The 144179-nt window shown below is 45.9% G+C and overlaps 2 protein-coding genes across 3 annotated transcripts; one reads left to right on the top strand and one right to left on the bottom strand.

Annotated features, from left to right (window-relative positions):
• Positions 1-19489: 19489 nt before the first annotated feature.
• FBXO11 (F-box protein 11) lies at positions 19490-90102 on the top strand. 2 transcript variants are annotated; one of them, XM_083175282.1, is made up of 22 exons: positions 19490-19832; positions 56582-56706; positions 58854-58935; positions 60717-60861; positions 62322-62451; positions 62749-62832; positions 62924-63056; positions 63361-63467; positions 66963-67074; positions 67160-67404; positions 74511-74728; positions 75960-76045; positions 76134-76228; positions 76775-76897; positions 78598-78683; positions 79384-79460; positions 79550-79693; positions 82898-83008; positions 83101-83208; positions 85722-85830; positions 88474-88572; positions 88651-90102. In XM_083175282.1, the coding sequence occupies exons 1-22, from the start codon at positions 19742-19744 to the stop codon at positions 88778-88780; spliced, it is 2640 nt and encodes an 879-aa protein (XP_083031408.1). In that variant the 5' UTR covers positions 19490-19741; the 3' UTR covers positions 88781-90102. The 2 variants fall into 2 exon arrangements, with proteins under 2 accessions (XP_083031408.1, XP_083031407.1); XM_083175281.1 differs by lacking the exon at positions 19490-19832 and having other exon boundaries at positions 60720-60861.
• MSH6 (mutS homolog 6) lies at positions 90023-112532 on the bottom strand. The gene is made up of 10 exons (XM_083175280.1): positions 112223-112532; positions 109715-109917; positions 108860-109023; positions 103531-106060; positions 100831-101105; positions 100546-100663; positions 98146-98235; positions 96821-96975; positions 96546-96745; positions 90023-90184 (listed from the first exon to the last, which is right to left on the bottom strand). Exons 1-10 carry the CDS (start codon positions 112408-112410, stop codon positions 90112-90114), a joined length of 3996 nt encoding a protein of 1331 aa, XP_083031406.1. The 5' UTR covers positions 112411-112532; the 3' UTR covers positions 90023-90111.
• Positions 112533-144179: the final 31647 nt, after the last annotated feature.

A 144179-nucleotide genomic window follows, 5' to 3' on the forward strand; every position in this document is an offset into this window, starting at 1 on the left:
AGCCAGTGTCGCGTAGTGCCTCGCCAGGCAGCGTGGCACAAGAGATCATAACATTATAACCGGCCAAAACCGAAACCTGAGGCGATACTTTTCCCCTTCAGCTCAGAGCCCTCCCTCTCACTATGGAGCATTCCCAGCAGATTTCTGGTCAAGCCCTGATAGGACAAATGCACACTTTGACGCAGAAATTACAGGACTTAACTTTACGGGTAAATTCTCAGGAAGAACGGCAGCAGGCTGGTTCTCGCTCTGATAGAATTGCAGAACCCAAAGTAAATCTCCCCGACCGTTTCTCTGGGGATCGGTCGCAGTTTTTTAATTTTAGAGAGGCATGTAGACTTTATTTCAAATTACGCCCTGGTTCTTCTGGCTCTGAAACCCAACGGGTGGGAATCGTCATTTCCCTGTTACAGGGGGACCCTCAGACTTGGGCTTTTGGCCTTCCTGTTGGTTCTGAGGCCCTTTCTTCTTTGGATAATTTCTTTTCCGCCATGGGATTATTATATGACGACCCAGATCGTGCTGCCTCAGCCGAGGCTAATCTTAGGGCCCTTCGACAAGGGCAGGGTACGGCCGAAGCCTATTGCACCCAATTTAGGAGATGGGCCATAGATTCTGGCTGGAACGACCCGGCCCTACGTAGTCAGTTTCGCATTGGGTTGTCTGAGTCCCTTAAAGATGCACTAGTACACTACCCCACGCCTAGCACCCTTGATGGTATTATGCAATTGTCCATTAAAGTGGACAGGAGATTCCGAGAGCGGCGAAGAGAGAGGTCGTCTGGAGTGTTGCCATCTTCGGTTCTGGGGGAGTCCACCGAGGTACCCGGTGACGAACCTATGCAGCTGGGGGCCACTCGACTATCCTCTTCTGAGAAGAACCGCAGACGTCTCAAAGGGTTGTGTCTGTATTGTGGGGGTCCGGGACATCATGCTGTCAACTGTCCACTGAAGGCGGGAAAAGACAGGGCCTAAGTGATGCTGGGGAGGTTCACTCGGGCCTGTCATGCTTTTCTCCCTCTAACTCTCTTTTTATCACTGCATTTGTATCCAGGGCTAACCGCTCGCAGGAAGTTTTTGCTTTTGTTGACTCTGGAGCGGCCGGTAATTTCATGGACGAAGGTCTAGTTCGGCAACTGGGGCTTGAGCTGGTGCCTCTGGCCGATTCTATCTTCGTGTGTGGTTTGGACGGCCGTCCATTGTCCAAAGGCAAAATCTCCTACACCACACCAGTAGTTCATCTGTCTATAGGTGCCCTTCATTCGGAGGATATTTCTTTCTTTGTCTTCCATTGTCCTCTCACCCCCATTGTCCTCGGGTTGCCATGGTTAAGATTACATAATCCAGAATTCAATTGGGTAACGGGGGAGATCGTTCGGTGGAGTAACCCTTGTCTTGCCACTTGTCTTTCTCTTCCTCTCCGGGGGGCACTACCCACTCTACAGTCGCTTCCTCCTCAGTATAGCGACTTTGCTGATGTATTTTCTAAAAAAGAAGCAGATACCCTGCCCCCGCATCGCACATTTGATTGTACCATTGATCTAGTACCCAATGCCAGACTCCCGAAGGGGCGCCTGTACGCTCTGTCCGCACCAGAGTCCCAGGCGGTAGATCAGTATAGTCAAGAAAGTCTGGAGAAAGGTTTTATCCGTCCCTCTAAATCTCCAGTTGGAGCTGGGTTTTTCTTTGTTGAAAAGAAAGACGGTTCCTTGCGACCATGCATTGATTATAGAGCACTTAACAAGGTCACGGTAAAAAATTCGTACCCGTTACCCCTCATTTCGGTTCTTTTTGATCAAATCCGAGAGGCAGTGGTATTCTCCAAGATTGACCTCAGAGGGGCCTATAACCTCATCCGAATTAAGGAAGGAGACGAATGGAAGACAGCCTTTAACACACATTCGGGACACTTTGAGTATCTTGTCATGCCTTTCGGCTTAGCTAATGCTCCTGCAGTCTTTCAAGACTTTATTAACGAGGTCCTCCGACCTTTTCTGGGTTGTTTTGCGGTAGTATACTTGGACGATATACTCATCTTCTCTAAATCATTACCTGAGCATCGGCAGCACGTTAGGTTGGTCTTACAGAAACTGCGTGAGAATCACCTGTATGCCAAGTTAGAAAAGTGTGAGTTTGAGGTGTCTCGAGTGACCTTTTTAGGATACATCATCTCTTCCAAGGGGTTCTCCATGGATCCCACCAAGGTACAGGCCATCCAGTCGTGGGTACGTCCTACCACTCTTAAAGCCATTCAAAGATTCCTAGGGTTTTCCAACTATTATCGTAAGTTTATCCGCTCTTTCTCCGATATTGTTGCCCCCATAGTGGAATTAACCCATAAAGGAGCTGACCCAGGGTGTTGGTCTCCACGTGCCATTAAGTCCTTCGAGTCTTTAAAAGAAGCTTTTTGCTCAGCTCCCATTTTACGGCATCCTGACCCTTGTCTTCCTTTCATTGTCGAAGTCGACGCCTCAGATGTGGGAGCGGGAGCAGTCCTTTCACAGAGGGATCCACGGAGTTCCAAGGTTCATCCCTGTGCCTACTTCTCACGTAAATTTTCGTCGGCCGAGATGAATTACGATGTGGGCAATCGGGAACTTCTAGCTATCAAATGGGCGTTTGAGGAGTGGCGACATTGGCTAGAAGGGGCCCAACATATTATTACTGTAATCACTGACCACAAAAATCTGGCTTATATTGAATCTGCCAAACGTCTTAATCCACGACAGGCTCGGTGGGCACTCTTCTTTACCAGGTTCAATTTTCTCATTACTTTTAGACCGGGCTCGAAGAACATAAAGGCAGATGCTCTCTCTCGTAGTTTTTTGACCTCTCAAAGGGCTGATACAGGAATATCTCCTATTGTTCCACACTCAGTCATTTTGGCAGGCGTGACGCAAGATTTAGCCACTTTAGTTCTTGCCGCTCAATCCACGGCTCCCCGTCAGACACCCCAGAATCGGTTGTTTGTCCCCAAGAATCTGCGGCAGGAGGTTCTTAAAGATTTTCATTCGTCCAAAAGCGCCGGGCATCAGGGTATTACCAAGACTCTTGAACATCTGTCCAGGGCTGTTTGGTGGCCTTCCATGAAGCAGGAGGTCGAACACTTTGTTTCTTCCTGTCTGGTCTGTGCGCGGCACAAATCTTAACGACAGGCTCCGGTCGGGCCGCTGCTTCCTCTATCCATCCCAGAGAAACCATGGTCCCACATTTCCATGGACTTCATTGTGGATCTTCCTCCTTCTAATAAATTCACCACCATCTGGGTCACAGTAGATCGATTTTCCAAGATGGCTCATTTTACTCCTTTATGCGGACTCCCCACTGCCAGATCACTGGCCCAGTTGTTTGTCACCAATATTTTTAGACTTCATGGTCTCCCAGTGGATATAGTCTCTGACAGGGGTTCTCAGTTTATAGCTAGGTTCTGGAAAAACTTTTGCTCTGCCCTAGGCATTCAAGTCAGTCTCTCCTCTGGTCATCACCCACAGTCGAACGGACAGACCGAAAGGGTCAATCAGGCTTTAGAGCAGTACATCCGCTGCTTTGTCTCAAAGTGCCAAGACAACTGGGCTGAACTCTTGCCATTAGCAGAATTCGCTTATAACAACGCTTATCATACAGCCTCTAAGACCTCTCCGTTCTTCTGTAACCTAGGCTTCCATCCCAGATGTAATTCTTTCATACCTCCGGTAGACCCCTCCAGATCCTCCTCTTCTGTCTTGTCCTTTCGAAGAGCCTGGAAAAAGATACATCTGGCCCTTAGATTATCCTCAGCTCGCTCTAAATTGTTCTTCGACAGACACAGAAGGCCTTGTCCTTTCAGAGTAGGTCAGAGGGTTTGGCTGTCCACTCGCCATATTAAGCTCCGACAGCAATGTCCGAAACTGGGTCCCAGATTCATTGGTCCATTTTTGATCATTAGAAAAATCAACCCAGTCGCATTCAAGTTACAACTTCCCAAATCTTTACGCATTAATAATGTCTTCCACTGTTCTCTCCTCAAACCTGCTTTTGGAAATCGCCCATCCGGATCCACGCGTACTCAAAGACCCATTATAGTCCAGGGACACAAGGAGTATTTGGTGGAACATATCTTGGACTCTAAGATGGTCAGAGGTCGGCTTAAGTTCCTTGTTCACTGGAAGGGATATGGAGATGAGGAGAGATCTTGGGTCCCAGAGAAGTCCTTGCATGCGCCCAGATTAAAGACTGAATTCTTCAAAAAATTTCCTTGGAAACCTGGTGCTAAGGGTTCGGTGACCCCTCCTCAAGGGGGGGGGTACTGTTAGAGACTGCGGGGACAGCGCAGACGCTGCCCGTACAGTCTCTAACTCCCTCCTGGCGGTTGCCGGGCGACGGGGACGCCGCCGTGTCACAGCCGCCTCACTTCCGCCGGACGCACACACGCGGCCAGCGTCCGTGTCTCTTCCTCCCCTGCCGCAGCGGTTGCCTAGGCGACGGAGGACGCCTGGCAGCCGCAGGGAGGAAGGGGAGGATTTTGCCGGTAATTAGCAGGAGTCTGGCGCGCTATTTAAACCGGCACCTGGGTACACTCAGGGCCGGTTATAGCTTTGGTCTTGACCTTAGTGTTCCTGCGCTCCCTTGTATCCAGTACGCCATTCCTTGTATCCTGTGCCATCTCCAGTCTCCCAGTACCTGTCTCCCATCACCTGTGTTGTATCCAGTGCCGTCTCCAGTTCCCCCTGTGCTTGTGTTCCATCTCCAAGTGTGTTCCGGTGTCCGCTTGCTGTCTGCCGTTGGCCCAGTGTCCATCTCCTGGATCCAGACCACATCCACGCTTTGTGTTCCCTCCTGTCTGTTCCTTGGATCCTGTCGTCTTCGTGCTGCTGCACACAGATAAGTGGGGGTTACCCCCAGGCCACTATCCTTCTATTATTATTGATACATCGTCTGTGTATTGTTACGCATCCTTGGGATTATTGTGTAGACCTCTTGCGTATTGTTACGCCCGTGCCTGTGGTTAATATTGTTTTGTGCACTCCCTGCACTCTGTTCACCCATACGGGAGTCCCGTTGGTATCCTCGCCAGGGGAAGGTGTTTAGCTAGTGTTTCCCCTTGCTGACCACTGACCTTGGCGTGCGAGTTGTCACATCGTAAGACCAGGTGGCATCGAGGTGGGAGCCTGACTAACAGGCTCTCACGAACGCGGCTATTTTTGGTGAAGCCTTAGTCCTGCACTCACACGCTAACTTCATTTGGTAGCAACGGAGTCAGGTTGGCGAGGTTGCCCTCCTTTCCCGATTGGATCTCCTGCCAGCCAGTGTCGCGTAGTGCCTCGCCAGGCAGCGTGGCACAAGAGATCATAACACTACCACTTGGTGCTTTCCACCCAGCGGCTTTTTATGCCCCAACCCAGACGGAGGTGATATACTAAATGGGAGAGTGCTACTAAATACCTACCGCAGGACTTTCTGGACACATTGGATAATACACTACCGCTGGTAACAAGGAGACGCTATAGGAATGGACCCATTAATCAGTGGACTCTATAAATACGGTACCGTATCAACTGGATTAAATTGAATTACTCCTCCATTTTACTGCCAAATCCCCTTTTTTAATATGGTATGTCATATTTTTTTAATAAATAATTTTGTTTATTTTTACCCAATTGGCACTTATAATATCAATATTTCTTTGTTAAGTGTACTGTATAGCGCGGTGTAACCTCCCCCCTTTTCCGTTGGAGCGCTGCGTGCCTTGTTAAGGCCACCCTCCACCCACAGTGCCACCTGCCTCCCCCCCCTCCCCTCGCACAACACATTCCCTGCACGGCTACGAATGGATGTTTTTGCAGGCACATGCGCAGTTCAAAAACATTGCGCGTGCGAATTCACATGGGTGCGCATAGACCAGAATAAGTTCAGCATCAGCCCCAATTTGCCAAACGTAACAGCTATACATAAATATCATCGTCAGGGTCACCCATCTGCTGTGTTTCATGGTCGATGGGACGCCCGGGCACGCGACAGCAATGCAGCCATGAATGATATAGCGCACTGTCATTCAGTGTCTGCGGCCTAACAACATCTCGTCCCATCGACCGCGATCTCCGGTACGTTTAATGTGTACCCAGCTTTAGATTTACCTTTTACACTAGCATTAATATCAGTAATAACATTAATAATTACTATTATAATAATGGGCATTCAGTATTTCCCAAAAAGGTCATTATTCGCTCATTGCCATTAACCCCCTCTCTTGCCATCTTGTAATGCAGAGATCCTGCAAATGTTTGTTTGCTTATTTATGGAAATATAAATGCATATGAATTAATTAGAACCAATTAACATACTGCAGAGCACAGGTGTAATTGTAGCAATAAGAATGTATTCGCTGCAAAACATTTTTTTATTGTAATAAAACAGATTGTGGAATATAAATAATATGGTTATATCCGATGGTGTGATATCTGCACAGTGAACTGAGGGCTAGATGTCTGAAGCAGTGATAAGGGAGGAGAAGTGATAAAGTGCCTGGTTCCTTATCACCGCCCAATCAGCTCCTGACTGTTAAGTTACAGGCTGGGATTAAAAAGGGAGCTGATTGGCAGGTGATACAGTACCAGGCACTTTATCACTTCTCCTCCTTTATCACTGCTTCATACATCTGACCATCAGGGCCCCCTAAACAGCAGCATGGTTAATATGCTGTGGCCATTTGGGGCAGAGGATGGGATAACAACAGTCAGCTTAATGTTTTTCAATATAAGATACAAGGCCATCCTTCGCACATACAAGGCCGTTAAGCTGACGACACCAACATATATCTCTTCACTTATCTCAAAATATATCCCTACCCGACCTCTCTTCTCTGCACAAGATCTGCGTCTCTCATCCACACTCATAACTAGATCCCATTCACAATTGCAGTACTTTCTTTGGGCAGCACCCACCTTATGGAATGCCCTTCAAGCTTTCCAGCGTCCCCTGAAAACTCACCTCTTCAGGCAAGCTTATCATATTCAGAACCCCCACACAACCTGCAGTAGCATTCATATCTAATTGCATCCCATCAGGACTGTCTTGTAATCTGGTGGGACTGCCATGCTATGGAATTCTATCCTTATGTATCCCTCCTATTATCCCTATAGACTGTAAGGTTGTGAGCAGGGCCCTCCTACCTCTATATTGGTCTGTTACTACCCAGCTTGTTTTATCACTGTTTCCAAGCGGAATCTTATGTGCTATATAGGAAACTGTAAATAAATAGAAAATGTGGGCACATTGGTCCCGTTTTATGGTATGCTGAAACCAAAATGGACTGTGCTACTTTGTCCATCCCTGTGACCACTGGCCAGAGTATGCACCTCCTGTCCATTCATCTGCAAAACAAATCGACTGAAAATGTAATTCATCCTTTGGATTGGTGGAACCCATAGGCTAGACAGAAAATAGTGCCTCATAGGCCAGATGTAGTAAGCCTCGAAAATGCTAAAAAGGAGATTGATAAACCATCAACCAATCAGATCCAACCTATCATTTTTCAAACCCAGCCTGTAGCATGGCAGGTAGCAGCTGATTGGCTGGTGGTTTATCACTCTCCATTTTATCACTTTTCAAGCTTAATACATCTTAATCTGATGAAATTGCCGGTAAACTATGGGAATATCCACACTTCTGTCCACTCCCAGGAAAATCGCCAAAACGGGCAAAAATCACTCAGTTTGTTGTGTCACTGTTTCCAATTGTAATGCGTAATGGAATTTTGTGCGCTGTATAAAGAAGTGTTAATAATAATAATAATAATAAATGCCAAGACATTAACAAATCAGAAACGTTTGAGGTTGAAAGAAGATTCTATAAAACGGATTGCTGTGTCTAATAAACATTGTTTGTGCGTGACCTGTTCTGTCACGTGCTTCATATGGGATAAACGTAATATACTGAAGGTTTACTGATGTAAAACATTCTCGCCGCATGTCATTCCAGGTCACGCAGGTCTCACTCCTGTTTATGTTGAACCCACAGACTATAATTATTATCATTATAAGTATGACACGCACATAACCACTAGGGGGCGATAGAACTAACCTTTGCCTATTGAATACCAGGTTGTGATGCCTTCACCATTACAGCAGTGTGTTCCTGGTAAGGTGGTGGATACTATGGGGGTTATTTTAGTTGATTCGCTCGCTTGCGAGTCAACCAGAACCGCCATGCGAATGGTGGTACGCATACGCGGCCTGATACAGGTGGGCATGCACTGTCGGACATAGTGGAGCGATGTTCTTGTTTCTGTACAGAGAGCCATGCTGGACCTGGCAAAAGGGGTGTGGCCTAAAAAAGTGGGCATGGCGGTGTACATTAATATGAAATCATGTAAAAAATAAAATAATTGTGGGACCAGGAAGTGACTCTGCATGCTACGCAGTGGGGTGCAGTTCTAACACAGGGCAAGAAATCAACAATTTTGAAGAAAGGCTCTCTCTTTTTTTATTTCAGGGTCCTCATCATCAGAATCTTATGTCATTGCTCTTCTGTGGCTCCTCTGGTACAAACACTGCACCAGTAAAGTTAGTGCCGGCTGATTAGTTGGAAATTTGGATTTTGGTTGTTGTGTTGCTGTCAGAGACTTTGCATGTTTAAGAGAACTGGATTTGGGCAGTACGGATGGTGTAATGGTTAGCATTACCGCCTCACAGCGCTGAGGTCATGGGTTCTATTCCCACCATGGCCCTAACTGTGCGGAGTTTGTATATTCTCCCCATACCTGCGTGGGTTTCCTCCAGGTACTCCGGTTTCCTCCTACAATCCAAAACTATGCTGGTAGGTTCATTGGCTCCCAACAAAATTAACCCTAGAATGTCTGTGTGTGCGTGTACATGTGGTAGGGAATATAGACTGTAAGCTCCACTGGGGCAGGGACTGATGTGAAAGTTCAAATATTCTCTGTACAGCGCTGCGGAATATGTGTGCGCTACATAAGAAACTGGTAATAAAATAATAAATGAATGGCACTTCGTGCTGTTGGGGTGCTTTACCCAGCAGCTGCAAAGTCAGGATAGTCGTACCCAATAGTAAAACCACAAGGAAACGTTGGTGCTGATTGATTAAAAAGAAACCTGTGACAATTGGATGTTCTTTACATTCAAAGATATTATTTTAAGTTAAGAAAAACTGATTAAACACACAATAAAACATAGCTCATAGATTGGCACTGAATATCATTTGCATTGTGGTGGGTCTCTCCCTAGATTACCCTCAGAATGAGAGTACTTCTTATTGGGGAAATAGATGGAAACAATGTGAGTGATAATTACCACTTCATTTGGAGATGTCCACACTCAATGCATCCTCCTGGGGTGTGGTGGCTGAATTAGGGTACAATGCAAGTCAGAGGAAGCCAAATTAGGGTGCGAAGTAGTCAGAGCCGGATTATAGCGGGGGCACAAGGGGTCAGTGCCTCTGGGCCCCCCTTTCGGATGGGGCCCCCCGTTCCCCGCCCGGATTGCTCTTACCAGCAATGAGCAATCCACCGCTGTCTAGAGCTACAGATCAGAGCTCCGATCTGCTGCGCTCCGGGGTCCGCCTCAGGGCTGGTGTTGATGCACACACACCACACAGTGCGGTTGCCCGGCAGCGGCGGCTGCCGTAAATGATTGACAGCCGCCGGAGCCCGGTGTCCGCACGTACAAGTACAGGACAGCTGAGCGACGGCTCAGCTCGCTGTCCAATAGTTTTAGTAGATGCAGCCTGCGGCTCAGGGATTGGCTGAGCACGCAGGCTGCAATGAAGCAGAGGCTGCAGAGGCGTGTTTCCGGTCCGGCCTCAGACAGAGGAGCCGCCGGGGAAACGCAAGTGAAACAGGCAGGGGCAGCCCAACGCTCACCAGGCACATTATCATATCAAGGTAGCTGCTGTAGTCTGGAGTATATACATATACTAGGTGATTCATCGCGCCCTACGGGCGCTCTTCACACCGTCGTAAGGGGCTGTGCCCCCTTAACCTGTGTACGCAGTTATTGTGAGGGTTGGGTGGTGTGGGTGGGGATACTGTGTGTGGTGGAGTTGCAGGGTTGGCCCGTGTCGTTTGGTTTGGTGCCGTGACGCTTGTGAGGGAAGTGGGGGTGCTGTAGTTGGGTTGGAGGTGCGGGGTGAGGGATCGGGTGTGAGTGTGTTGTGGATGGGGGCGGGTGTTGGTGTACTGCGGGTGCTGGAGGTGTGGTTGTGGTGTTTTGCAAGTGGTATACATAGATATCTATATATAGATATATATAGATATCTATCCATCTATATATATATATATATATATATATATATCTATAGATAGATAGATAATCTATATATAATCTATATATAGATATATAGATATATATCTATATATAAACATGTGCCTAATATGTTTATTCATGTAAGGAGAATCTTCCTCCTGTATTATGATAGGTTGAACACATAGTTATCACTATTTCGCCGTGTGCCACACTGACAGATATGAGTGTTGGGCGCAGGGTCGGAATCCAGATATAGGCTGCTTCTTGATTGACATGTATGTTAATAATACCCGATGTGGCCTTGCCTACAATGGTGATAGGTGGAAGGCAATTGGCTATCCATCTAGGCTGGCACTTTTGACATTACCTATCCCGACCGCTGTGGAGTGCACAGCCATGTTTGTTGAGTGTGCGCTCCAGGTACGGCATCCCCGGCTGCCGCGGAATGCACGGCCATGACAGCAACGACCCGTGGAATGCATCCGCGTCACTTCTGGGTCTGGAGGCGCTGATTCCCCTGTAGTGAAGTGTAGTTTTGACAGTGTAATATTCTCCCATGCAGTTTGCGGCCAGTAATGACAAGTGCAAGGGGGCCCCCCTGTCTAAAGTACCCCGGGCCCCCCGAAGGCTTAATCTGGCACTGGGAGTAGTCCCAGTGGCCACTGGAGGTGGCTCCTGATGAATATCTCCACAGGTTGGTGGTGGTATGGTGGGACACTTCCAAAAGAGGGAGGGGGGAAGAAAAAACTCTACCAATGAAGAGGAGGGCTGGTTCAGACTCCACAGGATATAAGCATGTAAGGGTCAGTGCAAATAGAGGATTTCCTACACGTTTCGCTGCTTTCCTAGGTGCAGCTTCGTCAAGGAACACCGCACACAGGGTCTCCAAGTCACAGCCTATATGACATGCTGCAGCCATATGGGGGCGAAGAGGGGAGAGTGGCATTCTATGGGAGAGTGGCATCATCACTAGCCATGGAAGCGTGAATAGCCAAGCCATCCTGAGTAACTAAGATGGCCGGCAGCAGGGGCAAACGTAGGATTTCTGAAGGGGGATTCCAGATATGTGGTGTATATATACACACTCATGTATCCATGTAAAGGGCATAGTGGAAGTGATCACCTGCTCCCTGCTATGCCGCAACATCATTGTGTAGATATATATATATATATACAGCAGCAGCCTGCCGCGTCCACAATATACATACACTGACGGTGCCTGCCTCCCTAACAGCTGCCTGCCTCTCAGGCCACTGATGCAGCCTGCCTCCTGGGCCGCCAACAGTGCCTGCCTCCAGAGCCACCGCCAAAGTGCTGAGTGGCTGCTGTGTTTGTGCTGAGGTCCCGCGGCTCCCGCCTTCCCCAGCCACTGCTGTACTCGCAGGCTGCAAGTTCCAGCTCCCACATCTTTCTAATGACTGGGCTCCCACCGCTTTTAAAATCCTGCAAATCAGAGAGCTCCGATAGGCAGAGGTCTCAAACTTAAGGAACAGCACCATGAAAACTTGGTCCATGGGGGGGGGGGGGGGGGTTTCTGGGTACATAGAACCCCCCCTGCGTGCTCCACTGTGTTCCGCTTCTGGGTGGGCAGAAGCGGAACACAGAAACCAGCAGTAGGTGCCTATTTCCACAACAGGCATCCTGTGGGAGAGGATGGGGAGTATAGGTTCCTTATCGATTCATTATAGCAGTGTGAATAATTATCGTTTTTTTCCTGGCTTCTGGAATGCAGCAACCAGGTACCTGAGGAGTGGAGCCAGCTTAGACCGGCATAGAAGGACTGGTGAGTACTTTAAGGTGCCTCTCCTACCAGTGGTTGTTATGTGATCAGTATAATGGTGGCGGTAGTCAGTTGTGGGCGGCGAATTTGAAAAAAACATTTCAAAAGACTGGTCATCCCTCTGGCTGAGAGAGCTCTCTCAGCCAATCAGCGGCCGTCTGAATGTAAGCCCTCTGATTGGCTGAGAGCTCTCTCGACCAATCATAGGGCCGCCCAGTGTTTTGAATTCTCCCACCCACCGCTGACTACCTTCGCCCACTAGCCCTCCGCTCCACCGACACCCACAAGCCCCCGATGTGTCATAGCAGGAGGCATGCAACATCAGGTGCTGGAAAAAAAACCACTTAAGAATAATATTATTTACCATTAATATTTGGATACCTGTTACCAGATCTTGGAGTGTACCTGTGCTGCCTCTGTCTTTGCCCATTCATATTTAGATGCCGGTTACCAGACCTTGGACTGTGTCTGACCTGCTTTTATGCCCATCATAGTTGGATACCTGTTCCCGTACCAGGAAATGTATCTCTCTGAGATCTCAGCGTGCATTTGCTGTTTGGGACTACCCTGTTTTTGGTCTTACCTGTTTTGGACTTGCTGAACTCAGGCGACCTTGTGAGCAGGTGAGAAATGTAATTACAGATTTAATTAGGTTATAATTGCTTATTCTTATTGAATCATTTCACCACTGCGATCCAGTTGTTGTAATTACAGACTCTAAGCCTCATTTATTGGATCAGTGCAACCTGCTGGCTGATTTTTAACTGTAAGATTCTTTTAGGTTATCTGCCGCCTGGGATGAGTCGCAAAGCTGGATACTACCCCAGCAGCAGGCTGATCCCCAAAAACAGTTTATGTATCTACATTGCTTTCCTTCTTGCCCAAACCCCCCCCCCCCATGACACCACAGTAGATGTGCTGGTATCATAATCTGTTACAATTACAGGTTGAGTATCCCTTATTCCAAATTCTCGGGACCACGAACATTTTGTATAAGGGATTTTTCTAGTTTTTGGAATATTTTTTTTTAAACATACTTACCTTGTCCCCTGGTGGTGCCCGGATGACGTCACCGGTGCAAGGGCGCAGGTGACGTCACCGGTGCAAGTGACGTCACCGGTGCAAGGGCGCACTCGCGCAATGCACCCCTGGGACCGGAGATGACGCTGAAGAGGATCCCGAAGCCCGCTGTGGACGACGGGGGATGGGGTAAGTACGAAATAAGGGACTGGGGGGGGGGGGAACCCAAAACCACAAAATATTCTGAAAAAACACGGTTTTTGGATATACGGATAAGGGTTAATCAACCTGTACTTGTTATTTGTCTAGAAAGTAATGGGTTCTTTTAGAAGTAGAACCCGGAAAATATCAGAGAACTGAATGACATTAACTACATTAAGGGGCCCATTCGTTCGGGTCAGAATTCGGCCCCTTGTTCGAATGTGAGTGGTTTGCTCTGGGGGGGGTTTGCGGAGTAGGGGAACACCCCTGCTTGGGGTGAGCAGCTGATGTCACATGACGTCAGCGCAAGCCACCTATTTTTTTATGATGTGACGTGACGAACCAGACAGGTTTGATGGAGGGGAAGTCAGCTTCAACACGCACTGAACATCAATCGCCTACGACCTTCCGCTCGGTTGAAGCTTATAAATGTAACAGCGCTACGCCATTAAATTCTGTGTGGGACTCGGAAAATCGTCCATGAAGACATTAGCCATGATCCAGAAAGTGTTCGGGAGTGAAAGCCTATCAAAAGCTGCTGTTTCATGACCATGCGCCAAGCCACACCAGCTTTATAGTCAACGACTACCTGGCCCGGAACGGCATCGCAGCTCTTCCCCAGGACCCCTACAGCCCGGCTGACTTTTTCCTGTTCCCCAGAGTCAAGACAGCCCTCAAAGGACGCCACCATGGGACCGTAGCAGAGGTCAAAGCACGTTCCGGAAAAGAACTTCAAGGGCGCCTTTCAAGCGTGGACAACTCGCTGGCAGAAGTGTGTCAACGCACAAGGGTCTTATTTTGAAGAATTTTAATTGTTTACAGTGATATCTTCAATAAATATTTTTAAACAAATTTGGCCTCATTACTTTTTCTATGAACCCTGTATATGGCAAACAAAGGGGCCAACACATGATGCCTTACTCCACACATATAATCTATCTCATTGAATCTCAACCTCGGTCCTCAAGTATCAAACCACAAGAGAATCAGAAAGTGAGAGTTTGTAAGAAATCTAGTTTTTTTTTAAAGCGGCAATCATTTACACGGCAATACCAGTTTGATTTTGAAGTGTAAATGATTGTCACTTTTAAAAAACCTTGAGATTTCATACGAAATCTCTCACCCTATTACATTTCCTCCCATGTTGGAATAAAAAAGGGCCTTTACCAAACTGTTGCCACAAAGTTGGAAGCATAGCAGTTTTCAAAATCTCTTAGTAACATTGTAGTTGAGGTTGAAAAACGAGGTACGTCCATCAAATCCAAACTTTTGAAGGACCCGTTGGAGGGTGAGATCTACATGCGTTTATATTTATTTTGGTTCAACTTTGGGCTAAATAATGATTATGGATTATACCCTTGAATGTTTTTTTTCCAATAAATGTTTGTCCAACCTTATTTTAAATGTATTCATTGTGCCTGCCATCATCACCTCCTCTGGCAGAGAGTTCCACGCCTGTACGGCCCTGATCGTAAGAAAAAAAAGGAGACTTTTCTTAGGGTACGAAATCTCCTCTCCTCTAGTCTGAGCGCACGCCCATTTGTCCTAGTCTCTGGCCTTCAAGTAAATAGTGTGCCTGATAGTTTGTTTTATTGCCCCTTGTATATATTGTAAATGTTAAGCATGTCTCCCATTAAAAGTCACTTTTCCAGCATAAACATTCTAAATTGGGCTAGTCTGTCCTCGTAGCTTAAAGACTCCAAACCTTTCATTAGCTTGGTTGCCCTTCTCTGGACTTTTTTTTCCAGTTCTATTATATAGAACTGGAAAAAAAGTCCAGAGAAGGGCAACCAAGCTAATGAAAGAGTTGGAGTTTGGGGCCCAAAATTGCACTACATATTTTAGAAGAGGTCTTAAGCTGGCCATACACCTACAGATTTAGCTTCAGATCTGGCTGGTTGGAACAAAAACATGGTTATGAGAGCAAATGACAGTTGACTATTTGCTTGGAAATGCTGGAAAACTGACAAACTGTCATTCAGAGATTACCAGGTTTTTGTTCCAACCAGACAGATCTGAAGATAAATCTGTAGGTGTATGGCCACCTTAACAAGTGCCTTGTATAGTGGCATAATTACATTGTGGTCCCTAGCTTCCATGCCCCTTTTTTAAACAAGGTAGTATCCCAATAGCCTTAATGGCTGCCCAGGACAATGAGCACTGCACCCCAGTTTGTTGTCAATTTGGACACCTAGGTCATTTTCCAATTCTGATTTAATGTCTCCTAAGGTGCCTAACCTTAGATTTATCAACATTGAGCCTCATTTTCCATTACTTCACCCACTCATTTAGTTAATAACAACAAAATTGGAAATAGTCCCAAAGCGCAAACGTTACTTCCTGCAGGCAAACATTAAAATGAGGACCACCGCAACAGTCCTCCAGAAGACGAATCAGGACAAGAACGATGGTGTATTGTGTTTGAATTCAGCATTGGATGATCTCACAGGACTTGCTCCCTTTGTTATTTGGACTTCATTGGATTATCTCACAGGATCTTACTACCTTCAGCTATATGGATACGGAGCAAGCATTGCACAGATATATTGATTGAAAGATACCTTTATGTGAAAGTCCGGTCTCTCAATACTGTGAGTACGGTACAATATCATTTGTAATTGATGGTGAAGAGGGTACCCCCGTTTTCTGACAAGTGGTGACCCTATAGAGCAGGCATTCCCAACCATGGTCCTCAAGGCACACCAACAGTGCAGGTTTTAGTGATATCCAGGCTTCAGCACAGATGGTTTAATCGGAATCCCTCAGATACTAATTAAGTCACCTGTGCTCAAGCCTGGATATCTACAAAACCTGCACTGTTGGTGTGCCTTGAGGACCGTGGTTGGGAATGCCTGCTATAGAGGTACAGGAAGATTCCTGGTCTGGTGCACTCATAAAGATACCTTTATGTGATTTCATACATCTTCCACAGTGTGAGTGAGGGTAAACTCTTGATATGCTCTTTTTCACTTCTGAAAATCACTCTTCTGAACCCATAGTGATTTTTTTCTTTCCCCTTTTATGAGTCTACAGAGAAGAGATTGCTATTAAAGGAAGTGGGCATACAGACTTCCAGCGCCCAGATAAACACTCATTTACATCACTCTGTAGCACCTTGTCCATTCTAATCACCCTACACAGTTTTGTGTCCCCTGCAATGATTTCTTATTCGTTTAGTATTCCCTTCTCCAGGTCATTAATGAATATGCTAAATAGAAAGCCCTGTACACACGGGCCAATATATCGCCGAGCGATATATCGCTCACGCTGTCCCATTTGCATCAGCAACCAGAGATGGTCGCTGATGAAAAAGAAACTGCCGGAGGAGCCTGGCAGTGGAAATCAAGTGATCACTACGGGCAGAAAACGGGAGCGCGCACCCGGCAATTCATTGCAGGTGTAAACTCCCATCGCTGGCAATATGGTCGCTATAGCTGTTTTGCTATAATTGCCCCCGTGTTTACGCACCTTGTGAGGCCCTAGCACGGAACCATGTGGTACACCACTTAGTACTGATATCCAACTTGAAAATGCTCCATTTACAACTACTCTCTGTTCTCTACCCTGCAGCCAGTTTCTTACCCAGCTACAGATTCTTACCCCTAGTCCGAAATCCTCTATTTTATTAATCAGCTTCTTATTGTGGCAGAGTATCAAAGGCCTTTGTAAAATCCAGGTAGACCACATCTACAGCATTGCCAATGTCGAGGTTCTTGCTGTGCTGACTTCCTCGTAAAAACGTATTATGTTAGTTTGGCATGAACGATTCTTTACAAACTCATGCTGGTTACCACTGATTATACTATTCCTCTCTAAATATTCTTAGTTACCATCCCTTAAAATTACCACAAACAACTTCCCCACAATCGATGTTAAGATTACAGGTCTATAATTTGTTCGCCCATCTTTTTCCTTTTTTGAATCTTGGTACTACCTCCGCTAATCTCCAGTCCTTATTATCAAAAATGTAAGGCAGAGAATTTTCTAACTGCTCCCTTAGGGGTTTATTCTAGTTCATTCTTTCTGACAAAATCCTTCATAGATGGACAAAACCATGTGCACTGCAGGGGGGCAGATGTAACATGTGCAGAGAGAATTAGATTTGGGTGAGTTATTTTGTTTCTGTGCAGGGAAAATACTGACTGCATGATTTTACACTTTAATATAGATCTCACTTTGAAGAAAAACCCCACCCAAATCTAATTCTCTCTGCACAAATTACATCTGCCCCACCCGCAGTGCACATGGTTTTGTCCATCTAAGAAGGATTATGTCAGAAAGAATGGACTAGAATAACCCCCTTAGTTCCATCAGAATCCCCTAGATTTATTTCTTTTGACAAAGCCTTTTGTGGATCTCCTCTGTATAGAATTCTGTTTAATTCTAGTGAGTTCAACCCATATTTGGTTCCTGTAGATTTCACTGTCTGTTGCTCCCTAGTAAAAACAAATGAGAAAAATGTATGTAACAATTCTGCTCTAACCTTATCCTCAATAATACTATTTCTGTTCATGTTGGTTAAGTGGCCTATGTTCTCTTTTATTCAGCGCCTTCAGTCCTGTTGGAGAAAGTGCGCTATATAAATAAAACTTACTATTCATCTTTTGCTACTGATGGATTTAAAAAAAATGTATGGGGTGATTTTTTGCCTTCGATGGCTGTTCCATTTTACCTTTTAGCTGCTTTGATTTCATTTTTACAACCTTATTTATTTCATTGTACTTTAGTGAACGCCTCCTCTTAGTATACTGAAGATTATGATTGCATTTCACAGGATATAAGTAGCCTGAAAAATAGCCCCATACCATTATCCCTCATGAACCAAACCTCTCACTTGGCATAACAGTCAAGCAGGTAACATTCTCCTTGCAATCAGCAAACCCAGACTCGCTTGACTGACAAACAGAAGCGTGATTCGTCACTCCACAAAACACAATTCTACTGCTCCACATTCCAGTGTCTATGTGCGTTATATTACTACATCTGACGCCATAGGTGCCGATTTATGTTTTTGCTGGTGGGTGCTCAAGCCAAAAACATAGAGGAGTGGATTCATGGGGAAGGGGCGTAGCCACAAAATAATACCAATTTATATTACGGAGCACAGTTGTCTCCAATATTCAAATTACTGCAACAGAGTTCCACATACATAAATGCCCCCACAGTGCAGGTACTCCACGGACAGAATACACTCTTCCCGGCATACTGTTTCCCAGGTGGCAGGTCCGGCAATGTGGGTGCTGTAGCCGCAAATTAGCAAGTTAATATGGCGGCCCAGCAGCGGGACTCGGGCCCATGGGTGCTCATCAATTTCCGTGTGTGCTTGGGCCCTTGAGCACCCACAGAATCGGCACCTATGTCTGACGCTTAAACCGAGACACATACCGTCTTATCAGGGCTAACTGAACATCCCTGTGAGACAATTACCCCCCTCGAAAAATTAATGATTGGTGGCAATTGAATAGCGGCCTTTTTTTTTTATAAATTAGGGATGCCAATCCCAGGATTGAAAAAAAAATGCCCCGGGACTGGCATACCTACTTTCCACCACAGGCGTCCAGCTCAAGTCATGTGACCCAAGTGACATCACCAGTCTCCAAATATACATGATGACATCACCGCCCTCCAAAAATGAAAGCTATATTTGACGCTGGTACACGCCAAGTGGAAAAAAACGTTACGGAAACCGGCGCGTCCTTCTGAACCAAAAAGTGGGCGACCGCCCACACGTCACACAATGACAACACAAGAGCCATCTAGCAAATGACACAATAAAAGTTGGGTCAGGGACAGGAGTTGTGGTTCTCCATCCCCTACTGACAGGGGCCATGTAATAGAGCATGCACAGCAGGGCCGAGGAGGGTCACGTCCTGGAACACTGCGTCACCAGCAAGACCTTCACCCTGTCCGCCATTACTGGCAGAAGGGACCCCTGACTGCTTGCCCCTAACCACAATGGCGCCGGTCCGCCGGCTGTGGAAGGTACCCACGGAGCTATGAGCGCATCCATCCCCCGCTATGTGTATACTGAGGGCTCAGGGCAGCTCCACCCCGGCCACCATCTTCCTTCTGCCAGGCTCCGGCCGTGCTGTGGGTGCCTGAGAGAGACGGCCGCGCTGATTGGCCGCCGGGCAGCTTGTGCGTTGTGTCCTGCGCCGCGGTTGGCTGCTGAGGGAGCGGCGCTCCGTGTCGGGCGCTGTGATTGGCGGAGGTGGGTTAGTCAGTGACTGTGTGGTGAGTCCTCCCCTCCCCCCCCCTCAGCTGTGTGACTGTGTCTCTGGCGGTGTCAATGGCTCCTCCTGCCGCGGACAGACGGGGCTTACGGGAGGGGATCTCATCGGGGCTCCTGTGAGAGAGCTCCAGACACCGGGAGCCGGGGGGACTGCACGGCGAGGAGGCCGACACTCAGGCGCGCTCACCCGCTCTCTCTGTATCCCCCGCACCGCTCGGCGCCGACACAGGGCGAGCCCAGGAGCCCGGCCCTCCTCCCCGACTGTCAGCAAATGAACTCGGTCAGAGCAGCGAACAGGAGACCCAGGCGAGTGTCGAGGCCGCGCCCGGTGCAGCCGGAGAGAAACAACGCTGGGGAGCGGGGTAAGCCGGGGGTGGTGGCGGGGGGAGGGGGCAGCAATGTCGCTGAGGGGGAGGGAGGGTGGGGGGTTACTGCTCCTAGGCCGCCCCGGCCCACTCCCTCAGCAGCCTCGGGGGGCGCTGCCAGGAAAGTGCGCGGCTTGTGGCTGGGCTCGGGCCCTAGGCCGCGCTTTGTCTGCTCTACACCGCGGCCCAGCGCCCGTACAGCGGCCAGAGACCGGACCCGCAGCCAGCCGGCCGCCGGGTGTCCCCTCCGTGCTGTGTGTGCGCCACATATCACCCGGGGCTCCTCCTCTCTTATGTGTACGCTCCATACGTACATATATACTGCACTGTGTATATACTGCCCTGCATCTACATCACTGTGTATGTACATCTACATCTCTATATATACTACACTGTATATATGTGTATGTATATATATATATATATATATATATTACAATGCATCTACATCACTGTATATATACTACACTGCATCTACATCACTGTGTATAGACATCTACATCACTATATATACTACATTGTATACATCACTATATATATATATATATATAATATATATACTGCATCTACATCACTATACTGTATATACTACACTGCATACAAAACTATATATATATATATATATATATATATATCTATATATCATCTACATCACTATATATACTACACTGTATACATCATTGTATATATACTATACTGCATCTACTACACTGAATATATACTGCACTGCATCACTGTATGTATATATGCATATTTATATATACAGTACTTGTTTCCTAGCACGGCGCCCCCGATGTCCATCGTACACCAGCGCATCGCATACCATATAGCCGCATGCGATGCGTTTTTTAATTGTACAAGCACCCTGATGGGTGCTTACAATGCTAAATCCACCCCCACTATCAGCGCAAACCCGAAGCGCAGCGAGCGGCGGCGTTACGCGTCCTCCGACCTTTTCATACCCCCACTATCCACGTTGGCGTGGAGTTGATATTAGATAGTGTGGCGAGCCACCGAGCCCGAAGCTTGGCGAGTGCACGCGTATTACTGCACATGTATTCCGCGTCCCCTCGCAGGGCTCACCACGCTTCGGGCTTGGTGGCTCGCTGCGCTCGCCACACTATCTAAAATCAACTCCACGCCGACGTGGATAGTGGGGGTATTAAAAGGTCATAGGACGCGTACCGCCGCCCCTCGCGCTGCATATACATCACTGTATATACATGTACATCACTGTATATATACTGCACTGAATACACATCACTGTATATATACTTCATTGTATATACATCTACATCACTGTATATATACTACACTGCATCTACATCACTGTATATATACTACACTGCATCTACATCACTGTATATATACTACACTGCATCTACATCATTGTATATATACTGCACTCTATTTACACTGTGTGTGTGTGTGTGTATATATATATATATATATATATATATATATATATATATATATACTACTCTACATCACTGTATATATACTACACTGCATTTATTTACATCACTGTATATAGCACAGTATGCTCCATACCTACATATATGCTACACTGTATATAGCGCACTATGCTCCATACGTACATATATACATAACTGTATATATACATCACTGTATATAGCAGTATGCTCCATATGTACATATATACTACACTGTGTATAGCACACTACGCTACATACATACATTTACACTACAATGTATATAGTGTACTTCACTCCATACGTACATATATATATATTGCACTGTATATAGCGCACTACACTGCATACCTACATATATATACTACACTGTATATAGCACACTACACTGTATATAGCGCACTACACTCCATACGTACATGTATACTGCACTGTATATAGCACACTACACTGTATATAGCACACTTCGCTCCATACATACATATGCACTACACTGTATATAGCACACAACGCTCCATACGTACATATGCACTTCACTGTATATAGCACACTACGCTCCATACGTACATATGCACTACACGGTATATAGCACACTACGCTACATACGTACATATACACTACACTGTATATAGCGCACTACCCTACATACGTACATATACACTACTGTATATAACACACTATGCTCCATACGCACATGTACACTACACTGTATATAGCGCACTACCCTACATACGTACATATACACTACACTGTATATAGCGCACTACCCTCCATACGCACATGTACACTACACTGTATATAGCGCACTACACCACATACGTACATAAACACTACTGTATATATAGCGCACTACGCTCCATATGTACATGTACACTACTGTATATATAGCACACTACGCTGCATACATACACACTACACTGTATATAGCGCACTGCGCTCCATACGTACATATATACTACACTGTATATAGCGCACTGCGCTCCATACATACATACATACATACATATACACTACACTGTATATAGCGCACTGCCCTCCATACATACATATACACTACACTGCATCTACATCAATGTGTATAGTACACCACGCTACATATATACTGTACGTGTTACTCTCTATGTACAGCTCATATACAATACTGTGTATAGTACACTTTCCATATATACTGTGCATATTCTCTACATACATGCTACAGATGCATATTGTACATTGTATACGTCTGCTGTACATGGTACGCCACATACTGTATGTACACATGTTCAGCTGTACATACTATGCTATACATGTTCCACTCTACAAATTACATTATCTGTACATCTATACATGTTAAATTGTATTTCACCACACACACACACACACACACACACACACACACACACGTTACACTCTGCGTACTATAATATATGTAAATACTAATCATTTTACTTTATGTGCTACTATACATGTTACACTCTATGGTACACTATGTGCACTATACAAGTTACTGTCTGTACTACACCATATGTACATACTTTATCCTGTTGCAAAGTGCATACTACACTATGCAGACATGTTGTAGTGTTCATTCTAGCACCCGCCATCTTTGAAAACCCATGCAGTTCCTCTTCCCTTCCTGGGGTGTCACTGCCTGCTGTAGTGCTTCTAGCAGAGTGTGGTCTGTACATCAGCACTGATATGCAAACCAGTCCTGTGCTAGAAACAGCAGACAGTGACACCCCAGGCAGTGAAGAGGAACTGCATGGGTTTTCAAAGATGGCGGGTGCTAGAATGAACACTGTTATGCTCTGAATACTGCACTGTGTACTATACATGTAATACTGTACATGCTTTACTATACACATTATGTTGTACATGCATATTAAAAAAAAAAATATATATATTATACATGTGTTACTCTGCATACACTATACATATTGCACATTTTACATTCCAAAGGCTAGACTATATAAATACTATACATGACATTATTACTATAATATACACATACTACGTATGTTATGCTCTACATAATGTGTCATTCTACGTACTACACTGTATATATGTACTGTAGGAATGTATACGGACGACAGGCAGTAGGGATGCAGGTGGACAGAATACCAATGCTTTTTCCCTGCAGCCTAAACCTACCCCCCCCCCCCCCCCCCCCCCCCCCCCCCCCCATCTCCTGCTGCCCTCAGGAGGCTAGAGGTCGAGATTCTGGTGTCTGCATCCTCCTCAATGTTGGGATTTCAGTACTGGGCTTGTGGCTGCTAATTGGGATGCCGGCGCTGGTGTTCTGACTGTCGGCGTTCATTCCACCTGGATGCTTACTGTGTTCCATACCGTACATGTAGTACTGACTATACGTACAATACCATACTACAGAATACATGAATATCAGAAAGATGAGGCCCCTGTAATGTTCACAATGGTACTCATCAGACATGCCAATTAATCAATCCTCTGATTAATGAAAACAATAATCCAAAACCAAATGTGAATCGCCACTGTCTGTTTATGTATATTTCTTCCAAACTAAAATACATACTAAACGCTATATACATACCTGCTACACTGTACAAATGACAGCTAATTTCCCCCAAATCTGGGGACATTACATATGATACTATGGGGGTTATTTTGGTTCATTCTTTCTGACACATTCCTTCTTAGATGGACAAAACCATGTGCACTGCAGGTGGGGCAGATGTTACTTGTGCAGAGAGAATTAGATTTGGGTGGGGTTTTACTTCAAAGTGGGATCTATATTGCAGTGTAAAAATAAAGCAGCCAGTATTTACCCTGCAGAGAACCAAAATAACTCACCCAAATCTAATTCTCTATGCACAAGTTACATCTGCCCCCCTGCAGTGCACATGGTTTTGTCCAGCTAAGAAGGATTTTGTCAGAAAGAGTGAACTAGAATAAGGCCCTATATCACTCTGTATACTGGTCACTTCTTATGACCCTATACATGTTGCAATTTATCATGGGACACTACAAGTTACTGCAAATGTCCCTCTGTATATTACAAGATGTCATAGAATGCTGTGATACAATAACACTGTATGTATTACAAGACACTATAGCGATCACTTAGGGTAGATGCCTGCAATTAGGTGTAGTCCAATGGCGCATGTACAGTAGCTCCCATACATTTTGTATTGTAATACCTGTATGGGCTGCAAAATGAAATGCACATTTTACAGGTGAAATCAGGGCAGTTCAGGCTACCGTTGTCGGCTTTCCAAAGTACATCATGGGCTTCACCCACGATTGCCCGCTTTTAAGGTGGTCATACGCTACTCGTAGCGGTATATGACCATACGATCCCTCTTCCCGGGCGGCAGGATCACACACAGTTATTTCACATGTGATGTATCCTATGCGACCCCGTTCACCGCCGACTGGAGGTGGTCGGACATGCAGGCTGGACCGACCTCCGACTAGGATCCGATGCGGATTGGATGTAATGTCAAACACGTGCAATATTGGCCAATTTCTCCGCCCGATCTGTCGTAATCAGATGAAATCGCTCCCAAATCGCATAATTATTGGGGGCCTTAATATGTGCCTCCGTATAATTTAGCATTATATGGCGCTGTCCATATGGGCACATCATTTGGGGATCCTATGTCTGCTTTAGTGTGCGTTGACTCTGTACCTTTTAATGTATGGACATTATGCTTGTTTATATGTGGGCTGCATGTTGTGTATTGCAATAATGAATATTGCCACAAATGATGTAATACATTTTTTTTATTATTTTTAAATAATATAATAATCAACATCATTTTTTTTTTTTTTTTAATGGGATATTCGCGGCTTCAAAACAAGATGATTGCTTATTTAACATCGTTCTATATATGCTGGCATGTTGCCTGGTCAGTAGGAACTTACAATCTTAGGGGGCACTATTAATATCAGAATGCGTGTGTGACGTCTGCAAATAACCAACAAGCATCCAGTAGCTCAGTAGCATGCACTGATAGGAGGAGCTTCAGCTGCTGGCAGTATATTGCAGGTAGTGTTTTGACGTTAGTGTTATGGGAACGATCACTACAGGCAAAGCAAAACGACACAATGCACAATATAACCTGTGAGTGTATAGCTTGTCTTTGTTAATTGCTTACTAGAGATAGACGCTGTAAATACTTACTGCATTATAATGACCTAATTCTGACCAGCTGCCTGGATTTTAGAGGTTTTTTTTTTTTGTCTTTTTTTTGTATGTGTTTTGGTTTACGTATATATAGATTTTTTTATATATTCTAAATACTGTTTCTGTTGCTATACAAAGTGTGGTCCTCGCTAGTTCCACTCTGCAGTTTTTTTTCTTACTAGGTTGTTTAACGTGGCATTCCCAAAATAAACAAGTAGAGAGTTGTCAATTTATTGCGCCTGGCCTAGAAATTCCTAACAATGCGTGTGTCCCATTCAGTAACTTTACCGACTACTCGAGCTAGGCGCAGGGCGACATACGATACCGATCATCACGGTCTAGTTATTATTATTATTATTATTATTATAATTTTATTTATAAGGCGCCACAAGTGTTTCGCAGCGCCCCGTACAAAGGAACAATACAGGGAGACAAAACTTGGCATAACATTGAATAAATAACAAAAATACAGTTATACACCAGAAGTTTCTGGCATGAAGACTAGTGCTGTGTTCATTCGGAACTCATGTTACTCTTTGGGGGCAATTCAGTTGTGTTTTGGGGGCACGTAAGGCCTGATTCAGAGCAGCTTGCTAGCCTACGTATATTCGCTGCCTAATGAGCAGGTAAGCTCAGCCCCCCCCCCCCCCCACCGAGCGGATGTGTACGCCGCAAGGAGTAAAAAAAATAGTTTGATGGTAAGCGACCATCGGATGTTTTTCTTTTCTTTCCTCCCTTCGTAGATAAGTCTATACTTTTATCCTAGACGGAGATGGGGGCGAGCGCTGACGTCATGTGACTTCAGTCACCTGCCTCAAGCAGGCATTGACACGCCCCTTTGTTTTTGAATGCACTGGCAAGTGTGATACTCGCTGAAGGCGTTCGCTCCGGGGGCGTGCACACCATCGGGATCGGGGGGTAAATTTGGACCTGAGCGATCACATCTGAATTGCCCTGATAATTACATACCGGCTGTCTCTTCAAACGGGCGATGGTAATTATTTGGGAACCCATTTGCGTGCTGATTGCCCCCAGAAGTACTGGGTTTAGTGAGAAGTGCCATTTGGGGGTCTAAATATTATAATATAACGATTTTTAGCAAATTTGTTCTTGGCGCCTCCCCTCCCTCCACCCCCCTTCAGAACAATGTAGTCTTGGCGATATAGGCAAAATTTGCATGCCCAGGCGATGGAAGACCTCATTAACGATTTAGGGGGGTATTCAATCCCTGCCGCTATTTTCGGCAAATAGAGGCGGGTGCCTATTCAGTGCTGCATTGAAAATGCTATTCGACAGAATGGGCCCTGCTTTAAAAACGGTCTTGTTTTGCCGAGAACAGCCGTGATTTGTCGCAGTCGTGGCCGGATCCTGACAATCCACAAAGTTTATGCGGACACACCCCATATTCGCCAGGCAGGACATTGAATACCACCTGTGGATTTGCTGTCGAGCAAAACAGAACCGGGCCAGGGCCACGGCTGTCAGGACATTCCACTTTTTTTTTTTTTTTTTTCTCTTTAATGGGATCTCGTGCCAAATAAGATTATAGGTGACGGCTCTGTGTCATGCCACAGCTATGTGCTCTGGACACAGTCTTCCCGGCAAAATACTTTATAATTACAGCTAAATAACTAAAGCTATATTTAGAAATGAACAGTTGAGAAAGCCGTTGTAATGAGAATGCAGAACTGATAGCCGGCTCTGGCGCAGCACAGTCTGTATATTACAAATATGATGTCCGCTCGTATGCATGATACAGAATGGCATGGTGGCTATAGACTGTAAGGGGTAGATCTGCTGAAGCTTTGTTTTAGCCCTTTAAACACATGGTTTAAAATCAATTTCCATCTTTAAAAAAAAAAAAAAAAATGACCGTTACTAATTCTGTAAAGCTCAGTACAGCTGCTGGGCTGGAGCGGACTGGCATATATGATAGTGTGTATGCCCGATATGCATTTTTTTTACAGTTGCTTTGATGAAACGATGTTCGATTGGCGCCGCGCTTCAAACTTAGCATCATCATTCATTATATTGAAGGACGGAACAGTCCTTCAGTAACATCGCTCCAGTGCGTACGGGAGGTCTGGCATGATAGGGATGTCAGAATGGCTTTTTACACATTTTGTAACGTGCGTGAAAATACATGTGTAACTCACATGATGTGTTTCCATGCGTTCTTAGGCTTATTAAGAAGACTACATGTGGTAAACACGAAAAATAGTAAAATGTTAATAGTATACTGAAAAAATTGTACTATATCGCAAAACCAGCTGCTAATACTGGAAACATGTGGAACTAGTATGGGCCGATTCAGTTCAGCACGCAGTGAATTGCACTGTCCATGAGGTCCCGGAGCTATTCCATTAAGCCCGACTAGCAGAAATAAGACAAAACTAGGTTCCGCAATGCTGGTTTGCATAGCCCCAGGACCTACTCCCTGGATCTATTCAATGATGCCAGAATTAAATCAACCCCAAAATGTGTGTTTATTTTTTTTTTGCCCATGCTGATGCAATATTTAAAACTTGTTTTCTCATAGCCCTTATACCTTTTTGTAGTATGATTTGCATTCAAATTTGAATGTCAGGTTTGCTTTTTTGACATCAGTGTGTTTAACATTGAATTGGGTGATAAGCTAAAATGCATGAAAAGTGACCCATTTCAGTTTTCACATTGTGACCATTAGAATGGTTGGGTTTAACCACTATGCGTGGCTAAACCCGGCACTTAGCGCTATAAAAAGGATCAGTTGAATATCACGGCGTCATTTTAGACGGGAGATCGGGTGCGATATAACAATTGAGCAACACTCAATGAATGAAGATGCATTCGGGAAATGACGTGCCGCAGAGATAGCAGTGTGCTGACATTGAAAATATTGATTCCATTGCTAGACCAATTGTGTCATAGTAGCAGTAGCAATGCGGTAACACATGCATTGTAATGTCAGTAAGTACGAGGGGTAAAGTATGTGAGGAATTACTTTAGTTTCACAAAAGGGTGTGGAAAATTGGAAGTGGTCGCTATGTTTGGTCTGTGCTGCACCTGGTATTACTATAGTTTGGTCAAGTTTGTGCTGATTTAGGAAGCTTTCAGACAGACCGTGTGTAGGGTGACTGACACTGGAAAATGCCTGATATCTGTAGTTTACAGGTGTTGCCTATCAAGTATCACTGATAGACTGAATATTTAAAAAAAAAAAAAAAGTACTTGTCTTGAAGCCCCTGCTCAAAATGGTAACTAAATTGTTTAACTGAATGACGGAAATGAAGACAGCCACACTGGGATTCCTGCTTAACGTTTCAGTGATCATTCCAAACTGCTATTACTGTGTATGTAATTGTGTGTACTAGGTTTACAATTAGTGTAAATGAGTGCGTCTTTACCGATGTCAATTCTAAATAGATTTTAAGCGCGATTACAGCTTTTGTTGTTGTGCTAATTTTCTTATGAAACCTTTTTTAGTATTACTTTTGACTAGCTGCTAGAGTTAGTGGGTCAGCTCTTTACTAAACACTGGAAATGGGCAGCATCGTAAGGAACGCCTTATGTTCTGGCTTTCCCAGTACATGGAAACCTGGCCAAGTCATCTCTTGGAGAAAAAAAAAGTAATTGGGTAGAAGCAGATCTATTAAAGATAACAATAGCTAGGTCATTTTGATTTTTTTTTTTAAAACCTAAGTCTGCCCTCACATGCAATTACCGACAATGGTGGTATTGTGCGGGTGGTACATCCCTTTGAATTGAATTCTTCCTCTAATTTGTGTTATGATGATATGTTATATGGTGCCACAAGTGGCCCACAGCACAGTTCAGTGGGTAACAATAGAGTGGTACAGGATAGAGCTGTCCAATCCAGTAGACAAGTAACAAATAACACTAAAGACCTCAAAACGGCTGTTGTTGCAAAGGGTATAATGGTAATATTCAGAGTTGAAACTTGTACCCATTAGCGTAACGGGTCTAGGTCACCTGAAGAAACGATACAATGAAAGAGCGGGATCCAGCGATAGGGAGCCCAAGGAGAAGGTGTAGAAGGAAGCTGGGGTGTAAGGGTAATGGCTAATGAGAACAGAAGGGAGATCAGAACTGAGCTAGTGTAAAGGTTCCCATACTCTAGTGCGATTTGGGCACTTTTCCTTTGATTCTGCTGGATGGGTTCGATATTTCTGATAGTGTCAAATCACATGTGTATTACTTCCCTAGCACATCGAATCAGATGCAAGGGCTGGATCACATGCAATACTTCAGATGCAAAAGGACCGCATACGATATATCACATGTGATCCTGCGGCACGGGAAGCCTGGCGGTTCAAATGGGATTTTATGTGACCCCTGGAGAAGTCACATAGTGTATGGGTACCTTCAGTAGTGTTCATTCTAGCACTCGCCTTCTTTGAAAACCCATGCAGTTTTCCTTCCCTGCCTGGGGTGTCGCTGTCTGCTGTGGTGTTTCTAGCACAGGTCTGGTTTGCTGATATACAGACCACACTGTGCTAGAAGCACTACAGCAGACTGCGACACCCCAGGCAGGGAAGAGTTATATAATAAACACTATTAAAGTTGAGCTAAGGCAGAAAGCAGGGGCGATAGAGATGGAGGATACAAGAAGGTGAGGTAGACTGGTCGAGTAATGATACAGACAGGATAGGGCAAGGGAATGAATGAATGTGAGTGATAAAGGAGACTGAGAAGAAGGTAGAACTTAGTCATAAATGTTGTGCCAAATTGTTCATTAATGTAAAACACACCAAAAATTCTGAACATATTTAATTAAAGTACTGATACACATTGCAGTAAAATAATTAAATAACTGCCTCTGCAGGGTTCGCAAATACTCGCTATAACGAGTATTTTACCCCCTTTTAATCACCAGGGACTCGGTTTCTGCTTATGGCTGCGTCCCCTGGGACGCGCTGTGTCCGGATCAGCATGCGGAGGGGAACGATCAGGATGCCGTAGGGATATGTATTTCCTCCTCTGTTGTGATTCGGCCAAAGAGGTGAGAGCGTGCTGGTCATGTCACATATCAGCCGCGCCCCGCCGCCGGGGTGGACTGAATATTGTGGAGAAGGATGTTGTGAGCACTTTGCACCGCACATCCTCCCACTGCACCGGAATACTTTAGCGCCGGCCCTGGTAAGTCACAGCAGTGGCTGGGTGCGGAGATGGGGGGTGGCGGGGGGACATTGACACGCTGACAATGGAGGGGGCATATGGCTGCACTGCTTAGGAATACTGTATGCATGTTAAAATAACCGTTAAACATTTTAGCTTGCACTTGCCCCAGTGCTATACCTAGTTCAAGAGATTAATCTGGAAGCAGATAAAGTATGTCATATACACTCAATTTAGCATTTCCTGCATATTCAATTACATGCCTTTATTCAAATTGCCATATATGCAAATACGCTGTTCTATAGTTACACCCATTTAGCAGTGAATAGAGATGAAACAGAGTTCCATATGCACCATGCTGGGTATGTTTGAATACTGAATCTTTTGTAAACACTAATACCCCTTTCACACAGAAAATGAAATACCCGGGTGAAGCAGTTCCATCCGGGACTTTTATTAAATACTCGTGTCGTAAATCCCGTGTCTCCGACCCTGGAATTGACCAGGGTCGAGGACACGGGATTTTTGACCCGTATTAACCCTTTCACACAGAAGAAATACCTGTGTTATTCAGCAAATGACCGGGTAGAAATTTTCAACCTGGTAATTTTTTCTTCTGTGTGAAAGGGGGTCAGGCTGCTCCCGGCAAAATGACATGGCATTTGAAATGCTGTGTATTTGCCGGGATTTTCAGACTTTTCTGTCTGAAAGGGGTATTATTTGTGGGGGGGGGGGGGGGGGAGGAGGCTGACAGGGAGAGGAGGCAGCTGGCGTATGTGACATGCGGAAGGTGGGAGGGAGAGGAGGAGACTGTTATAGTAATGTAGGTAAACGGAACTTATGTATCCTAATATATAATAGACCTTACAGTGCGTGGCATAATATATATTGGGCATTACGGTATGTGGCATTATGTGTAATAGACATTATGGTGGGCGTAATCCTGGCACAGTGTGTCCAAGTGGCTCTAGTTTGTGCAGTGTGTATAAGTGGCACTATTGTGTGGTGTACTGTGAATTGGTACTAATATGTGGCCACGCCCCTTCCCTACTAAGACATGCCCTAAATTTTTGATGCCCATTTTATGGCGCGCACTGTTCCTATTTCATGTTTAGGTATTTTCTACTATATGTGTACCTTGCTTTATGCAAGTGGGCCAATTGATTGTTTCCCTCCAGACCCATAATAGCTACAGTGAGAGGCACTTTTAAGCTATATTTACTAAAAAAAAAAAAAGGCTCAGGACGGCCCTCAGCTCTGGGTATATGCCATGTGGGGGAGAGGAGAAGGTCTCTTTATGTTCCATGCTGGGGGGTAGGGTAGAGGATGCTTTATTTCATAGGGACCCAGAAAAGGTCATGTAGGACCCCAATTTTTGTATGTGAGGGGTCCCTGGGACCCACTATTTTTGGGGGTTTTCGCGATCACTGCTCTGGTGTCACAAGGAGACTCCAGCAGTTATTGTTATGGTATTGGGGATGCAAATAAAATACCAGTGATTGAGATCCTGCTAGTTGGGATCCCGACACCGTCCAGTAGCCTCACAATAGAATCCACGTCGGGGTCTGGTCACCGGCACCGAAGTTCTGACAGATGTGATCCTGATTTTCCAACTGTTGCGTGAGTATGTAGCGGGGGTTAGGCTTAGGCTGCGGGGTGGTTAGGCAAGGCAGTAAGGGGGGAGGGTTAGGGTAAGGCACTAAGGGGGAGGGGGGGGGAGGGTAGAGGAGGATGTAACTTACTCCAGTTGGCATTGCCAGCATTTGGGGTGCCAGCGTCGGGATATCGACCACTGGCATCTTGACCATAAAGAAATCATACTGATCTGTTATTGGATGTACCCAACGGGTAACCAACCGGACCTGAATGTATCTTTCCTACAGCTTTCAGCTTATCCCATCAAATGTTGGTCCAGTCCACCAGTTACTCTGTGCTTGTCTGCTTGTTAGACCTCATAACCTCCTAGACCGCTATGTACAGTTGTTTACAAGATGACCCGAACTGAGAATAACTAAAAATATATATACTTGAATGTTCTGTGTTTACATTTAGCTGCTGGTGTGGGCAGAGGTTTGTGTGACCTTAATATCCATCCATGTACTGAACAGTGCACCTTGATGAAGTCACAGGATCCTTCTTGGGAGCAATGTTCTTGTAGTTCTTACCAGGACACACCGCCCTGTGACCAAAAAGTCATTTATAATAACCTGGAACAACATTGAAGTTCATTGGAACTGTTCTTATTCTGTCATCTGTAGTCTTCCATCAAAGTGCCGCATGTGGCATGCAATCTATACAGAAAGTGCCGCATGTGGCATGCAATCTATACAGAAAGTGCCGCATGTGGCATGCAATCTATACAGAAAGTGCCGCATGTGGCATGCAATCTATACAGAAAGTGCCGCATGTGGCATGCAATCTATACAGAAAGTGCCGCATGTGGCATGCAATCTATACAGAAAGTGCCGCATGTGGCATGCAATCTATACAGAAAGTGCCGCATGTGGCATGCAATCTATACAGAAAGTGCCGCTTGTGGCATGCAATCTATACAGAAAGTGCCGCTTGTGGCATGCAATCTATACAGAAAGTGCCGCTTGTGGCATGCAATCTATACAGAAAGTGCCGCATGTGGCATGCAATCTATACAGAAAGTGCCGCATGTGGCATGCAATCTATACAGAAAGTGCCGCATGTGGCATGCAATCTATACAGAAAGTGCCGCTTGTGGCATGCAATCTATACAGAAAGTGCCGCATGTGGCATGCAATCTATACAGAAAGTGCCGCATGTGGCATGCAATCTATACAGAAAGTGCCGCATGTGGCATGCAATCTATACAGAAAGTGCCGCTTGTGGCATGCAATCTATACAGAAAGTGCCGCTTGTGGCATGCAATCTATACAGAAAGTGCCGCTTGTGGCATGCAATCTATACAGAAAGTGCCGCATGTGGCATGCAATCTATACAGAAAGTGCCGCATGTGGCATGCAATCTATACAGAAAGTGCCGCATGTGGCATGCAATCTATACAGAAAGTGCCGCATGTGGCATGCAATCTATACAGAAAGTGCCGCATGTGGCATGCAATCTATACAGAAAGTGCCGCTTGTGGCATGCAATCTATACAGAAAGTGCCGCTTGTGGCATGCAATCTATACAGAAAGTGCCGCATGTGGCATGCAATCTATACAGAGGTGGTGAAACATGTGTCCATATTTATATGTAACCAGTTATTTATATAGCGCACACATATTCTGCAGCGCTGTACAGAGTATAGTTGAACTGTCAAAATCAGTCCCTGCCCCAGTGGAGCTTACAATCTATATTCCCTACCACATGTACACGCACACAGACATTCTAGAGTTAGTTTTGTTGGGAGCCAGTTGCCCTGTATAGGACTTTCCCCTTCCTTGGCAGAAGTATGGAGTGATCATCAGTAGGTCTGTGAGACCAATGCAGCAATGATGTTTTTATGGCAGTTTCAGCATGCGCCCAGTGACCAGAGACATCTGAGGTTACCCTGACCTCTAGCGCCAATGCAAATGCAGAAGACGGTGCTTTTATCAAACGTCTCAAGGCGACATCTGTTAAATCTAGAGTCTTCAAAAAAATGATATAGTTGAATACAATTGTGATTACTTTGCAATTAAAATACAATTAACATGTTACCACTTGTATATCTTCAACTTTTTTTACTGGCGCTCATAAACGCTCATGACCCATCTTGCTGCGTCCGGAGTTACTAGCTTGGGGGATGATACTGATTTTGTATTTAGTAAAGTTAATACGGAATATTACTTGTCTATTATCCAGCGGATTTCCAATCTGATGGGATCCTCTAGCGTCCATTGCCTCTCCTCTGTCTAAGGGGGGGGGGGTGTGTGTGTGTGTGTGTGTGTGTGTGTGTGTGTGTGTGTGTGTGTCTGTCTCCATATATTGTAGACCAGTATGTTGTTAGCACCCCTTCTTAATGACCTGAATGGAAAGCTTATTGAGGAGGGGCTATAAAAACACAGCTTCCTATTCAGAGCTGGCCAGCAGCAGTAGGGAGATGAATGCCACTGGACCTTCACAGACATCCGTGCAGCAAATGCCGGCCACAAGTGAGTAATACTCTGTATTATTTTTAGCACAATGAAACTGAACTTTAACTTTTTTAAGAATTTCCTTTTTTACATAGGTGAGCAATTAGCATGTAGCAGCTGAGACTCTGATAGTATTTGTGTACATCCACACATTGCTATGGGAGTAGTAGTCACAGTGGCAACTTAGGGACAGATTAGAACTTGTGTTGTACAAACGACTAACCAGCCATCCACAGGCAACGGAAAACAAAGCCGTCCTTAACAATATAGGTTTAAATCGCTTCATTTGCAGACTGGGTCAATTACAGTAGACAGATTTGTACTGAATATTGTGGTTTTATAATCAATGTCTGTCCTGCTTCAGCCACTGTTGGATTTGTACCTTTGCATGTATGTATTTAATGCAATATGTAGCTCTATGGCTCTGTCTCATACACTGAAAATACGGTAAAGTAAATGACAACAAACACGTACTTTAGAGATGTATTGTTTTGCAATTTAACATTATTAATTATATAGTATTACTGATACTACAGTTTGGGCTGTTTCTTTGTGCTTGTTATACAATTTTAAATTTGGCCTTACATTAGGTTCAACCTATATTTAGTCATTAAATTATGCGTTAGCGGCTGAAAAGTGTGAAATGAGCGCTCACGAGTTAGCGTGGTGTAAAATGTACGAGGTGCTTATAAATAATACATATTTTTCGGAGTGGATTTGAAATGCATACACTGCTTCTGACTTTAGTGATGCAACACCTTTTTATGTACCCAAAAGCATGGAGTTTAGCCAGGCACGGTGGCTAAAGAAGACTAAAATAGTGCCCACAATGCACACAAAAAAATGTGGGCTCCCGATTGGCAGAAAAATTGGGTACTTGTTTCCTAGCACGGCCACAATCGTAACTAATCGTGTCCCTTAATTAAGGGACACGATTAGCCCGATGGACCCGATTTCTTTTGAAATCAGGTCCATTTTGCCGGCTAGGAAACAAAAATCGGGGGCATCGCGTCGGTCGGGACCATTAACATTGGTCCCGACGCGACCGACGCGATGCCCCCGATATTTGCATTGACTTCAATGTTAAAAAAAATTTTAACATTGAAATCTTGTCGGGAACTGTAAAATATCGGGGGCATCGCGTCGGTCGGGACCATTAACATTGGTCCCGACGCGATGCGACGCGATGCACCCGATTTTTACATAGGATTCAATGTTAAAAAAAATTTTAACATTGAAATGGTGTAAAAATGTTAAAAAATGTGAAATGGGTCAATATGACCCATTTCACATTAAAAATGTCCCCGTCGTCGCCCCACGATAGACGGCAACCCGAAGCGTGGCGAGCGCAGCGAGCCCGCGAGGGGCGGCGGTACGCGTCCTCCGACCTTTTCATGCCCTACTATCCACTAGGGCGTGGAGTGAGAATAGAATAGTGTGGCGAGCGCAGCGAGCCACCGAGCCCGAAGCGTGGCGAGCGCAGCGAGCCCCGCGAGGGGACGCGGATACCTTCACAGGTAAACGCGTCCCTTCGCGGGCTTCACAGGTGTCCGTGGCGACGCCGACACCTGTGAAGCCCGCGAAGGGACGCGATTACCTGTGAAGGTATCCGCGTCCCCTCGCGGGGCTCGCTGCGCTCGCCACGCTTCGGGCTCGGTGGCTCGCTGCGCTCGCCACACTATTCTATTCTCACTCCACGCCCTAGTGGATAGTAGGGCATGAAAAGGTCGGAGGACGCGTACCGCCGCCCCTCGCGGGCTCGCTGCGCTCGCCACGCTTCGGGTTGCCGTCTATCGTGGGGCGCTGTGTACGCGCTTCAATTTGGGGGGGTTTGGAATTTTTTTCATTCAATCCAATGTAAAATTGGGTCCCAGGGACCCAATTTACATTGGATTTAATGAAAAAATCGGGTAAAAAATCGGTCGGATCGGTCGATCGCATCGCATGCGACCAAATCGCATGCGATGCGATCGACCGATTTTTTTCAGCACGACCACCCCGATCTTAATCGGTGTGGCCGTGCTAGGAAACAAGTACCAAAAATTGAATGTCTGCTATTGGGCGCTACCAATAGGGTGGTGGTGGAAAAACAATGGGAGGCAATTCATTTGTTCTAGCGCCCCTGATTGCCCTTCATGTTAGATGGGGCGTCGTCAATTTTTATTCCAGCGCTGGGAGCCCATTCCTTTTTTTTCTGCTGGTTAATAGACCAGGTTTAGACGTATGAAGCAGCAAAACTTTTATGCGCATAAGGGAGGTGCGCGAAGCTCACCCCCCCCCCACTAATTTCTGCCCGCCTCCACAAATGTGGGCGAGCAGATATGATGGGCATCCAATCAAGAGCAATGGATTGAACTGCTCTGTTGTACACATGGCACACCAAAAAAACCATTGCGTTCCCATCCCCCAAAAATGTTTTCTTTTCTTTTGTTACTCTAAAGTGATTTTGCCGTGTCTTGTATAATTGCATAGATCATCTTTGTTGTTTTTATCTCCTTTTAGTAACAAGTCTTGGTTACATCTTCTAGGTTGTTATGAAATGAATCAGAATTAAATATCTGCTGGGTCTTTATATAAAAGCTTACTTGTTTTGGCTAAAAGAGAATCCACATTCTGAAAAATTATTTTTCTCGGATTTATGTTTCACTTTGTGCTGAATTATTCACGCCATAAAATGCATATGTTCACTGGCAATGCAGCCGGTTGTGGTTGTAGTTCCTTGTGGATAATTTGTGTTATTGGTGTTTTGCATCTTTGCATGAAATAAGATACAGTAGGTAATGGTACTTGCTTATAAATGGTTACTTGCTTTGGATGTTTCAGAATGTGCCAAATTCAAGTGGGCTAAAGGACCTTGTCACGTGAGAGGGGAGGAGAGGGGGCGGAGAGAGGAGGAGCAAGGTCAGAACAAGGGATCCAAACAGACCCTCGCGGGCTCGCTTCGCTTGCCACCTGGTTACTAAAGGCAACTAGTGCGTGGATAGTGAAGGAGCAAGTTCCCCCCGGCCTTGCTCTCCCCCCTGGATGTGAAAGGTCCTTTAGCCCACTAGAATTTAGCAACTATTGTGCTCTGATATCTGCTGCTCGATTGTAGAACCTCTTTACATTATTATTCATAGATATTCATCATAGGCTGATAGAATGTGGTGCATTGTGTAGGTAGAGTATCGTTTTTAGTAAATATTTCAGAAACCTTATAAACCGTTTTAGTCATAGGGGCTGTGAAGTGTAATTGTACAGTAATAATATGACACCCTAGGGATGTTAGGATCCCAAAACGTACTCCTTGGGGGTTATTCTGGTTCACTCGGAAAGGCACAGTCTCTCTAATGGACAAAACCATGTGCACTGCAGATGGGGCAGATGTAACATGTGCAGAGAGAATGGGTGGGGGTGTACTGCAAACTGATATCTATATTGCAGTGTAAAAATAAAGCAGCCATTATTTACCCTGCACAGAAACAATAATGCACCCAAATGTAACTCTCTCTGCACATGTTACATCTGCCCCACCTGCAGTGCGTATGGTTTTGTCCGTTAGAGAGTGATTGTGCCTTTCCGAGTGAATCAGAATAACCCCCTAATCTTTAGGCCCCCATGGACGTATCCAGCCCTGGACAATCCTAGTCTGCCCCTGAGCAGCTTCAATGCAGCAGACTGTGCTGCACCTCCTGGCTGTCATTCTGTAACTGCTATTATAAAGCCATCCTAAAATGTCTGTGTGCCCTTTGACATGTATGTTAATTTTGGTCTAATTTATCTCATTTTGTTAATGTATGTCTGGCTAATATAGTAACTGTTTGATTTTAATGTAATGGGCCCAAAGTAATATCACTAAGTTCCTATACACTTTCCAAACATCAGAAGCCTCTAGCATAGAAACTAGGGATGCTCATTGTTCTCCAGCCCAGAATGTGTAAGGAGTATTGCTATTCAAGTTGTAGGTAATAACTGTTCTGTTGGTATTGTTGGCCCACTCTGTAGTTGTGAAGTCAATTGAATACTTTGATATGAAAACAAAGCTGCATGTGTGAAATCTTGGAACGGACTTTGCTGGGAATGGGATGTACACAAGACTTGGACAGGTCTGTGTCTGTATAGTTTCCATTGGTTTAAAACCCCTGTGATACATTTCTCAGGACTTGGGCCCATTTCACCTGGATCCAGGTCTTGCCCCTCTGACCGATTATTAGAAACCGTTAAATTTATACATTAAACTGACCATACGCCTACACCCGAGTCGTCCAAACTGGTCCTCAAGCTCAACCAACGGTTCATGTTTTCCAGGCCACCTGTAGAATGTGTCGGTTAGGAATGATTGCAGCACCTGTTTGAAAATGTGACAGTTGGTAATGACTGCACCTGTTCACCAGCCAGATGGCCACGATACCGTGGACTGTTGATAGATCTCGAGGACCGCTAGTTGGTTGGTTCCAAAAACCTGGTAATGGCTGGGAGCATATGACAAACAGCAATTTACTCTCAAACCCCAGAAAAAAATGACTGTTAAGACAGTTGTAAATGATATGCCTTGTAAATGATTGACGCTTTAAAAAAAAAAAAGTCCTTGGCATCCCACAAATTGTCAGATTGGACTCATCAGCGGCACATCGCGGGTTCTTTTTAGCACCTGTGATGTATCCAATCCGATTCCGAGGTGTGCCAGCGGTACCGCACCCCTTGCACACACCTTTCTGCGGGTGCTGACTGCAATTTATCATGTATGTGAGCCTCCTTAGAGCTGCCGGGCGGCTCAACGGAGAATTGTGTCTGACTTGTCGGCCTAATGTATGGGGGCCATTAGGGAAGGGGTTCAATTTCAATAAGCTCTGTGAAGCAACAATTCTGTCCACTGTGTATCTGGCATAGTGCTTCTTGTCTTCAGCCGGTGGTGACGGTGATGTGTTCTACCTAACTGTGCATAAAGGATCATAACATGTGCTATTCCTTAGGTCACTCTTGTCAATGTTCTGGGTAAGGGTGCCAACGTACCGTAGGAGATCATTAAAGAGTTAAAGAAGCTGCCATTATGGAACAAACATCTGTCATGAGGGAGTTTTGACCCTTTGGAATGAGCGATTAATTCATTGTAAGAATACCGCATAAAGGTTTATTCCTATAAATCGTCACACAATGAGTGCAGGGAGTGCATTGACTGTTACGTAAGAGGGCCTATATTGGGCCTAGGTGACCATCTGCACTCCAGCTGTCACTGGTTCACCCCCCATCTTGTTCTGCCTGTCTGTAGATAATAGTAGTTGTAGTCAAGGAACACAAAAGCTGGTGGGGTTGTTGGCAAGACCTATATAAGCAATACATCTTTATCTATATTTGCCTATACAATTTTCCTACATGTGTTCCTAGGTATATGCTAATATACATACACAAGGCTTCCTATGTCCACGTGTGTTTAGATCTGTTCTAGGTAACGTCTAATTGTTGGGTTTCCTCTGTGGGGACCATAGCTGTTTCTCCGGGTTTTATTATTGCCTTTTTGTAGTGGGAGTTCCTTCAGCTTTGTCATTGACCTGCTGAGACAAATGTCTCTCTAACCCCCTGTTGTCTGTGTCTTTTGCACTGTGTCCACCCCACCCCCAGTCTTGCCACTTGATGTGTTGTCTGTTCAGGCCCAGTGTGTCTCCTCTCCAAGACCCTATTGTTTGGTAGGGATTTCGGATTATACTTGGGGGTGACTTCACCTTTTCACCATTCTTTTTTGTCCTTCCCTGCTAGCCAAGATATCCTACATGGCCCTGACAACATGAAGACGGAACGGATTAATACCCAATCAAACTACTAAATTAGTTTTCAGTAAATCCTGGATCCTTTGTTTGCCATGCAAAACAGCAATTGTGGGCCTGGTTCAGAAGCGCTGTCTATTTCTGTATTTACGCAGTTGAGTTGAGTGATCATCGACCGGCACTGGTTTAATCTCAGTGCGCGCACACAGTGATTCAGTTGTGTTCAAATGCAGCTACGCTTCACCGCAACGATTTGTTTTGCAAGGGATTGACAGACTGGGGCAATTTTGTGGGAGGTACCAGGAGGTGGCATCAAAATCTCAGATGTGTATTGGTCATTTTCGGGGGGGTATGTATATGCCACCTTGTTGGTAGAAAACATGGCACCAGAATCTGTGTTCCTGCGGCCAGTCTGCTTGACCAACGGTTATACAGATGGTCGATTAGCGACGCATCTGCAACCACTACCGTCTATTCGTACATAGTTAGTGTTCCCCCTAGGAATTTTTGGGGGCAGGGCGCCGCTGTATGGGATGGGGGCGGACCGGGCCTGCCGACGTCACCACAGGAGGCGTGCCCGGGCCGGCGCGTCACCAAAGCGGGCGTGCCCGGGCTTTCTCCGTCGTACAAGGGGGCGGACCTGGCCCCGCCGAAGTCCGTGAGCTGCCGGGGAAGCCTAGCGCCGCCGAGATTGCGGTGCCTGGAGCTTTCCCGGGCACAACATTAGTCAGGCAGCTGGCTCTTTTAGCGGGGCGCTGCTGGAGGGGCAGGGCGCATTTTGCCCTTTAGAAATCGGGCAGGGCGCAGCGCCCCGCTAAAACAGCCTAGCGGGAACACTACATAGTTGCTTGGATCTGCAAAGCCACAAGTGGGCATCTCAGTCCATGGCCATGTGACTAGAATTAGCATATTTTTGCACAGCAGCTGTGTAAAGAAATCACAGTTTTGCTAGTGACTACGTCTGAATCAAGCTGTATATATATCTGTATATTGTTCCACTCCGTAATCTCATTTTCTCTCGCTAATCATGGTTCTCTGCGTGTTTTGTTGCCGTTCCTGTAGGTGTACCTGTGCATTTTTGTCTTTTGCCACTTTTTGCGTTTGTCTGAAGCAATTTTAACGGTTGTTCAGATTTTTGAATATCAGTGTTGCCTGGTAGAATGCTTCTAGTCATACATATATAGAATGTTTGTTAGCCAAGCTAAACATTGAAAAGTGAGGTGAAGGAGTTTACTATCTGGCTGCTGGGACTCCCAGTCCTGTTCTGCTGCAATATATTCTTCATGTTTCTACAGGTTGCAAGATTCATACAATTTCTTATACACCAGCAAGCAGGCAATATACTGTACAGCGCACATTTATATTTGGTTTAGGGATTGTGATAACTTACTTAAGCAATTTGAGTGTACAAGGCACGTGGTCACAGATGCGTGTGATTGGGCGTTAGCCTGCGTGCAGATTGTAGAGATGTCCTATATATTGCAGAATGAGAATATCTATCGCTGACAATATGAACCCTACACCGTTAGCTAGATATAACCATAGTAAATGCATGTAAATGGGTATTAGAGTAGGGCCCGTTTGATTTAGTAACCTCTTACACATTGAATGCATTTGTGATCCCGTTTTTTTCCTTCTTCCTTTCACACTGACAGTTATACCCGTGTTGTACACTGCAAGAACACACCACTGCAAATAGTCTTCTGTTCTCCCTCCCCGATCACAAGCCTAGCCTATAGAAGGGTTTAGCCATCACCAGAAATAGAACTGCCCGTTGCCTATTCTGGGTTGGTTGGTTGGGAGCCTCCTTGGTTTTTTATTATACTGTTACTACAGGAAATGCGCTTATGTTAATAAATCTAGTGTTTTTACTCAAAATGTTTAATGCCAGAGGCATCCTGTGCTAGTTAACGCCTCCTTTTATACCTATATGTGTGTGTGTGTGTCTGTCTGAAAAGTGCTTTAGTGTGTTTTCCGTTTTGTATTACTGTTCAGATTTTGGCGGGCGATTCTGGTTGGCTCACTAAGCAGTGTTGCCATCTAACACCCCGCCACTCATGCATTCCCAGTGCATTGCAAATGGATGTTTGGCAATGGCCCTGCATATGTGAATATGTGTATGTGCAGACCGAAACACGCCAGGGACCGAGTGGATCAGAATCACCCCATTAGTTAACTATACAAAGTAAGCCCGCTGGAAGCAAATGCTTTGAAAGCTAGTAAGGCAGCTATAGAGGAACGTTCACACTTTTTGGTAACGACTTTATTGTTTGCAAGCACATTTTAATGCCTGGTGAGTGCCTCTGTGAGAGAAAGATGTAGTTTATCTTGCTGCCAACAGATGGCAGTGTTCCAGTGACACACAGCCACTAGACATACATACAGATGATAAGAATGTCTAATACTTAACATTAACTGGTTCTTGTTCTGTAACTTCTCTCTGAAGCTGGGTGCACACTAGACCAGTGGCTCCCGAACTGTGTGCCGTAGCACCTTGGGGTGCCTTGGCATACTTGCAGGGGTGCCTGGGGTTGGTGGTCCAGGACCTATTAAAATGACGTGATGCACGCCAGTGCTTGTGGCTGCCAATCATAAAATATGTTGTCAAACAAAACTTTTCCTTTGCTACATCGTTGAACATAAACACATTTTACTCAAATTATGGTTTTCTAAAGAAGCTTTTTCCAAAGGGGTGCTGTGACCAAAACTCCAATGCTCTAGGGCGCCATGATTCAGCATGCCGTGCCACAGTTTTAGCACTCCCTAATGGCAAAACTGTGGCAAGGCATGCTGGGACTTGTAGTTTCTCAACGGCTGGAGAGCTACAGGTTCCCTATGCCTGGTCTAGCTATTTAATTTTTCCTGTATTTTCCTGCAAAAAGTGGGTTAATTTTTTTTTTTATTGTCGAAAATGTGCTTTTTTTTATTAGTTTTTAAAGAGTCTAGCAGGATAGAAAACTATACAGAAAATAATATTGATGTTTGTAAGCAGTGAACATTGAAAGAATAAAGTGAATTTTATATCTACTTGTAGTTCCACAGGTCATTATGTCCTTGATGCAGCACTTCCACATCCTGTGTCCACCCAGTCATCACGTGACCACTGGGGACTCCCAGCAGGAGGGAGAGTCAGGCAGAAGTCCCAGGCATGATCTTTGCTTGTACTAATGCTTTTGATATGAAGACAGCAAATTATCTGCCTTTTTAGCTCTAGTTGGAGCTGTGGTGTAAATAGTTCACGGATAGACGAAAATCTACTTATTGAAGGAAATTCAGTTGTTTTTTGGGTGCCCTGCTCCTCACTAAGCAATTCAGTTGTTTCTCACAATGTAGCACCATCTGTTTGGAAACCATTATCCACCGTATGGGACACCTTTCAGCCTGCGGGCTCCCGTGGTATAAACGGAAGTGTGTGATGAATCGGCACAGGTGTGCTTTAGATGGGTTTCGCTGCATTGTGCAACTAAACCCGTTCCTAATGGGCGTACACACGTGGCACCTGTGCCCGTTGCACTGGGGGTCAATTGAATTGCTCTAGTGGTTACCCACGAGACAATTGAATTCCTCCCTAAGTGTACTGTGGCTTATTCTTATCCATGGGGGAACACACTAATCTAAATCTATACCCAATACGAAAAATATAAATTCTGTAATAACCAGCCCACCCATCCCCACTTTTGCTTCCTATCATTTTCCTTCAAGTAAAGAAAGCGAAAATGGTGTGTACAATGTGTGTGTAAATCTGAGAGAACTATTGTAGATATATGGATAATATTGGGTTGTATGAATATTGAGAGAGGATACAGTAGAACTAGAGAGAGATCAGCCCCATACACACTAGATGACAACCAGGGGGTTGGGTGGAGTTGGGGCTTTATCAATGTGGGGGAGTGTGCATCGTTAAATACAGTGGTTCTCAACTTTGGTCCTCAAGGACCCCCAACAGTGAACGTTTTCCATGTCTCCACACAGAATCACAGGTGAAATAATTAGCCCCACCTGTGGATCTTTTTAAAATGTGTCATTGAGTAATGAGTGCACCTGTATGAGGACACATCTGTAGGTTTGATCTAGAGAAAATCCACTAGTAACATATCATTGACGTGAGCTGTCCCCCCCCCGATGTTCTTTGTTCTGTTGGGTGTCCTGGTGAATTCTGGGAACTCCTGACGGCATTGCTAATAGTAAGTATTTCAGTTTGGGCAGAGGAGGCGAGTCATTGCTTTGAACTGCTGCTTACATTCTTTTCCTGAATCATCACTGCAAGTTTCCATAACCCGGAGTGCCCTTACTTGTTCACCTAGCCCTAGAATGGTTCGTCTTCTTCCGGAAAAGAGATCGCGCTCTGAGAATCCTCCAAGTATTTACAGTTTGGCGTGGAACGTTTCTGCTGCAGACTTTTTATTCCATCACTAGAAAGTAGAAGTTTCTGTAATTTGCCTTGTTTAGCGCTATTCTGAAGTCCCGTACACAGTAGAACGTATTGTGAAAGATATGGCTCAGAAAGGGGCTTGTATTCTTCACCATATCATCTAGCGCAGTGGTTCCCAACCCTGGTCCTCAAGTACCCCCAACAGTGCATGTTTTCCAGGTCTCCACACAGAATCACAAGTGCTATAATTAGCTCCACCTGTCGATCTTTTTAAATGTGCCTGAATGAGTGCACCTGCCGGGTAACCTGGAAAACATGCACTGTTGGGGGTACTTGAGGACCAGGGTTGGGAACCACTGATCTAGTGTGTACGCCCAATATTGTTAATGAATGAATTAATAAAAAAATAAAAACACTGGGCAGCCCTCATTTTCTGAGAGAGGTCTCAGCCAGAGGCCTGACATTCAAAGAGCTGGTTTTTTTTTCTTCATTCAGCAGCAGCCTGAAAGTGAGGCCTCTGGCTGAGAGCTCTCTCAGCCAATCAGAGGGCTGTCCAGTGTGTTGAAATGTCTTTTCAAATACTGCCACCCGCCACGGACTACCGCCGCTCACCAGCCCTTCTGCACAGTGCTCCACTACACCAGCCCTCTTCCTGCATCCCATGTGGGATGCAACATTCGTGCTGAAAAAAAAGCACTTTGGCACATTAAGATGCGATGGGACATTGCATATGTGTATGGGCAGCATAAGAGAGGGGGGAAGCAGTCACATTTCTGAATGCATCATTAAATCATGTACTAAATTGTATTCACATTATCTGCACCCCCCCACACACACACACACACAAAAAAAAGTACAGGTAGAGCACCTATGATCCGGCACCGTCTGTTCCAGCAGTGTGCCGGGTTATCTGTTCTGTACCTGTGACGAGTCTGCACCTGGTGTCCCCCCTCAAATCCCAACTCCCCCACGCACCCCCGCACCCATTTTACCCTCCACGGCTCTCCTGAAGTCCGTCTCCCCTTGTGACACCCTCTGTCAGCCAGCAGCATCGCCTCTCTCCCCCTGCCACACACGGCAGCAGGACTCCCAGTGTCAGTATCGCACTTTTAAAACCCGCAGCGCTACTTCCTCCCGCTGCCCTCTAAACCTTCCCAAATCCTAACTGCCCCCCGGCACCTGATGTGTCCGGGTTAAAAGAGGTTCCGGACCATCAGGTGCCGGAAAATCGGAGTTGGACCTGTAATACATTTCCTGAAGCCAATTGATTTAAAAAAAATTGTATCCACAAAAATCACAGCATAGGAGGCTGAATACAGTACTAATTGTCTCCATCACTGTGAGAGGGGTTCATGCAGGAACCAGCAGCAGAAGCCTGTGGACAGACCGTGAATGTGATTGTATGGTGGCCCCTCTGTGCGCATCATCGGTCATAATGGGGAAGGCTGTGAATGAACAAGGTTGCATTCATCACTTAAGTCTTGTGTCCGTAGCCTCTTTGAAGTGTATGGACAATACGTTATCTTGTTTAGTGAGAGGATAACTAAAATGTGCCCAAATCACCCTTTGCCTATAGAAACGTCACTGGAGATCAGTTTCTCTTTGTCCTCCCTTTGTTATATATAACCGAGTGCGAGGACCTCCACCTACAGTATCTCCACCATCTTCAGAGCTGCTCAGCTTCACCTGAAGCAGTGCAATTGCTGTGCCTAAAAGCCGGACTATGATGTTGTTTGGAAGTTCTGCCACATATTTGAATACTGGCTGTTGATTGGGCAAGCCACTTTTCCTCCAATTGATATTCAGCTTTCATTCACAGGATTCAAATAGAATTACTTATTCCTACCAGGGCTTGGCATGATTACATTTTGGCACGGATTTTGGGATGATGTCAACTGATCCCATAAAAAATGTGGGTTGTTGCAGTCTCTAAGCAGCGTTAAGGTTAAGGGCTTGCGAAGTGTAATATACAATAATTGCTATCATTATACGTGTTGCAGTGTCTTTCTTTGGAGGTAACTGCTAATGTTACGTGAAGGGTAAAGTTCTCCGTTTAAAATGAAGGATGCTTCTGAAACCAAGCAACAGATCACTGTATTGTGTGTACAGAGTACTGCTACAGAATGTGTACCAACTGCTCTTAGCAGGGTGCCAGGGCCGAAGTACAGGCTCCTGCCTAAATGGGGCTCTTTCTTGCTGTGTTTCATTAACTATTAAACCGAACCTTCTCATTTGTAAATTGGACAAGGTCCCTTAAATGCAAAGCCTAAATGATTATTAACATGGTTACATTCTGCCTAACTAACCTAGTTAGAGATGTACAATAGGCTTTAGGAGGATGAACGGAGGTGACACAATTCACATCAAGCTAAAGATATGGACATAAATTGGTGCTTGGTATATCTGGTCCTTGTATATGAAAATTCGGTACTTATGTAGTATCTGGGCTGCCGATTTCTAAATCGGGTCGGATCGGGAGATCGCATCGCATCGCATGCGACCATGCGATTCGATGCGATGCGATGCGATGCGATGACCCGATTTTTCCATAGGAATCAATGTTAAAATGGACTGAGTCCATTTTAACATGGAATTCAATGGGAAAAATGGGTCCTTTTCATACCCCTACTATCCAAGTGGGCATGGAGTTGGATATAAACCTGTGGCGAGCGTAGCGAGCCACCGAGCCCGAAGCGTGGCGAGCGAAGCGAGCCCCGCGAGGGGACGAATACCGTCCCCTCGCGGGGCTCGCTTCGCTCGCCACGCTTCGGGCTCGGTGGCTCGCTACGCTCGCCACAGGTTTATATCCAACTCCATGCCCACTTGGATAGTAGGGGTATGAAAAGGACCCATTTTTCCATAGGAATCATTTTAACATTGATTCCTATGGAAAAATCGGGTCATCGCATCCGATATCGGATGCGATGCGATGCGATGCGATATCGCATCGCATCTGATTGTATGCCTTAACTTAAGGCATACAATCAAAAAATCGGCAGCCCAGATACTACATAAGTACCGAAAATTCTGTGCTTTCCAGCATTCCCACACAAAGGGTCAGCTGTCATTTGTTCTCATCAATAACCAGATCTTTGTGCCAGCCAGCCAGATTGGACACTAAGGGGCAGATTTATTAAGCTCAGTGAAGTGATAAAATGTCTGTTTGTTTTTTTATCACCGGCCAATCCGCTCCTAACTGTGAAGTTACAGGCTTGGTTTAAAAAATGACAGTTGGGAGCCGATTGGCCGGTGATAAAAACCAGACACTTATCACTTCACCGATCTACCCCTAAATCTGTAGGCGTTTGGCCAGCTTAAGATGTAGAGAATGTTCCCGTGGATTTTGACGTCAGGACTAAACACGCGATCACAAGGGCAACTGTAAAACCTGTGACAAACATACAGAAAAGAGAACGTCTCCAGTATCGGAGAGTTCTGATGCTGTTTGGTGGTATGTGTGTTAACAGTTGTGGGCAGGAGCGGATCCCAAACAGGAGTCACAGCACCCTGGAGGATCAGAACGCCTCCCCATCGCGTAGAAGTTGTATAGATGTTCAGCAAACGTGATTATTAATGTAAGCTGTGCTAACCTGTTCGCCTTCTGGTCAGTTATGTGGTATTGGGCAGGGGTTGTGCGTCTGGTTGCCTGCATATTTTAATGACTTGCAGACGCCAGCCCTAGTTTTTGCCTATCAAAGTGACGACACAGTGGATTTGGTCCTGTACAACCAACACATTGCAGTCCCGTAAGTTCCCCGCGACACCCAGGGGAACCTGTGGGGTACAGCAATGTGATCTGTACCTGGGATGGCACAACGCTGATGCAGGCGCGCTTTACCTCGCAGGCCTCCGCTGTTGTGTGATTAGGGTTGCACGTTACAGTGCCGCAGACAGAAGAGAGGAGAAGGTGGAAGGAGCACGTGCCCTCTAGCAGCTATTTTAGTCTGATACAGGAATTTGTGACGTTGGACATGGCTCCTTATGGAGTTCCTGCATCCAACTTGTTTACTCTTCGTGTACTTGGTCTTTGTTTTTCTTTTTAATATAGGTTGTTCATTTGTTTCCAGTCTCCATGTGAATAGATGTAATAGGGCCTACACACGATCGGACTTTGACTTGATCGTTTAGAAAATAATCCTATATCGCTCCGTGCGTAGGGGCCATCGAAATTCGCGGCCCTGCATGTCACTATTGCGGGCAATGTAGATCATGCATGATAATGATAGATCTAGTCAGATCGCCGGTGTTCTCATCGGAGAACACTGGCCCTGACACATCGCTCAGCACACATCGCGGTGTGCGGAACGCTCTGCAACATCGCCGCGTGTGTAGGGCCCTTAACATTTCCTTTTGCTTCTTATGCATCCTAATCTTAGTTGTTGCAAGTAGCAAATGTCACTCTTGTCATTTGTGTGAGTCACAGTAGGTGAAACAACCTGGCTCTTAAAGGACCACTTAACGTAAATGGCAGTAACAAAAAATTGCTAAATCTGTTTAAAGTAAGTTACTAAAGTAAAAAAAAATCTCCAGAAATAGTTAAAGGCTTGATAACATCACTGGGGGTGACTGGTTTTATGCGTCAAAAAGAAGCTTTTACCTTTTGTAGCAAATTGGTTGTGTTGTTTGGCATTTACTTGGCTCAGGACCTACATTATGAATGTGACCATAGGATCCCCCCACCCAACTAACTCCCAGCTTGCAGATTGCTGCCGCGATGCACTGTGGCATTGCATTTTACTACTTGTATGTGTGAAACGGCATTTTACATTTATTTTTATTATTGTGAACTGTAACATATTGAATGCAGTCCTAAAGCGAATATCTATGTTTTTGGAGTTGTATTAACCCTTTGAGGGCCAACATCTGAGAGATGTGCAAAATATCAGCTAAAAATACCGGCGTCGCTCACATTTGTTATTTAAATTCAAATTAAAAATGTGCAAAAAAAAAAAAAGATTTGATTTCCTATATAAGGATTATGATGGATACAAATGTTTGCTTGGCATGTTTCACACCTATTTTGACAAATTCACTCGGCACTCAAAGGGTTAATATGATGTTGAATGATATATACTGTAATAAGTAACCCTAAATTCATATAGTATGTCGCACAGCAGTGCCCCATTTCACATCATTCATATATTTAGCAAATCTGACTTTCCCTTACAGCAGAACCAGATGTAATCTAGACTACCTGCTATGTCGTCCTTGAGGTACTATTGTGAACCAGTGCCTTTATAGTGGCAGACGATGCCCTCACTAGGGGATATTCCGTTGAATGCGATGATAAATAGCACCATGGTATTCATTTGGCCTTGTTGTAGACCCGCTGCTAGAGGACTAAACTGTGCTGTGATGCCAGTTGTGGGCTTACTGCTTGCGGTAAAGGCATTGCACCCAGAACCGAAGTCTAGAGGTGCAGATCACCGTGTCTAATGTCCTGGGTTCAGTTTCCTTAAACTGTGCTTAAGGAATGGGAGCAATTGAATAGCTCTGGGCACTCATTCCCGGAGCTATTCAACAAAGTGACCCCCCCTCCCTTTGTTGTGGTGCTAACATGGTGCATCTCTCCTTGGACTATGGGTGGCTCGTCTCCTCTGCATTCGCTGTGAGCGGCAGGAGTGGTTGTGATTCTGTGTGACTCTCACCCCCTGACTTGTGTGGCAGCTTGTGATACAAAATTGAGTTATCTACATTGGTTGTATTGTAAACGATGCTGATCTTTAGAAAAGGGGGAAATAACCCCCCCACACACACACACACAATTCTTTACAGATGTGACCCTAGTATAGTTTTGCAATTGTCTGACCCTGCTTACCACCTGTCAGACTTCTGAGCTGCCATTCCTGGTAGGTGAAGCGTGGGGAATGGCAGACTGGAGGTTAATACGCTGGCATGGTCAGGAGCTGGTGTCATGCTGCAGACTGCTGGAATCTCTGCAGCACAGCAGACACAGGCTTATCGCTCACCTTCCTGGCCACGCTTTGTCTCCTTCTCATTCCTCGTTTCTATAGTGTCATTTTCTCGTGCCGTCAGCTTCATCCACACCATCAACAACCTTGAAAGTTGACTTATTTATTGTCTTGTTCAGCAGTGACTTTAAAATAAACAGCGGCAGGTTTTTTCCCTGAGCTGTGACAGAAATAATGGCTTCTGCTGCAGCTGGGATTATTTGAGGTAATGGATAATCATGCAGACAGATCCTGCATTTAGAATAATGCTTTTTTTCTCATAACAGCATGAGTTGCGTATTGACAGTGTGTACATTTGTTTTTCCCATTAATATTTTACACATTCTAGGAAACTGAATTGCAGTGATGCGAATGGGTGTGGTTCCTTATGTTCACGTTTCAAGGGTGTATACCGGATTCTTTCTGTTTGGTGGGAGTAAGTTTGTAGGGTGCAGGAACCTGTTCTGCCCGTGTCTGTATAATCGGCTTCTTCAATAACCCTGCAATGAGTCTTTAGAAATGTATTACAGAATGCCATAGTATAGTACTACTACGGGTCTATAGAGGCACAAATTAGGTAGTTCATAATTAGGGGTTGTCCCAGAGCAGTGTTTCCCACACTAGGACCGCATGGCCCATTCAAAGTCTAGACATTGTGGATAGCACTGCTTTAGCACAGGTGGAAAAATCAAACTGATTAAAGCAGGCATGTCCAAACTGCGGCCCTCCAGCTGTTGCAAAACTACACATCCCAGCATGCCTTGCCATAGATTTAGCATTCCCTAATAGCAAAACTGCAGCAAGACATGATGGGACTTTTAGTTTCACAACAGCTGGAGGGCCATCGTTTGGACATGCCGGGATTAAAGTGTTCAGCCTTTTGTACTCATGCTTGGTAACGTTAGTGCCTGGATTATGAGTTGACTATGAGGACCAGTTTTGGGAGACACTGGTCTAGAGATGAGGAGAATGTGCAAAAAAGTCAGAGGTTTGTTTGCTCTAACCAGGACTAGATTGGTTTAGCTGCTGTACACCGCTAACTCAGTTTATAAATAACAAGTCTTATTCTTCGAACTTGATTCTGCAATGGGAATTGATTACTATGGCAACCACAGTAACATGACACATGTAGTTGAGCAGAAAAGCTTTGCAAAGCCCTTAAGTGATCTGTCTTCAGTGTCAAATCCTGCAAGTCAGTAGGTGGCAAACAATTGTTGCTCTCCATAGGGATTTTGAAAAGGACATGTTATAACAGCAAAAAATAATGCACACTCAGTGGCTATTGTGTTTAAGTAATACCTATCTGGTAGTGGCCACCGTGACACAGATCAGCCTGAGTTATTGGTGGCATGGATTCAAATATGTGCTGGAAACCTCATTCTGGTCATGGTTCTGCATTTAGTGGCTGCAGATTTGTCGCCATCACTTTCGTGTTGCGCATCTCTCATTGTACAACATCCCTAAGGTCTGTGACTCCGGGGACCTGGTAGCTGAAGCGCGACATTATAGTTATTAGGATACGGGTAGACATGAACTTTAAAGAGATGTATTTTCTACGCAACACTACTAATGTAAGCTATGCCAATTGCACAATGCACAGGTTTTTTTCCGTGTGCCAGAAATTCGGTCCCTACACTGTTGCACCACCAACAATCTCCATTGTTGACGTAAGGCAGGTTGTTTTGTAGATTCACATCTACCCTGAATTTTGGTATTACCAGACGTCTGCATGTTGAGTTACCCTCTTGTAACTTAAATGTTCCTGCCATAAAAGGTATTGGGTGTGGTTTTGTGAACCATTCTCTCTGAAGTATTTTGGTAGTTTTCTGTGAGAAAATCCCAGGAGATCAGCAGTTGTGGAGATACCAATCCATCTGGCAACAACGCTTAGTCAACAGACAAAGTCCCTTAGATTTCACTTCTTCCCCATTCTGGTGTTTGCCTTAAACAGGAACTGAACATCCTCACAATGTCTGCTTCCTCTTATGCATGGATTTGCTGCCACATGATTGGCTGATTAGGTATTGCATTAGCAATAAAAGTTACTTCACTTTCTATATAAAGGGTAAATAAACTGGCATTTTTTTTCCCTGGGAAACCTTGCATTGTAGCTTTGACATTTACCCTAGGCTGTCAAATCCCCTTTTGATTTGTGAACTTTTTGCTCTAAAGTAAATGTTGGGGCAGTGAGTGAAAGCGGTTATTGTAAAAAAAATAAAAAAAAAATAGGTCCTCTAAAGCAATGGTCAAAGTCTTAGGATGGACACAAATGTGAAATGACAGAATCACAAACAATACAATATAGCATTATCGGAGATTTGAAGGGATTTGCGCGTCTGTACGGCACATAAAGAATGGTGGAAGTGTCCAGTGTATCTCTTGGCTGGGAAAGTTCCATTTAAACCATGATACCCACCTCCCTGACCAATTCCTGTAGATTTTTGCGGCATTCTGAGCGTAAAGGCCCAGATACGCTAGTGTGATTTCACCTGATTCGGACAGATTGGGCTGAGCAATCGGGCCAAAACCCATGTGTTCTACGTCCGGCCCGATGCTTGGCCCTGTGTTATGTGGTCAGAGGTTGGACGTACTGCACCTAAGATCAATCATACGTGCAGTAGTAAGCGGCACACAGTGGGTGCATTTTATCGCTTTCAACTTCCCATGCATTTAAAAGATTGCACATTTAAGTACCAAGTCGGTTGTTAGCCCTCCCGGGGTGCTGTCTGGGGAAATCAGGCCCGACTTGCCTTAACAAGAGAAAACAAAACTTCCTTGAGGTTACCCTCCTCAGAGGATCCTGGCACCCATGGAGAGGAGTTACTTTTTCCTGTGAAGTCCACCATTCACTGCAAATTAGCAGGTAGCAGCACTGGGGGCAGTGAACACTTCACGGAATCGTCCCTCCGTCTCCCTGCTTCTTTCCACCTTGCTACAAAATATTTACTGGAGTCCGTGAGTACCACATATGTGGAAATATTATCCCTGCTAAATAACCAAATACGCTTGGAGACCGAGTAGTTTATTGGCAACCTGGTGGACAATCTATATTCATATATTCACTTATGGAAATTGAATAAATCCCGGGGACATTCATTTTTATTATATATAATTTTTCTGCACATATGTATTTCGTATTATTTATTTTTATATATATTTTTGATCTTATTTATTTATTTTTCATTAATTGTTATAGCTTGCATATAAACAGAAATAGGTGGCCACCTAAATTATGAGCATTGTCCATTTATTCATCCAATATTCAATAATATTTTATATTGTGTGAAAATTATTTATTGTATTTATTAAAAATTGTGTGGAACGGTGACTCGGCCATATTGCACTCTATACAGATAAAAGCGCAGACACTGGGATTTTTATCCGACTTGCCTTAAGACAAGTCTGACTAGTGTATGTACTACTATTTGGCTTCGCACCCATTAGTTTAGCCCAATTTAGACACTATTTGTGGCTAAACCCGACCAAAATGAGCACGATGTGTGTAAATAAAAACAATACAGGAGATCGGGTGTGATTACAATTGAATACGGTCTTGAGTATGAGTCCCTTTTCCCTGGAGTATTGAACTATTGTACACACAAAAACATTTCCATAAGAGATAATTTAGCTGGTATCCTGACAACCAAGCTGCCGTGGTGGTGTTGTTCCTATGTGTTTTGTTGTCTGTATGGTTCCTTGCCGTTTCACGCTGCATACACAAGTTGATTAGTAACGTCGCACTAGCTGAGCTGTTTCCTGAAGCATTGTACACAAAGGTTGTTGATTTTGTGTGTTCTTGTTAGTACATATACAGTATTACATGCTGATTGTTGAGAAACAAGGTAAGCATAAGCAGGAGTTCTCCTTTTTAGTGGTCAATTCAATTAACTCACCCCTGTGAGTTGGTGCAATGACCCATTTCTACTTTTTCACACCACAGATGACCCAGGAGGGGTATGGGTCACACTAGCTAGCCCATGCAAATGCTGGGTTTTGGGCACTGTGTGAAAGGGGTATTTGTGCTCAAATTGCAGGTGAATAAGAGCAGGTCCGATGCAAAGTGCGGTTCCATGTACATTGCACTGGAGCCTGCCAGTTGCACTGGCTTCACAAGCAATCTCTTGGACTGCTTCTGCAGCTGGGATCGCATGCAAAAGGACCGCATGTGATCCTGCTGCCAGTAAGGTCTTGGGAGATCGCCTGGCAACTTCTCGGAGGGGAGAAGTTGCTAGAGTATATGGGGGAACCTTAAGAGGCTCATATACATTATTTCAGTCAATTCTGAATCTCTCAAATCTATAGATTTGGAATTATTAGAATATCATTTTTGGTACTTGTGTAGTTTCAGGGCAGCAGTTACGTAGTTTACGTAGTGGTATATAGAGAATACCAATACAGCACTATGCTGCATACATAAACTACGGAAGAGCCCTGAAACTACACAATGGTTAATATCCCCACTATCCACGTCATACCCCCTGTGTCCACGTGGGCGTGGAGTTGTTTTTATAAAGTGTGGCGAGCAGACGAGTATACGCGTTCACTCGCGTGGCTGGCTGCGCTCGCCACACTTTAGAAAATCGACTCCACACCCACGTGGACACTGGGGGTATGACGTGGATAGTGGGGATATGATTGTGTTAGTGTGTGAAATGTGTGTTTGATAGTGAGTGTGTGTATACTTTAGTGCTTTATACTCCGCCGCCTGCGTCGCACTGACATCACGGCTGCTCTCTCTGCATGTGAACTAGACACTGGCAGCACCGCGCTCACTAGGCTGCTGCTGGCGGCTGTCACTCTGCTGCTACGCCGCACCTGCCTGTCACTGGCCGGGAGCATCGCTGCGCACACAGCCGGCAGCCGGGGGAGATGCGCCCGGGGGCCCACAGCCGGGAGCGGGGGGGAGCCATGCAGCGCCGCGCACGCAGCCAGTAGCCGGGTGAGATGCGCCCGGCGGCACCCAGCCGGGAGCGGGGCAGCCATACAGTATGGGAGCTGGGAGCGGGGAGAGATGCGCCCGGCGGGACACAGCCAGGAGCGGGGGGTGGGGGACTTGTTTAGTTTCACGGCGCCGGCTACGCTGACAACGTAGCTTAGGCTACGTTGTCAGCGTAGCGTACAGCTGCTGCCGTGAAACTAAACAAGCACCACATTTTTTCTGTTTTGGAATACTGCTGCTTTTAAATGAATAAATATAATACTAGCACGATGACAGTAGGGAATTAGACATTCATTACTCCGACGTAGGTATCCCGAATGCTGGAACTCAGAAAGCATGGCGAGCGCATTCTCCCGCTATGGCGGTTGTGGACCCCCCACGAGGGTGAATAGCCCCCGTCAAGTCAGGATCTTGACTGTTGGGGTTCTAACAGTCGGAATTCCAACAGCGTGTGAATCCCGACTGTCGGGAGGCCATCTGGCACCCGCAAAGTTCTTAGCATTGCTGCCTTAAAGAAATGAGGTTGAGTGCTCTTCATGTTTGTGTGGGCTACCTGCGGCTGCTCTGCTTCCTCTGGTAGATTTGGCTTGCTGTGTTTGACTATAGACTGTAAGCTCCACTGGAGCAGGGACTGATGGGAGTTACTAAAAATGTACTCTAATGCTGCACAATATGTAAGCCTTATATAAATAGCTCTATAAAATAAATTCTGAGTGGGCGTATTATTACAACATTTATTCCGAGGTAAATGTCGCCTTTGAATATGACAACAGACAGTCCTAAAGCAACATGAATAGCAAGACAATTTCTACATAAGTCATTACGTCATTCACACCAAATACCAGTTCATTGAAAGTGTGAGTTACTACATATTTGAATATTAGAGTGGAAGGGCCCTTGTTGCTTTATACGTGTGTCCCGCGTTTGTACATTTGCTAACACATGTTCCTCTGTGTACAGATGAAGTGCCTGCAGACATGGTTGCAGAAGAATCCGGTCCTGGTGCACAGAATAGTCCATATCAACTTCGCAGAAAAACTCTCGTCCCCAAAAGAACCGCTTGTCCAACGAAAAGCAGTATGGAGGTAAGAAAAGGCCGTTATTGACCCTTCTGTGCGTGTGGTGGTATCTATTTATATCTGGTACATATTGATGGGGATGAACTGCATGAAACGAATCTATCGTAATCGAGCCATCTATAGGAACCTTGTTTCAGTTATGTAACCATATTCTCAGTCTGGCCATGAGGGTAATGTACATTTTGGAGGGGTAATCTTGTCAGATTTGACATTTCAAATTTAAAGCAACCAAACTTTCCATTTATACTCCCTCTTTAACCAACATGAACACGCACCGGCACTGTTTTTGTCAGTGGAAATGGTGACCAAGTATAAATACCGGGTCACTATCTTACCTGGGAACCAAGCAGGGTTTTTAGTGTTTTAAACCCGGGTAACGCGCCATGGAAATTGCTCTTACTCAGGTTTTTTGACCCAGGCAGTGGAGGCTGCCATTGCGCAGGTGCCTGCCTCCTGCCAGTGCCCGCCTGCCACTATCCCCTGCGCCCCCTGTCAGTGGCCGCCCGTCATGGACCAGCCCCGCTTAGGGCACCTAAACTCTTCTGCATGGGCGCCTAAATCAGATTCTTTGTTCATTTCTCATTGCCACTTTAGCTGCCTGTGAAAGGAAATGTCTCATGATGCTTAACCACTGCGCTGCAGGATCGGGCTCTCCAGGAAAATGTCCGGACATGCCACTGATAGGTGTGCTCCAGTGGTGCCTCCAGCTCTGCACCGCCATCTGGGGCACCAACCCCCCCCCCCCCCCCCTTTACCCTGTCGCTCACCTCCAAACCGTATAGTCACCACCCATGCAATCACTGGGATTCCCCTGCCTGTCCCCCCTCTGATATTTAAAGTGTGTCAGTCTGGAAAGGGATTTAGATTGTAAGCTCCAGGTACTATATAATAAATGATGGGGGAGGGGGGTTATAGATACAGCATGTATGCCATACTGTAGCTTTCACTAAATTAAATTCCTAAATATGTTCTAGGTCAGTGGTAGCCAACCCTAGCCCTCGAGAGCTACCAACAGTTCACATTTCCCAGACAACCTAGCTGCTGCACAGCTGCACTCATTAATCACTGAAGCATTTTAAAAGATACACAGATGGAGCTAATTAGCTGACTTGTGATTCTGTGAGGAGACCTGCAAAACATGCACTGTTGGTAGCTCTCGAGGACTAGGGTTGGCTACCCCAGTTCTAGGTCATTCTGCAACACAACCTGCCCAAGAAACATTTCTAGTCTCTGTTCTCCTTTAGTGTAACATGTTTGTGGGCATTATTCTGACATTATATTGTTACGAGGGCACGTTTTCCTTTCTCTGCAGCTATAAAGCGGGTATGACTGGCATCGTACTGGCCTCATTCTAACTGTTCTTGGCAAATGTTTGTGTTTGGATTGAGAAATATTTGAGTGCCTGGGGAGAGAGCACAGGCTTGTGTGCAGTAACCTAGTAAATGAGAGGCATTTAGTGCAAGTGCCACTGTCACTATTGGTATTGGAGAAGGGACATTACCGAGAGTGTGGCTCATCCCTGCAGTTTGTTACCGCTTGAGAATGGCGACAGTATATTTGCTGCACTGGCATCTGTGCTCAGGGGTACGTGATTTCCTACCTCTGCGACAACACAACTACAGTTTTCTAAAACTTAAACTTGATGAACCTGCCTCTAATCCCTTTTTTTGTGGGGGTGGGGGGCTTGAGTTTGGGAGGTATGGATTTGTGCGGTTAATCTGTTCTGAGTAAGTGTCACAATACATACAGCTATATTGTCATGCGCAGTGTTATTTGCAGAAGCTAGCATTGCGTCATCGCCTGAACTAGACGGTTCTAGATAAATGAAACCATGTATTCCCTTTCACTTTCTTTTATTCAAAAGGGGAAGGCACCGCGTCTCGCATGTGAAGCGATCATTGCAATATCCAGTGCTAAGGTTTAGGAGGTGCTTTGTTAATAGATTGCTGGCCTGTAAATACAATTCTACTGGTTTTTGGATTGTTCATTTATTTTTTTTGCCACATTCTACAAGCACCGTACATCAGCCTCTGACGTGTACTGGGATCTGCTTTGGGATTTTCCACCTATTGCGACATAATGCAGCCGTCCTTTTTTTAAATTAAAATTCAGGCAACATAAATCTCTATTTAATCAAGTATTGTTTTGTAAAGGGTGCTTCAACGTCGGCAACTGAGAACTTCGGCCACAGAGCAAAACGTGCAAGGGTCTCTGGGAAATCACAGGATTTGCCTGGTAAGTTTGGTCTCTTCCGATCCTTTCGTGTGGTTTTGTATTTTTGTGCTAGCGTTTACGGTCACTTTCCACTTCCTGTTTTCAGGGTTAATTGAATTAAGAAATGTATGGATGGATGTTTCCTCAATGTAACCATGAAAACAATATCTGTTTTGGGGGAAAAAAAGTAGAGGTCTTAAAAAAAAAAAAAAAAAAAAAATCTGTCTTTTTCTCTCTGTCTCTTTTTTCTCTCTGTCTCTTTTTTCTCTCTGTCTCTTTTTTCTCTCTGTCTCTTTTTTCTCTCTGTCTCTTTTTTCTCTGTCTCTTTTTTCTCTCTGTCTCTTTTTCTCTCTGTCTCTTTTTTCTCTCTGTCTCTTTTTTCTCTCTGTCTCTTTTTCTCTCTGTCTCTTTTTCTCTTTGTCTCTTTTTCTCTCTGTCTCTTTTTCTCTCTGTCTCTTTTTCTCTCTGTCTCTTTTTCTCTCTGTCTCTTTTTCTCTCTGTCTCTTTTTCTCTCTGTCTCTTTTTCTCTCTGTCTCTTTTTCTCTCTGTCTCTTTTTCTCTCTGTCTCTCTTTCTCTCTGTCTCTCTTTCTCTCTGTCTCTCTCTCTGTCTCTCTTTCTCTCTGTCTCTCTGTCTCTCTGTCTCTCTTTCTCTCTGTCTCTCTTTCTCTCTGTCTCTCTTTCTCTCTGTCTCTCTTTCTCTCTGTCTCTCTTTCTCTCTGTCTCTCTTTCTCTCTGTCTCTCTTTCTTTCTCTTTCTTTCTCTTTCTCCATACCAAAAACCCAGGTCCACTAATTTTACTAATGTTTGTTAAAATCTAGAAGTTGCATTTTTGTTTATTACAAGGTAATGGCTTTTCTTGGTAATTAGTGAGGTACTGATCTAGCAATATTCCTAAATTTGTGGGAATGCTGGAGCCAGGATCTCAGATTTTTCCTCGCCTCTCTGTAGCAGCAGTGGGGTCGGGCTTGTCTGATCCTAGCCATCTGATAGTGTTGCAAGTGATCCGGTGCCGCGTGTGAGGATCGCTAATGTTCCTTCCAAGCAATGCTCCCTCCTGCCGCTTCTGAATCAGGCCCTGTGTACACAGAACTAGATGCACATATTATCTCTTATGAAAGGGGTATGCATCTCTGGGGGGTATTCATTCTGCGCTAAGGTTTCTGACAGTCGGAAACAATGGCACTTTTCGAACGATTTACATTCGACCTAATCGGTACAGTCTGGTTACACGTGGATCGGTGAAAAACTCGCAGAGCCGTGTGTTAGTCCAAAACACATCAGTTTTCGATTATTTCGCAGTTGCAGACTCCACTTTAATCAGAGTTGAATTTGTATCAGCAGAATTGAATAGGGATGCCTGGATTTACCAGGTAGCCGAAAATCAAGATTGAATACCCCTTTCAGAGATCAAATTGACGTTTGTATCTATGATGCAAAAGATATGTCTGAAATTAGGTGCATACACACAGGTCCATACACGCAGGCTGCAATCTCGTCAGCACCTCCTCTAAACTTTGCCTACATTAGAGACCCAATTCCCCTGATTCAGACACAGGTGGGAGATGCAGCATGGTTACATATACAATGGCATTGTCTTTACTTCCCAGCACTCTGCTTGCGAGCATGTACAGAGTGCGACGCACAGGTTACGTCTATACCCCGGACGTGCATTCACCTCTACATCTGCCTCTTTATTTACAATAAGGATGTAACTTGTAACTCATGTAATCTCTTCTCATGTTGCGTGAGTGAAAAAGCTTGTGAATGGAATAAGCAAATAATGTGTTTAATACCTTAATAGCAGCTCCTGCAGAACAGTATCTTCAAGAAAAGCTGCCAGACGAAGTGGTTTTAAAGATCTTCTCCTACCTGCTGGAGCAGGACCTCTGCAGAGCCGCTTGTGTGTGCAAGCGCTTCAGTGAGCTCGCTAATGATCCTATTTTATGGTGAGTGGAAGCGTCTGACCACTAAGTCTGAATGTCCTATTAGTGGGATCTTATTAATGGGTGTCTCAATAAACAAATGTCTGATGTTGGCAAATGTTCAGGTCTAATGTCTTAAAGCTGCCTTGAGACCAACCTGATTTTTACCTAGTAAGATCTGCTTTCACGGCCTTGTTTCCTCCATCATGTCCGACAGAAATGTAAAACCTCCGCCCCCCCCCCCCCCCAAAAAAAAACCCCGCATTTGCTCGGTTCAGTGGCCATCGATGTCCTCGCGTCTGTGTGCGCCTACCTGCATCTATTTTATTGTTTCTGCCACAGCATAAGCCAACATCATTTCTACTTTCAGCCTCCTGAGGTTGAGTGCAGATGTGTACGAGGTGTCCTGTTTGGACAACCAAAGCGCACTTTTTAGGTCACGGTCAGTGCAAAAAAACAATGGGCGCCCATAATTGCATTACTTTAGATGGGGATCACTCATGCCATGCTTCGGTGTATTAAGCCTAGGCATGAGGACACATCTGTAAACCTAGTGCTGGGCGCTGCGTGACCACGGGACACGTCACACATCTGTACAACTATTTTTAGCAACTAAGTCTAACCCTGCTGTTGGCAGTATATTCTGATTATTATACGTACATTTCTGGCTACCAGCTACGACCAGTCTAATACTTCTGAACGCTGGTTTCTGACGTCACTAACTCCGACCTAACATATAGTTTTGGGTAATATACACTTCTTTCTGCAACATGATACTCTCCTGCTGTTGGGGAATTACAGTTCCCTCTAGCCTGGTGTGTGCTGGGATTTGTAGTTCTAAGGCAGCTGCATAGCCACATGTTTCTTAAAGCTTTTCTAGTTGGTACACAAAGTTTATTCCTGTCCCGCTGGTCTTACGTGATTTATCCTTTAGCTCCTTTTAAAAAAAAGACACTAAGGCCTACGGCTGAAATCTAAAGCTGATGGTAATACGGAAGAAGCAGAAAACCTGGTTTTGCCTAGCATAATGCATGCAGCATTGCAATAGGAAAGGCTACCGTGACACCCCTCGTTCTGCGGAAGGAGAGCTTTCACTAACTGCTACGGAGATGTGTTTTTTACTCACCACACAATTATTTGAAGGTTATTCAAGCTACAGGCATTGCTACAGAGCCCGACTGCAAAGGACGGAACTAGTATATTAAATTCCTTATACTGTAGTACATACTTGCCAAGCCCATCAATCCCTAAGATTGAATTCCTCTAGCATGACACTGTAGAAAATGCAGCCTCACTGCTATCTGTGATCACCGCTCTCTCCCTGCTCGAAGGCCCCTAGAATAAGTAGTCCCTAGGCAACTGCCCAGTGTGCCTGTGGATTAGGACGGCCTCTCCCAGGTCACAAAGACTGAGAAACTGATGCCAGAACATCTCTGGTGGCTGTAATATTGACTTGCATTAACACCATGCCAATTTTCTTTTAGGAAACGATTATATATGGAAGTATTTGAGTATACACGTCCCATGATGCACCCCGAACCTGGGAAGTTCTATCAGATTAACCCTGAGGAATATGAGCATCCAAACCCATGGAAGGAGAGCTTTCAACAGCTGGTAAGGAGACGAGATCCTAGTCACTGTACTGTTGCTGTAATGATAATGCAAATACTAGGTATAAATGGTTTTAGTGGCGTTAAAATGAGTTCCAGCGCTGCTCGGGAGGAAGAGTGTTATTTCCCCGTGTTACCGAGGATAACGAACGCCACGAGAATGACTGAAGACTTATTTTATACTCTGTAGCAAAATTTGAGTGTTTTGACATTAGCGTGTGGAGTAAGACCACGCTCAACTCGTCAGGTCTGATTTGTTCGGTTTACAGATCGCTAATGCATTGTTATTTCTTGTTCACAGTACAAAGGGGCACACGTTAAACCAGGGTTTGCGGAACACTTTTACAGCAATCCCACAAGATATAAAGGCAGAGAAAACATGTTGGTAAGTGTCTCTCTATCTGTATGTATGCACAAGAGGCGTGTTTGGGAGGTGGTTGTGATGATGTCTCTCTCTGGTCTCTTCCCCCTCTTAGTATTACGATACCATTGAGGACGCACTCGGTGGCGTCCAGGAAGCTCACTTTGATGGACTTATCTTTGTGCATTCTGGCATCTACACAGACGAATGGATCTACATTGAGTCTCCGATTACTATGATTGGCGCAGGTATTGTAATAAGTTGTCATTATAAACCTAGTGCGGGTATTTTATGAATCTTGTGCAGCGTTTAAGGCTCCATGGGGGCTGTATCCCAAGGCAACCAACCATATTGGGATAGGAGAGTGGAAGTGAATATCTGCTCTCTATAGGCAAGAGAACCATTCATTTCTTTATCGGTTTTTGAGCAGCGTTACCAATGCACAAGGTTTCATATGTTCTCCCTGGTATAAGCCACAGCTGCTTGTGTTTGGTAATTAGGACATGAACCATTGCACAGGTAATCATGTTTTATTCTATTGTGCATTTACAGCACCAGGAAAAGTTGCCGACAAAGTGATCATTGAAAACACTAGAGATTCCACGTTTGTTTTCATGGAGGGTTCAGAAGACGCTTATGTTGGGTATATGACAATCAGGGTAAGGATTTGTCTTTCGCAGTCAGCCTTGTTATGTGTGCGGACAGTGTGTGCTTTGTGTTACACATTAGTTGTTTGACCGTCCTTGTTTATGTAAAACGGTCCCTGTAGGGATGTACAGAAGTCTTCCATTACCATGCTGTATGTCATTCATGTAGTATAAACAGCATCTGTTATGTGCTAAATACTACAAAGCAAAGCCTGACCTGTCCCATAACTGGCGAGTCCTTTACTTGTTTAAGTGTTTAAGAACTACAACTGTACAGAGATTAGGTAAACCTGTCTTCTCATCCTATGTGGCTAATGTGTGTCATTATTTCTGGAGATGTTTTCCCTGGAAATTGTTGTGGAATACTTAAGCTAGGGAACCTTCTTCACATTGGGTGCAAGGCCATCAGTTGTCCAAGCAGGAAAAACTTCATTTTTCCACGCTATTACAAATGTTGGAGACCCACAGCCCCCCATTTGCAATTTTTTTCTTTCTCCCTCCTGCTCAATTTGTGATTGTCTGGGTCTGTTAATATTGGGGTAACCAGGACAGATGATCAATGAGTGAATATTCACTACTACATGGGTGGCCAAACCTGCCCTCGAGATCTACCAATAGTTCATGTGTGTCAGGCAACCTGTGGATCTATAGTAGGAAAGAATGCAGCAGGTTTGAAAATGTGACAGTTATACCCCTTTCAGACATCCCAGGTTTTTACGCATGAACGTGCATCAACCCGGGATTTTGGGATGCCTGAAAGGGTCAACCTGGGTATTGAAACCCAGGTCTCCGACCCTTCTTTTTACCTGGGTTAAGGACCCGGGATTTAAGACTTGGGTTGACCCTTTCAGACCGAAGAAAAACCTGTTTTTTTTCCCCAGCAAATTACTGTGTAGAACTGCTTCATCCGGTAATTTGCTGCTGTAAGTGTGAAAGGGTGCAGGCTGCACCCGGGAAAATGACCCAGCAGTCAAAATGCTGGGTAATTCCTGGGTAGTATGTCTAAAAGGGGTGTTAGTATTGACTACAGCTGTGCACCAGCTAGGTGATCTGGGAAATGTGACAGTTTGTAATGACTGCACCTGTGCACCAGCTAGGTGATCTGGGAAATGTGACAGTTAGTAATGACTACAGCTGTGCACCAGCTAGGTGATCTGGGAAATGTGATAGTAATGACTGCACCTATGCACCAGCTAGGTGATCTGGGGGATGTGACCGTTTGTAATGACTGCACCTGTGCACCAGCTAGGGAGTCTGGGAAATGTGATCGTAATGACTGCACCTATGCACCAGCTAGGTGATCTGGGGGATGTGACCGTTTGTAATGACTGCACCTGTGCACCAGCTAGGGAGTCTGGGAAATGTGATAGGGTACTTGTGGAGTATCACGGCTCCCACGACCTGCATCGTATGCAGATCGTATGCTAAAAATCGCATCGCATGTGGCATACGATGCGATTCGATGTTTTACCGATTTTTTACCATTTTTGCTCAAAAATCGTATGGCATCGAATGGCATCGTATGCCATATGTAGTGGCATACGATGTGATGCGATGTTTTACCGATTTTTGACCATTTTTGCTCAAAAATCGTATGCTATCGCATGGCATCGTATGCCATATGTAGTGGCATACGATGCGATACGATGTTTTACCGATTTTTGAGCATTTTTGCTCAAAAATCGTATGCGATTGCATCGGATGCCATACGATGGCATCCGATGCGATGGCATCCGATTTTGCATTGAAATGCATCAGAATGCATTGAAATGTGTATTAAACTTGTGAAATGCCCCCAAATGCCATTTTTCATAGTGCACCACCCCCACTATCAACGTGAACCCGAAGCGTGGCGAGCGCAGCGAGCCCGCGAGGTGCGGCGGTACGCGTCCTACGACCTTTTCATACCCCCACTATCCACGTCGGCGTGGAGTTGAGAATAGAATAGTGTGGCGAGCGCAGTGAGCCACCGAGCCCGAAGCGTGGCGAGCCCCGCGAGGGGACGCGGATACCTTCACAGCTATACGCGTCCCCTCGCGGGGCACGCTGCGCTCGCCACGCTTCGGGCTCGGTGGCTCGCTGCGCTCACCACACTATTCTATTCTCAACTCCACGCCGACGTGGATAGTGGGGGTATGAAAAGGTCGTAGGACGCGTACCGCTGCGCTCGCCACGCTTCGGGTTGACGTTGATAGTGGGGGTGGTGCACTATGAAAAATGGCATTTGGGGGCATTTCACTACTTTAATACACATTTCAATGCATTCTGATGCATTTCAGTGCAAAATCGGGTGCCATCGCATCGGATGCCATCGTATGGCATCCGATGCAATCGCATACGATTTTTGAGCTAAAATGCTCAAAAATCGGTAAAACATCGTATCGCATCGTATGCCACTACATATGGCATACGATGCCATGCGATGGCATACGATTTTTGAGCAAAAATGGTCAAAAATCGGTAAAACATCGCATCACATCGTATGCCACTACATATGGCATACGATGCCATACGATGGGAGCCGTGATACTCCACAAGTACCTGTGATAGTAATGACTGCACCTATGCACCAGCTAGGTGATCTGGGGGATGTGACCGTTTGTAATGACTGCACCTGTGCACCAGCTAGGGAGTCTGGGAAATGTGATAGTAATGACTGCACCTATGCACCAGCTAGGTGATCTGGGGGATGTGACCGTTTGTAATGACTGCACCTGTGCACCAGCTAGGGAGTCTGGGAAATGTGATAGTAATGACTGCACCTGTGCACCAGCTGGGTGGTCTGGGAAATGTGACAGTTGGTAATGATTAGAGCTGTGCACCAGCTAGGTGGTCTGGGAAATGTGACAGTTGGTAATGACTACAGCTGTGCACCAGCTAGGTGATTTGGGGAATGGGACAGTTAGTAATGACTACACCTATGCACCAGCTACGTGGTCTGGGGAATGTGACAGTTAGTAATGACTACAGCTGTGCACCAGCTAGGAGATTTGGAAAATGTGGACTGTTAGTAGATCTCGAGGACTAGTTTGGACATCCCTGCCCTATGATTTACAGTCAATAAACATCTATAATGTAAATCAACCCCCACCCAACCCCCCAGTAAACAGGAGCAGATTTACAACTGAAATGCCCTGACATCAGCAAATACCCATAAATAAAGTACCCCCCCTTCTTAAGTTAGATAAAATGTCCCACTATATAAGGAAAATGACCACCCACCATATCCATTCCATTTTTACCTGTGAGCAGTCCCTTCCGCACAGTGACACGCTTTCCTTGGCGCTCTGCATTGGAGAGTCTTCCTCTGTTGCTCCCAACAGCACTGTATGCCGGGGCCACGTACCTGCAGGTCACAGATGTCCTTTCCAGGCCGTTACTGGCATTAGGGTCGTACAGGCTGAGATGGCGGAATTGGTCCTGTCTGTCTACAATATGATGCATGCTAAACCCCGACACTGTAACTACGTTTTCATTCTATCGGTAAGTGTTCTGTTTTCATTTCAGTTCAACCCTGATGACAAATCTGCCCAGCACCATAACGCCCATCATTGCTTAGAGATCACAGTGAACTGCAGTCCGGTCATTGATCACTGTATCATACGCAGTACTTGCACAGGTGAGTACAGGGGATACTGGCGGTCCGGTTACAGAGCTTTCCTGATGTTTCTGAGGAGCTGACTGATGGTAATTATCTCTTACAGTCGGCTCTGCAGTATGTGTGAGTGGCCAGGGAGCGTGCCCCACTATCAAACACTGTAACATCAGCGACTGCGAGAATGTAGGACTGTATATAACGGACCACGCAGAGGGGATCTATGAAGACAACGAAATCTCCAATAATGCTTTAGCCGGTATATGGGTGAAAAACCATGGCAACCCGATCATTAGGAGAAATCATATTCACCATGGGCGGGATGTTGGCGTCTTCACGTTTGACCATGGCATGGTAAGTTACGCCCACTCCTCCTCCTGCTATTCTGTGCGGTCTTCTCATGGGCAGCACGGACGGTGTAATAGTTACATTACTGCCTCACAGCGCTGAGGTCCTGGGTTCTATTCCCACCATGTATTATATATACGGGGCAGTACGGACGGTGTAATGGTTAGCATTACTGCCTCACAGCACTGAGGTCATGGGTTCTATCCCCACCATGTGTTATATATACGGGGCAGTATGGACGGTGTAATGGTTACATTACTGCCTCACAGCACAGAGGTCATGGGTTCTATCCCCACCATGTGTTATATATACAGGGCAGTACGGACGGTGTAATGGTTACATTACTGCCTCACAGCGCTGAGGTCATGGGTTCTATCCCCACCATGTGTTATATATACGGGGCAGTACGGACGGTGTAATGGTTAGCATTACTGCCTCACAGCACTGAGGTCATGGGTTCTATTCCCACCATGTATTATATATACGGGGCAGTACGGACGGTGTAATGGTTAGCATTACTACCTCACAGCACTGAGGTCATGGGTTCTATCCCCACCATGTGTTATATATACGGGGCAGTATGGACGGTGTAATGGTTACATTACTGCCTCACAGCACAGAGGTCATGGGTTCTATCCCCACCATGTGTTATATATACAGGGCAGTACGGACGGTGTAATGGTTACATTACTGCCTCACAGCGCTGAGGTCATGGGTTCTATCCCCACCATGTGTTATATATACGGGGCAGTACGGATGGTGTAATGGTTACATTACTGCCTCACAGCACTGAGGTCATGGGTTCTATCCCCACCATGTGTTATATATACGGGGCAGTATGGACGGTGTAATGGTTACATTACTGCCTCACAGCACAGAGGTCATGGGTTCTATCCCCACCATGTGTTATATATACAGGGCAGTACGGACGGTGTAATGGTTACATTACTGCCTCACAGCGCTGAGGTCATGGGTTCTATCCCCACCATGTGTTATATATACGGGGCAGTACGGATGATGTGATGGTTAGTATTACTGCCTCACAGCACTGAGGTCATGGGTTCTATCCCCACCATGTGTTATATATACGGGGCAGTACGGATGGTGTAATGGTTATATTACTGCCTCACAGCGCTGAGGTCATGGGTTCTATCCCCACCATGTGTTATATATACGGGGCAGTACGGATGGTGTAATGGTTATATTACTGCCTCACAGCGCTGAGGTCATGGGTTCTATTCCCACCATGTGTTATATATACGGGGCAGTACGGATGGTGTAATGGTTACATTACTGCCTCACAGCGCTGAGGTCATGGGTTCTATCCCCACCATGTGTTATATATACAGGGCAGTACGGATGGTGTAATGGTTACATTACCGCCTCACAGCACTGAGGTCATGGGTTCTATTCCCACCATGTGTTATATATACGGGGCAGTATGGACGGTGTAATGGTTACATTACTGCCTCACAGCACAGAGGTCATGGGTTCTATCCCCACCATGTGTTATATATACAGGGCAGTACGGATGGTGTAATGGTTAGCATTACTGCCTCACAGCACTGAGGTCATGGGTTCTATCCCCACCATGTGTTATATATACGGGGAAGTACGGATGGTGTAATAGTTACATTACTGCCTCACAGCACTGAGGTCATGGGTTCTATCCCCACCATGTGTTATATATATACAGGGCAGTACGGATGGTGTAATGGTTAGCATTACTGCCTCACAGCGCTGAGGTCCTGGGTTCTATTCCCACCATGTATTATATATACGGGGCAGTACGGACGGTGTAATGGTTAGCATTACTACCTCACAGCACTGAGGTCATGGGTTCTATCCCCACCATGTGTTATATATACGGGGCAGTATGGACGGTGTAATGGTTACATTACTGCCTCACAGCACAGAGGTCATGGGTTCTATCCCCACCATGTGTTATATATACAGGGCAGTACGGACGGTGTAATGGTTACATTACTGCCTCACAGCGCTGAGGTCATGGGTTCTATCCCCACCATGTGTTATATATACAGGGCAGTACGGACGGTGTAATGGTTACATTACTGCCTCACAGCACTGAGGTCATGGGTTCTATCCCCACCATGTGTTATATATACGGGGCAGTACGGATGGTGTAATGGTTACATTACTGCCTCACAGCACTGAGGTCATGGGTTCTATCCCCACCATGTGTTATATATACGGGGCAGTATGGACGGTGTAATGGTTACATTACTGCCTCACAGCACAGAGGTCATGGGTTCTATCCCCACCATGTGTTATATATACAGGGCAGTACGGACGGTGTAATGGTTACATTACTGCCTCACAGCGCTGAGGTCATGGGTTCTATCCCCACCATGTGTTATATATACGGGGCAGTACGGATGATGTGATGGTTAGTATTACTGCCTCACAGCACTGAGGTCATGGGTTCTATCCCCACCATGTGTTATATATACGGGGCAGTACGGATGGTGTAATGGTTATATTACTGCCTCACAGCGCTGAGGTCATGGGTTCTATCCCCACCATGTGTTATATATACGGGGCAGTACGGATGGTGTAATGGTTATATTACTGCCTCACAGCGCTGAGGTCATGGGTTCTATTCCCACCATGTGTTATATATACGGGGCAGTACGGATGGTGTAATGGTTATATTACTGCCTCACAGCGCTGAGGTCATGGGTTCTATTCCCACCATGTGTTATATATACGGGGCAGTACGGATGGTGTAATGGTTACATTACTGCCTCACAGCGCTGAGGTCATGGGTTCTATCCCCACCATGTGTTATATATACAGGGCAGTACGGATGGTGTAATGGTTACATTACCGCCTCACAGCACTGAGGTCATGGGTTCTATTCCCACCATGTGTTATATATACGGGGCAGTATGGACGGTGTAATGGTTACATTACTGCCTCACAGCACAGAGGTCATGGGTTCTATCCCCACCATGTGTTATATATACAGGGCAGTACGGATGGTGTAATGGTTAGCATTACTGCCTCACAGCACTGAGGTCATGGGTTCTATCCCCACCATGTGTTATATATACGGGGCAGTACGGATGGTGTAATGGTTATATTACTGCCTCACAGCACTGAGGTCATGGATTCTATCCCCACCATGTGTTATATATACAGGGCAGTACGGACGGTGTAATGGTTACATTACTGCCTCACAGCACTGAGGTCATGGGTTCTATTCCCACCATGTGTTATATATACGGGGCAGTATGGACGGTGTAATGGTTACATTACTGCCTCACAGCACTGAGGTCATGGGTTCTATTCCCACCATGTGTTATATATAGGGGGCAGTACGGATGGTGTAATGGTTACATTACTGCCTCACAGCACTGAGGTCATGGGTTCTATCCCCACCATGTGTTATATATACGGGGCAGTACAGATGGTGTAATGGTTATAGCATTACTGCCTCACAGCGCTGAGGTCATGGGTTCTATCCCCACCATGTGTTATATATACGGGGCAGTACGGATGGTGTAATGGTTACATTACTGCCTCACAGCACTGAGGTCATGGGTTCTATCCCCACCATGTGTTATATATACGGGGCAGTACAGATGGTGTAATGGTTATAGCATTACTGCCTCACAGCACTGAGGTCATGGGTTCTATCCCCACCATGTGTTATATATACGGGGCAGTACGGATGGTGTAATGGTTACATTACTGCCTCACAGCACTGAGGTCATGGGTTCTATCCCCACCATGTGTTATATATACGGGGCAGTAGGGATGGTGTAATGGTTAGCATTACTGCCTCACAGCACTGAGGTCATGGGTTCTATCCCCACCATGTGTTATATATACGGGGCAGTACGGATGGTGTAATGGTTATAGCATTACCGCCTCACAGCACTGAGGTCATGGGCTCTATCCCCACCATGTGTTATATATACGGGGCAGTACGGACGGTGTAATGGTTACATTACTGCCTCACAGCGCTGAGGTCATGGGTTCTATCCCCACCATGTGTTATATATACGGGGCAGTACGGATGGTGTAATGGTTATAGCATTACCGCCTCACAGCACTGAGGTCATGGGTTCCATTGCCACCATGGCCCTAACTGTGTAGTTTGTATACTTGTGTGGGTTCCTCCGGGTACTCCAGTTTCCTCCCACAATCCAAAAATATACTGTAAGGTTAATTGGCTCCCAACAAAACCTAACCCTATAATGTCTCTGTGTGCGTGTACATGTGGTAGGGAATATAGATTGTAAGCTCCACTGGGCCAGGGACTGATGTGAGTGTTCAAATATTCCCTGTACAGCGATGCGGAATATGTGTGCGCTATATAATAACTGGTAATAATATTCTCTGTACAGCGCTGCGGAATATGTGTGCGCTATATGAGAAACTTAATAAATGGATGGTCATTTACAAGGAAATTGTCAAGTTCTGTATAAGAAATACTAAGAGATGCTACTGTTGGATTGAGGGTTTTGAATTGGTAGTAATCCAGTTCATAAATTCCAACAACCTTCGTAAAACAATATTCATTTTCAAGGCAGAACTAACAAGGAGGTTTCACGTGTGATTATCTGCTTCAGTGTGTGTGTGTGTGTGTGTGTGTGTGTGTGTGTGTGTGTGTGTGTGTGGGGGGGGGGGGTAATGAACTGCTTCAGCAGTGGCAATAGTTTGTTGGGTGTGGCTTCAGCGGGGAACGCCTTATTACTGAGTGAAGCTTCAATTGGGGGGGGGGGGGACTACTTTACTGTTGGACAAGAAATTGTTGGAGATTTTATTGGGGTAATGTACACTGTTGGCTTCGGTTGGGGACAAGGAACTGCTTCAGTGTAAGTAATGGACTTTTTGGACTAGTCTTCAGTGGGGTATTGGACTGCTTCACTGCTGGGTGAGGTATTTATGGAGGTATTGGACTGCTTCACTGCTGGGTGAGGTATTTATGGAGGTAATGGACTGCTTCACTGCTGGGTGAGGTATTTATGGAGATAATGGACTGCTTCACTGCTGGGTGAGGTATTTATGGAGGTAATGGACTACTTTGCAGTTGGGTGAGGCTTTTGTTGGGGTAATGGACTGCTTTGGAGTTGGGTGAGGCTTTTGTTGGGGTAATGGACTGCTTTGGAGTTGGGTGAGGCTTTTGTTGGGGTAATGGACTGCTTTGCAGTTGGGTGAGGCTTTTGTTGGAGTAATGGACTGCTTTGCAGTTGGGTGAGGCTTTTGTTGGGGTAATGGACTGCTTTGCAGTTGGGTGAGGCTTTTGTTGGAGTAATGGACTGCTTTGCAGTTGGGTGAGGCTTTTGTTGGGGTAATGGACTGCTTTGGAGTTGGGTGAGGCTTTTGTTGGGGTAATGGACTGCTTTGCAGTTGGGTGAGGCTTTTGTTGGGGTAATGGACTGCTTTGCAGTTGGGTGAGGCTTTTGTTGGGGTAATGGTCTGCTTTGGAGTTGGGTGAGGCTTTTGTTGGGGTAATGGACTGCTTTGGAGTTGGGTGAGGCTTTTGTTGGGGTAATGGACTGCTTTGGAGTTGGGTGAGGCTTTTGTTGGGGTAATGGACTGCTTTGGAGTTGGGTGAGGCTTTTGTTGGGGTAATGGACTGCTTTGCAGTTGGGTGAGGCTTTTGTTGGAGTAATGGACTGCTTTGCAGTTGGGTGAGGCTTTTGTTGGGGTAATGGACTGCTTTGGAGTTGGGTGAGGCTTTTGTTGGAGTAATGGACTGCTTTGCAGTTGGGTGAGGCTTTTGTTGGGGTAATGGACTGCTTTGCAGTTGGGTGAGGCTTTTGTTGGAGTAATGGACTGCTTTGCAGTTGGGTGAGGCTTTTGTTGGGGTAATGGACTGCTTTGGAGTTGGGTGAGGCTTTTGTTGGAGTAATGGACTGCTTTGCAGTTGGGTGAGGCTTTTGTTGGGGTAATGGACTGCTTTGCAGTTGGGTGAGGCTTTTGTTGGAGTAATGGACTGCTTTGCAGTTGGGTGAGGCTTTTGTTGGGGTAATGGACTGCTTTGGAGTTGGGTGAGGCTTTTGTTGGAGTAATGGACTGCTTTGCAGTTGGGTGAGGCTTTTGTTGGGGTAATGGACTGCTTTGCAGTTGGGTGAGGCTTTTGTTGGAGTAATGGACTGCTTTGCAGTTGGGTGAGGCTTTTGTTGGGGTAATGGACTGCTTTGGAGTTGGGTGAGGCTTTTGTTGGGGTAATGGACTGCTTTGCAGTTGGGTGAGGCTTTTGTTGGGGTAATGGACTGCTTTGCAGTTGGGTGAGGCTTTTGTTGGGGTAATGGTCTGCTTTGGAGTTGGGTGAGGCTTTTGTTGGGGTAATGGACTGCTTTGGAGTTGGGTGAGGCTTTTGTTGGGGTAATGGACTGCTTTGGAGTTGGGTGAGGCTTTTGTTGGGGTAATGGACTGCTTTGGAGTTGGGTGAGGCTTTTGTTGGGGTAATGGACTGCTTTGGAGTTGGGTGAGGCTTTTGTTGGGGTAATGGACTGCTTTGGAGTTGGGTGAGGCTTTTGTTGGGGTAATGGACTGCTTTGCAGTTGGGTGAGGCTTTTGTTGGGGTAATGGACTGCTTTGGAGTTGGGTGAGGCTTTAGTATTTTACTACATTGTGAGTGTTTTTGCAGAAAACACTCATTTTAGTCATGCGTTTCACTCTCAGGTCTGTATGGTAATTGTAATTAAAAAGTTTTGTAGAGGGGGGAAAAGAAAGGACTTCCATGTCCTAGATGACGAGGCAGGCCAGCAAGTTTTTCATTTGGCGACTAAAGGTCCATACACACTGAGCGGCTTTCCCCCTGCCCGGCGCCGACGGAGGGGGAGAGGACGGCGTTGCATAGCGCAGAGCTATGCAAAGCCGTTCTGAAAGCCGCTCCTGGCGATGTTTTGGGAGTGCGCAGCAGCGCTCACCGCTCATTGCCCAGTCATACACACTGGGTGGCTTTGTTTATTTAAACAAAATCGGATAGAAAAATAGAGCACATCGAACTGTGTGTACGGGGCAATTTGCGGATGTGTTTTGGTGGAGCCCTTGTTTTGGAACCGTTACTTTAGCAGAAATTCATATTTTTACTTTCCGATCCTGAATTTGAAAACCCTTTGTCATGTTTTCAGGGCTACTTTGAAAGCTGCAATATACATAGAAATCGAATTGCGGGCTTTGAGGTCAAAGCTTATGCCAACCCAACAGTGGTGAGATGTGAGATTCACCATGGCCAGACAGGAGGGATTTATGTCCACGAAAAAGGGAGAGGACAGTTCTTGGAGAACAAAATCTATGCAAACAATTTTGCTGGTGTTTGGATTACCTCAAATAGTGACCCAACCATACGGTGAGTCTGCAAAGAATAGACATAGTTTATAAAAAAAAATGCTATGCTTTTGCGCACTGATAAACCATTACCTTCTGTTTTCACTTAATTGATGCCATCAACAATGTGGTTTTTAAATATTAGGACTGTGGTTTGATGAGTAATTTTATAGAGGGTTTTAACACCTTATGAAGACTTAACCTTTTAAGTGCCAACATCTGAGAGAGAGGTGCAAAATAGCCGCTAAAAATCAGTCGCTTACATTTGTTATACAAATTCAAATAAAAAATGTTGCATAAAAAAAGATGGTACTTGTGGAGTATCACGGCTCCCACAACCTGCATCGTATGCAGATCGTATGCTAAAAATCGCATCGCATGCGATCAAATCGCATGCGATGCGATCGCACCCGATTTTGCACTGAAATGCATCAGAATGCATTGAAATGTGTATTAAACGTGTGAAATGCCCCCAAATGCCATTTTTCATAGTGCACCACCCCCACTATCAACGTCAACCCGAAGCGTGGCGAGCTGCGGCGGTACGCGTCCTACGACCTTTTCATACCCCCACTATCCACGTCGGCGTGGAGTTGAGAATAGAATAGTGTGGACGTGGATACCTTCACAGCTATAAGCGTTCCCTCGCGGGCTTCACAGGTATCCGCATCCCCTCGCGGGGCTCGCTGCGCTCGCCACGCTTCGGGCTCGGTGGCTCGCTGCGCTCGTCACACTATTCTATTCTCAACTCCACGCCGACGTGGATAGTGGGGGTATGAAAAGGTCGTAGGACGCGTACCGCCGCCCCTCACGGGCTCGCTGCGCTCGCCACGCTTCGGGTTGACGTTGATAGTGGGGGTGGTGCACTATGAAAAATGGCATTTGGGGGCATTTCACTAGTTTAATACACATTTCAATGCATTCTGATGCATTTCAGTGCAAAATCGGGTGCCATCGCATCGGATGCCATTGTATGGCATCCGATGTGATCGCATACGATTTTTGAGCAAAAATCGGTAAAAATCGTATCGCATCGTATGCCACTACATATGGCATACGATGGGAGCCGTGATACTCCACAAGTACCAAAAAGATTGTTTCCTATATAAGGTCAACATTGCAGGTCATTATGATATATAAAATTGTTTGCTTGGTAATTTTCACACCTTTTTAGAAAAAATTCACATGGTTTTCAAAATATCTTGGGAACAAGTCCCTAATGCTTTTAATATCATGTGTATCTCGTAATGCAGGGGAAATGCAATTTTTAATGGAAATCAAGGCGGTGTGTATATATTTGGTGACGGAAGAGGCCTTATAGAAGAAAACGACATTTATGGTGAGTGCCATTTCTTTTTTGGGTTTATAGCGTTTTTGTTTTCTTTTCGACCTTTTTTTGTGGTATTGATTTATCTTTGTGTTAACAGGCAATGCGTTAGCAGGCATACAGATCCGCACAAACAGTTGCCCTATTGTCAGACACAACAAAATTCACGATGGACAGCATGGCGGAATCTACGTCGTAAGTTGTTCTGTATTGTCCTGTCTCTGTACGTGTTACTTGTAAGCCATCCATACCAGATGTGCATATGTACAATGGAAGGAATGTTGGGTGTGGTATGGCGGTCCGACAATCGGGATACCGATGGTCAGTATCCCGACATCGGAATCCCGAGTGCCTGTGCTTGGACAGGGGGGCGAGCGCAAAGAAGCCCCTTGCGGGCTGGCTGCACTCTCCACGCTGTGGGCCCGGTAACTCGCTTCCCTGACCACAGGTTCTATTCTCACTCTATGGGGGGTCGTGGAACACCACAAGGGAGAATAGCACCTGTCAGTCGGGATCCCGACTGTTGGGCATTGAAACAGTCAGGATTCCGATGTCCGAGTACTGACCGCCGACATCCCGACACCCAGGAATGTTTGCCAGTCTGCTCTGTTCAGTTGAAACGGACAGAAATTGTGCAAAGTGTAGAAATTAGGAATTGCTGTAACCACCTTCCGATCTGGAATTGTCTTCTGAAAATGTTGGTATTTGTAATGTTAATGTATTTACTTGTTCTGTTTAAAGCATGAAAAGGGACAGGGTGTAATTGAAGAAAATGAGGTTTATAGTAATACTTTGGCCGGTGTGTGGGTGACAACAGGAAGTACTCCAGTGCTGCGGAGGAACAGAATACACAGTGGCAAACAGGTACGTGGTACACAGTTACTGATTACATATGTAGGTGGAGATGTATAAATCCTTATAAAGTATGGAGAAGATCAATTGGTTTCTACATCATCGTCTTATAGAACGTACTGGATTAGAATAGCTATTTAGAAGTTAATTGGTTTCTTTGGGTAACTTATCCAGGCTCTAGGAGGCTTGATGTATCTCCCTCATAGATTGCATAGTGTGTACCTCTTCTTCATCTGTAGTATTAATTAATGCTCATCTCTCTGGACTACAAAGTAACATTTCACTAGTGTTCATTGCTTTCAAGCTGTGCGTCTCTGAGCACATGCAGGGTGCCCTGGGTTGGTGGTCCTGGAACAATTTAAATTACATCTGGTCACAGTTGGGGAAAAAATAAAGAATTAAATAAATAATTTGGTACTTGTTTCCTAGCACGGCCACAATCTTAAGTAATCGTGTCCCTTAATTAAGGGACACGATTACCCCCGATGGACACGATTTCTTTTGAAATCAGGTCCATTTTGCCGGCTAGGAGACAATATCGGGGGCATCGCGTCGGTCGGGACCATTAACATTGGTCCCGACGCGATGCACCCGATTTTTGCATAGGCTTCAATGTTAAAAAAAATTTTAACATTGAAATGCTGTAAAAATGTGAAAAAATGTGAAATGGGCCAATATGACCCATTTCACATTATAGATGTCCCCGTCGTCACCCCACGATAGACGCCAACCCGAAGCTTGGCGAGCGCAGCGAGCCCGCGAGGGGCGGCGGTACGCGTCCTCCGACCTTTTCATGCCCTACTATCCACGTCGGCGTGGAGTGAGAATAGAATAGTGTGGCGAGCGCAGCAAGCCACCGAGCCCGAAGCGTGGCGAGCGCAGCGAGCCCCGCGAGGGGACGCGGATACCTTCACAGTTATACGCGTCCCCTTGCGGGCTTCACAGGTGTCCGTGGCGACGCGGACACCTGTGATGCCCGCGAAGGGACGCGTTTACCTAGGAAGGTATCCGCGTCCCCTCGCGGGGCTCGCTGCGCTCGCCACGCTTCGGGCTCGGTGGCTCGCTGCGCTCGCCACACTATTCTATTCTCACTCCACGCCGACGTGGATAGTAGGGCATGAAAAGGTCGGAGGACGCGTACCGCCGCCCCTCGCGGGCTCGCTGCGCTCGCCACGCTTCGCTCGCCACGCTTCGGGTTGGCGTCTATCGTGGCCTGGGGTTAACGCGCTTAAATTTGGGGGGTTTGGGAATTTTTTTCATTGAATCCAATGTAAAATTGGGTCCCAGGGACCCAATTTACATTGGATTCAATGAAAAAAATCGGGTCAAAAATCGGTCGGTCGCGTCGATCGCATCGCATGCGACCAAATCGCATGCGATGCGATCGACCCGATTTTTCCGACACGACCACCCCGATCTGAATCGGTGTGGCCGTGCTAGGAAACAAGTACCAATAATTTTTTTAAACCATTTAGCTTGTTCTCCGTAGCATTTATCTCTGGCTGTGAAACGAGTATTTCTCACTAACGCATTTCATCAGTTGGATCAATTCAGTATTCTCAGGGGCATATTGTAGTTATTTTAATGTTTAGGAAAGAACTCTAATTGTAAAAACAAAAAGTGTTTTTTTGTAGATTTAATTCCAACTACGAGCCGTGTCACCAGGCAAGTCTATGATGAGCTTTGGCAATAAAATACAACTTGTTTCCTAGGTTGGAGTCTACTTCTATGACAACGGCCATGGTGTGCTGGAGGACAATGACATCTATAACCACATGTATTCTGGGGTGCAAATACGGTAAGACATTTCTTGTGTTGTAAAACAAAGACCTTTCTCAAACCTGCCCAGTGTAAGGGTCATGTGGCACTGATGCTGCTTACGTGCACCGCTGCTCAGTAATATCCATGTGCATTCACTGATAATGCTGAACATCCGTCTACTGCAGTGCTTCCCAAACCCGGTCCTCAAGTACCACAAACAGTTCAGGTTTTTCAAGTCACCAAGCAGCTGCACTGTGTATCCCCAACTGTCACAATGTAAACATCCACAGGTGACCTGGAAAACGTGAACTGTTGGGGGAACTTTAAGACCAGGTTTGGGAACCACTTGATCTACTGGAATCAGAGTACATTTAAGGGGCATAATTAAATATTTGTTCTATTTTAGAATCTACTAAAATTAAGCCGGCGTAAAGTGTTAACTTCACTAATTCTCCTGCAAACCGACTGCAATTTGTGAAATTTATGGAAAAGAACATTGTCCCCAAACTGCTTGTATGGGTTTATGTGCCCCCCTCCCCCACTTATTTCCATATTTGGGGCTCAAACAACATAGGTGGGGTGACCTTGTAAGTCTTGTTTGCTGATATCTGAAGAACTTTTATATACAACAACATGTAAACTTGCCTCATTTTTTGTTGACCAAATGTCTGTTTTAGGCAACCCCAAATGTCATAGCTACCTGTATACTGAGTTTATTTATTTTCCCGGATCTCTAGAACGGGAAGCAACCCCAAGATCAGACGCAACAAAATTTGGGGCGGTCAGAACGGCGGAATACTTGTGTATAATTCTGGTAAGGTTATTTTTTGGTTTCACTAAAACCGTTTGTGCATAAGGATTTCCGTACAGTTATTAATGCATCTTGTGTTCATCTTCTCACAGGGCTTGGCTTCATTGAGGACAATGAGATTTTTGACAATGCAATGGCTGGAGTTTGGATTAAAACGGACAGCAACCCAACATTAAGACGAAACAAAATCCACGATGGGCGAGATGGGGGGATCTGTATATTTAATGGAGGCAGAGGTAAAGTGTTTTTCCTGTCGCACGCATGCACTTACCTCTACAGAAAACACAGCCTTTATGTTGTAATCCAGTTAGCGTTAGCTAGAGGTCTGTAGCTACAATTATGATTTGCAGCTGGTGGAGAAATTCCAGGAGAATGTTTGTCTAGTAACAACTAATGCAGTAACATAGTAATTAAGGCTGAAAAAAGACGTTCGTCCATCGAGTTCAACCTATCTAACTTGTAACTACTGACTTGAGTAAGTCAGATCTATAGGATTCCCTAGTACCCCTTTCACACCAGCCAAATTTCCCGGGTTGGGCCCGGGAACAACCCGCGACAAGCGCTGGTGTGTGAGGTTTCTATGGAGCAGGGTTGTTCCCGGGTTCAACCCGGGGACCTGGCCGGTGTGAAAGGGCTAGGGGGTACTTACCCGCATTGCTGGTCCTCAGTGTGCAGTCAGCCCGGGGGTCCACGCAGGCGCAGATGACAGGACAGCGGCGGATATAGATGACGCAGCTCTCCGGTGCCCTCACTGCCGAAGAGCTGCTTCATCTGCACCCGCCTCCTGTGGATCCCCGGCCCGCATCGAGGACCAGCAACCGAGGTGAGTAAATGCCGCCATCCCGCCGCCGCCTCCTCCCCGTCTCCTAACGGCCTCCTTCACTCAACAGAAAATGCAGGGACTAGCCCAATGTGAAAGGGACCAACCCGGGAATGGCCCTGCATAATCCATGGACAATATTTCCGGGAATGTCCCTGCATTTTCTGGTGTGAAAAGGGTATTAGTGGCCAGTAACGTCCAGCTGGTGCAAGGATGCCAGGCTGGCAGGGTCCGAAATCTTGTGTAATCTCTTAATATATCCTTTATATTTCATATATTGTTTGTGGTACGTGGCACAAATTTGCTTTATGTTTAGGAACATATATTAATTCTGGTAACAAAAAGTTTGCTGTTTGCAAGAATTTTATTTAATAGTTTAGCTGTCATTTGTGTACAATATTGACCCTTAGAAATGTTTTATATGACCCCACAAGAGGTCCGCAGCGCCATAGAAAGTACAGAAACAGAAATGGTACGAACAAGACAAGGAGCTAATTGTATTACAAGGAATAGTTTATAAACCTAGCTGCAACAGACGGTGTAACCCAAGGTCGTCATTGTAGGCAGTGCGGAGGTGATCATGTGTCCTCCTGCATCTATCCTCATGCCCGGTGTCAGCGAACCGCTAGGTCTCGCGCAACTGCTAACATTGGGCGTCTTTTTTTTCTAAATAAAAGTCTTCTCTAATACCATGTGACTAGGATACATTATTAATTAGGCTGTGTTGGTTAGAAGACTCTCGCTTACCTGACGTGCTGAGATGGGCTGTTTGCAGCATAGATGAAAGAGGACGCTGCATCTATATAAGTGAGGGAAGAGCTGATAGTTCACCTTCAGGCAGTACTTCCAGGGTGCACTTATGGTGACTATGGGGAGGGTTAGTATTTCTAAAACTGTGTACACACGGGGCAATTTTGGCTCACAATTTTGACTAAATAGTCCAAAAGCATAAGGAAAGTTAGCAAAAATCGCACAGTGTTTACCCTGCTTGAGGTACCGATGTGCAGCCCCCTCGAGGTCGGGAGCAAAGGAAAAATAGACTGTGCTAACAAGGCAATGTCGCATACAGTGTATCTGGCCATAGATCAAATCGCACATCAAAATCTGCTCCAGGCACTTTAAGGGAAAATCTCCACAATAAGCCAGAGCCAGAATCTTACCGCGTGTGCCCCTTAGGAAGCAAATATCTGACTGCGACGGACAACACCTCCTAATATGATCTAGTTGCATAAATAAGCCTCGTTTGCACCTCTACACACTTAGACCTTGGAGGTTTGGTCTACATCTTATGCTCTACTGAACATTCCTCAAGTAAATAACGGTGCAGGACGCTCAAGGGGTTTTATTCTGTCTCCATATCTACTTTACTGGCATAGCGAAGCAGGAGCTTTGTTCTACAGAGTTTTAAATCCTTTAGAGGTACTTGGTATCTGCTAGAGGTGGGGCCAAACCGGTCCTCAAGATTTACCAACCGTTCATGTTTCCCAGGCCATCTGTGGATCTATATAGTAGGAATGACTGCAGTATGTTTGAACATGTGACAGTTAGTAATGACTACAGCTGTGCACCAGCTAGGTGGTCTGGGGAATGTGACAGTTAGTAATGACTACAGCTGTGCACCAGCTAGGTGGTCTGGGGAATGTGACAGTTAGTAATGACTACAGCTATGCACCAGCTAGGTGATCTGGGGAAATGTGACAGTTAGTAATGACTACAGCGGTGCACCAGCTAGGTGGTCTGGGGAATGTGACAGTTAGTAATGACTACAGCTGTGCACCAGCTAGGTGATCTGGGGAATGTGAGTTAGTAATGACTACAGCTGTGCACCAGCTAGGTGATCTGGGGAATGTGACAGTTAGTAATGACTACAGCTGTGCACCAGCTAGGTGATCTGGGGAATGTGACAGTTAGTAATGACTACAGCTGTGCACCAGCTAGGGGATCTGGGGAATGTGACAGTTAGTAATGACTACAGCTGTGCACCAGCTAGGTGATCTGGGGAATGTGACAGTTAGTAATGACTTCAGCTGTGCACCAGCTAGGTGATCTGGGGAATGTGAGTTAGTAATGACTACAGCTGTGCACCAGCTAGGTGATCTGGGGAATGTGACAGTTAGTAATGACTACAGCTGTGCACCAGCTAGGTGATCTGGGGAATGTGACAGTTAGTAATGGACTACAGCTGTGCACCAGCTAGGTGATCTGGGGAATGTGACAGTTAGTAATGGACTACAGCTGTGCACCAGCTAGGTGGTCTGGGAAACGTGGACCGTTGGTAGATCTTAAGGACTGGTTTGGCCACCCCTGTGCAAGAGCTTATCCCAAAACAGTTGTCTTTATCTTGCTAGCAATATAGCAGTCTAGCCTGTGTGGCACAGTGGTAACATCCCTACCTCACATCTCGGTTGTCATAATGCAGGATATTGCCTGTAGAAAAGCCTGTAGCTACTGATTACCATCATGATTTGATTGCAATCTTGAGGTTGTGATGTATTAATTAATCTATATTGAACTTGTATGTGTGCTACAATGTATTGTAGCATAATTATTTCCCACACGTCGTCATGCTTCTAAACCCCCCCATAGTGAAATACATGCTTGCTTCTTTACTTGACGACAGGGTTACTTGAAGAGAACGACATCTTCAGGAACGCTCAGGCCGGCGTGCTCATCAGCACCAACAGTCACCCCGTCTTACGGAAGAATAGGATATTTGATGGATTTGCAGCAGGTTGGCATAACCACGGATTTCTGATCGTTTTTTGTTCCAGTACCAAAAATGTCGTCTGTGAATTTCTCATGAAATCTGTTCTTTGTTGGAAGGTATTGAAATCACAAACCACGCAACCGCGACCCTGGAAGGTAATCAGATATTTAACAACCGATTCGGAGGGCTATTTCTGGCGTCTGGCGTCAACGTTACTATGAAAGGTACATCTAGCGTATAAGCTTGCCAGTTCTGTGGTACACGGTCCAAAATGTGTATTCTAATCCAAATGTATGACCTATAGATGTGTCCTGCAACGCCACCGCTGCCGCCGCGTTTAGCAGGTTAACATAGAACGATTGCAATGTGAGCGTAGAACGGAATGCTGCGCTAATTGCATCGTATGGTATGCAAACTACGTTGTATGCGTATGACGGCAACAACACGAGCACACATCTGTGTAGTATATATCGCTTTAAGTGTACAATACGGCACTGTGAGAAGCATGTTAATGTGCGCTCTTATGAAACAGTTATTTTCTTTAGTAATAGACAAAAATAACTTTCACACAATCTGATTGGTCGTTCTCTTCAAGTTACGGTGGTGGCCCATTCACCAGGAGATAGTCATTCCGCCTTTCAAGAAATCTTTCCACTGAACTGGGACAGTCAGGTTTTTTTTATTTTCTAGATTTAGTTTGAGTGCCGAAAATGTACCTAGACCGGTAAATGTGCGGATTATCTGGGAGGCAGTGAGAAGTGGCTGATCAGCATCCCACAATGCATCAGTTTATAATCCAGCAGGAGCAGCACTGCCGAGTACACACTAAATGTCTGCACTCCGTACCGGATGTGGCAGTACTTCTGTGGTGTCAGGGCACAAAGACAGTGCTGAGCAGCTGTTGGGCAGTCACTTGGTCCCCTGTCCACATGGTAACTACGTTTTACCTTTTTCATATATGGGGCAGATGTATTAAGTCTTAAAGAGATAAACGCCAGGGTGATAAAAGATGAACAGCCAGCCAATCCGCTCCTAACGGTCATGTTGTAGGTGGTTTGAAAAAAAGGCAGGAGCTGATTGGCTGGATGTTTAGCACCCTGGCGTTTATCTTTTTAATGCATAATACATCTGCCCCACTAGCATCTAATACCCCTTTCACACCAGCAAATTACTGGGTTAAAGCTTTTCAACGGTCAATTCGGGTCTTAAATTCAGGGTTGCCGACCCTGCTCTTTACCAGGGATGGCAATCTGGGATTTAAGACCCGGGTTGACCCTTTCACACCGACCAAAAACCAGTGTTATTCAGCAACTTACCGGGTTTAAAAGCTTTATCCCGGTAATTTACTGCTCGCTGTGAAAGGGGGCCAGACTGCACCTGGTAAAATGACCCGACACTCAAAATACCAGGTAATTGCCAGGTCGCAGGTGTGAAAGGGGGTATGCTAGCTTTGACTTGGCTTTGAAAATTAGCTGCCCAGCAATCAGGTGTGAATTGGGACCATTGTATCTGTAATCATGATTTACCCCTGTCCTCTATGGGGCTTTGCAAAGTGGAATCTCTTATTGGTGGTGGTTCTTGTAGAGAGAACAGCTCGGATGTGCTTCTGGTTGACATTATCAAACACTTTTATGGGTTCCGATGCATTGCCTAAAACTCCCCCCACGGTGATTGCACTGATATTCCGCTATATACTATATGGATGGTTGGTCTGGAAATGCTAAGGAACCAATCAATAAACAGATCATTGATCATGAGATCTCCCACATTACTGCTCTATACTATATACTGCCAGGGACAGAAGTGCGTATTAGCGATAACTCATGTTTCATATCATGAGAACCACCGATCTCTCCCCCCAATCCAAATTATTCTAGATAAACGATGCAGTCTCTTAGTAAATTTCCCCTTCACCCTTTCTCACACGAGGGTCTCTGGGCTATTTCACACGCTCCGGCTCATGTCGGGCAGCGAAACCCCGCACGGCCAAGAAGCCGTGCCGCACTGAGTTTACAATGGTGGGGATGGCCACAGCCCGGCACCCGTCCCTTCCAGTGGTGGGATCTGGCTGCAACCGGGCGGTCAGGCCGTGGCCGTCCCGTGTGAATGAACACAATTGTGTCCATTATTAACTACTGTGTGCGGCACGGCATTTGGCCGTGCGGGGCTTCGCCGCCCGGCAGGAGCCGGAGCGTGTGAAACAGCCCTATGCCTTAGTGCACCATTCATTCTATGAACAGTGTTAAAGTTTCCTGCACCCTGGGAGGACCCGTGCACAAGTAATGTACAGCACAACGGAATATGCTGCGCTATATCAGAAACGGTTAATAAATGAATATAATATAATCCGTGTGCAAGCAGCAGCATTTGGCTTCCCTGTATCCTGCTGGTTGTAGAGATGGTTTATAACCTCTCATTCTATTTCCTATGTTCAGCAGCCTGCAGCCAACTTCCTGCTGGACTCGTGACCCTATTCACCCATTGTGGCAGCCCAATAAAAGGGGGCGTGGGGGGATGGGCCGTTCTAAACCTCTGTTTGCTGGTCCCTTTTATGGTGTGAATGATGGATGTAGTCCGTATTGTGAGTGACTTGAGTAGATTTGGGAGGCTTGTGGTCACGTCGGCTTCTTTCCTGTTTCTCCTGCTCTTAATCCTTTATACATGTAGAGTTGGGTAAATTATGGTTTTGGCGGCTGAATCTGATGAATAATTAGAACTTTTCTGATCATTCTTGCAGATAACAAAATAATGAACAACCAAGATGCCATAGAAAAAGCAGTCAATAGAGGCCAGTGTCTATATAAGATATCCAGTTATACCAGCTACCCGATGCATGACTTTTACAGGTAACCAATTTCTTCCTTGGACATTAAAGAAACGAGCCAGATGCCGTATTCATGTGTGATCACATCGGTCACCTGATATCAGGCTGCTGCATCCTTCCCTTAGGGATGGGGTTCCCAAACATCTCCCACCTGCTCTGTGACCTATATATGCTCTGTCATAGCCCTGACTGGGACATGGTGCTCTAATCTCTAAAATGCTCCTTTGGTCTATGGAATTATCATTTATTCAATATACAAAATATGGGCAATGTGTTTTTGGTATGTGAATTTAAAAAAAACCATCTCCCCTAATAGCTGGTAATGCCGATTTCATCTGTCTCTATGTAGTTTAATGGGAAAATATATATATATATATATAATGTTACCTACACATTCTGCTAGTGTTATGCTCTGAATCCAAGAGCCTCAAAGCTTTTGGGATCAATAAAGAATGTTAACACCAGATAGTGGGGGAAATATCTTTGCAATTATTAAATTTTTATTACGTTCTATACTGTTTTTATTTTACCGTAATAGTGATTTTTGTTTTTTATTTTTAACTGAACAGTTTCTGATAGTAAAAGGTGCAGGAATTAGAACTTTTTATAGCCTATCGCCCTAGAATTATACCACTTTCAGACATGTGACCCGGCATTTTGAGTGCAATCTGACCCCCTTTCAAACTGAGCTGCAAATTACCGGGTTAAAAATGTGAACACGGTAATTTGATGAAATACACGGGTATTTCTTCAGTGTGAAAGGGTCAGCCCAGGGTATAGACCAGGGTCCTCAATTTGGGATTTAAGACCTGGGTTGACCTTTCTACCTGATAATTTGTTCAGTGTGAAAGGGCTTCACCTAGTAATTTGATTTAGTGTGAAAGAGGGAAACTATATTCTATTCTTTGTGTCCAGTACCCATATTTGCCATTTGTATTGTCGTACACGTATGTGTGCTGTATATGTCTAGCAGTCTCCATCCACAGTGGACATAGAGTCCCTCCTCTCTACCTCTACCCCCCTTACCCCAATTCAATCTCATTACCTGCTGCTTTTCTTTCCTTCACGTCCACATCGTCCATCTTTTTTTATCTTTACATTTTCCCCACCTTCAAATATGCGCGTTTCCCATCCTGAAAGGTTCTCCAAAGTCCATGACAACTGTCCAAAATCTCTCCCCTTCACCTCTGGGTGTGGATCATTAGGTCAGCAGCATGTTGGTCGACATGGGGTTTTTCTCATTTTTTTTTGACACAATTTGGACACTGAAATGTTGTACCGCGTCTCCTCGCTGCGCTCGGCACACTTTTATTCTCCCACCACGCTCTAGTGGATGGTAGGTCATGAAACGGAGGCTGTCTCAAAATTGTGAAAAACCCTATGTCGACCGAATGACCGGTCAACCTTCCTGCATGTCAACCTAGACTCATGTCAACCTAATGACCGTATCACTCACCTCTATACCTCATGCGCAGCTGGTCTGCAGTCTGTTCTCTTGACCCTGCTTCCAACTGTTTTTTACTCACTCCACTCTACTAAAACCACCATGGCCCTAGCAACCAATGACTTCCTCTTCACTATCCCCAAGGGTCACTTCTGTCATCCATCCAAGTCTTCTCTGCTGCCTGTTATATGGTCCTCTCTTCATATTCCACCTTTATCTTCACCATTCTCTATTTCCATCATAACCCCCATCCCACTCCCTGGACACTTGGCTCTGTCCACCCCAGATCTTTTCCCTTACCTCTTCTCACGTATTCCAAACTCTGTATCTGTAATCTACTCTTGGGTGTCCCAACACTTTCTCAAGCTCTGTATGTTTAAGGTTTGGCACAAGGTGTTCTGTTTGTTCTGGCAGTATACGGTCATGATGAACCGTTTGTATTGTGTCACCATACAAGTCTGGGTTTAGCGCCACAATCATGAAATATACAAAACCGTTTGCTAGTGTGTATGTACATGCGTTCATGGCAGAATATAGAGGCCAAGCGGTTCTTATTAACGGTCACCCCCGTGCATTCTAGAGTGCAGTAGTCAGCATTCATGTTATTTCTCCATTGCTACAGGAAAGAGAAGAACTCTGTGCTGCTTATGTGCAAAACTGATGTCCTCTTTAATCCTTGAGTATGAGGGAGACCGATCAAACCTTGTAGAGTTTAAGCTAATCAGCTTTTGATGTGCACACCCCCCTCAAAATATCTCAAAACTTGCTCTTTCTCCAAGTTTTTAGATATTTCCCACCTGGTGATGCGAGTGACTATGTAACATATTATAGAAATTATAGCGTGCCACAGATGACCAGGAAATATGAATCTGGAACACCTGTTGTGCATTTCCAAGGTCATGACGATAGTACCACAGTTTTTGGTATGGCCATACTCTAGATCAGTGGTACTCAAATTTGGTCCCCAGGACCCCACACAATTCTTGTTTCTCAGGTCACCCGGCAGGTGTATTCATTGACACATTTTAAAAGATCCACAGAGGGAGCTAATTATGTAACTTCTGATTCTGTGAGGAGACCTGCAAAACATGCACCGTGTGGTGTCCTGAGGACAGAGTTTGAAAACCTGTGCTCTAGATGATACAGAGTACCATTGTCGGCAACAACTTTTGCACTATTCTGATGTTTGAACAAAATGTAAAATGACTCGTCTCCCCTTAGATGTCACACCTGCAACACCACAGACCGTAATGCTATCTGCGTGAACTGCATTAAGAAATGCCACCAAGGACACGATGTAGAGTTTATTAGACATGATAGGTAAGATACCTTCTCCTTCCTTCCTGATGAAGCCTTGCGGTTTCCTCACTAACCTATTTCCTCCTTTTTACCTCCCAGGTTCTTCTGTGACTGTGGTGCGGGAACGCTGTCTAATCCTTGTACATTAGCCGGAGAGCCTACTCACGACACAGATACATTATATGACTCTGCACCTCCTATAGAATCTAATACTTTGCAACACAACTGAACTTATGCCGAAAGGGGGGAAGTCCTGCCATTCTAACAACTGTTTAAAACACTTTTTATTTTGGAAAAGAAAAAAATTCAATAAAAAAAAAATTGCCCATTTTTTTTTTTCTTCTCTTTGGAACACCGATGTTGATACGATCGTACTCAACCTGCCAAAAAACAAACAAGGAAGTCGAGCTGGATGAGGCAATTTGTTGACTCAGGATATAAGGAAGGAACTGGGCATTTTTTTTTTTAAGCATTACTCTACTCAAAGACTTTCAGAAGGACAGAAGCGAAGAGAAAAGGAAAAAGCCTCCAGATGCCTGTGTAGTCGGCTGGTGTACTTCCAGGCGGTAATGGGAGGTAGTCTTTATTCTGTAGGCAGGCAGCTTTTCTGGTAGCTGCCACAAACACGGACATGGGTACCAATAGCTATTTGTAAAATGTGAGCTAGCACTTCTGCGTTTCTTTCGACTTTTTTATTTTTAAGAATTATTCAGATTGAGATATTTTAATGCTTTAATCTCACGTAGGTTTTTTTTTTTATTTTAAATTTCAAGCAAAAATGTATTGTACTTGAATGTGTCCCTGTTTTTTGTTAGCACACCATTAGCATTGCTGTAACTGTACTCCATGTCCCAGTATCTATGTTCTTTCTATGAAAGAGGAAAACACTAATCTTTAATCCAGCAATTTTTCTGGTATCCTTTTGGAAAAGTTAGAATGTTGTCGCCTTTCCTCTCGTACCCTCCCTGCAACGGTCTTCATGTAAACGTAACACCTGGACAAGGACAGTTGTGCGAGGAGACAACGACGCGGCAAGTGTAGGCTATCACCGCCTTGGGAACTAAAGGGGGGGTGGGGTGGGTGTTGACTCTGGGTAAAAGTTTACTGTCGTCTCCGCAGATCGCTCTTGTATGTGACTGTTCATTTTTTGTTTGAACAGCCTGGAACTTTTACACTGCTGGAAATGAAGAGATTTCCTGCTCTTTATGAAGAGGAGACAAGCATATATAGAGTCATAGCTTTGTTTAAGTTTTTTAATTTTTATTTCTCCTCCTCCTCTCCCCCCCCATTTATATGTATTGGTGACAGTGGGTAATCAAACAGCCTGAAAGTGTATGCATGTACCATAACATCTAGACTTAATATATTGTGGAGTATTCAATAACCATTATGTAGAGGGTAGGTATGAATTAAAAGAAAAAAAAAAAAGGGGGTTTAATTTCCTAGGAAAGAAACAAAAATGGAAATATGGTCATTTTTAAAAAATAAAGTTTATTAGATCATAATGTGTGAAAACAAGCCTTGTGAATAAACGCCAAAACCGCAGTCGTACTTAATTTATTAAATCATCCTCTGGAGTTTGTCGAGAGCTTGGCTGTCCCAGGTCTGGTTCTGCAGCAACGCATACAGCTCCCTGCACGACAGAAACACAGCAGTATTACCAGCACGGACAGAGGCTATTGGGTTGAGTAGTTGTTAGTCTTATATATTTGCAGCACTCTAAATGGTCCCCTACAGCTGCTCTCCTTAATGATTCAAAGCTCAACGTTGAAATTAAGATTCACCTTTAAATTGTTGAAAGTATTGATTACATAATAAATATTTTAAAAAGTTTGCACCCTTGTTGCCTAGTAACATACAACTTATAGTGAAGGAGAAACCAGGTGAAATGTACTAAGCTTCGTAAAGTGATAACTACCAACCAATCCGCTTCTTAGCTGTCATTTTTTTAATGTGTAATGTGGCAGTTACTGGCTGGTTGTTTATCACTTTTCTAGCTTAGTACATCCAGCCCTGTGTATTCAGTGACATTATGTTCTCACTGTCATTGTGATGAACACAGGTTTTACCCAACTCTCACTGTTAAGACAAATTCCCAGGTGAAGCAGTTCTACCCAGTAATTTGCATTTTAACACAAGGTTGTTTTATTTTCTTGCAGTGTGACTGGGTCAACATGTGTCGGCATACCCAGGTCGCCAACCTGGGTAAAAAGCAGGAATAGCGACACAGGTTGACCCATTCACACTGCAAAAAAACCCTTGTGTTAAAAATGCAAATTACTGGGTCGACATGCTTGACTCAGGTACTTGCCTAGCAGTGAGAACAGGGTATTACAAGACTAATGCTGGCCACACATCAGTCCAACCATCCAAATAGTTACTTGGATGGAATAAAAATATGGTACTGGCTGGGAGCAAATGTATTATTTACTTCAGAAATTTGCTCCCAAAATCTGGAAAAGGACAAAAAAATGTCGCTCACACACAGTAATATAGTTGAATCTGTTTGATTTAAACAATTAGACTGAATGTTTTTGTTCATTTTCCTGGGTTTGTGAGCACATTTCTGATTGACCTTTGCGCTCATCCAGTACCATGTTTATTCCATCCAAGCAACTAGTGGGATGGTTGGAGGAAAGTTGGTCTGGTGTGTGGCCAGCATTGGTCACTATGGGGATATTCCATCCATTTTTCAACTGTCTAAAAAAAAGTCACAGTGGGAAATCTGTGACTTTCTCCCTGATACGTGTTTTAATCAGTGTGGCTTTTTTCTATAATGCAGATTTGACTTTAAACAAACTCAAATGCATTGGCAAATGGTCAAAAGCATCCAGTATATCCAAACTTTTTCACGTAGCTGAAAGCCAGACAATATTTAGTATTTCCCCCCCCCCACCCACCCACACAATACATCTGTTCCATTATCGGTTTACTGTAGTACCAGGTGTATAGCGTAACACTTCCTCGCTTATAAATGCTACCCTCATCCCTCTTCAGCTGTTTGCACTGGTGTTGGACAAGACAGCTTAGCTTTATCCAGCTGGTAGTGCACTGAATGCAGCTTCATCTGTTTTCTACAGGCCGTGGAGGAGGTTATTAAAGCTGTGGCGAGCGAAGCGAGCCACCATGCCCGAAGCATTGCGAGCTATGCGAGGGTCCGATTCTCATTGCCAACTGTGTCTGTGTCGACATTCGGATCAAAAACAGTGAAAAACCCATGTCGACCTTATGACCAGTTGACCTTCATGCAAATTCGACCTAAAGTCATGTCGACCTTCCTGCCAGTCGACCTAGTGGGGTCGACCTAATGACTGTAGACCTAAGTTCATTCTGGTAGATGTACCGATTCCGTTGTAACAATGGCATTTCTTAAATTATAATCTGCAGCGTATTTATAATCCCATCTAATTATAGGTAACACTTGTTGCAGCGAAGCAACAGTGGGAAATGGCTTTGCTACAATCTCACATCTTTGCATTAATTTAGTACAGGCAGTATTTTCAATGGAAGTGTATATACAATATATATTCTACTTAGCTATATACTGTCAGGAGAAATTCATCAGTTATTTTTTATGAGACACTCTTACATCACTGTGTGATTTTAGACTGGGAAACACCAAAAAAATTCTGACCTATCTGGTGGGAACAAAAATCTGAGAATGTAGAGGAGCATTTCAGAATCAAACATTGTCCCAAACACTGGATACATTGGTCATTATGCAAACTGGCTAAAGTAAAGATTATCAAAAGCATTTTTTTGGCCATTTTCCTGCATTTGGTGAAAAAAATGGATGATCGTCATATGTTCCCATACATTACCAGATTTGTTTTCCTACCAGACAGATTGAACAGCAAATCTTTAAGATGAGTACGCACACAATATGTCTGCTGGGAACAAATCTGGTAATGTATGGGAGCCTAGGAGAATCAGCAGTTCTCACAGACCTTGGTTGCCCAGACATAGTGGTAAAATCAACTTGATTAAAAAATGTATAACTCATTTTTGTCTGGGATTGTCAATTGCTCCTATACATTGCCAGATTTTTGTTCCCACCACACAGGTTGTTCTATCAAATTAAGTAGCAGTGTCCCAATTGTATTGCAAAACAAAGTAAGACACCCAATGCTAGATTTGCTTAGGACCAGGCAGATTCATGCCTATTATCGCTAGATCTAGTGTTCATTTTAGCACCCTGCTCCTTGTAAAATCCTTGCAGTGCCTGCTTCCTGCCTGGGGTGGCACTGTCTGCTGTGGTACTTAAAGCACAGTATGGTTTGTATCTCAATGTTGGGTACTTGTGTGTTATCCGGGCGTCCGATTTTTAAATCGGGTCGGATCGGGACATCGCATCGCATCGCATGCGACCATCGGATGCGATGCGATGACCCGATTTTTCCATAGGAATCAATGTTAAAATGGACTGAGTCCATTTTAACATGGAATTCAATGGGAAAAAGGGGTCCTTTTCATACCCCTACTATCCAAGTGGGCATGAAGTTGGATATAAACCTGTGGCGAGCGTAGCGAGCCACCGAGCCCGAAGCGTGGCGAGCGTAGCGAGCCCCGCGAGGGGACACGGAATACCGTTCGCTCGCCACGCTTCGGGCTCGGTGGCTCGCTACGCTCGCCACAGGTTTATATCCAACTCCATGCCCACTTGGATAGTAGGGGTATGAAAAGGACCCCTTTTTCCCCATTGAATTCCATGTTAAAATGGACTCAGTCCATTTTAACATTGATTCCTATGGAAAAATCGGGTCATCGCATCCGATGGTCGCATGCGATGCGATGCGATATCGCATCGCATCTGATTGTATGCCTTAACTTAAGGTATACAATCAAAAAATCGGACGCCCAGATAACTCACAAGTACCCAATGTTGAGATACAGACTGTTGTAGAAACACTACAGCAGAGAGCGACACCCCAGGCAGGAAGGAAGAACTGCAAGGATTTTACAAGGAGCAGGGTGCTAGAATGAGGACCAGAGGCCCATACACACTGAGCAACTTTGAGCTGAAGGCCGCTCAAAACACTAAAAGGTGCATACACACTGCAATTTTTTTTTACCAATTTTGTTGAGACATTTCCATTAAACCCAGTGTCCTGGACGAAAGATGTTGACAACAGATGAATGATGCATGCAGCTCAATTTGGATATCTTTCAAAAAGAGCCTATAAACTTTCAATCTTAAAATATGTAGAAATGACATTAACCATAAATAATTTGAATCAGGTTCTGGATCACCAAACCAGGGCACCCCTGCAAGTGCCCTTATCAGCTAAGAGTGCCACAGAACAATTTGGGAACCTCTGGGTGATATGTTCGAGAACACAGCTTTAGGGGGGTATTCAATGTCAGGGGTACGGCTGTCCCGTTCTCGCTTTGCTCGGCGGTCGGGATTCAATGCCCCAGCCGCCGAGAAAGGGGCATGGCCACGAGCTGAGGACGGAAATAGACAAGCTCCGGCCGGAAGCTCGCCTATTTCCGGCTTTTCTCGGCAGAACGAGCTTGACAGCTTCTTCTGCCGAGAACCCCTGTTCAATGCTGTCAGGGAAGACAGCATTGAATAGGGCCCAGCAGCCATCTCCCCCGTCGGGAGATGGCTGCGGGAGCACAACAAATATTGAATACCCCCCTTACATCCAAGCACAAGTGATCACATCTGGCAGGCATGCTGAAACTTTTGCCATACACTGCGATGTGGGCCAACTATCAAATGGGGGCAATTTGGTGTGTTGCAGATGACTGTGCAAATAAATCTACAGTGTTCACAGATCATGGATTGGTAATCAGGTTGTCCAACATGCTGGATGTTATAGATTGGGGCTTGCTAGTGTATGGTAATCAGCAGATTTGTAGATTATTTCTTGTGCACTGAGCAGCCTGCCTAGATTGGCCGATCTGTATTGTGGAAAATAATCTGCAAATCATAGAAAAATCTCTTGTGTAGACTTTCTTTTGGTAATGGCTGCTGTATGGGAATTGCCACATACTGTAGGTCATTTTCCAGATTTGCACAGTTGAGCTAAACTATTTTTTTAAGCCTGTGAATAAACTCAATCCGCAAAACATAACCTGTTGGGAGAACTGCAGTTTTGATAACCACTAGTCTTAAGGTGCCCACAGACGCATCAATTATCAAATGCGTTTTGTACTTTTTAAGCACAAATTGCATCTTATGTACAATTATTGGATGGTGTTTATGTTCCCTGGAGCCCGATATTGTATGTCTAAAAAAGTACGTGCTGCACGTACTTTTTAGACTACATCTGAAATTTAACATTACAAACATGGGTTCATCACATGCATCCAAGTGCACATCTCATAGCAAGCTGGAAGAAAAATTGTATAGAACCATTGTAGAGTCAAAAACGCATAGCACAGTACAATTGTAGCGTCTGTGGGCACCTTAAGGCAGTTTCTATTAAAAATAAAACTATTTTTTTTTGTTCTTACCAGATTAAGGCCCTTATTCTGATTGATGCGGACTTTACCGCGTTCTTACGGATTGCGTCTTTACGGCGTCTGCGCATGCGTGGAGAACGCAACGCGCATGTGCCACGCCTTGACTCGGTACCAGTTCGGACAAAGACCGTCCAGAACTGTTCACCGCTATCATTCGGGAAATAGGGGCGTATTATGGGCGTCATGCGGAATGACACATGGGCGTAGTTTCAAAGTGGGCAAAACGGGGCGGAAACATGGGCGGACACGGGGGAGTACACTTATGTTGGGGGGCGTACATTCGGAAACCACTCCGAATGCACGCGATCAAAAAGGGCAGAAATGTGCGGTGTCCACAAGTGTACTATTGCTTTGCGGACACCACTCGTTCATGCGGTAGGCGAACGTACGCCTAATGACTACAACCATTAACACCTGAACCCAATAGAATCTACTCCTTTACTCATTACTCACTAATAGGACGCTTGTCAGTGCTTTAATTGAAACCATTGCTGCTTCAATTGCTGTAAGGGTTAATGTGTGCAATGCATGTGTTAGGCATGCTTGTAAGGATATATTGGCATCTAATTGATTCCAATTCCAAATAAGCTGTTTTTTATGAGGATAGGTAATTGAATAAGTGGGTCATGTGATGTATTGCAGAAGATACTTCATAGTGGGTTGTTTGGCGTAAATCCTCCGCTTACGTGCGGTAGCACCGCTTGGCTCCCGTTCGGATGCGGTATTCCCGAGCATACTCTGTAATACTCTGTAATACCGTGCCGAATCGGAGTGTTTCTCCCGCACACGCATGGTTTGTATGTCGTCCGTAAACACGCCCTGTTCTTAAAGAGTGAGTCCGTCCGAATGCGGAGGACACGTGGGCGTTTCTACGGACGATGGCCGCATGCGGCAAAACACCGTGGCGTGCGGACCGCTCCGTAAGAATGCGGGAATTTCCGCACAGATCAGAATAAGGGCCTAAATCCTTTTCTTTAAAGCCATAGGGGAGATAATATTACACTGGTCTTTTAAGCAAAAACAAACACACCAGGCAGAAATTGCTCAACAGTCCAAAACTCAGTCAGTAGGAAGGAATTAAACTGCCTGCTGAGGAAGACTGCAGCCAATCAGCATTGCTAGAGTCACAGTGCGGTTATTCTATTGGCCGCTCAGAACCATTGATAGCTCAGTGAAATAGCTATGTCCCCTGTGGGATGAAAAAACCTGATTGTAGCTGACCAATATAGGTCATTCCACCAAACAGAGGTCCCTATAACTAGTCAAACTACGACTTGGGCTGAATTCACAAACGTACGGAAGTTTTCAGTTGGGATGTTCAGGAGCAGAGTACTGAAGACTAACTGGGTAGGTACAAAGCAGGTCAAGCTCCCCTGCTACAACTAACAGTTGCCATTAGTCAGGCTCGTCCTATACAAAATTAAGCAATTTGTAAACCAAACTTCACAGCTGCAGCCATGCATTAGTGCCACACTGTCCAGATTCCACACTGTATTACTACTGTATTACTCAGTTCCACGTACCTGAAGATCTTCACCGAGTGTGTGGTCCTCTCAAACTCTCTGGCTTTGCGATGGCCACTCTGGATGATATCGTCAGGAATGTTGGCGAGTCTCGCGGCATTGAAGCCGTAGCTCTTCGGACAAGCCCCCTTAATAAACTTGTAAAGGAACGTGATAGTCTCCTGGCTGGGGTCCTCGCATTCGTTTTCGACCATGCAGGCCTAAGGCAACAATTAGAGAACTAGTACCAGGCCGGGCCAGATAAATCCCATCATGAAGACAGAATGGTCACTCACCATGTGCCCCAGTCGTACCGCTGCGGTGTGGGAGCAATCCTCCACCAGAGAGTGGTAATGGGTGGAGAACAACGTGCGGCAGCTTATCCTTTCCGAGAGCTCTTTGACAACGGCACTCGCTATAGCTGTTCCATCAAACGTAGCCGTGCCCCTGCCTACAGCAGACAATGCATTGGGTTAGAGAAACACTGTCCTGACAGCATAGGTGCCCATAGCTGCGCATATTGGTAATATCGAGGAGACCATTGCATAGGTGTCAATGCACGACTCATACCTAATAAACTGTTAAGGCCCCCATACACTACGCGATTTGGGCACGCTTTCACCCGATTCTGGAGGATCAGGCCGAGAAAAATCGGGAGAAATAGCCCCAAATTGCGTAGTCAAAGACATCCGATCTGATCAGATGTGCGGTCCTGTGCGCATCGGATCAGATCCGGAGCTCGGACTGTCTGTACACAAGATATGTGCGGCAGGGAGCGAGGTTCGGGGTAGTGGTAATAGAAAAAAAAAACCCTTTCAAAAGACTACGCAGCTGCTGATTGGCTGACCTCTCAGCCAACCAGCGGCCGCCCAGTCATTTGAAAAGGATTTTTTTTCTTTTCCTCGCCGCTACCCCGGACCCTGCGACTACCCTGGACTCTGTAGGTCCCCTGGGTTACATGTGATAAATCGACTTGTCCTAAGGACGAGTCAGCGCTGACTTCCCCTGAACTCCACCAGAGCTCCCCCCCCCCCCCCAGCAGGGCTTGATAAGAGTTGGCACTTGATGTGCTATTTTTAACATGTAATAAATCTGATGCGATTGATCACATGTAACCCGGGGGGACCTACTTAAGCAGTATTTAAGGCTCCCAATCTATGGGGGGGGGCTTAAATACTGCTTCAGCAGCGCCCTTGGGATGTCATATCATATGTGCTAATATTTAATCTCCCAATCCCACAGAAGCCTGCGCACACACGAGCAGTTTCTAGTACAGTGGGTAGAGGGCACCCAGGGGGTCCAGCTGGGTACACAGTCATTTGATTGGTAGCATTAAACCTCAACAGCTGAGTGATTGTTTGTTCCTAGATTTCCATTTTCCAGCACAAAGCTCCCACAGCGCCACCTAGCAGTGAGACAGGATATGGTCGTATGCAGTGTTCTCTCACAGGAAGCATATAACACTGCAGATCCCATCACTGTACAGGTTCTCTCTAGCACTGCCCCTACTAAACCTTGTGACATATTACAGTTTGTTAATCTCATGTGACTGGCGTCCATGGTATTACATACAGTATCCTGCTCAGTACATCGCAATGCACACAAATGTATACCAACATACCAAGTTCATCGAGAAGGACCAGGGAATGTTCTGTTGCATGCTGAAGTATACTGGAGGTTTCACTCAACTCCACGAAGAAAGTGCTTTCTCCTATAGAAGAGACAAGGTGAACAAAATGACGCCCAGCAAACAGCGCAATTAACGACCTGTCTCATCCGTCTGCAGGAAGATACCAAGTCACCCGACAAAAGCCCCGATGTTCAGTCATGTTACATGCAGATTTGTCATACACCTACCCTACAATAGTGCACCATGGACATCCCTACTTAGCTGTGCCAGCCACTATTACCACACACCTGTTCCGATGTATTCTTACTGTGGTTTTCTTTTATTACATAGACCAGACAAATCCATTCGGAGATAGGCCTCTCGGCATAGTGTAGACAGGTTTAGATAGTTTCAGTGTTTTATCACATCTCAGATGGAATACAGACAGGCAATTTAACGCGAAAGCATGTACAGACATTTAAAAATGTTTTATAGAAGCTGTGCCGGTGCACACCCCCAGGACCCCCGTTCCATATCTGCAGTTTATGTTGGCCATTGATTTCTTAGATCGAGTGGGATACACTTCTATATACTACACTCCTGTCGAGGTCTAAGTTATATCCTTAATTTATTGCTCTTCTCCTGGTTGTACATTTTGTAAAAAAAAAAAAAAAAAAAAAACAACATCAAAAAATGGAACAGTCGGATAAAGATATTAGCAGGTCGTCATCATACAAAGACACGAGCTCTTCTATCTCCAACTTTACAGCCACTAACATTTGGATGTTGTCTTAAAATGCAGGCCAGTGGTTCAATCACCAAAGCGAATAGAACAGGGGGAGAGGGGACAACCCTGCCTCGTCCCCTTGGCAGTGAGGTCTAGCCATATAGATTGCAGAGCTGATGAGTTAGTATATAGTAATTGTACCCATTTTATAAAATTGGGCCTTAGACCAAATGCTTTCAGGATAACCCACAGATGGGGCCACCTACCACCACGAACACTTTGATCGCGTCAAGTGACACCACTACTGGATCCTCATCTACCTCAGCTGCCATCTGCAGATGGCTGAACAGCTTATGTAGGTTAAGAGAAGTGGCTTTCCCGGGCATAAAGCCAGACTGATCTTGGTGAATACGCTTGTTTAGCCCGGTGACTATTTTAGCCAGTATTTTTACTTCTGAGGATAGAAGAGATACAGGTCTCAACTATTTAATTCCCGGCCATCTTTACCCGGTTTCAGCAGAACGACTATTTTTGCCTCTGTCATGGAACATGGACTGGTAATATCCTCAAAACAGGAGCATAAGGTTTCTAACAGTATAGGAGCGAGGGTATCTATGAAGGTCTTCTACACTTCTGATTGTATTCCATCAAGCCCCGAGTCCTTTCCACCTGGCAATGTCATCTCCTCAATATTCATGTGGGCCTCCATACTCATACTATCAACCGCACAAAGAGATGGTAAATCAATCTTATAATCAAACTGAAATCCAGGACTGTATAAATGTTTTAATCTTGATATTCTTGTAAAGGCCGCCCCTGGCAATAAGAGGTTCGTTAACTAACTACAATATATGGGGGAGTGTGGTGACAGGGCCGCAAACTCTGCAGCCTTTACAAGAATAGCATATGAGAATATGGGGGGGGGGATTTAGATAGTCAGCAATAATATTTGTATGGCATTGATCGTACGGATTCAGTACTAAATCCCGGCGGTCGGAATCCCAATAAGGAGGGGGCGTGCGTGGACCGTAACCCCCCTTGTGGGCTTGCTATGCTCGGCACACTATTTTATTCTCCCTCTATGGGGATTCGTGGACACCCATAGAAAGAGAAATTGGCGGGATTCCAACCACCAGGATTTTGACACCATCTGGATTGTGAGAACATAAAGGGGGCATGGTATGCATTTCCCACCCATGATTTCTTAGGGGTCATCAATTTCCCCCCAACCAAATGGGTTTCCACCAGACAGGCAATATCAACCCTGTATTGCCCAAGTTGGTTCATAATGAGGGGTAGATTCATTTAATCCATTATGCCCCTAATGTTCCATGAAAGTAGTTTAATCATCCCTTTAGGTTTGATTTGCCCACCATGTACCCCGCAAGACCCCCACCCCAATAGCCATTCTTAGCCAAATCCCATATTGAATATCCCTCTAAATCCTCTGTACCACCTGCTATGATTCTGATGTCTGTAAAGCACCTTGAGTCCTATGTTAGACTGTCCAACTATACACAAGTAACGATTCACCTGATGCATTGGATACAGCGATCACTGTCAGGGGGTGAAGGCTACTATCCTGCCCGCAGTCAGTGCGATCACGTTCCTGCTGTATATCATGTGTGCCCTACGCAATCTCCTTCATCTGTTTGCATTTAAAATAAAAGAGCAAGTAGCATTACCTGCCATGATTCGGTCTGATGCCCCCAGTCTTGTAAATACTCTGTCCACAGGAGTTAGTCTGCAGGTTTCCGCAGGCACGTAACAGCCGAGCTGGGCCATAACCACCACCAGACCAGCCTGCAAGAAGACAGGGCTGCCACTCACTCAACTGAACGACAGACACAAAACTGATCAACCCACTACTATATACACACAGCGAGCAGAAAACTGCACCTGGATGTGTACTAAAGTCCATAGTGTAACCGAAGGTCAACAGTTGACACCTGCGCCCATCACTAGCTTACCTGTCTCAGCAGAGTTGACTTGCCACCCATGTTTGGGCCAGTGACAAGCACACAGTGGGACCCGTCGTCGTCATCATCATCATCATCGTCCTCTTTGCAGCCGATTACAACATCATTTGGGATAAAGTCATCTCCAAAAAAGGTTTTTGTAATGCAAGGGTGACGCGATCCTCGGAGCTCCAAGAATGGTGGGGTGTCTCCAGGCAACAAAATGACGGGTCTGCAAACCGGTCCATCCCCTCCCCGGCTGTACTGAGCCAAGCAGATAAGGCTGTCTGCAGCAGAGAAAGATCAGAAGTTACAGCAAGCCAGAGGATGCTTTCATTTCATCTCTACAAAGTCTGTATAAATGTAAATTAAGCCCATCACTGGGCAGATACTGTCCCGCATAAAGCTTTGAACAGTACTCACACACTAGTTACTTTAGGTGGGCCATCGAGGAAGTGTTCCATGGATCACTGTGATACCTGTCTTCATGTTGAAGAGTCAGGTATGTCAAATCCTTTTGAGGGATTTATTGGCTTGGAGAAATGCCCATGGTTGGGGGGAGACAGGAACACTTCTGCTACAGCACCAGTTTCTTCCCTGTGTGGCTCCTTGCTTAGCTAATTGTAAAGGAAAATATATATAGTTTAAGACTTTCTGAGTGGGATGGTCTGTGCACTCTACAACCACAGTCCTAGAGCGAGTGGGTCCAGTCGTTAGATGTAAGGACACGAGGACTATCTAGTTATCTACTGCCACCTATAGTACGTTCCTATCAAAAGGAAGCATCCGTAAAATGCAGCCATAAAAAAAGAAAATCTCTGCAACTGAACCCATATGTGTTTCAGAGGGTACAGGCTAACCATCCAGAACCTAGAAACTGCGACTAGCAGTCCTAACCTAGAGGAACAGAGATTCTGGAATATCTTGCACGGAGGCAGAGAACTGCTGAAGGACGGAAACCCAGACTACTTAGAAAGGGTAGATGTGAAGATAAATACTACAATAGTCTGCCGGGTTATCGCCTCCTAATTATAAAGGAAGGGATTTCCTAGTAACTCCCAGCATCTCCCTTACTTATGGACTGTAAGTAGGGACTGCACGTCTCTACTAGAAGAACCAGCAATGACAGTGTCCTACTGGGCAGCAGATAGTTTACAGCACATACATAACAGCTCCGGACTCCAGTATGTTTAATCTAAAACTGGCCCATCCTCAGAGAGAAACAACCCACCCCTTGAGATGGTGTACCATTAGACTAATTGCAACCACAGCAGACCAGATTGGCACCTCTTGTGCCCGTTAAGAATCATTCTGCCAGTAGGAAACTGTAGAGGATGAAGTGCAGTATTGAGCCTTGGTTTTGGAACAATTGTAGAGATTCAAATTAAATACTACAAAAATGCTCCAATACTTCTGTTCTAGTATCTATCCACATGTCCCACACTAGGGGCAGGCAGGCAATGCATGTAGGATTCGGTATCGTCCAGCCAGTCGTCAACAGATCACTCCCAGTCTATTTAATCACTTACTGTCTCTTATGTAGGGTACACACCAGGGCGTCAGTGTCTCGTCCGCCCCGCTCACGGTGACGCGGGGGGGGCACGACCCGCTCACGATGTGCACCGTGAGCGGGTCCGATCCGATAGCGACCGGCACCCGGCTGTATGGTCGTCATTGAGATCCTACCTGCAGCAGGTAGGATCTCAATAACGACTGACCGACCCGCAGGACCGCGCATCGGATCGGTCCACACCAGGTCAGAAAAGGGCCCAATCAGCACACAATCTACATCCAATTGGTCGGAATTGGATCTAGATTGAGGGGATCGGGCCCTAGTCATCCTGGTGTGTACCCAGCATTACTTCAAAGGCTTGCTAATAAGGAGGAGGGGGAGCAGGAAGTATTAGGGAAGCATTTACACATTTCCTACTAGAATATAAAGCAAGGTGGGAATGAACAGCCTCCAAATGGTGGGAAATTCAAAACAGGGGAGTAGTAGTGGGTGAAACAGTTGCAGTATACATATGTTACAGTAAGGCTGGTTTCACACACTCCGGCTCCTGCCGGACGGTGAAATCCCGCACGGCCAGGGAGCCGTGCCGCACACATTAGTTGTGAATGGACACTATTGTGTCCATTCACACGGGACGGTCACGACCCGGCCGCACGGCTGCAGCCGGATCCCACCACTGCAAGGGACGGCTGCCGGGCTGTGGCCATCCCTTCCATGTTAAACTAGTGTGTGCGGCACGGCTCCCTGGCTGTGCGGGATTTCACCGTCCGGCAGGAGCCGGAGTGTGTGAAACCAGCCTTAGTCCCTTACTCAGATCTGATCACAGTACAAATTTGTTCTCAAAATGGGCAAAACCATGCTGCACTGCAGGTGGGGTAGATGTAACATAGGGGGAAATTTTATATGATGAGAGACTCAGAAAGTGAGAGATTTGGTAAGAAAGAGAGTTTTTTATTTGAAAGCGGCAATCCTTTACATGGCAAAATCAAACTGGCTGTGCAGTGTAAATGATTGCCGGGTTAAACAAAACCTGGAGATTTCTTACCAAATCTCTCACCCTATTAAATTTCACCCGTATAGAGATTTAGATTTGTGCAAGTTATTTTGCTTCTGTGCAGGGTAAATACTGGCTGCATTATTTTTACACTGCAATTTAGATTTCCGTTTCATCACACCCCACCCAAAGGTGTCAGGCTTACCTAGTACAGAAAAGCATTCCACCGCCGTCTGCCACTCTTTATAGTTTTTATCAAAGTTGTAGAACAAACGCCTCATGCAGTCTTTGAGTGCGGCATCTCTACGCTCTTCTGCATTTACAAGGTCGCCAAACATATTCTCGATGGCCTTCGTCCAATAACGTTTATATCCTTTCTTGGAGGATTTTAACTCGTACTCTCCCGGCAAGTTGCGCTCAGTAACACTCTCCGGAATTTCCATTTGGTAGCGGTTCTTTGCAGTCCCCCAATAAACGATACTTTTACACCCGAGCCTTTTGCGCTGCTTCTCCAGGTAATCAGCCAGGCTCTGTTCGGTGCTCTTTATCTCTCTCAATGCTTCGTCATAGTCCGGATCAAAGCCCGCTTTAGGGGTGATCACACCAGTCTTTCGAGCTTTCTCATGGTCAAATGAGGTATCCCAGCGCTTCAGCTCAGCCGACAAGTCTGGAAAACGCCCTTTAGGGTGTTTGTCTTTGAGAGCAAGGACCTGTTGAAGAATATTTGACTTGAAGTCGCCAACCACATCTTTCACAATTGCCAGGACCTCACACATTACCTTGAAGCCTTCTAGAGCTGAAAGGAAATCGGCTATCTTCTTCTTGCTGTAAGTGGTCTCCTCGTACATTACAGCCCTGCTGTCTGGGTGGTTCTGGCTTTTAAGCGGAGAGCCTATACTGTGTATTTTGCTCAGAAGTCTTTCGAGGTCAGGAAGTTTCTTCAAGAGATCACCGATTTCGGAAACTTTCTCTGGGATGGCCATGAGATCTTCCACGGCATTAAGTCGGTCATTTATTGAGTTGGGGTTGCAAAGAGGAGCACACAGCCACTGTTTTAAAAGGCGCTTCCCAAAAGGGGTGAAGCAGGTATCTAACTTTTGCAGCAGCGTACCCTCTGTAGAACCGTTTGTCCCATTCTGCAGGATTTCTAGGTTGGTCAAGGTAACTCCATCAAGGACCATGCGCTGGTTTGTTTTGGCAAAGAAACTGGTGGAGCTTTGGGCCTTTTCAATGTCCACGTCAACGGGAACATACTCTACAAAGTTTGCCATGGAGAGCAGCTCTTGATCAATAAGACATTTCTTCAGATAAAAGATACAGGCCCCAAGAGCAGAAAGAGCCAGCTCACTCTTTTCATTGGGCGTGAGTGCCAAGGAGTCACTACCAGAAGTCATAGCATTTATAACTGGTGGCAAAGTGCCGTTATCAAGGTCATCTTTGCAGTCTTTCACAAAATAACCATCTTCAGCCAAGATCTTAAGCGTTTTAGAGGCTTCCCAAAACTGAGAGGATGGCTGTATCCCCTCTTGAATTGAGGTGGACAAGCAACTTTTGAGCACTTTCCTTGAATCCGGCGAAGGGTTACCCTTCTCAAACAAGATCTGAACTGGAGGGAAGTGAGCTACCAAAGTCCTGAGCCTTGAACAATGGCGGTCATCGTGAAACTGACCAACATGAAATTTTCCCACCGATGTGTCCACAAAGCAAACACCATATGCTCTCTGCTGACCGGCAGAGTCTTCCAATTTTTCCTTGAAACACAGAAGGTATTTGTTGTGGCTTTCCGATGGGTTCCCATCGAGTATACTGTAAGTCTGAGTTCCCTTTGTGATGATCCGGCATATTTCTCGTCGCACAACCTTGTCAAACTTGCTTGGATGAGACATGGATTTGCAACGAGCTTCCATCATATCTGGGGTTTCGGTCTGCTCAACCCTGGCGACTTTGTAACCCTTCTGTACGAGGACATCAGAGAAACGTCCAAAGGCAATCTCTGGGAACCCAGAGTGAGCCCACGCACCCTTCATGAAGGTTAGTCCCAATTCACTAACACCAATAACAGCATCCATGTGATACAGTTCATAAAACTTCCCAACTTTATAGAATATAACCGCATCGAAGTTCTGAGATTTCAGCTGCCACCATTTTCTCATACCTGGTGAGCATCTATTTAGGAAATCATCTGGGACATACAAGGTAGTTGGGTCATAATCTTCATCAGTTTGCCTCTTGCGTTTAGCATCTTTCCTTTTCCCATCCTGAAGCCACTCCAACTTCTCATGATCCCACGCAGAACTACCAGCCACAGGGCCTCCAGAGCTTGACTGTGACTCAAATGCTTCGGGGGCCGAAAAAGAGGACAGCTTCAACTTGGCCTCCGAGGAGACATTCACTGTTCTTTTTGGGGTTTCTGCCACATCGTTTTGAAGAATCTTTTTCGGGGGCGGGGCCTTTGTAGTAGTTCCTCGCTTGCGTTTGGCCGGAACCTTGACTGGGCTGTCTTCGGTAATAGACTCGGGTTCAGACACGTTGTCCTCATCTACACCGCTGCTGGCCTCATCGCTGCTTGCAGAACCCTTCGCATCAGGTTTGAACTCATCCTCTGAGGAATGGTCCTCGCTGTCAGATTGCATTACAATCCTCCGTCTCTTGGCCTTCCCATTGCTTTTGCTTTGGCGATGGGGCCGGCCTGACTTCGCAATCTCCTCATCAGTTACAGGAGAACTTTCCTCCACCTGGTGAGGTTAAAAAAAAAAAAAAGTTAATCCATCCTGGATGTGGTTCATTAAGGAGACATTGTCTAGATCAGTGGTTCCCAACCCTGGTCCACAAGTACCCAAAACAGTACCTGTTTTGAAGGTCTCCACACAGAACCACAGATGAGATAATTAGCTCCACCTGTGGATCTTTTCAAGTGTGCCTGAATAATGAGTGCACCTGCCGGGTGACCTGGAAAACGTGCACTGTTGGGGGTACTTGAGGACCAGGGTTGGGAACCACTGGTCTAGATTGATACCTAAAAGAGATTAGACACACACACAATAGTCAACATGATTTCGTTTTTTTGTGTCAATGTTGACACCTGGGCATGTAGACCCCAATAAGTGTTCCGCTTAACTCGCCAAGCTTCAGGCCAAGTGCCTCACTTTGCTATTCCTGAGATCGGAACACTTTACTGTACCCAATCGGGGTGTGGATTCCCACTTAGATGGTAAAGTATAAAAAAAGCTTTTTTGAAAAATAAATACAAAAAACCCCTTCATGTCAGCATTTAATGTGTCGACTATAGCCATGATGATCTTTTGCTTGTACTGACCGTTTCACTATTACAGTGTTCTCACTGATCCACCTAGACATTGTCTATCAGCCATCTGAATACCATCTGTCGTACCGATACACCCAGTATGTTCTGCAATCAACGTAACCCGGACAGCAGGAGCCAAACCAGAACGTCGTAATGGGTGGTATTTAGTTATTTGTCGCCAGCATTTCAGCTCGTTATTCCCGGGGGTGGTGTGCTGAAATGCGCAGATGCGTGGCTAAACCTGACCATAACGAGTGCGATCTACGCAAAACCCCCCCCCAAAGAACAGATCAACTGAATATCACTATTTGGTATGAGCCTATTATTGAATGTCTAGCTACACACCGTTGACCCTTTATACCAGGTGTGGCCAAACCGGTCCTCAAGAGAATTTCGAAATCACTGAGCTCAGGGAACTTTATCTTTTACCCCAAAATATATTTAGATACGCCGACGTTACCCCCTGGATTTTAAAAGGAAGGAAACCATATAATTGTAATACATACTGTTCCCCCGGAAATTCATGATATATCCTGCTAGAACAGTACAGAGCCAGGCAGCCATTGATGATAATGATGGTAATCATCATGTATGGCTGTGTGCGTGGGGTAGAAATCATCAATGGCTGCCAGGCTGTGGGGCAGATTTATTAAGCTCGGTGAAGTGATAAAGTGCCTGGGGTACTTGTTTCCTAGCATGGCCACAATCGCGGGCATCGGGTGTCATCTTTAGTGGTCTACAACGCGACAGACGCGATGCCCCCGATTTTTCCATTGAAATGCATTGAAAAAAGTCAATATCGCGTCGGTCGCGTCGTATGCGGCTAAAAAAGGCTTAAATGGTCCAGACGCGATGCCCCTCGATTTCCCCATAGGGAACAATGTTAAATGCCTCAATTTACTCATGATGCCCCCGATTTCCCATAGGAATCAATGTTAAATGGCTCAATTGACCCAAATCATCATAGGGAACAATGGTAAATGGGCCAGAAAACCCCCAAAACACCCCTGAACAGTGAAATGTCCCCCCAAAAGTAGTTGACGCCACCCCACGATCAACGCCAACCCGAAGCGTGTTTTTTGTGTTTTCTGGCCCATTTACCATTGTTCCCTATGATGATTTGGGTAAATTCAGCCATTTAACATTGATTCCTATGGGAAATCGGGGGCATCGCGGGTAAATTGAGGTATTTAACATTGTTCCCTATGGGAAAATCGCGGGCATCGCGTCGGTACCATCGCACCCGATTTTTTCTTACGATGCCCACGATCAAGATCTTTGTGGCCGTGCTAGGAAAGAAGTACCGTGTCTGGTTTTTATCGCTGGCCAATCAGCTCCTAACTGTGGAGTTACAGGCTTGGTTTGAAAAATGACAGGTAGTGTCTGGTCTTTATCACCGGCCAATCAGCTCCTATCACTTCACAGAGCTTAATAAATCTACCCGTGTGTGGTACAGCCATTGATAATGTGACGTCCAGGCAGCTATTAGTGTCAGTATTACAAGCTGATAGTGACAATCTGTGCAATGTTTTCCCTAGACTAGAGATGGGTATACTGTACCCTGACAGGAGCCTATAACCAGGCAAATAAACTTGGCGCTCCAGCGGCAGTACAGACTGCGCAGTGCCGAGATGGCGCAGCAACTAGTCTCTTTTACTGAAGATGTAGGCGGAATTGGAGGCGGGGCCCAGGGCATCACGCAGGGAGTGGGTTATACACAAGGGCCTGATCAGGTCCTTGTACACTACAGTACTGTAACACACAGCCTGCACTGTGCCAGGTGCTTGTACACTACAGTACTGTAACACACAGCCTGCACTGTGCCAGGTGCTTGTACACTACAGTACTGTAACACACAGTGAGACAAGCATATAGAATCGGTATATAGATTTTTTTAATGCAATGCAATGAAATTCCTGGGGGTAATGGACAGTCGCCCTGCTGAGACATAGCCGGGCATGCATATATATTCATATACATGCCCGCCTGTGTCTCGGCAACGCGACCGTCCATTACCCCCAGGAATTACATTTTTGACCCCATTTGGGGTAACTTACCCCTGTTCCCTGACCTAGCTGGTGCACAGCTGTAGTCATTACTGTAAAATTTCCAAACCTGTTGCATTCATTCCTACTATAGATCCACAGGTTGCCTGGAAACCATGAACTGTCGGTAGATATTGAGGACAGGTTTGGCCACCCCCTTTTATACAATAACCTATAAGCGTTACCTCCATTTCCTCCTCTGAATCCGATGGTTCTGTGCAGACGGCCAGCGCCAGCCTGTTTTCCTTGTCCGATTTCATCGCCTCATCAGCCATTTTCATAGCTTTTATTATTTCTGGTCTAGTACTGAAAAACTTTCCTCCTTTTTGGGCATCTGAAGCTGCAGATCCTAAAGGCATAAAAAGGATTGTTCAGATCTAGAACTCAGGTGTCCTGTGCATGCAAAGAAAATGCTGGAAGGTACCACAGAGAGGAGTTGAGACTAACAAACATTTTAGAAAGTCCAACCTCCACCCCCACAACAACATACTACTCCGATATACAATGGACAAATACTAGAAGGAATATAAAAATCGGGATAAACCTTTCAGACGTTATGCATTCCAGTATCATAACGATCCACTAGATAGGATTATCTCTTCCCCCACCGGTATCCGCAAGTGTGTATGCACTTACCGATGCCGGCACCACTTCCTCGTTTCTGTTGCTGTTAATATCACCGAATACACACATTGCTTAGTGTGTACCTGGCTGAAGAAATGCGGTTGCTCGGTTTGTTTTCCCCAAATACAGCCGTATTAGTGTTCCCGCTAGGCTGTTTTAGCGGGGCGCTGCGCCCTGCCCAATTTCTAAAGGGCAAAATGCACCCTGCCCCTCCAGCAGCGCCCCGCTAAAAGAGCCTGCTGCCTGACTAATGTTGTGCCAGGGGAAGCTCCAGGCACCGCAATCTCGGCGGCGCTAGGCTTCATCGGCAGCTCACGGACTACAACGATGATGTCAGCGGCCAGGTCCGCCCCCATCCCGTACAGCGGCGCCCTGCCCCCAAAAATTCCTAGGGGGAACACTACGTATAAGCGCACCTGAATAGCTGTTCATATATTTTGCACCTATCCATCCTCTGGTCGGGGGCTCGTCAAAAAACTGCACGTGGACATGAAGGGATTTCCCCTTTCCTCTGAGGTGTGTCTCTTCTCTGGGGTGGTTGTAGACTAAAGAGGGCCACCAAGGGTGACCTGGCATCTTGGCCCAAACAAGATCGCCAGGAGAAAAGTCACACACGACACTAGAAAACAAAAAACAAATGCGTTAGACATATAAACACAATGAGGAATTTGTGCAGTAGATAAAGCTCACAAGATTATATATCAAGGTAAAGTTAGTTGTGACCAATGAGAAGTGTCACCCCTTTTGAATTCCAGATTATACAACACCACAGGAAGTTTAACAGTTTGGCTGCATAGGGCCAGATTTACTAAGCATTGAAAAGTGATGAAGTGGAGAGTGATTATAGAAGCAGCCAATCAGCTCCTACATGTCATTTTTCAAATAAAGCCTGTAACATGGCGAACTAACAGAGCCGTAACCATGGCTACCAGCTCCAGTTGGTCATCACCAACGGATTTAGGGCCAGATTCTCTAAGCTTCAAAAGTGATAAAATGGGGAGTGATAAACGACCAGCCAATCAGCACCTGTCTGACATTTTTCAAACACAGTGTGACATGGCAGGAAGGAGCTGATTGGCTGGCTGTTTATCTCTCTCAATTTTATCACTTTTGAAGCTTAGAGAATCTGGCCCTATGAGAGGGAGTATGGGTCAATTCAATTAGTGGTAATCACCAGGATTTAGTGTGCTTCAATGCAACCCCTAAATCAGGTATTCCCAACCATGGTCCTCAAGGCACACCAACAGTGCAGGTTTTAGTGATATCCAGGCTTCAGCACAGATGGTTTAATCAGAATCACTCAGGTACTAATTAAGTCACCTGTGCTCAAGCCTGGATATCACTAAAACCTGCACTGTTGGTGTGCCTTGAGGACCGTGGTTGGGAATACCTGACCTAAATTGTATATGTTAGGTAAGTGTTAAGCTGCCCATCCACGGTCCGTTTAACGGATCCGTTTGGGACTTACAGCACACATCGGATCACATCCCTAGTGCATGCACTGCGATCCGATCCGATGTGTACCTAGTACAAAAAGTATGTGCAGCACATACTTTTTGTACCGTACTATGTGATGCGCGGGAGCGCGCATCGCATAGTACAGAACGGATGCCGGCGAACGGCTCCGTGTATGGGCAGCTTTAGAGCAACAGATCGCCCATAGTTCATCCCCCAAATTAACTGACCCCTAATGTCTTACCTGCTAAGATTAAAGCAGATAGAAAACAGCAGACCAGTGCTAGGGGATGGGACACCAGGGTGATACTATATACAGGTGCTGTGCCTATGGGGACCGCAGGTGACACCAGGACAGCGCTAGAGGATGGGACACCAGGGTGACACTATACATACAGGTGCTGTGCCTATGGGGACCGCAGGTGACACCTGGACAGCGGAGTGCTAGAGGATGGGACACCAGGGTGACACTATATATAGGTGCTGTGCCTATGGGGACCGCAGGTGACACCTGGTCAGTGCTAGAGGATGGGACACCAGGGTGACACTATATATACTGGGGCTGTGCCTATGGGGACCGCAGCTGACACCTGGTCAGTGCTAGGTGATGGGACACCAGGGTGACACTATATACACAGGTGCTGTGCCTATGGGACCGCAGGTGACACCGGGTCAGTGCTAGAGGATGGGACACCAGGGTGACACTATATATAGGTGCTGTGCCTATGGGGACCGCAGGTGACACCAGGACAGCGCTAGAGGATGGGACACCAGGGTGACACTATATATACAGGTGCTGTGCCTATGGGGACCGCAGCTGACACCGGGTCAGTGCTAGGTGATGGGACACCAGGGTGATACTATATACAGGTGCTGTGCCTATGGGGACCGCAGGTGACACCGGGTCAGTGCTAGGTGATGGGACACCAGGGTGACACTATATATACAGGTGCTGTGCCTATGGGGACCACAGCTGACACCGGGTCAGTGCTAGGTGATGGGACACCAGGGTGATACTATATACAGGTGCTGTGCCTATGGGGACTGCAGGTGACACCGGGTCAGTGCTAGGTGATGGGACACCAGGGTGACACTATATACAGGTGCTGTGCCTATGGGGACCGCAGCTGACACCTGGTCAGTGCTAGGTGATGGGACACCAGGGTGACACTATATACAGGTGCTGTGCCTATGGGGACCGCAGGTGACACCAGGACAGCGCTAGAGGATAGGACACCAGGGGGACACTATATATATACAGGTGCTGTGCCTATGGGGAACTGATGTTGACACCCGGCCAGTGATTTAAAGGTCCAGGTCTTGCTCTAATCTCCCGGTGCATTGTGGGGCCTGTAGTTCCCTCCAGTACTTATCCCTCCGCTGTCAGTATCATGCTGGGACCTGTTATCCCACAACAGACCTGTCCATCCCGCCCACGCACTCCCCACTCCGCCCGTGTGTTGCCGTACCTGGGCGTGGAGGCCCGGGGTGTCTTCCCTCCGGGCCTCCGGACCGCCGCGGACTCCTTCGGAGGGGAGCCGGACTTGTGTGCCCCCGGCAGCGGCACGTCGGCCTCGGTGGGGGAGCTCTGCGGCTTGCTGCTCCTGGCCGGGGGGGACTTGGCGAAGAAGCTGAAGAGGGTGCTCTGCTTGGACATGGCTCCGACCGGACAGCAGCCTTCCCCGAGCAGCGCGGGAGACACGGAGACAGCGAGCGCCGGCAGCTGGCGGGAAAACCAGACCGGATGTGTGCGGCTGCGCCGCAGCCAATCAGCGAGCACGGGAGGAGGGGACGCGAGAGCACGTGCAGGTTCAGCATGGTTGCTATGGAGACGCAGGGACCGGCGATGCTGCTGCTGCTGTTGTCATGGTGATTGTGGTCACTTGCTGTAGCAATCTGAGAGTGGTGGAAGTTTATTTGGGACTATGGTGTATATTTACTAAAGAACAGGTTCTTAGGAGTGGAGATGTTTCCCATAGCAACCAATCAGATTTTACTTCTCATTTAGCACCTTCTCTATATTTATACCCACAAAGAACAAGACATAGAAAATGGGTTGATTATATGACCTTATATGGAACCTTCAAAGTATAGGGTGAATCTATAATACAGGTTCTCGGTGCTCAGGGCCCCACACAGTACATGTTTTGCAGGTCTCCTCATACAATCACATACCTCCCAACTTCGGTAGTTTAGCAGGCGGGACGCTGCTACTGCGCGCCGGAGGTGCGTTGAAATTTTAGTGGGGCGTGGCCTAATTTGGGGCGTGGCCTATACTCGCGGCTCCCCGCGAGGCCACGCTCCCATTTTGCCGCTATGGGGGCATGACCCAGAGGCTCTGTGAGCCTCTAGCCATGCCCCCTGGCTGCGGGAATAGACGCTGTGCGCATGCGCACAGCGTTTATTCCCCGCTGTTTAGCAGCTGACAGGGGGGACTCCCAACAGCCCCCCTACACCGCGGGACACTGCCGCCCGCGGGTGGGACAGCGGGACAGGCCCTGATAATCGGGACTGTCCCGCTAAAATCGGGACTGTTGGGAGGTATGCAATCACGAGTGAAATAATTAGCTCCACTTGTGGCTCTTTTAAAATGTGTCAATGAGTAATGAATGCACCTGTGCACCTGCCAGGTGACCTGGAAAATGTAAACTGTGTGGGGTCCTGAGGACCGAGTTTGAGAACCCCTGGTCTAGAGCAATGAGCCTGTTTTCTGTTATTGTAACTTATACTAGCTGCTGTATCCGGTGCTCATCTGCTAGCCGAAAGCAGGGGCGGGGAACCCTCAATGCAGAGTCCTGCCCACAACCTCCTGTGACGATCCTTAAATCACCTACACAATGATGAAACCCACATCTCAACCGATTCAGTCAGTGGTTCCAGAGTCGATCGATACCAGACAGACGTTCCCATTCATAATGTACAGATCTACACCTTCATTCCACCTGAATTCTATTATAGTCCATCTTGGCCATGCTGTATAATGCTAGATCCCCCTTTCTGACGTGGAAATAAGTGCGGCTGCTGCAGATTAGTACAATAAATAGAGTGGGGAAAGCTTTCATACCCTACAATCTGAAGGGCCGTCTGTGACCAAAGACAAAAGGGGCGTGGTCACGCACCCTTTCCGGATGTGTACTGGGCTTTGGACATATTAACAAATTACATTTTCCCATATTTACAGTTAATTTACATACTGTAGATGTGGGATCAAGCACCTGGGGCAGCAGTGTTACATAGCTTACTGTGACCCTATTAAGAGACTGATGGGCATACATTTATTTTAAATGTATAAATAACTTAAGTGTACCCAGTTTAAGCTCAATTGAGTGTGACTCTGCTGCGCTGCGGCCGGCCGCTCCGAATCCCGCCACAGACACGGCTCTGCTTCACTGCATTGCACAGCCCCTGGTGTCCGGCTATATCATGCCTGCCTCACCCTACACAACCTCCCCGGACGCTGCCGGTTGCCTTGGCTGTTGTTGATGCGGTTCCTGACAGCACTGGTATCATGCACGCTGCTGCCGCCACCGAGTGATAGGGACACCGGCCTGTGTGCGGCCGAGAGGGAGTGTTGTGCCTGTGCGGGGTGGCAGGCTGCGGGCGGGAGATTGGTGAGGCGGGCGTCCTAGACAGCGACAGCCCTGCGGGAGGAGGGAATGGGTGCTTCACTGCTGGACAGTATTACCTCTTTACACCCCTGCTGGGCCCAATCCGACCAGCGCAGCCACCGCAGACCGGTGGAGCGGCTGCCATGTGAACCTCGGAATCATCAGTATATACAGAATTGGTACGATCGGTACATTTATTTTTAGCCGGTACAGACCTTTAAAAAACGGTACGGTACTGGCTAAATCGGTACAGTTGGAGGGTATGAGCTTTTATATAATCTTTAATGTTCAATGCTTCTAGCCCAGTGGTTCCCCAACTTTTTTGAATCACGGCGCCCTAGAGCATCAAAATATTTTCAAGGCACCCCTAGGACAAATGCTTCTTATCGAGAAATTCAGAAAAAAATAATTAAATGAAATGCATTGTGTTTATATGTCACAGTTATCTGGTGAAGGACAGGATTTGCTTCTGTTTGTCCACATAGGTACTTGTGTATTATCACGGCTCCCATCTCATCCCATCTCATTGCATACCATAAGGCTTAATATGGTATGCGATGAGATGTGCTGCGATGGGACCCGATCTTATACAATTTAAAATTGTATACCATTGTATATGGCATACAATGAGATGAGATGAGATTTTAAATTGTATAAGCACACTAATGGGTGCTTTCAAGGTCACTTGGCCCCCCTATAAGATTTTTAATTGTATAAGCACCCTAATGGGTGCTTACAATGTTAAATGCACCCCCACGCCACCCCCACTATCAACGCCAACCCGAAGCGTGGCGAGCGCAGCGTGCCCGCGAGGGGCAACGGTACGCGTCCTCCGACCTTTTCATACCCCCACTATCCCTGTCGGTGTGGAGTTGACTTTATCTAGTGTGGCGAGCGCAGCGAGCCACCGAGCCCGAAGCGTGGCGAGCGCAGCGAGCCCCGCGAGGGGACGCGTAATACATGTAAAGTATTACGCGTCCCCTCGCGGGGCTCGCTGCGCTCGCCACGCTTCGGGCTCGCCACACTATATAAAATCAACTCCACGCCGACATGGATAGTGGGGGTATGAAAAGGTCGGAGGACGCGTACCGCCGCCCCTCGCGGGCTCGCTGCGCTCGCCACGCTTCGGGTTAGCGTTGACAGTGGGGGTGGCGTGGGGGTGCATTTAACATTGTAAGCACCCATTAGTGTGCTTATACAATTTAAAATCTCATCTCATCGTATGCCATATACAATGGTATACAATTTTAAATTGTATAAGATCCCATAAGATGGAAATCGTGGGAGCCGTGATAATACACAAGTACCTCCACATATATTATGATTGGCAGCCACCAGCACTGGTTTTGCCTGTTACATTGACCATAAATAATATGATTTGATCGTGGTCCACCAACCCAAGGCACCCCTGCAAGTGTCCTGAGGCACCCCATGACATTAGGTATACAATAATAGCATATTAATAGCATAATAATAATAATAATAGCCTAATAATAGCATAATAATAAGTATTAGGTATATAGGGTATACAACGATGCCATGACATTAGGTATACAATAATAGCATTGTATGACATACAATGAGGTTTTAGGTACCCCCCCCCCCCACTATCCACACCACCCCGAAGCATGGCAAGTGGAACGCACCCTCCGAACTTTTCATACCCCCACTATCCACGTCGGCGTGGAGTTTACGTTATATAGAGTGGCGAGCCACCGAGCCCGAAGTGTGGAGAGCGCAGCGAGCCCCATGAGGGGACGCGGATTACTTTACATGTATTCCGCGTCCGCTCGCCACGCTTCGGGCTCAGTGGCTCGCTGCGCTCGCCACACTATATAAAGTCAACTCCACGCCTACGTGGATAGTGGGGGTATGAAAAGGTCGGAGGACGTGTACCGCCGCCCCTCGCGATGTTCGCTGCGTTTGCCACCCTTCGGGGTGGCGTGGATAGTGGGGGGTAAAACCTCATTGTATGTCATACAACGCTATCATTGTATACCTAATGTCATGGCATCGTACACCCTATAACATCACATGCCATTTTGCGGGAGGTGCGATGCTATGCGATTTTTCTATTCAGAATAGCCCTCTAAGCAAATAGCTTAGTGGGCGCCCAACTAACATATAAGTACCGTAAAATGTTCCGAAATCCTATGGCAAACGTTAGACACAAAGGTGCTGCCACATATGGGTCAGAAATGTGTAGAACAATTGGCAGATGTTCCTTGTCAGGTAGTTGGCTACTTGTACATGCAAAAATAGTCCATTCATTGAGTGTATTATAGGGGTTTCGGGGGAATGTCAATGAAATCAGCTGCGTTACGGACGTATAGACGCAAACATAGATGCCATGCTCAGACATAGGCCCTTATTCTGGTAATATCCGCGTGCGTTCGTGCCGCCGATGTTTTGTGTCTGCACATGTGCAGAGGCGTCTCTGCGCATGTGCGAGCGGGACACACGGCCATATTCCGCATGAAATGTGTACACTACGAACAGGGGGTGGAGAGGGGCGTGAAGGGCTGTTTGGGCTCATTACCATATGTTTACACCCCGCGTTTCATGGGCGTTCCCATGCAAACGCTGGGCGTACGTATGGTAATGCGGCCGTGACGCACGTGTAGGGGGCGGACATATGACATCGCCGGATGTCAGCTGCCCGCCCAGATCCCTGCTTTTGCACGGAGAAATGTCCGTGTGGTCTGAGGTTGCGGAAGCTGGCGGACCACTCGGCCCTGCATTCGATGATCTGCGACCATCGAATGATGGGGGAGGTTCCCTGAGATGGAGGAGGCGTATTCATGAGAAATACACGTGCGGTCCGTTCGGACAGCTTCTTACCGCGTACGGACGGAGTTGGTGATCCGTATGGAAGGCGGGGTTTAGGACGCACGGTGCTGGCCGCATATTCGGATCCGGCCGCACCGATCAGAATAAGGGCCATAGACACTGCACTTGCCCTTGGTCTGGTGTAAGTTTCATTGTTGGCATATAAGGACAAACGGTATTACAGCATGCACGGGTGCTAATAGTGAGTCTCTCTGTACACTGATGCATGGATGTGCGCCGGGGGAGGAGTCGGTACTACTAGCGGACAATTTACATACACTCTCGCCAATAGACAAACGTGTGTCTATTAGAATCAGCCCCATAATATGTAGTTATTGAACATGTAACTTATCAGGGACAAAATCAGTTGCAAAAACAAGTTTCTTTGGAACTGAAGCGACATCTCCCCACATTCAATACAATGAATACAAAGGAAGAATGCAAAATGAATACAAACCACATTAAATAGTAACATCTCAATTTCCTACGCGCACCACAGTTTGTATGGCCTGAGAAATTGTGGCCACAGAAATGGAAACATTACAGTCAGCTTTAGGTTTCTATCTGCAGAACAATATTTCGTTGTGGTAAAGGAAGTTACTGCACGCAGCAGGTGCGCTCTGCAAAGTCTAATAATAACTACAAACAAAGTCACAGAGAACAGAGTTCTGTCACACAACCAGAGTATGTACAGGATCGAATGGTGGTGTCACATATGTGGGATTATATATGATATAACAATCCAGAAAATCATCTATCCTCAAATAGATCATGGGCAAAACTAGGGAGGCCCATCCCGGGCCATTTTTTCAATCCCGGGATTAAAAAACTCAATCCCGGGATTCCCGGGATTGGCCTCCTGATATGCCCAATGACAAAAATATATTACCTCCAACCATGCGGCGGAGGAGCTGTGCGGCGGTGGAGGAGCTGTGCGGCAGCGTGCGGTGGCATGAGGTGGAGGAGGCGAGGTGACTCGGCTGGCCAGGGAGGTGGCGGGTAACTCGATGTCCGGGCAGACGCGGCAGTGTGGGAGGCAGTGTGTGGCTGTGCAGCGTGATGTGATCACTCAAGCCTCCAATCCCCAAAAAAATGCCCTAAATCCCGGGATCCCGCCGATCCCCAGATTGGCATCCCTAGGCACAACCCAAAGCATAAAGAAATCCAATATAAAATATTTTCTTATACCATTCATAACTCTTAACAGCACTGAAAGACTCCCATTGCTGTACATACTGTCATATCCAGTGTAACCTATTGCATAATTAATGTCTGGGATCCAGGAATGGAATAGCAGGATCCTATAGGACACATTTAATGTTTATTCTAGCCTAATGCATCAGTCACAGCTTGTCCAGTTCCTCTTTCGCGCCTGGGGTGTCGCTCTAAGATCTAGTTCTTCTAGCACACTCTGGTCTGTATCTGAACACTCAGATACAGACCAGCGTGTGCTAAAAGCACCAGAGCAGAGAGTGACACCCCAGGCAGGAAAGAGGAACTGCATATGCTTTGAACAGTGCAGGATGCTGGACTGAGCACTAACATTGGACCACCTGCAGTTTTGAGACTGTGGCCATTTGCGATACTTGGCCTGAATCAGATTTCTCTAGCGCTTCCATTTTTACATAGTGTTTTGATGATTTAAGATCGGAGCAAGATTGGGAGCCGCACTGCAGAGGTGCAGATCTGTTCCTGCGATGCCAGATGTCAGGTGAACATTGGGGAAATTGCAAAAACAGGGGCTTGTCAGCCTTAGTTATTGATCATCAATACACTTGTGCTTGTTATCCAGATGGAAGGTCCACACTGACAGAGACCTAAAGATCAACTGTCAGCAAGTTGACAGTCAACGGGTCTATTTGTAGTAATGAGATGGATTGTCACAGGCACAGTAAGACAAAATTGAAATAATTTGTAATGTTAAGAAACCAACATGAGACCGTGTTTAAAGAGCAAGTGTAACTAGGCACAGGGTTGGTGGTGCTCCCAAGTAAGTTCAGCACAGCAACGATAAATAAAGGTATGTCTCAAGAAGACAAAGGAAGAACAAAAAGGGTTTTGGGGCACGCTTTTATATACATAGTGAAAGAATGAAAAATGAGTGAGAATAAAATATAACTTTTATTACACCAATTAAAAATCATCACTTATTTACAGACTAGGTGATTCATCGTGGCCTACGGGCGCTCTTCACACCGGCGTAAGGGGCTGCGCCCCCTTAATTTGTGAACGTTTGTATTGTGAGAAATATGGTTAGAATTGTATGACAGATGGCCTGTATTGGGGTACAGTGGGGTACAGTGACATTTGTGGGTGTGGGGGGGGGGGGGTGTGCGTGTTGTTTAGGTGTGTGTGTGTGCAATAGTACAGTAGGGTGTTTTTGAGTCAGCGGCGCCCCACTGGCGGAGGTCACGACACAGGAACACAGGAGGCTGGGTAGTGATCGGGTCGTGTGGGCATAAGGGGGACTAAAGAGGAGGGTGGGAGATATTGTGCAGCTTCTGCCAGTGGGTGAGGGTCCAGCGTGGCAGTACAGGAGTACAGGATGGTGGCCCTTCCTACTGGGTGGGAGTTAGGGTGCATGAGAGCAGGAGGCTGGGCTATGAGGCATGATAGGGGTATGTGGGCAACACAGCGTCAGCGACTCCCCAGTGGTGGAAGTTACGGTTCAGGAGAGCAGGAAGCTGGGTAGTGATAGGGGTGTGTGGACATACGGGGGACTAAAGTGGGGCCCAGGGGTGCCGTGAATTGCGGGAGGGGCGCGGGGGTGCCGTGAATCAAGCGAGGTAGGGGGCAGAATTGTGGGAGGGGGGGGCGCAGGTGTCCGCGAATTGCGGGAGGGTGTCATGAATTGCGCGAGGGGAGGTTGCGAATTGCCAGAGGGGGGAAGGCGCGGGGGTTGCCGTGAATTATGGGAGGGGAGGCCTGAATCACGGGAGGGGGGGGGGGGCAGGGGGTCAGCGAATTGCGGGAGGGGGGGGGGCACCGGGCGCAATGAATCACCTAGTTGGTTATATATTCTTGTAGCAGGATGGTAGGATGTTGCTGTCATACAGAATGCATTTACATAAACAGTAATAGTGACAGTAAAAGATCTGACTTAAAACACCTACAGTAAAACAGAACAGGTGTATATTATACAACGTCTTGGTTGATGATGTCTAGGTTGATGTGCACAAAGCTGCCACTGGAAAAAAATAGCCACAAGAAAAAATCAACACAGAAAGGTCAACACATGTAAATGTTGACATAAGTGTGGCACTTCATTGGTATCCATGTCGACACATGAGAATGAATATGAAAACATTCAAAAAATAAAACATAAATCTTCAAAAACTTCAAAAAATTTGTTGCAGCGAATCACTGGAGGGGGGGTCGCGGGGGGGTGGGGGTGTCCACGAGTCATGGGAGGGTAGGTCATGGGGGGGATGTGTGCCACGAATCGCGGGAGGGGGTCACGTGGTGGGGGGTGTCCGCGAATCGCGGGAGGGGGGGTCGCGGGGGGGTTTGCTGTGAATTTGCGGGAGGGGGGATCACGGGGGTGGGTGCCGTGAATTGCGGGAAGGGGGGCGCGGGGGGTTGCAGCGAATCACGGGAGGGGGGGTCGCGCGGGTTGGGGGGGGTGGGTGCCGCGGAAGGGGGGGGGCGCGGGGGGTTGCAGCGAATTGGGGGGGGTGTCGCGGGGGGGGTGCCGCGAATCGCGGGATGGGGGGTTGCGGGGGTGGGGGGGTTCCATGAATCATGCGAGGGGGTCACGGGGGGGCGCAAATCGCGGGAGGGGGGGGGGCGCTCACCTGGTGGCTGTGGAGTAGCAGTGTCTTTGCCGGGCAACATGGGGAGGCAGAGGGTGTCTGGCACTGTCTGTGGGCTCACTGGGCTGGTTCTCTGTCATTTGAGTGACAGATTTAGCCAAATATATAAGAGATAAGCTGAGTATATAAGTTACTAATCAATAGATATAATCACACCATAATAAACAAATATACACTGTTGCAGGCGAAAATGATTATGTGGTGGGTTCAGATAACAGGTTTAATACCCACGAGAGGCATGCAATACTGATAGTTTCTATGATTCAAACTTTTGATAACATAGATATTATTATCGAAAGGATAGAGGAATGGATAGAGGAATGGATAGAGGAATGGATAGAGGAATGCTTCTCATGGAACACTTGGTGTTTCTGCTGTCTGGGTACAAATACAGCACCGGATATTCCCTAATGTTCTCCCAGAAGGTACTGATCTGGCCAGTCACTGCCTAGCTGCTGAGTTCGGAAGGGATTAGGTGGCACAGTGATGTATGGCAGTATATTGGCAGATGGGAGGGCCCCACAGTGACACAAGGAGCCAAGTACCGCTTCTGCTGTTCTACGGATGTGTGTCCGATGAATGAGAGAGCGGCAGAATGGATGGAGTGGATAGTAGAGGCCAGGGGCGGCGGGAGTCCGGAGCCGACCCGCCGGGAACCCCCGGATTGGTCTTGGACTGATAAATGCACGCATCCCTGGGGTCAACGCTCGTCTGCATTTATTAGCTCAAAGATTAAGCCCTACACACGGCCGGTACAGTGATACCGTGAATGGCTCGTTAAATCAGTTACGGTTCCTTTGATCGCTCAATCCCGTTACTTGGATAACTGTGGTAGTTCTAGAGCTAGCACATGCCAACGAGCGGAATATCCGGTGCTGTATTTGTACCCAGACAGCAGAAGCACCAAGTGTTCCATGAGAAGCATTCCTCTATCCTTTGGATAATATTCATTGAGACTATACTCCATCTCCAGATGTTGATACATGCATGATAATGGTCGTTTGTGGACAATGTCATACAACTTGTTGAACCACTTTGTTGAACCAATTTTTGAACCAATTTCTGAATTAAATATGGTCAGTGTGCCAGGTGTGCGCAACACTATTCTCGATATATATAAAAAATATGATTATATCTATTGATTAGTAACTTACATACTCAGCTTATCTGTAAATAAGTGACGATTTTTAATTGATGTAATAAAAGTTATATTTTATTCTCAATCATTTTTCATTCTTTCACTATATATATAAAAGCGTGCCCCAAAACCCTTTTTGTTCTTCCTTTGTCTTCTTGAGACATACCTTTATGACACTTTTATTGGTAAGCTGCTCAATCAGAGGTCTGTCATTCAGGTGCCAACAGGGAGGGGTAAATCTGGTTAGGAAAAAAAACAGTTTGTATCCCTATTGCACACTGAATGAGAAATATACATATAATAATCAACAGATAATACAGAGATCTTGGTTGCATATATCTGCAGATATAGGGTTAAGCCCCCAGGCCGTACGTCAAGGCGTCTCTGTCACTGGGGGTCCCTAACACTGGGTATGGGTCTGGGGTGTGGGCCCCCAACATGCCGACACAGGCTGACTACTCCAGGGCAGCACACAAATGAAAGTTAGTAGGTGTTAAATAAGAAGCACATAAGTGCTATGTAGGGAGGTGAAGGTGTGATTAAAATAATACATACAATAGGGAAAAAACATAAATGTTAATAAAGTGTTAGGGTGTGCTACCCTGGAGCAGACCAGCCATACCAACAAAGGGGGAACCACACTCCCAAACCCATCCCATGCACAATAACAAATTTATGGGCCTAATAGCCCAGTGTAAGGCCACATGATAATGGCTTACAACATCTGAGAGCCAGCTTACCTGGAGATACCCCTGGCTTCTCCAATGGCACTCAGGTGTCAGCAATCCCTCCTATTGCTGACCCATCTATGCCTCTCAACTGCACAACACTTTTATTGGCAAGCTGCTCAATCAGAGGTCTGTCATTCAGGTGCCAACAGGGAGGGGTAAATCTGGTTAGGAAAAAAAACAGTTTGTATCCCTATTGCACACTGAATGAGAAATATACATATAATAATCAACAGATAATACAGAGATCTTGGTTGCATATATCTGCAGATATAGGGTTAAGCCCCCAGGCCGTACGTCAAGGCGTCTCTGTCACTGGGGGTCCCTAACACTGGGTATGGGTCTGGGGTGTGGGCCCCCAACATGCCGACACAGGCTGACTACTCCAGGGCAGCACACAAATGAAAGTTAGTAGGTGTTAAATAAGAAGCACATAAGTGCTATGTAGGGAGGTGAAGGTGTGATTAAAATAATACATACAATAGGGAAAAAAACATAAATGTTAATAAAGTGTTAGGGTGTGCTACCCTGGAGCAGACCAGCCATACCAACAAAGGGGGAACCACACTCCCAAACCCATCCCATGCACAATAACAAATTTATGGGCCTAATAGCCCAGTGTAAGGCCACATGATAATGGCTTACAACATCTGAGAGCCAGCTTACCTGGAGATACCCCTGGCTTCTCCAATGGCACTCAGGTGTCGGCAATCCCTCCTATTGCTGACCCATCTATGCCTCTCAACTGCACAACACTTTTATTGGTAAGCTGCTCAATCAGAGGTCTGTCATTCAGGTGCCAACAGGGAGGGGTAAATCTGGTTAGGAAAAAAAACAGTTTGTATCCCTATTGCACACTGAATGAGAAATATACATATAATAATCAACAGATAATACAGAGATCTTGGTTGCATATATCTGCAGATATAGGGTTAAGCCCCCAGGCCGTACGTCAAGGCGTCTCTGTCACTGGGGGTCCCTAACACTGGGTATGGGTCTGGGGTGTGGGCCCCCAACATGCCGACACAGGCTGACTACTCCAGGGCAGCACACAAATGAAAGTTAGTAGGTGTTAAATAAGAAGCACATAAGTGCTATGTAGGGAGGTGAAGGTGTGATTAAAATAATACATACAATAGGGAAAAAACATAAATGTTAATAAAGTGTTAGGGTGTGCTACCCTGGAGCAGACCAGCCATACCAACAAAGGGGGAACCACACTCCCAAACCCATCCCATGCACAATAACAAATTTATGGGCCTAATAGCCCAGTGTAAGGCCACATGATAATGGCTTACAACATCTGAGAGCCAGCTTACCTGGAGATACCCCTGGCTTCTCCAATGGCACTCAGGTGTCAGCAATCCCTCCTATTGCTGACCCATCTATGCCTCTCAACTGCACAACACTTTTATTGGCAAGCTGCTCAATCAGAGGTCTGTCATTCAGGTGCCAACAGGGAGGGGTAAATCTGGTTAGGAAAAAAAACAGTTTGTATCCCTATTGCACACTGAATGAGAAATATACATATAATAACCAGACATACCTTTATGTCAATGGGTCGACAGGGTCAAAAGGTGAACACTTGATTGGTCGATGTGTTTAAATGGTCAACAGATTAAAAAAGTTGACATGGAATGGTTGAACCAAAAGTTGTTGACATCTTATTTTTCAACATTTATAGGATTAGGGTTATTTGGGGAAGGTTAGGGTTAGGCACTAGAGGGATGGTTAGAGTTAAGCACTAGAGGGTCAGGGTTAGGCACTGGGGGGGGGGGATTAGGCACGGGGGGGACAGTTCGAGTTAGGCACTAGCAGAGAGGGTTAGAGTTTGGCACTAGAGGGATGATTAAGCACTGGGGGATATTTAGGCACTGGAGGGACAGTTACAGTTAGGCACTAGGGGGGAGAGTTACAGTTAGACACTAGGGGGGAGAGTTACAGTTAGGCACTGGAGGGACAGTTACAGTTAGGCACTAGGGGGGAGAGTTAGGCACTGGGGAGGGTTTTACCTGGAGGGGTAAAAACCGCCACTGGTTCTAACCAATAATATTCTTTTGAACTTGCTTTGAGACACTCACCAGCTGTTTCTAGACCTAGGACCTTATTCAGGTGATGTTTAGAGCCTGCGCATTTGCAGATGCTGGGTGAGTGCGTCCATGGCAAACAAACTGCTCGCTGGGTGCACGCATATAACCTTGGGCACCAGTCATCAGTGGAGTACTCGGCGGTGAGACGGCGGTGAAACTAAATATCTGGCCTGAAGCTGACATCACACACCCTCCCCTAAAACGCTTGGGCACCCCGGCATTTCCCCGGACACTACAACTGTTTTTCGAGCATGCTTGCATTTTGCTTAGCACTTCCATTAATCTGCCCACGTCCTGTCAATCACCTTGTGTACAGCCAGCGATCAGAAAGGTAGAAGGCTTTCATCCAGTGGTGGAACTCCAGGAGGCAATGAGTCTCCCGCCCCCGGGGCACTAAGCCCTGAAGGGGCACTTCTGCTCCTTCCCAATACCAGCTGGCTCAGGAAGCAAGTATCCCTGTGCCCCCATCACCAGCTGTGGATCGTGGCGCAGGCAGTGATAGACAGCCGCCCGCGCTGCAGAGCTGTACTGCCAGCGGCGGTCCAGTAGATTTGAATTTGCAGCCTGTGTTTGAGAAGAGGACGGGGGGCAGGCTGCAGTGCAGTGCAGGAGCGGACGGAGGCCTATAAGGCACATACAGCCGCACACAGAGTGCTGGAGACACAGAGTTTTGCCGCTCACTACAGGTGCGGCTTCTGGCACCACAGCTCCAGCGGTGTTGCTAAGGTGAGGGCCGCTGGCAGGGGTCTTGCAGTAGTATACTCCTCACTGCTGTGTACCCTCCCCTGCAGGTAACTCCGGCATGCCTGTTACTGTACCTACCTGCCCCCCCCTCTCTGCCCGACCTCCCCTCTCACTCCTCTCTCTCTCGGTACCTGACCCCCCTCTCTATCCCTTACAACCTCTCTCTCTCTCTCTCTCTCTCTCTCTCGGTACCTGACCCCCCTCTCTATCCCTTACAACCTCTCTCTCTCTCTCTCTATACCTGACACCATCTCTCTGGGATGTGAATTATGAGATAGACAGTCAGTAGTTCTGCTCCAAAAGGTCGACATGCCACAGGTTGACATGGTCAAAATGTCGACAGAGACAAAATGTCGACATGACAAAGGTAGACACATGAAAAGGTACACAAGTTCTTTTGTTTTTGGTGTCAATGTCGACAACTGTTGACATAGACCCTCAATTACTATAACGCCTAGCCTGGTTACACTCGCCATGCTTCGGGCACTGTTATATTCTCCCTCTATGCCGACATGGATGGTGATGTAAAAACAAGCCGGTTTACAAAAAAAAAAAAATCATGAAAAACTGTACTAAGACCCGGCCACCTTTGGATGGCGATACCCCAGGGTTGCCGACTTTGAAGAAATCCTCTCCGGGAGAAGCCCGGAGAGGAATCTAGCATTACTCGTTTTGGGGCGGGGCTTAACTGTGACGTCATTAAGCCCCGCCCCCATTATAAGAAATAGCCAAAATGACAGTTATCAATGGAGGGGGCGGTGCTAAAACGTCACGATTGTGCCGTTTTAGCTCCGCCCCCTCCCCTGAGACCCGCAGATTGCGGCATATAAATGCCGCGATCGGGGGGCTCAGTGGGGGTCCCCCTGATTCCGGGAGGGTTGCCCACCCTTCCGGGGGCCGGGAGGAAGGACCCGATTTTCGGGAGACTCCCGCAAATTCCGGGAGGGTCGGCAACCCTGCGATACCCAATAGAAGCCTATGGGCTTGTTAACGCCGCCCACCGCAGACAACAACCCCACTCCCCGGCATACCTCCGTCAAACTACTCCTCCCCTAGCCGGAGGTCCTTCTGGCTGCAGGGGGGAGGAGGTGCCCAGGACAATCTGTTTCCCGGCCAGGGAGAACCCAAGGTTGTGACGGAGACCCCCCCCCCCCTGCACACCACATCACAGGTATCACAGGGGGGGGGCCTCTGTCACCGCATTAGTAGTTAGTACATATGTGATCAACATCGGTGCGATGGGCCAGCAATGTATTTTAATACATCCCACCCACTGTCTTGTTTCTCTATGATTCCCTATCTCTCTCATTCTCCTCCTCTCTTTCTCTCCCCCGCTCCCCCTATCTCTCTCTCTACCTATCTATTGGGGGAACCAACTTTTATCTTGCCTCTGGGCAATATAGACGAACTATCGCCACTGCTTTTATCACAGGATACTGCAAACTGCATGCGCGCGCAGTCTATAACTAATCTCCGGCGTGCAAACTCGCAGCCATGCAATCAGGTCTGAATTACCCCATTATACAGTTCTAGCTAGAGGAGAAATGTCCTAGTGACCCCACAGCTGTCAGTGAGCAGCACAGGGGAATTCATCTCTAAGACAATGCTTATTGCTTTAATTATTATTGGCGGCAAAACAGGCAAGCCTCTCCACGTTCCTATGCATGGCGGCAACTGAATGATCGCTCGTAGTTGTGGCCATGAGCCACAAATGTTATTTTAGGCACAGGCCTAGTGCCCAAACTTATTACAGGTACCACAGGCCAAGAGCGCACTAAACACACCCCTCTGTTACCTCTTGCTGATCTCAATCTTTTATCATAAAAATGTAACACTGCTCATCACCTCTATGGGGGGAATTCAAGTGTGCTGCACACCGATGGCCACTAAATTGGACAAATAAAGTGTTGCCACGTTGGGGTCCGCACAGCTGCAGGCGCTGACACCGGTACCGCTTTGTTGTTCCGTCATTTAGACGGGCTGGTAACTGTTTCATGAAATAAGCCACCCTGACATGCAATTCAGCACAATCACCACAAGAGGTCAGACTTAAGCTATAAAAGCTACGGGGATTCCTGGCAGTCACTACTGAAAACTTTTTCCATCACTATAGGTATATTATATAGGTATATTATATACTTGTATAGATGGCATAATAAATATCTGTGAATTACTTATATTAGAAAAATAGTTTATGCTGATTGTAATACTGATTCAGGATTATTTTGAATCACAATAATTGTTCCAACAGTATAAATTTGGGCCTAAAGTGTAAATTTATTTGTGTTCCCCAGTACCCCACAACAACAACAACAACAACAACAACAATAATAATAATAATAATAATAATTTTATTTATATAGCGCTCTTTTTCCAATAGGACTCAAGGCAGATAGAATGAATGTAATACAGTACAGGAACAATGACGTACAGATGCTACAGCTAATGTGCTGGTCCCCTACGGAGCACTCTGGGTCTGGCATTGGAAGGGCCCACTTATCATCTCTGGCCTCATATTTCTTTGGATATATTCTGTTTTTATTGATAATAATTCCAAAGAAGTGCACGCATCACAGACAAAGTGCATGAAATCAACACATTTCAGAGAAAAAAAAAAATCAAACTATATATATATGTGATAAGAAACACATATCGCTATGTCGACACTGTGAAGGTTTTCATACATTAGGTTGACCAGGTGGCTAGGGCTTAGGTTTACTCATGAAATACATCAACTAGGATGGCCAATCCCGAGATCAGAATCAGTGGGATCCCGGGATTTGGCCCCCAAAATGCCAGGATTTTGGGATGCCGGGAAGTGTCTGAGCACTCACTCAGACGCTGGCCGGCTGTTCCCGATGACCGGCCACCAGCTCTGTGCAGAGTGAGAGGTCCGAACAACCGCTCTGCCTGTCCATAGGCCCAAACATCGCTCCTGTAGATGAGCCCCAAAGCAGTTAGTAAGAGCTACTATACTTGGTGACGTGCTGGGAAATGGTGCTGATGATTCAATGTAAATGTATCTGTCTCTCATTCCTTTTTTCCCCAAAAATGTAACAGTGTAATGTGGGCTAGGTGACATGAGGGAGATTGCTACACTAATGAGGGAGAGAGGGAGATTGCTGCTATGTCAGGGAGTCTCCTGCAGAATTCAAGGGGGGAGGTAGCTATGATGTAACAGTGTAGTGTGGGCTAGGTGACATGAGGGAGATTGCTAGACTAATCAGGGAGAAGGGAGATTGCTGCTATGTCAGGGAGTCTCCTGCAGAATGCAGGAGGGGAGGTAACTATGATGTAACAGTGTAATGTGGGCTAAGTGACATGAGGGAGATTGCTAGACTAATGAGGGAGAAAGGGAGATTGCTGTTATAGCAGTGAGTCTCCTGCAGAATGCAAGAAGGTAGGCAACTATGATGTAACAGTGTAATGTGGGCTAGGAGAAATCAGGGAGATTGGTAGACTAATGAGGGAGAGAGGGAGATTGCTGATATGTCAGGGAGTCTCCTGCAGAATGCAGGAGGGGAGGTAACTATGATGTAACAGTGTAATGTGGGCTAGGTGACATGAGGGAGATTGCTAGACTAATGAGGGAGAGAGGGAGATTGCTGCTATGTCAGGGAGTCTCCTGCAGAATTCAAGGGGGGAGGTAACTATGATGTAACAGTGTAATGTGGGCTAGGTGACATGAGGTTGATTGCTAGACTAATGAGGGAGAGAGGGAGATTGCTGCGATGTCAGGGAGTCTCCTGCAGAATGCAGGAGGGGAGGTAGCTATGATGTAACAGTGTAATGTGGGCTAGGTGACATGAGGGAGATTGCTAGACTAATGAGGGAGAGAGGGAGATTGCTGCTATGTCAGGGAGTCTCCTGCAGAATTCAAGGGGGGAGGTAACTATGATGTAACAGTGTAATGTGGGCTAGGTGACATGAGGTTGATTGCTAGACTAATGAGGGAGAGAGGAAGATTGCTGCTATATCAAGGAGTCTCCTGCAGAATGCAGGAGGGGAGGTAACTATGATGTAACAGTGTAATGTGGGCTAGGTGACATGAGGGAGATTGCTAGACTAATGAGGGAGAGAGGGAGATTGCTGCTATGTCAGGGAGTCTCCTGCAGAATGCAGGAGGGGAGGTAACTATGATGTAACAGTGTTATGCGGGCTAGGTGACATGAGGCAGATTGCTAGACTAATGAGGGAGAGAGGGAGATTGCTGCGATGTCAGGGAGTCTCCTGCAGAATTCAAGGGGGGAGGTAACTATGATGTAACAGTGTAATGTGGGCTAGGTGACATGAGGTTGATTGCTAGACTAATGAGGGAGAGAGGGAGATTGCTGCGATGTCAGGGAGTCTCCTGCAGAATGCAGGAGGGGAGGTAGCTATGATGTAACAGTGTAATGTGGGCTAGGTGACATGAGGGAGATTGCTAGACTAATGAGGGAGAGAGGGAGATTGCTGCTATGTCAGGGAGTCTCCTGCAGAATTCAAGGGGGGAGGTAACTATGATGTAACAGTGTAATGTGGGCTAGGTGACATGAGGTTGATTGCTAGACTAATGAGGGAGAGAGGAAGATTGCTGCTATATCAAGGAGTCTCCTGCAGAATGCAGGAGGGGAGGTAACTATGATGTAACAGTGTAATGTGGGCTAGGTGACATGAGGGAGATTGCTAGACTAATGAGGGAGAGAGGGAGATTGCTGCTATGTCAGGGAGTCTCCTGCAGAATGCAGGAGGGGAGGTAACTATGATGTAACAGTGTTATGCGGGCTAGGTGACATGAGGCAGATTGCTAGACTAATGAGGGAGAGAGGGAGATTGCTGCGATGTCAGGGAGTCTCCTACAGAATGCAGGAGGGGAGGTAGCTATGATGTAACAGTGTAGTGTGGGCTAGGTGACATGGGGGAGATTGCTAGACTAATGAGGGAGAGAGGGAGATTGATGCTATGTCAGGGAGTCTCCTGCAGAATGCAGGAGGGGAGGTAACTATGATGTAACAGTGTAATGTGGGCTAGGTGACATGAGGGAGATTGCTAGACTAATGAGGGAGAGAGGGAGATTGCTGCTATGTCAGGGAGTCTCCTGCAGAAGAAAGAATACAGACACCTGGGTGTCTGTTTGGGGCGCCTGTATGAGTGATTAAGCCTGCAGCAATCAAAAACAGGGGTTGTCAGCCCCTAAATAGTAGGAGAAAAAATGGGGGGAGATTGCGCAATTGAAGACAGAACAAATAATTGTAAAAAATGTAACAATACAATTTATTTAAACATTTGGTATACTAAAAAATGGTGCAATTGCATCAAAGTTAAAAATCTGGGAAGTTGAAAAGAGCTGTGTCCAGTATTGTAGGTAAAGCACCTTATCCTCTGGCTGGAAGAAAATAGGAGAAGGGGACGAAGTAATTGTCCTCCAGGTATTGGGACAGGGATCCCTTAACAGAGTGTCCTCCAAATTGGACTAGGTGGTAAATGTCCAATATATGGATTCTCTGTAAGATTCAATTTCCACTTGTGACCATGTGTGGGTACCTTAGATGGGTGGCGTTCCCTCAGATTGTGGTACCTGGAACGGTGGTTTAGTGAGTCGGGGTCCCGGTCTGGTTCTCCAAATAGTAGAAGTAATTCTGTAGGTTTCCTTTGCCAGGTAGGTGTCTGGAGCAGCAGCAATACACAAGGGGGGGTGGCTGGGTTGCCTGTGCCAACGCGTTTCACTGCTTAGGAGCAGCTTTTTCAAGGACTGCAGAATGCAGGAGGGGAGGTAACTATGATGTAACAGTGTTATGCGGGCTAGGTGACATGAGGCAGATTGCTAGACTAATGAGGGAGAGAGGGAGATTGCTGCGATGTCAGGGAGTCTCCTACAGAATGCAGGAGGGGAGGTAGCTATGATGTAACAGTGTAGTGTGGGCTAGGTGACATGGGGGGGATTGCTGCTATGTCAGGGAGTCAGGAGGGTAGGCAACTATGGCTCACACAGAGGGGCTGAGCATGTGTATAATGCACAGTCTTACGTCCACTATCCAGCTGTTTGCATGCCTCACATCTTCTTAACCTCTTGAATATAAATGGGGGGGGGCCTCATGGTTAGGGGGTGTGGCTTCATGCATTTACAAGTCATGGCAATTCAGCCCTTATTTCTGTCTAAAACACGTGTATCAAGTGCATCCTTTACAGAGAAATCTTATCAGGGGTGTATTGAAATGAACGAGCTGCAGTGTTTATCTAAAGACAAGATTCCTATCACGCCTACAAGAACAAACTGCCCAGTATGCTAAATTAATAATTAGGGTGACAGGTTCAATTTGAAGAAAATACATAAATAGGAAAAAGCATTACGGAGGTTGTTTTTTCCCCCAAACCAGAATAGCACAATGCAGCAGAAACGTAACAAATGTTTTACTGCATTCAATAAAACTCACTATGCAACAATTACATTATTCTATGTTCCCAAACATCAGCAAAACGGAAGCAAGAAGAAGTGCTGCCTCCTCTCCTCTTATTTCTGCGTTCTGCGCTTTCTGCACTAAATTACATATTTGTTACAATAAATATTTATGCAAAAATGTTGCTGTGCAAGACAAAAGCATTTATCCGCAGATGGTTCCGGGGATGTAGCTTAAACTTTAAATAGAATCTATTGCAATGTCTATTTTTTATGATTTTTCAAAAAATCTTTTATGCCCTAGGAATACTGTTTGAAAGTGGTCAGGTCTGTCGGAATTCCAACAGTTATAAGGCCAACAGGGGAATGCCGATTGGCAGAATCCATGCTCAACTGGTAGGTTGTCCCCCTATCAATCATCGCCTAACCTCCTGGAAGATGTGGGAGGCTCCAGATTATTAGAGGAATACCATGAAGCCCTGGAGGGCGAGGTTACTCTCCCGCATCCTGCTACATCCTGCCCTCTTCCTACTGAAGTGGGCAGGATGACGATAAAAGAAGTTAAAACACTGCAATAGTGGGTATTTAGCCCCACCCCTACTGGCAGACCTACAAATCACTGGCATTTGACCATCGTAGGGTTATGGTCTGATGACAATGATGAAAATCTCGCCCCGCCCTCCGAAGTGATGTGTAGCATCTCCTCTTCAGGCTTCTCCTGGAGAGAAAAACAAAAAGCTGGTAAATATGCCACTACTCCTACCCCTAGCCACCCCTCCTGCTGCCTCACCCTAAGCCTCGCCTCCCCAGGCTAACTCTATCTCCTCCGCCCTACCCCCGGTGCTTAACCGCAACCTCCACCTCGCAGCTTAACCCTTTGTTTTGTGATGCCTCGGTTTGTGTTTTTTTTCTTGTGGAATGTGTATATGTTTTATTTAATATATAATAGCTTCTTTGTACATTTCAATCCTGGGATTGCATAAAAGGGACAGGATTGATTTCCCTAGTCGGTTTATAAAACCTGTCATGTCTGATCATGTTTATGCCCATTATTAAAAATAATAATACTTATACTAGTCAGGCAAGGCTAGTAAAAGCATTGCCCTTTTGAATATTGGACATAAACACAATCATAAGCACCGTGTTTTACAGCCCAATGCTTTGTGAATAAATCTCTATATCTCTTGTGGTACATAAAGGAGTCCAATTCAAATATGTATCTTAATCATGGTTGCCAGAGGCAGAACTCTGGGAGACAATGGAGTTATCTGCCACCGGGATCCTGCTCCCAAAGGGGCACCTCTCCTCCCCTGCAATTTTAAAAACATTAATTGAAGCCATTGATATCGCTTCTGAGTTCTGAAATATGTCTTTTTTTCTCTCTCTCTCTATATATTTATATTCATAACAGACATATATACACAGTATATATTTTACATAAGGTTTTGTGTGTGTGTGTGTGTGTGTGTGAGGAGGGGCGAGCAATACACATCTTGCCTCCGGGCAACTGGGATGAACGTACGCCACTGATAATTGTGAATGCTATAGTAATATCTGCATATCCACCTCTGACATAAATATGACTAAGTGTGATTCAGACCCACGAACAGTCCCGAATTGGTCGCAATTCACCAATTGGTCTTGTTGATTGATCACTGCGTTCTTGCTTTAGCATTCTGGCCTGCATCAGCTCTTCACGCTCGCCTTCTGCTGTCTACAGTTGTGGTCCTTCACCCTATACTACTAGCTTGAACACTAGGCATGAGCATGCAGCCTGGTAATTGTTGTCAAGGCTTATCCATTAACCATTGATTGGCAGAGGTCGCCGATGATCGGTTTCACCCTTGATGGTCATAATTGTTTATAATGAGTTCTTAAAGGTCTTTGCTCATTGTTCCTGGGGCAGAACTAGACATGGTGGGCACAGAACTAGACATGGGGACTTTACTTGGAGCTCTGCAGAGAGGTGTCTCTCTAAAGCAGCATTACACAACCACTGTGCCGTGGCACACTAGTGTACCTTGAGCTGTTCTCAAGTGTGCCACCAGAGCTGGAGATGTCCACACAGGTTTACCACCACCAGTTCAACTTCCTGCTCCAGTCCTGTATCTGTATCCTGGCCATAGGAGAACCCTTTCTGATGTCAGTGGGCCCAGATCTGGCTGCTGGCCCCTATCCCTTGGAGAACAAAATGGCAGCTAGGCAGTGACTCGTATGGTGTTTACATGAGGGCATTTGTAACTCTACCCTTTGGGGCACTACCCTGGCACAGCCTGTACTGTGTTCATCTGGGTGGGGGGGGGGGGGTCAATGGGCGAGATGTACTAAGCCTTGAAAAGTATTAAAACGGAGACTGATAAACCACCAACCAATCAACTTCTATCTGTCATTTTTCAAACACAGCCTGTGACCTGCCAGTTAAGAGCTGATTGGCTGGTGTTTTCCTTGTGGGGGGCCAATTTTTAAATCTTGCTTGGTGTGCCGCGAGTTGGAAAAGGTTGCAAATCCTTGCTCTAAAGCCATAAAGTTCTAGTTATGGCGTTGTTCAGGCATGATGAAGCGATAACTGAATATCTACTTCCTGGGGAAATAGAAGAAACCAGATATTTTTTATTCTGAGCGGCAGCATTGACAGCTGTAGTAAGGTCTATGGAGAGTTTTCCCGTGTTATATATTGACATTGTCGTTCCAATGATTGTCAGTGTTGGGCTCTGTGAATGCGCCTACAGATGAATCTACATATGTACATGGGAGAAGGAACTGGTAACAGACAGCAGAACTCTCCATTCAGCGTAGGAGGGAAACATAAGGGATAAACTACCATTTGCTGCTTGGAATGTCTCCATTAATAAAATAATTATTGGCATATTTTATGCCTGTGTGCAGGCCCCTGAAGGAGAGATAAATTCCCAGAAATATAAATATACTTTATGCCTAATTCCTGCTTGCAGTTCTTATCTGAAGTAGCTGAAATGGGGGTTATTCAAACTCGCTCGCTAAGCAGTGTTCTTTTACTGCTTTGCGAGCGGGCAAACGCCGCCCTTTAGGGAATGAACGCCTGCTCCCCCCCTTCGCTGATCGAATGGCCACACCGGCGTGCGAATCAATGTGTACTCTGACTCATCCATTCACTTGTGGGTGTACGGGCTAAAAAGCGGGCATACAAGTACCAGGGTAGGGGGGGAGTGGCCATACAAGTACCAGGGTAGGGGGGGGGAGTGGCCATACAAGTATTAGGGGATGGGGGAGAGTGGCCATACAAGTACCAGGGTAGGGGGGGAGTGGCCATACAAGTACCAGGGTAGGGGGGGAGTGGCCATACAAGTACCAGGGTGGGGGGGAGTGGCCATACAAGTATTAGGGGATGGGGGAGAGTGGCCATACAAGTACCAGGGTAGGGGGGAGTGGCCATACAAGTACCAGGGTGGGGGGGGAGTGGCCATACAAGTATTAGGGGATGGGGGGGAGCGGGCATACAAGTACCAGTGGTGGGGGGGGGGGTGGCGGGCATACAAGTACCTGGATAGGGGAGGAGCGGGCTGCCCGGGCCCCTCCAGAGGCCGTGGCCCAGGACAGCTGTACCCAGGGCACCCCCCTGTCGGCGGCCCTGGATACAAGACACACATAACTACGGATGTGTTTATAATGGATGGTGTGCGCTGTTTTCGGTGTTTGGGGGGGGGGGGGATACACCACACACCCTGCACCTAGAGGATATCTGTGTGTCTCTGGGAATATGGGGCTGATTCGGAACTGACTGATACGATGTATGTGTCACTCTCACTAACCTCTGTAGGTTCTTCAGCCGAATAACTTCTGCTTCAGGTTCACTGGTGATGGCGCAGAGATGAAAGTATTGTACCAGGCTCTGGGATATTGTGAAAGGCCTCAACAAGGTTGTTTTATTAACCTGGATAGTTTTGGAATGAATTAAGGAGCCTCCGCAATATCAGGCAATACTCAGTCTCCTGACCTCAGTGTCATTGAGTCACTCTGGGGAGATCTCAAACGTCTAGTTCATGCAAGACAGCCCAAGAATTGACAGGAACTGGAGGCTTTTTGCCAATAAGAATGGGCGGCTTTACCATCTGAGAAAATAAAGAGCCTCATCCACAACTACCACAAAAGACTTCGAGCTGTCATTGATGTTAAAGGGGGCAATACACGGTATTAAGGACTGGGGTATGTAAACTTTTGATCACGGTCATTTGGGTAGTTTCTGTTGTCGTTATGAGTAAAAAAAGAGTAAACACAGTTTTATGACAATAAATGGCGTCACCCAACCACTAACCATGAGTGACAGAAATGTGTGTGAGTTATCATTCATATTCTCTGACAAATGGCCAGAAAATCACAAATTCTGCCAGGGTGTGTAAACTTATGAGCACAATTGTATTTAACGCTACTGCTATATGTCACAACTGCATATTGGAATAATACAGATATTGTGACGGTGATGGAAATAAGTGCAAATTGTGCTTATGTCCAGCTGTAGATGAGGCCCATGTTGTGTTTATTAACTTAGGTCTTTTCTGGAAGGGAAGCTCTATCATCGTACGTGGTGTTACTGTGTCATCAGATCCTGAGATGTACTACAGCTAGAACGTGCTACAGAAATCGTTCCTCAAACCCCTGTGGTGCTGGGGAATGCGCTGTGTCCTCTGCAGCATTACTATTCTCCTTTTATTGCAGCATTTACCTGTGATTGAGGAAAGCTGCAGATTGTTATTCACAATGTTCTAAAAGGAGGCAAAGGCAACTGAGAAATGTATTGTAATAAATATTTATGATGACATAACAAGTCATACAGATAATAGTGGATGCAATCCCTTACATGCAGAGGCGGTTTTTACCTATAGGCTGCAGGACTGTATTTCAACACAGTTAGCAATGTTTCTGGTGAAAAGTTTCAAGGTAGCCCCCCTCCCCCTGGAGGTAAAATTCAACTGCACTGGCCGATGGGTGCGCGCACCCATGCTTGCGAATGGGGGGCGTGGGCGGCCGACTGGCCCATTAGCATATCGGAACACCCATGAGCGTTCCCATTGGGCGTTCCCATGAGAACACTGGGAAGAAGTGACGGACATGAGGGGGCGGGCATCTGCCATCATTGGATGTCAGCTGCCCGCCCACTTCCTTCTGAGTGTACACACATATGTGAGGTTGCTCATAGCAACCTTATATATGCGTGCACCTTATACATCTTTCGATGGTTGCTGACCATCGAAAGTTGTGCGAGGCTCCCAGTGGCATGCAAATGGATGCTCATGTAAAAAAGTAATTTGCATCCAGTGCAAATGTACGCGCCAGGCGGAACGGTGGGCCGGCATACCACCATTAGCAATGGGGGATATGGGTCACTGGCAAGGATGCAAATTCGCATCCCAGCAAATGAACCAGAATTTCCCCCTAAGTCTGACCTGCCAGTCACCCAAGGCAGTCCAATTGGATGCGTTTTCCTAGACACTCCCAGCATTTTATCCGGCACATCTGCATTTTTCTTAGCACTCCCACTAAACAGCCGGTTACCACCCCCAGATGCCTACTTCCTGTCTATCACCTTGTGAATGGCTGGTTTCCACCCCCAGACACCTACTTCCTGTCTATCACCTTGTGAATGGCCAGTTACCACCTCCAGACACCTACATCCTGTCTATCACCTTGTGAACGGTTGGTTACCACCCCCAGACACCTACTTCCTGTCTATCACCTTGTGAATGGCTGGTTTCCACCCCCAGACACCTACATCCTGTCCATCACCTTGTGAACGGCCGGTTACCAACCCCAGACGCCTACTTCCTGTCCGTCACCTTGTGAACATCCGGTTACCAACTCCAGATGCCTACTTCCTGTCTATCACCTTGTGAACGTCCGGTTACCACCCCCAGACGCCTACTTCCTATCTATCACCTTGTGAACGGCCGGTTACCACCCCCAGATGCCTACTTTCTGTCTATCACCTTGTGAACGGCCAGTTACCAACCCCAGACGCCTACTTCCTGTCCATCACTTTGTGAACATCCGGTTGCCACCTCCAGAGGCCTACTTTCTGTCTTTCACCTTGTGAACGTCTGGTTCCCACCCCCAGATGCCTACTTCCTGTCTATCACCTTGTGAACGGCCAGTTACCACCCCCAGATACCTACTTCCTGTCTATCACCTTGTGAACGCAAGTTACTGCCCCCAGACACCTACTTCCTGTCTATCACCTTGTGAACGGCTGGTTACCACCCCCAGATGAAATGGGGGCGCTACACCAGGTGATCAGAACGTGAAACTAGTTCCAGAGAAAGGAGACTTATACTCCCCTGTTTTAGGCCTCCTTTAGTCCTCCTTTTCTGAGTCTCCCTCCACGTATATGTATATATGTAAGAGACAAAAAGAAAAGAAAGAGGGCAACTCTCCTCGTGTGATATCGTCAAAGCTGTTTTACAATACTAAAGACAAAATGCTCATCTTGTTGTGATATCTATTTAGAAAAGTATACTGGAGGTGGTGTCCCCCCTTTTCCAATGCACTCACAAGATGGCAAATCACAACAGGCTCTTCATATATCTTTGGGAATATGGTCATACAGGATTTCTCAGACCGGATAAGTGTTAGGGGTGGATCCCCCCTACCCAAAATACTCACTCAGAGTCAGACAGAGGTTTGCATATCTCGTGGGTCTTTGGTCTCCGGTATTCCCTGTTCCTGAGTGCTATGATGTTTAGCGCATTCCAGGACAGGAGAAAAGGAAAAAGAAATAGGCACTGCGAGATACTGTATATTAAAACAAGTATCTCTTTATTAGTATATTAACAGTGTAAAAAAAAAAAAAAACATAAGTTACTATGTAACAAATTCCGCTTTGGAGCCGCTGGAGCTAGATTGGACCGGTATAACCTGGAATTCTTTAAGATGTTGAATTAGTGGACAGGGTACGTGGGGCCCCGTTGGTTCCTGACCACAAACGGATCCGTTTTGGGATCGAAACGCGTTGGTGGATGATCCTCTCTTTACACACCTGAACTTCTTTATCTCCTATTTGGATGCCTGTGGTCTATTGGACGGAAATACCTGGAATTTAATTGTGGTCAGGAACCAACGGGGCCCCACGTACCCTGTCCACTAATTCAACATCTTAAAGAATTCCAGGTTATACCGGTCCAATCTAGCTCCAGCGGCTCCAAAGCGGAATTTGTTACATAGTAACTTATGTTTTTTTTTTTTTTGACACTGTTAATATACTAATAAAGAGATACTTGTTTTAATATACAGTATCTCGCAGTGCCTATTTCTTTTTCCTTTTCTCCTGTCCTGGAATGCGCTAAACATCATAGCACTCAGGAACAGGGAATACCGGAGACCAAAGACCCACGAGATATGCAAACCTCTGTCTGACTCTGAGTGAGTATTTTGGGTAGGGGGGATCCACCCCTAACACTTATCCGGTCTGAGAAATCCTGTATGACCATATTCCCAAAGATATATGAAGAGCCTGTTGTGATTTGCCATCTTGTGAGTGCATTGGAAAAGGGGGGACACCACCTCCAGTATACTTTTCTAAATAGATATCACAACAAGATGAGCATTTTGTCTTTAGTATTGTAAAACAGCTTTGACGATATCACACGAGGAGAGTTGCCCTCTTTCTTTTCTTTTTGTCTCTTACATATATACATATACGTGGAGGGAGACTCAGAAAAGGAGGACTAAAGGAGGCCTAAAACAGGGGAGTATAAGTCTCCTTTCTCTGGAACTAGTTTCACGTTCTGATCACCTGGTGTAGCGCCCCCATTTCATTGGTTCTAGTATTTCTATTCTTTCACAATTCTCACAAAAGGTCTGGGTGGGTCCTTTACCTTACTAGAACCTGAAGTATAGGCAGCTTCCATTGCGCAGATTAATATAGACCCCACCTTTTTACTTCTCAAGTTATACCACCCCCAGATGCCTACTTCCTGTCAATCATCTTGCAAACGGCGTGCATATAGAAATAGTAGCAGGCTTTCATCACAGGACAGCCTCGCGTATGCATACTGCGAACCATACACATGCATAGTTTATTGTTAATCAGCGCCGTGCGAATTCCCAGCCCTGCGAAAAGGCCTGAATTGCTCCCATGATCCTTACCTGCGCTGTAACCTTTCTTTTGGTAATGTCTATAATAATTTCTGCCACTACACCACGGTGCTCCAAGTGGAATGTGTCACGTTGTGAGATCACCATAATGTGTTCTATTAAAAAGCAATGCAATTTATGGCCGTGTTTCCTGGTACTATCATTGCCACCACGTTTTTATTAAATTGTTTTCAATTATCTATTATCTCGCTAATGCTATTTGGAAATGTAAATAACAGCCTATAGCCAGGCAACAACCTGTGTATTTAGCTGTGACGGATCATTCATATCCAGCACAGAGGAGCGTACGGATAACTGAGCAGTTCCACGAGTTATGCAGCAAATTAAGTTGAAAAGGAAAATCGCTCTGCAGTTAACCTTTGTTATATGAGAACTGAGCGCCTTGGGTCTTACCTTTGTATTGCTATGGAACGATAGTGAGGCAGCGGTATTACCAAGGTCTGGGCTGGTAATAAACCCCTAATCTACCCGAGGAATTGATACAAGGAAAACCTATTAAAAAATGTTATGCACACTAAACTCTCAGCTTCTTCAGTGGGTAATGCAACATTCATGTTAACCCAATTTTCATAAGCTGTGTACACACTCTTCCATTTTTCCCTGTTTTCTATTCGATTTTGCTCATAAGGATTGACATCTCATCAGTTGAGAGGGATCTTTTTGATAGATTTATAACGTTTATTTCTTGCCTCCCCTCTGTCTTCCTCTGCCTTTCACACTGCTTGGCCCTGCGGGTTCTTTTCCTCTTACTTTTTGTGCCCTTGTACGAACCCCTAAAGGGTGTTTACCTGAGGATGTGCTTGGTAGAGAATCCTGTTCACTGTTGGAGGAAGCTCCCTCCGTTCTTGGAGAAACTGGATGCTTTGGGACCTTTGCCTGAAGATTGCCTGCTCTGCACCGCAGACGTAACTAGCTGATACACGAACATTCCAACAACAAGGGGAACTGAAGCTGTACGTAAGTTACTACAAGACTCTGAACATTATGTTGGCCCTTGTGTTTCCTTTTTTGTTGAACTCCTCTATATGGCACTTGACAGAAATTATTTCTTGTTTGATGGCGTGTTGTATAGGCAGGTGCAAGGCTGTGCAATGGGCAGTTGCGTAGCACCTGCCTATGCAAACGCTTTTATGTTTGAAATAGAGAAACGTCTGTTCTTTTCAGAGAAATATGCCAGCAAGATCCATTTTTTCACCAGATATATAGATGACGTGTTTATAATCTGGTGTGATACCAAAGAAGCTTTTACAAACATGATGTTGGACATTAATGAGCTAGATCCAGATATCAAATTTACCTTTGAAGTCAACAGTGACTATGTACACTTTCTTGATGTTGCTGTTATGATTAAAAATAATCAAATACCTACCTCACTGTACACAAAACCCACGGACTGTAACACCCTACTAGCAGCTACAAGCTTTCATCCACCATCACTTAAAAAAGGTCTCCCATACTCACAGTTCCTGCGAGTTCACAGAATATGCACAGACCCCATAGATAAATTAGCTCAAATGCAAAAAATGAAAATAAAATTCTTGCAAAGAGGCTACTCAAACAGATTATTGGAAGAAGCCATCAGTAAAGCGCTAGTGACCCCCCCCAAAAAAGTCCGGTGGTAATTAGCAAACCCAAAACAGGACTGCGTGGTCTGGGTGAATACCTATACTACAGCAAGCGACACATTAAGTAGGACGGCAAAAAAACATTGGCCCATAATTCAGAACGACCCAGGATTGTCATCACTCAGTATAAAAACGCTTATTACCCAGTTACAGAAGGGGAAGAAACCTAAGGGATATGTTGGTACATTCGGATATATCAACTTTTAAGCAAAAACAGGGTGAACACTTCCTTACCAAAAAACCGGGGGTATATAAATGCCTGGGGTGCACTACCTGCTCCTATATGGAAACAGGAGATCATTTCCTACACCCACTTAGTGGTAAAAAAAACCCAACTATTAATTATGTCCTTAGCTGTACCAGCACGCACATAGTGTACTACATATGATGCCCTTGTGCAAAATTCTATATCAGCAAAACTACATGCCAATTCAGAGAGCGTATGGGACAGCATAGAAGCGCTTTACGTCTAGCCCTGTCCGGTAAAAACGTGGAACAGCCAGTGGCTAAACATTTCATGGAACACAAGCATAGTCTAGCGCAATTGCGCTACAAAATAATTGATCATGTCCCCTATAATCAGAGAGGTGGGGTTTCTGCGCAAAGAAACCAAATGGATATCAGAGTTAAACACACTAGCCCCCAGGGGTCTCAATGAATATATTTCATATACATGCTTCCTATAAACTATTTCTCTTAAAACCGAAATTACTTGTAATAAATAATATGAGTTCTGCGGAACTGCGGTATGCTGTAAACACTACACCATTAACCTGGGCTATTAAGCTTTGAATTTACTTAAATGCAACATATCCGTTACGCTGATTGTTTTTGCATTGTTTAGACATTAAACATGATATGCCGTTAAAAGATATCCAGGTACCAGTGCCAGATACCAAATCGAATCTAATATATATATATATATATATATATATATAAAAATGTAAAATGTAAGGTTGTGTGTATGAGGGGGGAGGGGGGGGGGGGGGGGGGCTAGCACCAATATTTATCTTGCCTCCGGCCACCTGGGAGAAACTTACCCGACTGCATCTAACAGTCCTGCTATACATCAGTGTGCGTCATTTAATAGATTATTTCCTCTATACAGAGTTCTTTCCAGTTCATATTGATCACATTCTGCAGCATACGTCTCAATGCATTATTGATTCAGACGTTGCTGCTCTTCTCGGTTGTGTAAGGCTTTCTATAGACCGCAATGATAGTGAGGTGTGTTTGCAACCTCACCTGCTGTTTTCAGGTCATGTCAGAGGTGGATTTAGACCTCACGGGTCCCTAGGTAAGAGACTGGTTTGGGCCCCTCCTCAAACAATCCACAGCACTATTATTTTGGTGCTGATTGCAGGCAGCATCGATCGAGTCCCTTGATAAATGCTCAGCTGCGTTAACATCGGCATTGTATACAAATCTGAATCAGGAAGTAGACCTCATACCTGGGTCACATCACGGTAATCTGACAGCCCACATGCAGGGGATGAGACACCTTTTTGTGTGCCCAAATATTTTTTTGTCCTATCAAAGTGCTTAAAAGGGACTTTGGGAGTGTGGGCGTGTCCATGTGATTTCATGATGTCACATGATAGTCACGCAATGCTCCTATGAGAATGTTTTGGATGCCCAGGGTATCTTTATGGGGCCCCTTGGGACCTGCTGGGCCCTAGGCAGGTGCCTAGCTTGCCTTGTGGAACATCTGCCTCTGGGTCATGCCTATATCCCATGAAAGATAGAAAAAAATACACGTACTGTATAAAGTAAATATTGCTTTTATATAGCTAACCCTCAACATATTCCTCAGCCATACTTGTTGTATGGGGATGGCAGAAACAAAATGTCCCACAATGCCTCACACCTTGGAGCACTTGGAGATAATCATTTTTGCAAGCCAGACATTGCATTGGTGTGTAAAGGCTCCAAAGGGCTTAACAAGAACTTGGGCCCCATAGCAACATTCTATCCAAGTGCTTCTAGAGAGAGATCTCTACATAGCAGTTATTCATTTTATGGTCCATAATGGTGCCCCTAATCTTTCTGCACTCATTTTATGCCCCACAGTAGTGCCCTAGTTAATATTATGCCCCATAGAAGGGGATGCGGTCATTTGGTCTACAGCATGATGGTTGACAGTCATTAGGTCGACACCATTAGGTCGACATGGGAAAAGGTCGACATGGGTCTAGGTCGAAACGGGAAAGTTTGACACGGTTCTAGGTCAAAAGGTCATTAGTTCAACAGGTCGTTAGTTCGACAGGTCATTAGTTCGACAATGTCTAGGTCAACAGTCAAAAGGTCAACATGGGGTTTTTCACCGTTTTTTGACCCGACATGTGCCAACAG

This window comes from Crinia signifera, chromosome 3 (assembly GCF_055691185.1).
Source record: "Crinia signifera chromosome 3, ASM5569118v1, whole genome shotgun sequence".
Taxonomy (NCBI): Eukaryota; Metazoa; Chordata; class Amphibia; order Anura; family Myobatrachidae; genus Crinia; species Crinia signifera.

What these genes read in the sequence shown, in the direction of transcription:
- MSH6 (XM_083175280.1), bottom strand. Translation starts at nt 112,410, where the DNA reads ATGTCCAAGCAGAGCACCCTCTTCAGCTTCTTCGCCAAGTCCCCCCCG. An exon ending in CCCCGGGCCTCCACGCCCAG is followed by an intron (nt 109,918 to 112,222) that starts GTACGGCAACAC and finishes TTTGTTTTCTAG; the next exon opens with TGTCGTGTGTGACTTTTCTC. An exon ending in AGTCAACTCTGCTGAGACAG is followed by an intron (nt 100,664 to 100,830) that starts GTAAGCTAGTGA and finishes GTCTTCTTGCAG; the next exon opens with GCTGGTCTGGTGGTGGTTAT.
- FBXO11 (XM_083175282.1), top strand. Translation starts at nt 19,742, where the DNA reads ATGAACTCGGTCAGAGCAGCGAACAGGAGACCCAGGCGAGTGTCGAGG. An exon ending in GAATACACAGTGGCAAACAG is followed by an intron (nt 76,898 to 78,597) that starts GTACGTGGTACA and finishes CTTGTTTCCTAG; the next exon opens with GTTGGAGTCTACTTCTATGA. An exon ending in GAGTTTATTAGACATGATAG is followed by an intron (nt 88,573 to 88,650) that starts GTAAGATACCTT and finishes TTTACCTCCCAG; the next exon opens with GTTCTTCTGTGACTGTGGTG.